Source organism: Lepisosteus platostomus, chromosome 2 (genome assembly GCF_059453375.1).
Source record: "Lepisosteus platostomus isolate fLepPlt1 chromosome 2, fLepPlt1.hap1, whole genome shotgun sequence".
NCBI lineage: Eukaryota > Metazoa > Chordata > Actinopteri > Semionotiformes > Lepisosteidae > Lepisosteus > Lepisosteus platostomus.
The window spans coordinates 17,798,033-17,919,928 of record NC_142612.1 but is presented as its reverse complement, the minus strand read 5'-3'; the positions used below and the strand labels follow the sequence as shown (position 1 = coordinate 17,919,928).

Below are 121,896 nucleotides of genomic sequence, written 5' to 3'. Positions count from 1 at the left end.
TTTCAATGCGTATACGCTATAGAGCGTTTCCTTGCCCGTTATTCTAATCTAGGGAGTATTTAAAATTACAAAAGAGGTTAATAAAACTAAGACTGTGCAAATAGTTACGAACAGCGCACCCGTCTTGACCGTTTACTAAAAAGATACGAATGACTCCCTCTCTCTCCTCCCAGGATCACCCGAGCCTCGCAGCCCAGCTCCCACAATGCACCTCTGTCCCGTGACACAACCACGCCACGCCATTTTCGGAGACTAGTGGGCTGGAAGACGCGCCAGAGATCTAGAGAAATCAGGTTGCAAGATCCGTCTGGAGGCGCCGTAAGCGGGCTTGAAAACTACGAAGATTTCTGGCTTGCCCTCAATCGATTCAGCCCGGATCGACTGAAAGCCTAATGAGCGTTTTCAGCTGCCCTGTTCGGATGCGGTTTTCTAGTGGAGGCCCGGGTTGATGTGACAGCACAGCGATCGCCCTGTTTTTTTTTTGCTGAGACTGGGTGTGTAAACACAACAAACCAGCCAGGTAAGAAACGAGAGGGTGGAGGTCCCCTTAAAAGCAGACTGCTCCTGGTTATACATTAACAATCAAACAGTGTGAAGTTCTTCTGCTGTTGAATATTGACGCTTTATTGTTTTGTGCTGGGTATGTGATAAAGCTGTGATCAGAAGTCATTGCTTTGGTGAATTGCGTGTAAGCCACGACGGCATACTCATTGCTACATCCGAATCATCAGTTGCGTTGACCGTGGAAACGTTCCCTGATGCATTCAAATTAAAGTAAAAATTCCGATTTCAGTATGGACGGGTAGCTAGCTGCCCGCGTGTACAATATTTTAAAATCAGCAGTAGTTATGAAAAACATGCTGGCTTGCAGTAAACTGATGATATGTAAATACAAAAAAACGTAATGGTCCAGTGTCTGAGTGCCTGGGCGTCAGGCTTCGTTGATGAATCACTGACTTAAGTAGGCTGCCCAGCACGGCAGACTAGCGGTGCCGAGAACGTTTTATTTTTCCGAACGACTGAAATGCGATGCGGGGTGTTTCTGTGCTTGAGTAGAGCTGGCTGAGCTGAGCACGGTGTCATTCTCCCGGTGAACGACTTATTTGTCGGAGCCTGAAGCGGTCAGTCAGAAGACTGGAGGACACGTGAGAGAGAGTTGCACAGCTGTCACGTTTGTTTACTTTTTGGCGAAACGCATGTTTTGTTAAGGTAGGTCAGGGGTGTCTGCAGGAGCTCGGTATGGACCGTATATAAGCGATTTAGCATGAGGAATAAAAAGGAGTGGATGCAGCAGGACGCTTCAGTAATGCAGGAGAAACAAGTGACGACACGTATTTGTCTCAGATCAGACTGAAATCTCTTTTCCGTGATATTGCAGCGTTTCTAGCCGTTTAGTCAAAGGGAGGTTACAGCAATTTCTAGTGTTAAATTGCACTGGTCTCCAGCTCTGAAATTCCTACTTGTTTTGTACGGGGCGAAACGATGAAGCGCCCTAAGATCATGCCTGTCTATTGATAAATACAGTACTTTAGTACACTGATACGCCTTGGCCAGTATCTGCGCACAGCCTGTCCTTGCAAGCCAAACGGAACGTCAGCTGATACAGAAGCTAAACCTTTCAAGCTGCTTACAGTCAGCGGTGCCTTAGTCGGTAGACACACTATACAAGGTGTACAAGCCATCTTTGTGTAAAAAGAGAAAAAAGACACTTAATGCTTTAGTCTGTTACCTTTTGTTTTGAGCCCGGGTGGGTTAGTTCAACACAGTTTGACCTTGTTGATATTTGGCCTTAATCGCTAGATACATCTTTTGTATATTTATAAAGTGTCCAAACTTCTTTCATTTGCACAGTACCTTGCAGAAGGTTGGGTTTAATTATAGCTGTATTAAAATAGACCCCACCCTGGTTAATGTGTATGACACACAGCTGTGGTTTGGGTATTTTGAGGGAAAAAAGTAATTGCTTATCGGCTTACGTTTTAATGAAAATTCTCTACAGTCTCTCCATTGTTGTCATTCCATTTTTTGCTACTTTCATTACGCTCTGTTCTCGTATTTTTCGTTCTCTTATAGCTTTTGCTGATTGAAAGTATATGAAACTCAACACAGTGGTTACTGAGAATGATAAATAATTTCTGATCAACCATAATTGCACCTATTGGCAGGATACTTGGATAATTGAATGAAACAACCACTGTTAATCCTGACCTAAAAATATACTGTTGACTCCACATCTAAGTAGCTCAGTCCATTCCCCTTGGTAATTTCCTTTGCCACAGCTAAGACACTCTTGTCATTTCAAAAAGCAAAATATAGAACAGTGCTCACTGAGTTGCGTAAATATTGAATTTGTTGCACATACAAAAAGTTGTAATCTTTCCATGTTGGATCAGGTGTCTTGTTTTGTTTACGCTGGTTATACATAATAGAAACATCTATTAAACAGTGAAGAGTGTGTACTCTAAAGCACAGCAGGTCTCCTCAGTAAAGACAGCCATCTGATATGTGACATTGTATCAATATTGAGAAAACATCCTTTTTGTAAAAAATAAACTTCAGATTGCAATTCAGACTACAGAATGTACCTAATAAGTTAATAATCGAAAGTCATTTTTATCGGATAAACATTTCTAGGTTTTACAGGTCAGAAGAACTAAAGTAAAACACTAAAATGTCTGACACTGAAGCAATTTTCCAGGCCTACTGTTTAATCATGGCAGGTAATAGAACAGAATAAGAAAGGAACATTGTAAGGTAGTCTTTACTTGTGCTTTGCTATATATCTTTCTCGTAGTTATAGAAATGGACAGTGGGTGTGTTTAACTTCTGCACTAGATGCCGTGAAAATATTTCGGCTAACAAGTCCTTACACACATCATGCTTGTTGATCCATCCTTATTCTGACTGCTTCTTCCAGTTCACGGTCACTGGGGAGCCGGCCCTGGCAACAAAGGCAGGATACCAGTCCATTGCAGGGCAAACACGGACACAAACACACACTTTTGCACCAGGCCGATATTTACTCCACTAGAATGTCTTTGGACTGTGGGAGGAAACCAGACCAGCTGGAGGAAACCCATGCAAAAACACAGGGAAAACCTGCAAGCGCTATGCAGGTAGCACCCCAGGAATTGAACCCAGGTGTTCAGCGCGGCTAGGCAGCAGTGCTAACCACTCCACTAGTGTGCTGCCTGCACACAGGTATTGATATTTCTTGACTACATTCATGTTTAGGGTAACTGCCTTCACCGAGCTAGTCTTTTCCTTTAATAATAATAATAATAATAATAATAATAATTGCTTACACTTATATAGCGCTTTTCTGGACACTCCACTCAAAGCGCTTTACAGGTAATGGGGACTCCCCTCCACCACCACCAATGTGCAGCACCCACCTGGATGATGCGACGGCAGCCATAGTGCGCCAGAACGCTCACCACACATCAGCTATCAGTGGGGAGGAGAGCAGAGTAATGAAGCCAATTCACAGAGGGGGATTATTAGGAGGCCATGATTGGTAAGGGCCAATGGGAAATTTGGCCAGGACGCCGGGGTTACACCCCTACTCTTTTCGAGAAACGCCCTGGGATTTTTAATGACCACAGAGAGTCAGGATCTTTTCCTTTGCTGTGGCAGAATGAAACGCGGTCGGAAAGGGGGTGATGAGGACAGCAGCTCGTCCTGCGAAGACGTACTGGAGGGGTTAAAGAAAGTGAGATCCCTGCCCGAGGAATCCCAAGAGGTCGCGGTCAACTGGGGGCGGCTGCCCCAGGAAATCCTCCTGCACATCTTCCAGTACCTGCCCCTCCTGGACCGGGCCCAGGCCTCGCAGGTGTGCCGCAGCTGGAACGAGGCGTTCCACATGCCCGAGCTGTGGAGGTGCTTTGAGTTTGAGCTGAGCCAGCCCGCCACGTCCTACCTGAAGGCCACCCACCCTGACCTCATCAAGCAGATCATCAAGCGGCATTCCAACCACCTGCAGTACGTCAGCTTCAAGGTATGGGACCTGTGCCTTGAGCCCCCTGCATTCAGCAGCTAACTCCCGGCAGCTCATCATGTGGCCATTTCAGCTTCTGTACTGATCCTGCTGGCTGTCAATGAAATACCTGAAGGCCTAGTCGTAGAAAGAAACTGGTATAGATTGGAGTGCTTAAGAGGGTGTGGTCTGAAGGAAAAAAGATTGCACCCTATTTGAATTACATTAATCATAAAACGGGACTTTTTTGCTCTTTAAGACGCTAGTGTGCAGCTTGCGTCATTATTTTCTTTCAGATTACCTACTTGTATATTAACTCTGCTCACAGGCATCCACGGGTTTAGTATGACTAATAAACCAGTATATGTCTAAAGATTATCTCAGGAAACATAATACAGTCTTGCAAACTGTGTAAGAAATACAGAGCAACCCTGGCCTGCATGTCATGGGTAATGGCAAAGACGTGTGCCTCCAGGGCAAGTTGAACTAGTTTTATGAAAACTCAGAGCAGAAGAGTGAAGGGTTCCTAGAAGTTTGTAATTCTCTCAAATTATTGAGTGTTGTGTTTCTAGTAGTAACAAACAAAATGAGCACATGGAATATACCAGGATGTTGTCTTTGTTTTCAGGTGGACAGCAGTACAGAGTCAGCTGAGGCAGCGTGCGATATTCTCTCACAGCTCGTCAACTGCTCTCTTAAAACACTTGGATTGATTTCTACTGCAAGGCCAAGTTTCATGGAATTGCCAAAGGTAGGAGGAACAATGGAGTATCATCCATCTCAAGTATTGTGCTCTAATTAATCACAATTTGTGATGTGAGTACTGTAATTCATAAAAAATACTTTTTACCTAAATCAGACACTCCCATAAGGCCCTTAAATTAGTTGGAGTAGAAATTTGTATAATAATGAAATTGTATTCGTGAATTTTCTCTCTGTAGTGCAACTGGTAAAAGCGATTTCTGTTTCTTTCCATAGTCGCATTTCATTTCTGCCTTGACGGTAGTGTTTGTCAACTCCAAATCCCTTTCATCACTGAAGATTGATGATACACCAGTGGACGATCCTTCACTGAAGGTTCTCGTGGCAAATAACAGTGACACACTCAAACTGTTAAAGATGAGCAGCTGCCCGCACGTTTCTCCGGCAGGTGTGTGATGTATGTGGAAGTGGAATGAGGTGGCGTTGCTTGTAAAGTAAGGAATGAAAATAGATGGATGATGCACTTACATTCTAAAAATGACCTTTGTGATTAAAAATTAAATAAGTAAAGCTCAAATTAAAGGGATGGCCACAAAAACTATAAAAACTACAGGCCCTATAAAAAAGTTGTCCACAGTCAGTGTTCTAAACTGCTGTTGTTCAGAAAAATATTTACAAAACAGAGAAAACATTTAAAAAATGTACATTACAGTTCTTTCAAGGCAGTTTCTACTAGTAGGTTCAGAAGAACCCTACAAAACCAGGCTGTACTAAAATAACACAGACAAGATAAAAACACTCAAGGATACTCTTGGGGTTACCTTCAGATAAAGACTAAAGGTTACACCATGAATGCAAGGTGGAATAGCCTGAGCTCTACCTCCTATTAATGGACAGGAAAGCCTCCTTTTAATCCAGGGGTGAGTCAGGGTCTGTAATCCTGTAATCAATCGGAGCAGGACAAGACATAACAGGTAACAAAGATACGAAACAACTTAGGAAACAAAACAAACGAAACCAAATAGGTTAGCGTCTATACAATCATGTACCTTGTATAAAAGCACAAAGGAAGTGACAAGTGAAAAAGGTTTATCAAGAGAGTTCATGTGACAAGATTAAGCACCTGTCCTTCATCACTAGTGTTGTGCAAAAACGCAATGCAGAAAAAGTCAATGCAGAAAATGAACATTTGCCATTTTGATAGCCTAAGTGCTTCTTGTGGAGGACTGTTTTCTTATACTGTATGGCTTCTTCTTTTTCTCTTCTGTTGTACATTAGTGGGTGATGGACAGATTGTCCAAAGGTCTTTGTAAAAAAACCTTTGACGTACTTAACGCAAACGGGTCTGCTTCTTGAGTACCAGTGAGGAATTCCCAGCACGTGTTTCTGAGAGCAGTGGTGTGTGTCGTTTGCAGGGATCCTGTGCGTGGCGGACCAGTGCCACGGCCTGCGAGAGCTGGCTCTGAACTACTACCTGCTGAGCGACGAGCTGCTGCTGGCCCTGTCCTCGGAGAGGCACGTGCACCTGGAGCACCTGCGCATCGACGTGGTGAGCGAGAACCCGGGGACGACGCACTTCCACGCCATCCAGAAGAGCAGCTGGGACGCCCTGGTGCGCCACTCGCCCAAGTTCAGCCTGGTCATGTACTTCTTCCTGTACGAGGAGGAGTTTGGGCCCTTCTTCCGCTACGAGATCCCCGTCACCCACCTCTACTTCGGCCGCTCGGTGAGCAAGGAGGTCCTGGGGCGCGTGGGCATGACGTGCCCGCGGCTGGTGGAGCTGGTGGTGTGTGCCAACGGCCTGCGGCCCCTGGACGAGGAGCTCATCCGCATCGCCGAGCACTGCAAGCAGCTGTCCGCCATCGGGCTGGGCGAGTGCGAGGTGTCCTGCAGCGCCTTCGTGGAGTTCGTCAAGATGTGCGGCGGGCGGCTCTCCCAGCTCTCCATCATGGAGGAGGTGCTGATCCCTGACCACAAGTACAGCCTGGAGCAGATCCACTGGGAGGTGTCCAAACACCTGGGGCGGGTGTGGTTCCCTGACATGATGCCCACCTGGTAAAGGGGCCCCTCCTGCATGTGGAGAGAACAGTCGCGGCCCTCCCACCCCCACCTAGTAGGGTATTCATAGTGGGGCCAAGAGATGAAGCACTAGTGATGATTTTTAACAATGGCCTTGTAGGTCTTGTAATGCATTTCCAAAATCATGTATATTTTTGGTTGCTTAAATAAAGGAAAATATGTAGGATTTGTACAGTTACCTGCTATCTGTAACGTATTTTCTCCTGTCTATGTTTCTTTGTGAAAGTCAGTGTGAATATGTAATAAGTTATTTTTTGTTTGGAGAATAAATAAATAATAGGAGTGTGCGCTCCAGCAAGTTCTCCTTTTAGCTTGAGGTGATGTGTTTTTTATGTTATATTTTGACACTAGGGCTGGTGGAGCTCAGAAGGTTGGCTGTTGTGAGTTAAACCAGGCAACAGATTGTAAGGAATTCAGCGAGAAGTTAACAGTGTAATTGTCAATATATTTATGTATCCGGGGTTTGCTCTGAATACCGTTGAGAGAGAAAAAGCAGCAAAAAGTAAGAAGGTGATTTTAATGCTAAATGAGAGGACTTGTGTTTTCTGTAGTTTCAATATATAACATTTTGCAAAAATCATGGCATTAATAAAATCTTTAGGTTCAATTCTGAGGTTAGGTTAAAATTATGAGGATAATCATTACCAGTGTTTCTGTTAATTTTAACATTTATTGTCCATCAGGAGATTACATTATTATTTCAGTTAATTCTTGAATTTTTTAACTTGGTTATTCCTTCAAGCTTCACAGAATGGATTTTGGCTTATCCTGGTCTTTGAAAGTGTTACCTGACGCCGATGAACTGAAAGTCAGTCTGCAGTTGTATATCTTAAGTTAAACAAAGCCCATAACAAATTATTAATGTCTGTACATTATTAAGAATGATTTATCTCTGTATAGTTCTATAGTGTCAACAGGGTTTTGGCATTTACTGAAAAATCCATAAGTATAAGATGAAGCTATATGCAGCAAGAGGAAAGATGTACAAGATGTCCTTTAATATGAAGCATGTTCTGACATAACGCCTCATTTATGCAATGAGGTTTGCAATAACAGACCATACCTTCATCTGCCTGAAGGGTTATGCTGTAAGTAGCAGAGATCAAAATAGAAATGGTTTTGTATTCTCTATAATGAAGAAAACTACAGTAAAACAGAACAGAGATAAATGTGTGCCTATATTTTTAGTTCACGTTCTGAACTACTACTCTTAACTATTGCTTTGTCGAGATTTTAACTTTATATCTAGGCTCAGATTTCAACTATAAATCGTACAGTAATTAATAGCAGTAAATACTGATGTTCTGCGCCCTCTTACCACAAAAATATATGTTTTGTAGCTGGGATTAACTTTATTTCGTACGCGTAGCTACTACGATTCGGACACGGACAGTTAAATATGGCGGCAAATCAGACACCCAGAGAGAGGGGGGGGAGGCGTCTTCTCGCCTCCATAACTAAAATGCCAAATAGGAGTGGCTTAAGCGACATACACGGTCGTGTAACTGAGAGTTTGAGGTAGCCTATCATGTAAATTTCGCTTTGTTGCTGATAGGTTAAGCTTTCGAAACTCTGCCCCAAAGTCATGTGACTGATTTTTCACCCTGTTTCGTTGGTTAAACGCAATGATCACAAGCACCACCATGGTAACTGGGATGTGTAGTTTTTAATTCCGTTTGAATTATAACTGTACGTACTGTCTTCATATTTGGCCAGGGCTTTAAAGAGAAGGCGCGCCAAAAAATGTCGGTGCCGTCGTCTCCGCTTTATAGGTACCCCCGTGCTGGAAGAATTTGACCTCGGAACGTTTGCCCAGCGTAACTATATGTGATGCTTATCATATTAGCATGCCCTTTCCTTTCATGTGAATGCTGGTTATAGAAACCAGAACTTGAAGTGCTGAAATTAAATATAGTAAAAAGAAATTCTGTACGATTAGATATTTGCTTTTATTTACATTTTTAATTTCCCCTTTATTCATATTCTCCTTCTTTTGAGCCTGCTACTGTAATAGGTTTTAAAAACATCCTGAATATGCCTTTAATGCTTAAAACCACTTAGCTTACCTGTGAGGACAATATTTAAAAATATTTCAGGTTTAATCAGGGAGAAAAAGAAAGGCTTTTAATTTCTCACTTTTAGGTGTAAAGTTTGATGGGGGGAAGTCAAAGCAGTGTGTTAAAACAGAGGCAACTCTTCACAAAGGGTAGTGGATCACAGAAAGGGATGAGAACACAAAAAGTATGACAGGTTAGTACAGAAGTTTGTATCTTTTCGCTTTTTCTCATGTTAATGGTATGCATAATGGTATCCTGCATTTGTATGTGAATGAGCTTAGCTACACTGCTACACTGAATTGTGCGTATACTCTGAAGAGCAGTAGCCTAATCCTGTGTCTATTTACTTGTGTCTTGCCTTTTTATACTTTTTCTTATTAGAATTATAGTTTAATTATACATACCACCAGAGAAGAGTGTACATTTCCTTGTTAGTATTGATAAGATGCTACTTTATACAGTAGTTCCTTAAATGTGGAAATTGAAGGTTTGTGTCTATTGCAGAAACAGAACTTGATTTTGGGCTCTGAATAAGACATGATTAAAAATTGACTGCTGAAGAACTCCAATATCACTACCAAATAATTTCTAGTGTAGACAGAAGACAAAGGAAGATATTGAAAAATGAATATTATAGAAAGCATGCAGTTTTTGTTCTGTTTTGTTGCATTTCAAGAATACAGATGCCAGCAGTGAATACATTGAGCATTTTTATTTTTTATGCAGTATACCAAAGGTTAATAGTGCAACTAATCATCAATGTGATTTTTGGCAGGGTGTGGGCAGGATTATGTATTTGTCTCAGAGTATTTGGAAAGAAGTTGTTGAGAGGCTTTTATGTTAAAATGGTAGAAATGGTTTCATCATATTCAAATGTTTGAAAGACATAAACTCTGGTGAGATCTGAAAGTACTGTACCTGCACAGCAGTAGGTCAAAGCAATAAAGAAGTCTCCTTAAAAATATTGCAGAAAATCTTATTGATTTTCTTACAGTGAAACATTTCTGTAAAATGAAATTTTCCAAATTACGCTCTCTGACAGTTATGTTAGGTTGGCACAGGATTTTCCAGGATTGATGGTGGATTAAGGATGTTATTTACTTACCCTTTAAATGTAATTATCTAAGTATTCTCCTGTGCCACTGAGATGTGATTGGAGCACCTGTGTTATTCAAAACACCTAAATCTGAATATGTTCAGAATTTAAGAAGATTTAGTAAATCGCATGAAAAATATATCGGTTTTCTTTTAAGAAAGAAGTGCAGTCTTCTGTATATAAAAAGCTGTGTTTGAATATAATACGTTTGTAAATATATACTGTGTTTTAGGGTCTGAAATTTCTCTATTAATGGCTGGAGTCTTTTACATAATGATGGTGAAACCAGTCGTTTATTGGAGTTTTGGGGCTTTTAGCCACATTTGATTATATATGTAATTTATTTACATGATTGAAATTGTGCTATTGTATTAATTGCTGTTTTTTTTGTTCACTTCAGGATTAGTTATGATAAATACGCCTGTTTGGTAAGGGAATAAGATGTGGCTGATTTTGTTGGAAGCATTCAGCTGGAGAGCTCTTTGCACTGTCTTGCTAGAGAGGCCTCTGGGTCATCTTTACTCCATGGCTCTAATACTTGTAAAATCTAGTAAAGGTCTTGTACTGACTTAGCTTTACTGATTTAATATGCCATTTTTAATGCGTGCTTCTGTTCTAATTTAGCATATACGGTAGGTGCAATTTGTAGAGAAGTCATTGTCAGTGAAAAAAAACAAACAAGTTTGTCATTTTTAGTTTCAGCCTTTCTCCAGTAATTCTGTTGAATTGTGATGAATTTTGAGGTTAATGCTTTTAAGGGCACTATAAAGCAATAGAATGTTTTTTTTTTAATTGATGCTAAACTGCATGCCTTTTGTATTCATTTTTGTTATTTTGTGTTTATGGTTTCTTTTTTTTGGACTCTTGGTTAACACATTTTAACATTTGTGTTAAAAAATCACATACTGTTTCTATGATTGCAGTATTGACAAAACTCCCTACAAAAATTGATGTCATGTGGTTTTCATAAAAGAAGACCAGGGATGTTTTTAATGTACGGGATGATGTTGTTTCAGAGGTTTGTTGATTTTCAGTTTGACTAGTTCAGTGCATCTCTCGAAAAATGACAATATAGCGAAATATAGCTAAAATAGTGTCAAATTACCTGCAGGCAATTAGAAAAGTGAAGTAAAGATTAATTGAATGGCTGATACATTTGACTCAAGTGTAATACAGAGTGACATTATTGTGTAGAATATAAGTAGAATATATTTTTTAATTCTGCCCAGCTAAGGGTGTTTTAATGTGGTGTTATAACTGTATGTATAATCTGATTTTGAAAAGGAAAGCACTTTTTAAAGTTAAAAAAACTTTGATTTAGTACGATATCTGTTATGATTTTTGGAACCTTCTTGTCACACACTCAAATATAAAAGATTGCAGTCTTACCTTGATCTTGTAGTACCTTTGTGCTACATTGTTACCTATTCTAAAGATAAGAAGATGAAAGACCCTTCATATCTGCCAGTCATATTTGTTTCAAAGTTTGATGACTGTAAGAAATCAATGCAGAACTGACATTTATATGGAGAACTACTCAGCATGACTAAAACACCATAACAGAAATGTTGGTTTAAGTTTATGAATTTGATTGCTTCATTTTCTCGTTGAAACCACTGTCTCTGTCATGTTACATCATCAGTGGTTTAGAGCGGGGAGCCACTTCAGAGTGTGAACTGCAAAGGAACAGGTAGTGGTTAAATTCACATTCACATAAAATATAAAAACTTAACTTCAGCTTTGGGGCTTTCTTTTTTAGTGTGGAATTCACCTCTATTTGTTCCTTTATCTCTGTAACAGTCCACTCTGATTCTGCAGCTTGGAGAGCTGAAAAGACAATGGAACTATTTTAAAAACTAAAAAAAAACTAGACCTTTTGCAGCTTTATATAGGAAACATCCCAGTTTTAGGGGGCTGTTATTTGGATTTTGTTCCTTTGCACTCAATATTATTGTAAAATAATGGAATGCACCTTATACCTGCAAAGCATATCTTTTTTATTTCATAATTGAAGCTCCAGTTGGTGACATTTTGATTGTGTTTTACTATAGCAGTAGTCTCCTATGAAATCCTAAGTTTGGACATCAGTTATGATAATTCTGTTTCCCTAAACAATTAAGTATTATTTTTTTATAATTTAGAAATTACACAGTGCAAGCATATAAAAATGTTAGTTGGTATAAAGTTGGTCTGTTTTTCAGGCTTAGCTGTTTTACAAGCTAGTTTTATCTGGTGGGCATCAGTATAACAGACTTAATGTATTTTAATAAATAATGTTTTGCCCTGAATTAAAGGGCTATTGTGGAAAGGTTTTTGGAATAAATATTTTGTGAATTTTCAAGCATCTTTTTTTTTTTAGTTCATTAACGTTTTTAGAACATACACCCAGATACAGTACATATTAAAATCTAGGCCATCTACCATGGTCTTTGCTAAAGGTGAATTGGCCTCAGTAATGTTTTCTAAAAATGCAACTGGGCACAAAATGACACATCTGCCAAACCAACAGAATGCAAAGGGCAAGCAGCCACTATATCAAAACATGATTTAGCATAATCTGGTTGGTCATCTGCACTTTCTAAATACAATTACATGGATCTCATGAGATTCAACTGATTTGTCATTGGAAAAAACTATCACTTTATCATCTCTGGAATTCTCCAAATTTAGTCACAGCGGGGGTTTCAAAATGGAAATACTTCTGTGCTTCATCCTTAATGTCATGCACCCTATGTACAGTATAGGTAGTGGAGAAAAACTTGAAAACACCAGTGTAAAATCACGTGAGAGAGCTTTGGACCACCACATGTTGTCAGTTTGGCATATATTGCCAGCAGCCATATCGCTCTGCAACTTACAACTGGCAACCCCACTGAAGCTAGGCAGGTGTGAGCCTGGTCAGTACCTGGATGAGAGACCTCCTGGGAAAAACTAAGGTTGCTGCTGGAAGAGGTGTTAGTGGGGCCAGCAGGGGGGCGCTCACCCTGCGGTCCGCGTGGGTCCTAATGCCCCAGTATAGTGACGGGGACACTATACTGTAAACAGGCGCCGTCCTTTGGATGAGACGTAAAACTGAGGTCCTGACTCTCTGTGGTCATTAAAAATCCCAGGGCGTTTCTCGAAAAGAGTAGAGGTGTATCCCAGTTTCTGTTCCAATATTCTGGAGTGATCCTAACAATCACTTCACATAAATAGAACTATCCTTGGGGACACTGAATAAATAAACTTAAATAATTTGTTGTTTTCATCCTTAATAACAAAACAAGTAAAATGAATAGTGCCAGTACTGAATTTATTAACACATTTCTCTATTCAGCATTATTGCTGTTCTTTGCAAGTGTAATGAAATAATTTGCTCTCACCTGTCCATTTCCCATTTTAACAGAGAAAATAAGAATATAAAAAATACAATAAAACATCACAGTACAAAGGAACTATTACAAAGTATTTCTATAAGAAACTATCCAGCTGTTTTATTAATAATTTCAAAGTCATACTTTGTTATTTTGCTTTTATCAATGTCCCGCTGTTCTCCACAGAGCCTGATTTAGCAAAAGTATCCATGGAAAAAGACATTGGATACTTTTTCTTTCAATGTTGCATTGCTTAGTATTCTATGATATTATCTTAAACTCTGATCTTCCACCCATTCAACATCACTTAATGTTTTAATACTGAAATAGCCTGCATCTGAAATAGTGTCATATTTCAAACAGTGCATTACCAATACAGAAGAAACTGTGAAGGATGTTTACAGCTGTACCTAGTCTGAAGCATATTAAATTTAAATAATCAAATTAGAAGTACCATTTTTGTGAAGTGGCTTGTTTCACATATAGCTTGTGTACGTAATCAAAATCATATGACTGCTGCAATGCTATCAAGACTGATTCTTTTCAGTAGTATTTCAGAACCTTAGCTTAGTAAAAATGGAAGGTAAAGTATAGATCTATGTTGTAAACTAAGACACTGAAAATCATGAATCATCCTTTGTTTTAGCGAAAAGTACAAATCTAGAACTTTGGCTTGCAAAAGTACTGCACTGATTTGAAAATACATTTCTTGGCACAAATATAAAACAATTTAGACTCTGGAAAGCCTGATCTCTATTGTAGCAACTATCATATACTATTGGAATGAAACCAATAGTATATGATAGTTGCTACAGGGTGAAAAATCCTTGCTCCAATGGTAATTGTGGTTACAATAAAAGAAACAGCAGTACATTTTAAGTTACTGGAAGAGTAATGACCATAATACACAAGCATTATTTCAACAAAAATGGCAATATCAAAATACCACCAAAACACTGCAAAAGGTTAAATTCAAAGTCAAAGTTCATCTTCTCATGGCATGACTCTATCTACGGCAAAGGGATTTCTTCATAAGTAACTCTGATGTAGGGAGGCTTCATTGGCAAGTGCCAATACTCAAAATTATAGTACAAGTAGAAGCTCTTTTCCAGCACAACCCTGTCATAAACGTCAAGAAGACTGAGCAGAAAGTCTTTGATGGATTGGTGAGGTCGGAAAGAATGGAAAAAACTCCTAATGTCAGAGGCCAAAGACTTCATTCCACCATCCCCAAAGATGGTTGTGTCATTCCCCAAAAAGCTGGGCTGTCCACTGTACAGGAATATCCTGGTGTAGTTAGTCTGGAGAGTGCTTTTTAAGGTCACACCCATATCTGCAAGTTTCCTGTAGGTCCTGTGCACAAACTTAGAGCAGTCGTAGGATTCAAACCACACAGTTGTATTGGGGCTGGGGTCTGCTTGCACTGTCCATGTCTCATAATAAATACCAGTTTCATTGTCCTGCTTCACCCATTTGGCCATTTTGTTGAACTGAGTGCCTACAATGTAAAACACAAAAGCACAGAAACACGATCTTAATGACAGCCTAAGTTGTTAGGCATGTTCTCCATACACACATTACCAGCTTTGGCAGAAGAAATTCATCTTTGGAGCTTTGACATTGCATTATTTTATTGACTTCTCAGAGACATTTAACAGGTTGAGTATAGTACTGATCGAAATATATCACTTCTACAACCTTAAAACACATTTTTATTTCTATATGCATTCAGATTTGCAAGACAAAACAACCAAAACAGTATTGCTCTAAAATAGTGGTTATATACATCCACAAGTGATAAAATAGCACGTATTTAATACAAAAAAATATCCTAAGTGTTCAACTTCACTCCTCAAGGGCCAGGAACCAGCAGGTGTTCTAGCTCACTTTCAATCTTTAACAGCTGAAAATCTTTTTTAAAAAGTTGTATTTCATCCTGATGAGCTATTAATGAGCTCAATTACAGTAGGTCTTTAACAGGTGAGACACAAACACACAAACAATACAGCCTCCTGGGAATAGAACTGAACAGCACTGGTCTAAATTAAAAAACTGCCTTTGACCATGCAAGAAGACCTAAGTGTGAAATTAGAACTTAAATGAGTGTGTACTACACCTACCTGTGATTTCGGCCACTTTTTCTAAAGTGCCGTACTGTTTCCAGTGCAGGTCATCTATTCCTTCATAAAAGCAGGCAGCCCCATGGTTGCACCAGAAGGGGGCGCTCAGCTCTGGCCTCAGGTGTGGAAAGGTACAGTTTCCAAGCTGGAAAAGCTCATACCACTCCATGGTGTAATTCCGCCCTGTAAGAGTACTCCTGAATCCAATGGCATCGTGCATAATGTCCTAAGACCAGCAAAGCATACCGGCACTGTTACTGGATAGGTATTGTACAGTATGCACTGTCATAAGAACCAACAACTCACTTAATAATTTTCATTAATGAAGTCTACTAAATACTGTTAATCTCATTTTTAGCAGCAACCTCTTCAAATTTCTTCAAAGTTTCCAGTCATTTATCTAAGCAGGCGGGAAGGATTTCTATTTCTGTAAAAATGATCTGTTTGTGTAATGAAATACTGGAATTTCACGGGTAACTGTACATGGTGCTATAACACTAGAGAAAACTAATGTGGGATACATATTGAACTGCGGACATACACAATACAGTCTACTTCAAGATACAGAACAAGGAACACATCAACAACATTTAACTGTTACTTGTGCTATAACTTGAAGAAGACTACATTGCATGTAACAGATTTCTCTATTACACCCTGTACAGTTACCTGTGAAACAGCACAGCAATTCCACATTATGCAAATAAAATATTTATATAAGTCAATTTGCATAAATCCTTGAATAAACAACAAATTAATTACATGCAGTGCTAATGATAATATATCAGTTTTGTAAAAATCCCATTTAGGAGTAACTTGCACACCGTGACACTCTGAAGATGATGCCAATGACTATGATGAGGTTAATGAATTGTTTACATAAGGAACACTTACGAATTTGCCAAGTAGATCTCCGTATTTAAACTCCCATACAGGCGCCTGCAGTCGGAAGACCTGGATGGTATCTGAATCTTTCATTGTGGGAATTGTCCCGTCGGGCAGTCCCGTGGGACAGAAAGTATACAGCGCCCGGCAGTACGGATCCGGTTTAGGACGGTGATCAAAGCGTCTGAAGCAAAAGAAAAGGAACATGTTTAGATATTGTCGCTATCGTGAAAATACAGTACAGCCAACATTTCCTACCATCTCATACTTGAGCGTTGTTTAGTTCTTAAGTATGATTCTGATATGGGTGTTAGTATCGAAATACCGTTATTTACTGATATTGTCAAAGATAAGAGATTTGAAGTCTTAATGTAAGGGATAAAATTATAAAATGAACGATGATGTGTAAATATGTTTGAAAATGGCCTGGTAATTTTAAATTTTAAATTTAAATTTTAAATGCATCCTTTGTGTTTAACGCCTTATTTTAAATAAACCGATTTTAGGTACATCACTAAACCCCCGAATAACCTAAATGATGCCTTACTCGTTTTCATACCCCGTATATATACTGTAAAAAGCTGTTCAAACAGAGCCCCGGTATCTTAGCAGCGAGGGCAGAGAAGCACAAGCTTCAGGTGTCAGGCGTTTACAGTAACTTACTGAGTAAGTGCATGTTAAAATGTTTCTGGATTTCACAGCTGGTGCGCCTCCCAACAACGCCCCTTTCCTTCTCTTCAATCGAATTAAAGGCAAGGTCGATTTTTTTTACCAAAAAAATCATATTTTGTAGCCCAAATAATAAAGATATAATTTCCGCAATTATATTCTTCAATCATCTCCTTAGTCTTACTGATGGTCAGTTCAGAGAGAGGTTGTTCTCCTGGATTTAGGATGTCTGTGATTCTTGTGATTTTTGTGAGTTCGCAGAAAAGACATTTCATTGCCAGCAACTACTGCTGCACGCTGTATTGTTGTGCATTTGATAAATAAACTTTGATTTGATTTGTTGACCGGTATGCTGTACTTCTTGTACTTAAATCTTGTGACTGAAGGGATCCCCGCCCTCTAAATTTAGGAAGTTGGCGTCGCAGCCAGTTCAGCCTACGACTGCAATGGTTTGCTACATTTTCCAAACGATTCTAACAAATGTGTATCATTTCTGGTATTACCCTAAGTGCCGCTTAAACCAGATATTGTTTTTGTCCTGATCATATTTTAGAGAAAAATGTGTCAACGCAGTCAACTTCGCAATAAATCGCTCAGTACAAATTCCTCTCACCTGTAAGGGACGGGCCATTCCTGACGGTTTCGTCCATAATCGGTCCTGGAATCGAACTCCTGCAGACCCAAGACAGTCATAAAAAACGTCCCAAATATTAAAATCCCCACATTTACCATCTCTAACCATCACACAAGACTGGTTAGGAAAGAAAACTCAGTTACTTTGCATCCCCTCAGTTCCTGGTTTTCTGCGTCACATGATTGTTACTGTTCATGTGACCAACGTGACCACAACTGTCTTCCTTGTCTGTAGAATAGGGGCAGAGTTATTGCAACTGACTGCATTTTCTACTCCTGCTAAAAAAGATACACAAGGACAGCAAAATCTGCGTGGCGAGTGCTTATGAAAAGCAGAGTGTTTGATTATGGTCTCCTAATTTTGTTAACTCAAATATCTCCAGAACATAAACACATGGTTACGTATCCATGAGCGTGCTGTTACTAAGGCGCATTCATTCTTTGTCCGAAGTCAGTTTAACATTTATCTTACTATTAAGTCTGTTGTAATGGCAATTATTGGCGGCGTAGCGAAAGAGCGCTGCAAAGGACTGTGTGTCCTGTACACGAGGAGGACAAACCTACTCGTATTGCACAACCACTTGCAAAATGTAATGATAGAGAATGGACGATCAAACCTTTTCGAGACGTTTTTACGTATGTTGAAATATTACCTTAGAATTGTATTTATTGTATGAACTCTGTACCGTACATTGTTGCAATAAAGATGATTTCCTTTTAAAAGATATTTGTTCGCACAGCACTGATTTGAAAAACTCACGAAAGGAGCCACACAAATTGATTACATTTATTTCACGTGCTGAGGACCCTGAGACAACTTTATGATAACTTTGAACTTGTCCTCGTTTCTCTCGTACTACAATTGAAATAAATAAAAAAACAACCTTTAGAAGGAATGAAATAATAAAAAAAACAATCATAAGAGCATCCTACCAATGTGACTGATCGATTTATAAGTTACTTGTTTCAAGGGCGAAGTGATTCAGTTGTGCTAAATAGGGAACTGATGGTGCTAGAGACAGTTCATAAACAATACTTAAAATCCGATTCTGATGTAATGCTTTTAAATTAATTTAATACTAAGCAAACACTCAGTTATCCGGGTCCTTTTCAGCAAGAGCGAGTGCGTTTCTCCTCCAGTATGATAGACGCAAATTTTATCAAACAGAATGATGGTTTACATTGATCAGTCATTGAGCATTTAAAAATTGCCCTGTAGAGCGCAGTTTTCTTATAAACGACCGAATCAACTTAAACTATTTGGAGATCATGACAAGTTAAAGTGTTTAACAGTACGATGATAAGACGTCCTGAACATATGCCAGTATATGTTTATTAAGAAAAATTATACGTCTTCATGTTCTTTTGCAGAAATAAGCGTTAAATTACAGGTCACACGGGTATGAAGAGGCTTCACTTTGAAGGGGGAAAGCCGCCTTTATTCAGAGCTGCTGTGACACATCCAGGGCAGGAGAGGTCGCTGTAGAATAATGGAAGGGTTGAACGAGCGTTCGCTCAGCACCACGCCCCCCATCCTTCTCCCATAAGAGCCACAGTCAAGTTCAAGTGGTCTGGAGTAGTGGAGGATTGTTGAAGTTTTTACAAGATGGGCAAGCGAGTGGCTGTAGTTCTGGCTGGTTGCGGAGTTTTTGATGGAAGTGAAATCCATGAGGCTTCTGCGGTGTTGGTTCACCTGAGTAGAGGCGGTGCAACTGTAAGTGATTTTATTTCTTGAGATATTTTAATTGCAACGACCAGCAATTGTTTTTAAAAAAAATGCTCCGCGGAAGTCTCCACAGCCGTAACGTGTTTTTCTTCTCTTTGCAGCATGGAATAAGCCTTTACTTGCTCCTTTACAGCCTATGCATGCTGACGCAGCTACCTACTTGATCTAGATCAGCAAAAATTGTTAGCTTGTGTGTCTGTGTTTGAAATGGTCGTGCCCGAGTCCGTGTTGTTAATATAAATAATTCCACGAAAACGAAATGCCTTACATCCGGAATATTACTGAGCAGTTGTTCGCTAAATAACTCCGCACATCCCCGCTGAAGTTCCTATTTTAAAAAAGTCAATTAAGAAGCCGTTCTTCTTAAATTGGGGAATGTGAATTTCGTGAGGTTAAGCCTTGATTCTTAGCAGAGAGATTGATTGCGTTAAGAGGTCTAAATCCTTTCAGTTCCCTTTTCGCCTTAAACTATGGAATTGGTCGGGAAGAAGTAACGATGATTTAACAAGTCTTGTTTTGCAGGTGAAAATGTTTGCTCCCAACGTCGACCAGATGCACGTAGTTGACCATCTGAAGGGTGACCCGACGGAGGAGAAGAGGAATGTGCTGGTGGAAAGCGCCCGGCTGGCAAGGGGCGATATTCAGGATTTAGCGCGGCTCAAAGTTGACGAACTCGACGCCGTTATATTTCCAGGTCACATTTTTTTATACTTTACTAAGAGTGATGGAGCTTCGTTGCCACCTATTTTCTATCAATCTAACCTTAATTAGCCAAGTAACTACGTTATTTAATTGCGGAAATCCCCCTATTGTGCGGAATGAAAAGTGTATTTGACTGAATAGCGGTTTTGTTCATCTAAATATTATTGGCTAAGCAAGCAACGTTAAAACGCCCTTTCTTTCTCCCTAATGACTAGAACGCTTTTAATCATTAAATATCTGTTTTTTTTTATTGGGAGACTTGGATATATTGGGCGAGTAAAACTATTTCCTCTTAACCAAGATTTTGCCTTTTTTTTTCCAGTCCTCAGCCAAGACTAGAGCGGACGCGAACATGAGGTGTTTTTTTTGTTTGGCTGTTTCAGGCATGTTAGTCAAGTGAGAGGAGTGCTGTCCTGTAGGTAGTACCCGGTAGTGATTAGTGCTCTGGATTCTGAAGTGCGAATTGTCAATTAAAGTCTCAGGGTATACTGCTTGTATACCTTTGAGCAATGTGCTTTACTCAGTTCTTCAGTAAAATTCCAAGCTACACATGTTGGCCTAATACCTCATGTTTCGTGACTTTGATGTTTATGTTGCATTTTGAAGTGAACTTGTTTTATGTTTTTAGGTGGGTTTGGTGTTGCCAAAAACCTTTGTGACTGGGCAGTGAAAGGAAAGGACTGCAGTGTCCATAGTGAAGTGGAGTCTGCTTTGCAGGCTTTCCACAGTGCCAAGAAACCTATTGGCCTGTGCTGCATTTCCCCTGTATTGGCTGCTAAAGTCATCTCTGGCTGTGAAGTGACTGTGGGATGTGATAACAATGATGATGGCAGGTAACTACTTTGTGACACCAGTTCCTTTCTTAGATTTACTTCCTTTCATTATAGTGCTTTTAGAATGAGTTCTACTCGTAGTGCTTAATATCTCAAAGTATTGTTTACCTCTTTAATTGCTGATTGATTATTTATGGGACAGTTACTCTGTACGTTTACCCTGTTTCTCCTTCCATGTGGATAAAATGGTACTTTGGTAACCTAGATTTAACTAGTGAAGTAAACACTTGCCTTTATTCTTCTACAGAAGTTTACTGATCAGCTGTAATACTCGAATTTTAACATTGAAATGCCTTAAATGAAAATGGTTTGTTCAGTACTGCCATGCTACCACTAGGAGGCATACACAGTCTGTAATGCACTCTCAAATGTAACCCACTGTCAAATTGGCAATTCCTCTATTTACTCCATCTTGATGTTAAAATCTGCCTTTTTTTTTACTTGTGAAGGTTAACAGGTACTGTAGTACTGTTATTGCAAGTGCTTAACTGTGAAAGACTGAATAAAAACTCAAAAGTGAGATTTAAGAAGTAATATTATGCAGAAGATGGTTAAGGCTCAGTCCTTACTGTACTTATGACCATAGTCTACTTGAAAAGGAGAAAGCTTCTCTTGCATTTTCCCAGGGGTATTATTTCTGTAAGATGTTTGCTGCTTTTTTTTGTAAATGCAGATTGTGACAGACATTTAAAACCAACTGCTGCAACTAAGCAATACAGGAAAAGAAATGAGGAAGACTGTATTTAACTTGAGCCTTAAAACCTATTATAAGTCAACTAAACTGCTTCTAAGGATAAGCATTGAGGTTGTTTAACTTTAAGGTGGGTTTAATGCTGTTGGGGTTAGATTTAATGTTAGGATGGGCTTTAGGTTAGAAGTAAATTAACTTCTCATTTCCATGGTTAGATGAATATTATACTTTAAGTGGAGTGAAATAACCTTCCCCCAAAAAATGCTTGTTTCCCGACTTTATTGACCTAATGTGACCCTTTTCCCCAGGGCAGTAGGTTTTGGCTATTTGTCATTGTCCAGTAAGTCTTTAGTTTGACTGCTCTTTAGTTTGTCTACCCTTCCATTGCCTCACTGCTGGTTTTCCTTCTGCTTACAGGTTTCCCGATGCAGAGACAGCTGGCGCGATAGAGAAACTGGGCTGCAAACACATCTGCAAGGAGGTGACGGAAGCTCACGTGGATGAGAAGAATAAGATCGTCACGACCTGCGCGTTCATGTGCAAGGCGCCTCTCCATGAGATCTTTGATGGTGTTGGTGCAATGGTACAGGAAGTGTTGAAACTCGCTTAAAGTTTCCTGGAGCCGTTAGAATGAAGCCTTTGGAAAGTACACAGACATGATCCGTCTTGCCCACTGGAATTGAAAAGCATCTAATAAAACTAAAAGCAACTTCTCGTCTTTATGGTTTTCTCAAGCTTCTCAGAGTGCTTCTCAAGCAGCACTCTGTGCATTGGACACCTCATTGTACACTGAATATATAATTATAACTGCTTACACTTATATAGCACTTTTCTGGACACTCAACTCAAAGCACTTTAGAGATAACGGGGATCCCCTCCACCACCGTCAATGTGCAGCATCCACCTGGATGATGCAACGGCAGGCATAGTGTGCCAGAACACTCACCACGCATCAGCTCTCAGTTGGGAGGAGAGCAGAGTAATGAAGCCAATTCATAGATGGGGATTATTAGGAGGCCATGATTGGTAAGGGCCAGTGGGAAATTTGGCCAGGACGCTGGAGTTACACCCCTACTCTTTTCGAGAAACGCCCTGGGATTAATGACCACAGTCAGGACCTTGTTTTTACGTCTCATCTGAAGGATGGCACCTGTTTACGGTATAGTGTCCCCGTCACTATACTGGGGCGTTAGGACCCACATGGACTGCAGGGTGAGCACCCCCTGCTGGCCACACTAACACCTCTTCCAGCAGCAACCTTAGTTTTTCCCAGGAGGTCTCTCATCCAGGTACTGACCAGGCTCATACCTGCTTAGCTTCAGTGGGTTGCCAGCTGTGAGTTGCAGGGTGATATGGCTGCTGGCGTATCTGATAATCAGCTTGATATCCACTGTCTTCTGTCCCAATACCTACACTACATACTGCATAGTCAAAGTGTAATTTAAAACCAGATGTGGGGCTTGATCATTAATCACTTGTGGTCACTATAGATAATTAGTCTTTTCTTTAAACTGCCCCCACTTACAAATCCAGCTCTATCTGTAGCCCTTTTCCCTTAACAAAAAACTGTGTGCAGTCAGCATTCTATTTTGTACCATAAACTATTTTCCATTTTCTTGCCTCTACGGGACTTGGAGGGGAAGGCTATATCATGATGAAACACATGATCTGTTTCATTTTGCAATACTTGGTATCTGCCCTCACTGTAGGTTTCACTGTATGTCAGCAATTGGCTCACTGAGCACTGCGAGAAGCATAATGGACAGTCGAGGTTGCCTGCTGGCCTAGGATTGATTATTGAAGCAGAGATGCGTGTGCTCTGGTTATTACTCTGTAGAAAATAAGGAACTTCCTGGCCCCCCAGTGCGATGAACCCATGTCCAGGGCAGCATTGATCACCAAACCTGGTTTCCCTGCTGTGCTTCCATAGCCAGAGTATAGGCGAATTGACATTTGGGCCACTCAGGCATGGTTTTCTCTCGGTTGCAGTGCACTGTGCATGGGTAGTACAAATGCCGTTTGCTTCAAATGCATTAAGCACTTGTTTATTCCAGTTAAAGCTATTGATTTCACCCAATGTGAACAATTGATTTTTGCTGCCATTGCGTACAAATGTGAAGAGAGATTTTTTTTGATCATGATGACTGACTCCAGAAACAATTTAAGCGGTACCTGTGATGGTTGTAAGTAGGTGTCAAAGTACTTAAGGAACATTAGATTTATGTAGCATTTAAGCACTTTCGTTACAATGAAATGAACAGTAGGCTTGGGCATATTAGTCTTATTTTAGAGGAAATAGATTATGATCAGCGCAAATTGAACATAAAATGCTCAGTGCTGCATGTTCTTTCTTTAATGTTTTAAAGAAAGCATTTGTGTCAAGCTTATTCTGGATTGTGATTGAGCAGCCAAGGCACGCTGAAGCTGAAACCCAGATTTCCTTAAAGAATAAAATGGATCGTTGGTGTTTGAAGAACTAATCTAAAAAGACTAGGGGGAAGTGAGTGGCCTTTTCTGAGTTGGGACCTTCCTCTTATCACTTACAGTATCACTTGGTAAGTCTATACCTGATTCAAGTTATGCACGTTTCAGACATTGGTTTTATGGAATAGATAATTGATTATCTCCCTGTTTAATAACTAAATTTAACCCAACGTAATTCTGTTTTTTAAATTTGGCAGTTTAAGGGATGTATAAAAGGGAAGATTTGGCAGCAAAAAATTTATTTGTAAAAGTTAATATGTTCTTTACCTTTACAGGCCAAAAGTTAAGTTACTTCCATCAGAGAAGTCCTGGCATTCACATAAAGCTATGCAAAAACTAAAGCATTACAAAAGAAAACCAAATTGCTGAAGACAAAAGTTAAATATACACTTCTTCAGCTATGGATAACTGTGAAATATTTACAATGATTTTGTATTTCAGCTTCCAAAGCTCATTGCCTGGGTGACTAAGAGAAAAGTGTGAGGAATTTAAGGTGCTTAAAAGTAAGGTTGCGAACTCCTACTAGGGTGGAAAGTTTAGCACATGAGCAAGATTGCCACAAATGGAAAATCACTTTTCAATGAAGAATGTCAGAACACGTCATAGGCTGTGGTTTGTAACTTGGGAAATACCAGTAGGTCAGTGGGTGGAGTTTAACATGAGGTTGTGTTATGGAATAATGTTTTCTCATTCACTTGCAGGCATGAGCTGAGCACTGAGCAGTCTCTGATGTTCTCAAGGTTATCTACTGCTTCAATAATACCCTCCACAGATTCCAGTGGCAGCACTGTTGTTGCATTGGCTTTGAACTTTTTAAGGAGGTCTTCTTGGCTTAGAGGCTTCTTCCAGTGACCATAAAATCTGTTGCAGTGCTCGGTGAAAGACTGTCCATTCTGCAACTCCACACTGATGTCGCAGTACATAGTATCAAAGTTGGGCTGGTTGTCTGCTGGGCTTTCCACCTGCACTTTTGTAAGAAGGTCTTTTAGCTCTGCCCTGTCCCTTTCACAGCGGCTGAAGGATTCCACAGAAACCCTTCCGTCCAGCAGGGCTGAGCAGGCGTTGAATTGGAAGGAGTGTCTGGCTTCGTGCTCGGAGGCGGGGAAAGGGCAGTTGATGTATCTGGAATTGGGCACTCTCAGCACTATCTTTTCAATCTGTTGGAAGTCGACGTTGGGGTTTCGCGTCAGCAGCCTGCCCCTCACTGCTGCCGCGGCGTCCGCCATCCAGTGCATTCCCAGGTGAGCTGGGAAACGCTTGAAGGCCACGTCCTGGTCTTCCAGGACCCACCTGTAGGAGCTGGTGGGAGGCAGCGGGTCCGGAGAGTAGTCTGTGTAGAAGGCCCCAAAGCCCGACTCGATGTCCAGAACCTGCTTGTTGCCTTCCAGCCCCAGCAGGGCTAAGTACGACGCTTCCAGACCCCTCCGTGTGGCGTTGCCTATGTGAAGGGGCTTGGTCTGGGTGGCAGCATTCGCCAGGGGGGCTCCCGCGTAGGACGCGGCGATAGCTAGCGCCTCTCGACACTGGGTACGTTCCAGGCCCAGAAGCTTCGCTGTTGCCGCGGCGCTTCCCATAACGCCCACCACTGCAGGAGGGTGAAACCTAAAACAAAACACATTTTACTATGAGCGCCTCATGCAGTTTTTTTGGGTGCATCCTTTAAGTGCATCACATAAGTAATCTAGATTACTTATAAAACAGCGGACTATGGTATTCTCAATCATTCACTTGTGGTCTGTTGTTTTCACTGAACAAATCTTCACCTTGCACCACATGGTACTATCAACTGTTTTTAGCTTCTTTGCTGAACTGCTGAATGTAATTAGCAGTAGAATCTCAAATTACAAATCCTGTCTCAAAAGCCATGATGCTCTCATCAACAGTATCAATAAAAAGAGCCTCTCTATGACATCTCATGGAAATTTTAACATTTAGACTAGGAGATTTACAAATCCGGCCTGGTTTCCCGGTATCCTGGTAGCAATAAGTGAACAAAAGAGCGCACGACAGATCTATTTCATTACACAAAAGCTAGTCCTTTTTTTTAAGCTTTAAAACTATAGGAAAATAGGAATCACTCATTTTCTACATGATAGAGAGCAAACGAAATGTCATATTCTAGAAAACCAGTAGCAATCAGGAGAAAATAACCTTTTGGGGATGTTGTGTGCTTCCTTGGAGAATCTCATTAATCTTCCTTGCACTTCGATGCCCACATTAAAAGCTAAGAGCAGCTCTAGACCAGAGGGCCTTGTGTGCATGGACTCTGCCAAGGCGAGCAGCGCGGGAAGGACAGCGCCCGAAGGGTGTGTGGCTGGATGCCAGGTGTCATCAAAATCCATGGAGTGAACCTAGAAAACAGAGCCCAATCCCAGCTGTGAAGACTCCGATTGAGCAGGGAATATGTGTCTGTGCCTGTTTATTAAAAGTACTGATATTACTAGTATTTTCACGCAAGATGGAGGAGCATAATTTCTCTGATGTGGTGTTTTTTTTCTTATCCTAAGTCCTTAATGGATGGAACGAGTACAGGAGAGAGAAAATGTTTCACACAGTAACAAGTCACAGATCCAGGTAACTGGCCTAATACGTTGCTAACATAATCCTCCGGTATCTTTGCAGAAAATACGAATATACATCATCGGTTTTAAAGTGAAATATTTATACTGTTCATGTATAGTATTTTACATCTATCTGTCTTCTAACTGCTTTATCCAATACAGGATTGCAGAGGAGCTGGAGCCTATCCTGGCAAGCAAGGGACACATGGCAGGGTACACCAGTCCATCACAGGGCACACACAGACACAAATAGACACACACTCAGACCAGGCACAATTTCCCAGAAGCTAATTAACCCACCAGTATGTCTTTGGACTGTGGGAGGAAAAACAAGCACGTGGACGAAAGCCACACATGCCAGGGGAAAACATACAAACTCCACCCAGATAGGACACCAGGAGTCAAACCCAGGGCACCAGTCCTGCGAGGCGGCAGTGCTAATCACTGTGCCACACTATTATTTTACAATAATATAAAATGTTTAATGATGCCGCATATATTGCATTTCTTCAGCTAAACAATGGTGACATCAAATATGAATATTTCTTAGTTAGTCCACTTCATTAGTTGTATTCATTTGCTATATACTGTATTAACGATAGTAACAAACATTAAACATAATTTTTAATGTGGTTTTTCTATACAGATAGTTCTGGCCTCAGGCTGGCCTAGATTAATAAATTAACAGAACACTGATGTTTTTTTAAGTCATTGGCACTTTTGCTTCAGATATGAATATTGAAACATTAATAATGATTTACCGCAACTCCATTGACAAAGGCTGCATATTGAGGTGGGAGAGAGATATCAGGTTTTCCCCAGACCGTACTGGTGTTTGATGCATTATACATCTGTAAACATAAAGAAACACAAAGTAAATTACACAACTGATCTCAAATTCTGACACGTCTTAAATCATCCTTGGAATGCTTTCAAATTAACTTACGATTGATATATCCACATAAATGTCTTCATCACTATTTTTACTGATTGCACAGCAATCTAGGGCAATTCTGCTGAAAGAATACTACAATCTTGAATGTTTTTGTAGGTCTCTTTAAACCACTGACATATTCACATTGTGAAATATTGGTAAATTTCTGGAGTTTGTTAAATAGCATAGTCCGGATCTGTAAAGAAAAGCAGAAATGACTGTTGCACTTGAGGCCTGTGGTTGTTCATCACTGTTTTAGAAGACTGGTGAAAAATACATGTCAGCAAGTCAAAGAAAGAAGTAAAACAGGTTTGTTTGACTTAATAAAAACCCAAAGGATGCCAGGTCCTCCTTCACGAGTATATTAATTGTGGGGTTGAGGGAATCTGGAACATGCTAAGTTGTTAAAGCCTGGCTTACTGGCCTACTTTAATTAGCTATGAACTGTTAAGAGGACTCAATGGGTGGAATGGTCTCCTCTCATTTGTAAATATTCTTACTGTATATGAACAACCAAAGGACAATGCCAACGCTTTGGATAATTTAAGGTGGACAATGGTTCCACCTTAAATGATCACTTTATCACCTCTAGAAAAAGAGTCAATTTCTGCCTGATTTGTAATATCTCTGGATTTTCATACAGTAGAAGCCTGGTTCATGGCTTAATTAAAGCTAACCTTTTGGGCATTAAGCGTCAACAATCAGATTTCTGTGTCCACTCTCCAGACAGAAATGTCCAGGAAACAAACAAATAAAAAAAGAAATGGAATTCTTTGTCCTGTCATCAAAGATTAATTTCTCAAGTTGTGGCCCTGCAAATAGGCTGAAAATGCTTGTAGAATTTGCCCTACAGTATGTGTCTATTAGTTTGAATACACATATGAGACAAATAAAAAAAATAGATCTATGTTTTGTGAAGACAGGACCTGGAATGCTAATGTTTGCATACCCAGAAAATGTATAAAAAAATTATTAAACACATTAAAAGGTATAAAAGCTATTGCAATTACTATGTATACAAAGCGATGTACCTTTCTACCCGTACTAAAGCAGTCTGAGCGAAGTGCTTTCTGAAGGCTACTGTATGCTAATGAATCCAAAACTATGATCACAATTTCTCTACTCCCGGATTAACACAGCAAATCAAGTCTCAAAATTTACAGAGATGCGACAACAACGGCTTTGGGAACAGGGATTCTTACTTTGCTGTACTGTAAGACTTTGCCGAAGACACCAGAGGTGGTGCCCAAGAGACCCACTCCCAGTGTATCCAGAATCATCCTCTTGCTTCTCCGAACTACTGTCTCAGTCAAATGTGCAGCATTGAGGCTGGAGATAGCCGCCCCAAAACTTTCGGTGACGCCCTGGACACAACGTAAAATTTATAAGACATTTTTACATTGCCATATGCTTAACGTTGAAAATCTTCCTTAAAATAGTTTTTAAAATTCTGGAATTTATTTCACTATTACATTTTAACACGTGCATTTTCATCCACTTTTTCTGAGGAGGGTCACAGCTAATACAGGTTCATTGAATTATAATGACGTTTTTATTCGCAAGCGCTCTTCAAGAAACTGGAGCGCATAGTGCACACACAATAAACACCACAGAAGTAAAAAAAGAAAAAGTTACATTAAAAATAATAAGAATCACAAATGAACAGACATGCCTCCTATGAGATTTTAAAATGTCGGTAATAGCGGAATCTAACCGATTTGAAGATGTGGTGCTGAATAGAAGGACCCAATTGTCGCCCTTTGTGTTGACTCTGATCTCTGGATCAGAATCAGAAGATCTCAGATTATATCTGTAATCAAACCAGACTATACTCATTTACTAAGAACTTAATAATTTCAGTGCCTTATTTATGAGGAAGGGAATCTAAAATAAATTACGCAAAAGTTCACGGGGAACCAGTGCAATTTACAAGATATGCTAAGCGCAGTACTTCAAATTAGTACGCAAATTAAAACATTATTATCACTATAATAACACTATATTTAGACAAACAAAAGACTCAAATGTTACCACAATAAAATATTTTCTCTTGGTTTGTGCCACAAATTACAGGAAAACTATAAAATGATAAGTTCAGTATAGCATACTATAGTTCAGACTGAAATAACCTGAAATAAAAAGATTTGTTTTACACTTAGAATGATTTGAGCTAGATGTCATATAACCCTGCTTAGCCAGGTACAATACGAACAATACGTTCAGATTAGTTAACAATGATAAAATAATAAAGCACTTTTATACGCAGTTTTTTTTATATATACTGTATAGATGAACGACAGCATTGACTGACAAAATTTAACTGACAAATTCAAAAGACCTACCTTTCGGAGCATGGTGCTGAGTCTGGCTTCCTCTGTTGTTGGAGATAAGGGACAACGGATTCTCCTTCCTTATTTATGCCTGACAATGCCTGTGATTTCAACATCGTATTTCCCCCCAAAATTGCTATCTTGAGAAAAAAGTTCCCTGAGTAAGAATCAGAAATTTTCTAAGCGGATGATAACCTTACCGGCAATTTAAAAAATCTTCGATCTTCATAATATGCTTGTTATATTTTTCAAGAAGAGCTTTATAATTGTTTACTTTTTAATTGTACAGAATAATTTGGACATTGTCCATCAAATACCAGGCTTCAATGCACTCCAAGCAACTTGAAGTATTAATTTCTAATAAAACTCTAATAAATCTTTCAAGAAGCAAAGAAGAAGTTTACACTTTTTTTTCTTAAAAACGAATCATGCTTTAATAAGGCTTCTCTTTGATATAAGCAAACTGCACATAATCTTATTTTGCAAAAAAATAAATAAAAGAACTGTAAAGAAAGTGATACTAGGAGCAGATTGCTTCACATAATGCTCAGATCAGACACGACCATAGAAATGTAGGTATATGATGTAATTTAGAAATGCAAAATTAACAGTTTTCATGTAATGAAATATTACATAATCCTGTCATATATTAACATACTGCAATGTCATTGGTTATCATGAAATGCATCAGAAAGTGCCACACTGCCTCAAGACTTGAATAAGTAAAGGCTGAGCCTTATTTACTGTTGATGATCAGTATCACTCCTGGGAAGGACATCTCACATGACAAGTGTATATAATTAAAGTGTCAGCTAATCAAGGCTATCCCAATTTATAGATTTCAGCCCAACTTCACGTTTCAGTGCTGTAAAACTGAAACTGATGCTGTTGAAAATTTAAGAGTTCAAGGAAGAAAATCCAGACTCCCCAAAACTATTGCAGTACATGCATTGTCCAAATCTTGATGATCCCTTAGAAATACTCAGAACAGCCTTTCTGCTAGTATAGGAGCTAAAAGGTTTTATCCATATCGGGCAAACATTAGCACAAACCAGGCTCAATGGATGTGTCACTTTGCTAACAGCTTTGCTGAGGAAAGGAAAGAAAACCAAAAATGATGAATCTCCAACCCTGTCATTTCTGGAACAGATCATGCAATGAAGGAACTTTTGCTCTGAGTTATACTCAGAGTCTTGCAAGAATTGGATTTTCAGGGTTTGCTGCAATAACAGGGAAATGAAACAGGGTTGAAAACCAGAATGTCAACATCAGTAAAAAGCTCTTGAAGAATTTCAGAAATTGGGTTTTGCAAAACCCATTCTGTCGGTAAGAAAATAAATCTCATCGATTATAAAGCAAAAAAACCTAAAATTCTTTCAATTTCAATGGACATTCCTGAAATATAGTGCATTTTTCTGTTTTACTTTTACATGTATTTTATCACGTTTATAATGGGTTTGTAATTGTTTCATAATATGCTTAAGCAATAGATTTAACATTACTGTTTAAAAAAATGCCAAGAGTATATTACAGTACATTAGCAGCAAACATTACTGGGATGGATTTCTTTACATTTTAACAACCTGTGTTAATTACGTGCCTAATAGTGCCACCCTTACTGAACCTCCAATTTGAGTTAATGTGAATAAAAGGTGAATACAATTGCTGCTCAAAATATACCACAAATGTTAATGCACTAATAAAGGTCTACTGAGCCACCTTCTATTTATTTTGTGTGTACAGAGTTGAAAAGTTTGAGTTTTTGTAATTAAGTTGGACACAACATTTAGCATGGTGCTTTTTGACAGACAGTTTTTTTAAATCACATATTAGATAGCTAGAGTACAAGTCAATTTATTCCACAGTTTTCACCACAGGCTTACAGGGTGCAATGGATTATATGTGCAGAGAGCACAAATATAGCAGAGGACAAATTCATCTTAAGTAGTTGAGTGCCATTTGTCTTTAGCTAAAGAAGATGGTGTCTCCAAATGTGAAAACAATGGAGAAAGTGCTATAGATCTACTGCCTGCTGCAGGGTTCTTTTCCCATCTATCATCTGAGGCAGACGTGTTTTCTGCTGATTTTAAATTGCAGGAGGAATGGGGAAGTTAAGTGTTGCTTTGACAGTACTAGTTGGCTCAAGCAGCTGACTCAACTTGGTCTGTGCACCAGGCAGATTACTGGTGAAGATGTCATCAAAGGAAGTCACTGGTGCTGTTGTCTCTTCACCTTCTCCCCTGGGACCATATTCATCAACTCTTTTTAAAAAGCAAGGTCACGGAATATGGGCTGGTCCTGTCTGACTCTCCAGCAGAGATTCCAAGAAGTCATCAGCAATACACGGACATGGGCTCAGGCTGCAGGTCACTGTACAGCTTTCCTCATCAGTCTTCTGCTTGAAGGTCCCTGTAACGAACAGTTCTTTCCAGACCCTATGCGGACGACACAATCTGGAATAGTGAGGAAACACTGGGGAAAAAGCCATGCAGGAAACGGGGATCAAAACGGGGGGTCGTGTCCTTGGTGCGCTGGTGTTCCAAAGGGGGAATCCAAACACGAGCAAAGTCCAACGCCGGGGGGTCCATCCAAAAAAAGACAAGATAAAAACTAGAACCGCGTCGGAACCGGCGGAACGGGAACGGGAACGGGAACGGAGAATAAAACCTTAACGGGACTAGGCGCTTCCAGGTCCCGGACTCACACGATCCGGAGATCAGATGCAGAGCCCGGATTAACGTCAGAGCCTGGCTTTTAAGGTGGACTGGAGACAGGGGACAGGTGCGGGGAATGAGGCAAACAAGGAAGAGCCGCAGCGCCCTTAAGGAGGAGGGACTACAATCGTGACAGTCCCTTTATCAGCATCTAGAGACTTTGACTTTAATATAGAGGCTAGCTAGACATTAAAGAGGATGTAGTGAATTTAGCAAAGAGTGTTGCAGGGGCAGAACTTTCACTTATGAAAGCATATATCTTTGCTGCTAAGGATAATTAGAGTATGGTTGTCACAGTCTTGTCCTTCAAAAGTTTAGAGGCGCAGATGGAATGCAGCAATAATGATGGCACAGCCACAATTGCAAAGAAGTGCAGAGGTGTTTATTGTTTCCAAAGTCCACATCCAAAAAACAAAGTGAAAAACATAAACTAACCAAGGGGAAAAAGCACAAAATTATAGTACAAAGATATGTACATTAATTGATTTTTAAAAATGATAGTTGTAGGCAGCTCCTACTATACACTGCTACCAACCTCCTCCTATCTCTCTTCACTTATCATGAGGAGCTCCATTTGTAGGTCAAACTCCTCCCCCTAGAACATTCCACTACAAAGCAAAAAGGAATTCTACAAAATAATAATCAGAATTCTGATATACACCTTTCTCCACTGAGTACACAATTAAACAATTAACATATTATTAACAAAAATAAAATGTCATTAGTCCTGTTATGTAAATAAATATTTTAAAGAAAATACTACCCCCTCTTAATGGTATCTTCTTATAAATCGATCCACGCATGCACAACCCTGGAACAGGCACTACTAAGCTGGTCCCTGTTTTTTTTTTTTTTAAATTTTATTAAATGTATGAAGAATTTACAAATACAAATACAACCAGAGGATCAATATAGGTACATGAAAACAAACAGAATCAGAAAAACAAACAATTAACCGCCAGAGGTATTAAGTAAATTATGTGATTAAATTGTATTTCTTACATATGTCATATGTTTTCCTTGCTTTATTATTTTTCAAATTTTTAATAGAATTTAAATAGTGTTTCAGCTCCACCTCAAAAGAACTAAAAAGGGGAGGATTATTAGGCCATTTAGATTTATGGATGTGAAATTTACCAAGAATGACTAATAAATTGACTATAAATGAATGCTCTTTTTCCAAAATTTCTATTAAACAGTACAATAAAATATCAAAATCCTTCAATTTAAAAAACACCTTTAACTGCCTGCAAACAAAACTCTGTAAATCCATCCAAAACAACTTCACAAACCTACACCTAACAAATAAATGCTCATGCTTAAATTTAAAGAGTACTAATTTCACTGGATAAAACTTATGAATAATTTTAAACGATATCTCTTTAACTTTATTTGTAATACAAAATCTATCAGGAGTTGTCCAAACTAACTTCCAGTTTATATTTTCAAACATTGTATTCCAAAAAGACAAACAAGAAGGGATAAGATGGGGTTTACAAAGATTTCTAATATGAGTATTATTACATTTCTTATCCTTTATTTCCACGCCATCCAAGAATAAATCAGTTGTAGGACCCAAAAGGAGGTCAGTCCTATTAACACTTTGATTTACTTTTAATAAGCCCACTACACCTTCCGGAATGGCATCACAAACTATTGCATATTCCTTAGGAGTAACAGGGAACTGAAATCTCTTCAGGAATTCAGGATAAGTAAGCAATCTACCATCTTCATTCAACAGTTGAGCCACTAAACACATTTTGTTGTTAAACCAACTATGTAAAAATAAACTTTTATTTTTAAACTTAATGTCTTTATTATTCCAAATATAATATGTGTGTGGTGAGAAGTTGTGTTTGTATAATAAAGTCCAGTATAATAGTACTTGCTTATGAAAATTAGATAACTTAACTGGGATTTTCTTTATATCAAAGTTACATTTTAACAAAAAGTCAAGATTCCCAACATTCTGAAAAATTATGTTTGGAATAAAATTCCAAATACTATTTTTATTATTAATAAATTTCCTAATACAATTTATTTTAAAAGTTATATTTGACATATAAAAGTCTATAACATTCAAGCCACCTTGGTTTTTTGGTTTACTCAGAAGGTGTTTCCTAATATAATGAGGTTTATTCTTCCAAATAAAGTTGTATAATAGTTTGTCAAACTCATCAATAAAATGCGAAGGAACATTCAGTGAAAGCGAGGCGTACACAAAGCGAGATATACCCTCTGCTTTCGACAGTAGAACCCCACCTGCCAACGATAGGTCCCTCATTAACCAAGACTGAAATCTTTTTTTAGTTTTATCTAAAATAGGCATAAAATTCAATTTAAATCTTTCATCTTGGTCTTTACAGACTATAAAACCCAAATAACGAACCACTTTCTTCACAGGTATATTCACTATTGCATCTAAATTAGAATCCTTCAGAGAAAACAGTTCACACTTGTCAATATTCAGAGACAATCCTGAGACTGATGAGAACACATTTAAATCCTCAATTGCTTTAGAGACCTCTTTACTATTCTTAAGAAAAATAGTTGTATTGTCTGCTAGTTGACAAATCTTAATTTCCCTTCCCAAGATACTAATGCCTTCCATAATGCTATTATTAATATGAAGAGTCAAAGTCTGAGTTACTAATAAAAAGAGAAAAGGAGATATTGGACAACCCTGCCTAATACCTCTGCCAATTTCAAATCTCGGAGATGTACCATTATGTAATCTGACTGAGCTATTACAGCCATTATAAAGAGTCTTAACAACATTCTGAAAATATTCACCAAAACCAAAAACTTCTAAACACTTAAAAATAAATGTATGCTCTACTGTATCAAAAGCTTTATAAAAGTCCACAAATAAAATATAACTATCATCTTCTATAAGATCACTGTAATCTATCAGATCCAGAATTAAACGGATATTATTGCAAATATGCCTGCCTTTCATAAAACCAGATTGTGTCTCATCAATAATTTGATCCAACCCTTTCTTTAATCTATTCGCAAATATCAAAGCTAATAATTTTGCATCATTATTCAACAAAGTTATAGGTCTCCAATTTTCTAATATTAGCTTATTCTTGTCAGGTTTGGGAATAAGCGAAATCAATCCCTGTTTCAGAGAAAGTGTCATTTCTTTTTTTTGTATAGCTTCTTCAAAAACACCAAATAAAAAATAAATTAACAAATCTTGAAAAATTTTATAAAATTCACTACATAAACCGTCATTCCCAGGGGATTGATTGTCTTTTAACTTATCAATATTTATCTTTATTTCGTTCTTAGTAATTTGTTGATCACATTGTATACAGAATTCCTCATCTATAAATCTAGCGTCTCTCCTTATGGAATGCAAAAATATATCCATATCCAACCTGTTCTGTCTTGCTGAGTATAAAGGTTTGTAAAAATCCGTAACATATAAAGCTATATCTTTGAGATTATCTGTAATACTGACATTAATTTTTAAATTGTCAATCAAATTATATTCTAAACTTCTTTTTTCTGAATTATAAAAATATTTAGTATTTTTTCCCCTTCTTCCATCCACATTCTTCTTGATCGTTTAAATGCACCTTTAGCTTTTTCTTCATAAATCTGATCTAATTGCAATTGCAAAAGATTCAATTTTTCTTTTTCTTCCTGACTGTAATCAGTTATCTGAGTTAATTCGATTATATCTTTAATAAGAGTATCTTCTTTATTTCTTTTTGACAAAACTAGGATTTTGCTCCTTTTAATAGCTAACTCCCTAATTTTATACTTCATAAATTCCCAATAACTGCCGAAAAGCTGGTCCCTGTTGCCATGCCAAGGTTTGGGTCCTACAGGATGCGGGAGAAACCATTTTGCCGGGGAGAAATCAAAACAAGGTATTTATTTGAAACACGTGAGTTTTAAACACCAATTAAGTTCATTTAACTTATTTAAAACAAAGAAAAACGGTTGTTTGGTTTGAGTTAATGTTTAATTTTGACCAGACGTGAACAACCTTACTTTACTGTGTGTGTGCACCCACAGAGCAAGCAAAGCTATCCCCGGAATTTCCAGACTAGATAAAGTTTGTTTACGTTTGAAATCAGATGTATCGTTTTTGTTTGGATAGTGAAATGTTTGCGTATGTGTATGTGTATACTACATGTGGATACCTCACGAGTGCCAGGTGATCTGGAAACGGAGTCTCCAGTCACAATGGTAGTAGGATTCATACTACAGTATCACACAACACAGTACAAATCTTCACATTTATAAGCATAAATTAGTTCTTTACTCCGTGCTAATTTGCTTGCTATGATTTTCTTTAACTGACTGCACTGCTAACTGACTGGGACTGTAATCCTAACATAGACAAATGGAAATATATTTTCATACCTACTGTATAATATTGTTCTTGTATTTATACCAAAGCTGCCATAAAAAAACAATAAAGCAACCCCATGACTTCGTAGTATCAAGAAGGCTGAGGTGAACTCCACAGCCCTTCCTATAAGAACATTTCAGTCCAGAATGTACTTCTTCTTATTTTCCACTTGTGTCCTAGTATCTCTGTTGACCTTTCTGACTTCTGGGTTGCCTCTATCAGCATCTTTCAGGATTCCTACCATAAAATATTGCTTTGGGAACATGGGCTCTGTCATCATGTGGTCCGGATTGTTTACTGACTCCACCTGCGGCGAACGCTAGTGTCTCATGTTGTCTGATTATACAGTGCTGTACACAGCTATTTGGACGCCTTCTATGAAGGTTTTATGAAATCACAAAATGATAAACACACTGAAAAACTGAAAGCACAATCTGACAATTTTTAGACAGGTTCCGGCAAATATCAGAAGAAACTGAAGAGAATTAAATATGCAGATTACATAAGTGTTCAGATCTGTGAACTCAATATTTGGTAGAAGCACCTTTTTTCAGCCAGAAGTGTCACGCCCTCTGCAGCCAGAGGGCGCTCCTTCTCTGTCCTGTCCCTAGTTTCCAGTCTGCTGTCCTTCCGGTCCCTCTCTTTCCCTTGGGCTATATATTTCCGGGTTTTGCACTCTGTCCTGGCTCAGCATTGATGTTCGGATGTCCTGAGACCCGCCTAGCACCAGGGCGCCCCACGTCCGCTCCCTGAGGGCACAGGTTTCTATACGGCATTCCTGAACTCTTTGCACTAATGAGCCCGGGCCTTTTTCCCGTCTCGCCGCTACGCATATGGGTCTTTTTCCGCTCTCCTGCTCCCCACGGCTAGTCCCTTTGGACGTCCGTGACAGAAGTCTTTTTTGGGGAAGCGTCGACTAACTTTGCTCACCGGCTGGGTGCACTTTTTGTCCTTTCTTCTTGGCAGATTAGCTCTAGCTTTCTCAAGATGCTCAGGAATCACTTATGACAGCAGCTTTCAAGTCTTTCCATAGATTCTCAATAGGGTTCAAGTCAGGACTTTGACTGGGAAACTCAAACACATTCACTTTTGTATTTGTAGGCCACCCCAGTGTAGTTTTGTATCACTGCAGTGCTGAAAGGCTATTTTTTTTCTCTACACTTGGCCAGTATATCACTCCAACTGTGCTCCCGTCAGTCTTGACAATCTTCCAGGTCCTTGCTGCAAAGAATTGTAATATGATGCTGTCACTGCCATGCTTGAAGACCGTGATGGTGTTCCAATTGTGTCTTGCAAACTCTATGCGTGATTTGAGATGTTTTTCACAAGCTCCTTTTGTGGAGTGATAGGAATATTGTTGACTCAAGGACATTTTCTCCCATTTCAGCCAATGAGCGCTGGAACTCTTTTAAAGTTGCCCTAGGCTTCACAGTGGCATTTTTAACCAGTTACCTCCTTGCCCAGCTGCTCCGCGTAAAGGAATAACCAGATCTAGGCAGTGTCTGAAAACCTTCTACTTCTTAACTATCAACCTCACCATGCTCAAAGACATATTAAGGATCTTTGAAATGTTTTTATACCCTTTCCCTGATTTGTGCTTTCTTCTGATTTGTTTTGAAAGCTCCTTTGTCTTCATAGTTGAATATTTGCTTGAAATTCACTACTTGTCTGAGGGACTTTACAGAGATACATGTAGGTCTGAGATATGTCTATGTATTTATTCTGAAATCATGTAAACCACTATTATTTCACATATTTAGGTTTGCCATGGAAAAGAGCTTGATTCAATCACAAGTTTCCACTTTGCTTCATATTATGTGTTATACTGTATGTGTTCTACTGTATAGGTGTTAGTGGGGCCAGCAGGGGGCGCTCACCCTGTGATCTGTGTGGGTCCCAATGCCCTGGTATAGTTACAGGGACACTATACTGTAAACAGGTGCCGTCCTTCGGATGAGACGTAAAACCCAGGTCCTGACTCTGTGGTCATTAAGAATCCTAGGGCGTTTCTCGAAAAGAGTAGGAGTATAACCCTGGGGTCCTGGCCAAATTTCCCATTGGCCCTTACCAATCATGGCCTCCTAATAATCCCCCTCTATGAATTGGCTTCATTACTCTGCTCTCCTCCCCACTGATAGCTGATGTGTGGTGAGCATTCTGGTGCACTATGGCTGCCGTCGCATCATCCAGGTGGATGCTGCACATTGGTGGTGGTGGAGGGGAGTCCCCATTACCTGTAAAGCGCTTTGAGTGGAGTGTCCAGAAAAGCGCTATATAAATGTAAGCAATTATTATTATTATTATGATAATAATATTTATTTTTTTTGTATTTTGCTTTTAAAGTCTGGGGTAGGTTTCGTGTATAACAAAGCTTTATTGCTATTTCCAAGATTTATAGCTATTGCTATTTATTTATTGTTTTAAACTGCCAAACTTTAAAGCAAGAAAATGGGAAAACAGTGCAAAGGTCTGAATACTTTAGCAAGTCATAGTATATTCTTCAGTAGAATACACTTATTGCAGTTACATTGTTTTGTTCGTAATGAATGTTGTGACTACAGTTGCACCATTGTGTAGAAACAAAACAGCAGTAGTAGCAATAGCAGTAGTAGCCATTATAGCAACTGTAGCTGAAGTAAGAGTAGTAAAATAATAGCAGAGGTTGCTGGATTCAAATATTCTGAACAAAGGCTTTACAGAGTAACAGCACCTCATGTTCTAAATACAAAACGTCACAGAATAAATTCTGATTATCCATTAACGTCATGTGAAAAAAACATTTTCAGTCTCGAATCTGTTATCGAAAAACGAGATCTACTGTATAATCATTGAGGGAACATTGTCACGTTATGGTTTGAACAAATACTGTATATGTACTTAACGTGAAACCCTGATCAGGGCAAAATAACCAGAATTCATTTAAACAAGAAAATCCGTATTTTTAATGTCGTTCAGTTTTAATATGTCAGATTATTTTTAAATACTGTATACATTTTATTTTGCTTACAGTATATACAGTATCTCCAAAGTGTTTCAAAGACGTAAAAGGCGATTCCACATTACCCCACTAGATGGACTTCTTTGAAAATTAATAGAGTGACATTTCAGGGTACTGTACTTGGTTTTGTCCCTACGTAAAAACAGACAATGCGTGTAGGAGAAGATGGTTCGTTTTGTTTTGATTTAAAGGCAGCCTGGGGTGTTATTTCATTTTCCGAAATGCTTTTTACATAAGAAAAAAACAAGAGGTATACATGTTATCGTGTATGCCCTTTTCGAAGTACCCAATAACACATAAACGAAATCCACTGCATGCACAGATCTACAGTATCTGCCAATGAAACTCTCAGTCCACTATGCTGAAGAAAACAAACAATGTATACATAGATGCTGTGCGAAACCCGAAAAGCCATTGATAATATTAGTGTGGTGTAAGCAAGGAGTTAACTTGTATCAGCCGAATCAGCTGCCTGCTTTCCCCTCCTACGCCTCTCTGTTCAGAGCCTACATAAACAAACCACAAAATCTGCCTACCCCAGTCAAGAGTTTCCTTGCTCGTGTAGTTCGCTGGAATTCAGTCTTTGCAGTATCACAGCAATGGCTTTGGCAGATACCACACGTGGAATATCCAATGGTGGAAACTCAGGCTCTCTTTTTCCTGAAATCATTGAGCTTAATGTTGGGGGGCAGGTATACGTGACCCGACATACAACTTTGATCGCCGTCCCGGACTCTCTTCTCTGGAACATGTTTAGCCAGAGAACCCCCAAGGAGCTGGCTAGAGACAGCAAAGGGCGCTACTTTCTGGACAGAGACGGCTTTCTGTTCCGTTACATTTTGGACTACCTTAGGGATCTGAACCTGGTTCTGCCCGATTACTTTCCGGAGAAATGCCGGCTGCAGAGGGAAGCCGAGTTTTTCCAGCTGCACGACTTGTCCAAGCGCCTGAGCCCCAAAGTGAGCAAAGAGAATTCGATCAGCGAGGAGATCTGCCAGAGCGACATCGAGGAAGCAGCGCTGTTCGCGGGGGTCGGGGGGTCCAGCCTGGAAGCCTCCCGGGCTGTGTCCTCGGTGAGCAGCGTAAACCCTCGCTCCCCATCCCTGGAGTCGAGAAAGTCGGGCTACATTACTGTCGGATACCGGGGCTCCTACACCATTGGCAGAGATACTCAAACCGATGCTAAGTTCAGGAGGGTAGCCAGGATCACAGTGTGTGGCAAGACGTCTCTGGCCAAGGAGGTGTTTGGAGACACCCTGAACGAGAGCAGGGACCCTGACCGACCCCCAGAGAGGTACACCTCCCGATACTACCTGAAATTTAATTTCCTGGAGCAGGCGTTCGATAAGCTGACGGAGTCGGGCTTCCACATGGTGGCTTGCAGCTCCACCGGCACCTGTGCCTACGCAAGTAACGACCCCAACGAGGACAAAATCTGGACGAGCTACACAGAGTACGTTTTCTGCAGAGACTGACTTTGTCCTGCTCAAGATCCTGAAGTAAGACCAACTTCGGACTTTAAATGATACCAAAACATGTCGATAAAGTTTCTTTACTTTTGCGCTCTGTACTATTTTATATTGATATATTTTTTACACTTATAGCCTCCACCCCGCACTTCTTTTTTACTTATAATCATTTAAGGTCTTGCTTCTTAACAGTGAAAATAGCTGTTACAATGTACGAGTGACGGTGAACATTTACTGTTTTGTTTATGTAGTTACTTTGAGTTGCATAACAAGACCTCATTTTATTACGTTATCTCAAATTGTGTTGACATGCAAGAGAGGAAGTATAGTTTTTCCTGTAGTTTTGTACTGTGTTCCCCAATATTGAGGCGTTTTCTGTTGTGTCAAGTAGCTTGAAGTACAGGTACTGTACAGTATATGTTAATTCGGCACCTTACTTCGGATGCGATCAGTTAGTGTGGTTGGTTGCCTTCTGATCTGAATACAATGAAAAAAGTAAAATCAATGGCAACGGTTAAAGGCTGTCTTTAAATGTATATTTTCTAATTATCTGGCGGCGGTTGATTGCCGCGCAGCTGTAATTTGGACAATTACGTGTAAGGTATACATTATTTCAACAGTCGGGGTCTGAGTGTTGGTTTAGAAACACTTTTACTCAAGGTTTTTCCTGTCTAAGTCTACGCTCTCCCATTGATATGTCTCGAAACGTATCACCTAAGAATGTAAAAATAATTGTAAAAGCCAGTAGCTGCCATCAGTTTCGTATTTTCTAAATGTATTTTCAGCCGTAGAATTACGACATTGCTGTGTTGTATCAAGTGATTTGCAAACGAAGAACTAAGGACACTTAACTCTTAGTCCTTGTTCTCTTAATCATACTGAGTAGAAGAACTTTCTCCTCCACAGGAAGTAGTCATTTTGTAATAATTCCTTAGGATTAATGTCAGTTATAACTGATGCACAATATCATTATACAACAATTAATGTTGCTGTACACAGAGAAAAAAGCATTACTGTACGTGACAGCTTGTTGTTTAAATATTACAGGCTTGCATTTGTGATGACTTTTACTGTATTTTGAAAGTTCTATTGCTGACGTGAGAAGTATTTTATGAGAAAATGTTTAAAAAGTTCACTGCCAGCTTATGAAACATCTATATCGTTTTAAGAACGTAACATTTTTAGCTATCGGCCATTTTTTTCCTCCGTAATTTGTAAACTGTTGTAAAATAAACATTTCTGTAGTTTCACTTTACCATTGAATATACCATTTCTTGATATTTGATTTGTCAAGACTTTTATACAGATTAATTTGTTAGTGAAAATCTAATATAGGTTATATTAATAAAGCTATGGCTAAATGTTTGGTATGGTGCAGCATTTTTAAATTTCTTGATTTGTAGATTTTTTTAAATCATGAAGATCCTTAAAAATAGGGTTATCCTATTGTGGTCCTGCAGGGCTGGTGTGTCTTCAGGTTTCCTAGGTCCTTTCAGCTGTTAAATACCTGGGAAAGGTTACTTAATTGGTTCAATTAAGCCATTAACGAGCTGACATAAGTCATTAAGAGCCAAGTTGGAAAGAAAGAACACAGACCTTCCAGGACCAGGATTTGACAGCTCTGCATTAAATGATCTTCACAATGTGACCAAACGTTTTAAATCTTACACAGCTCTGAAGCCTTTTCAACCAAATTAAACATTTATAACATTTATTACATAGGCCTATATGTTTTAAAAGCATCTGGTTCTGCAATAACGTGTATGACTCTGAGCATTGTATTTCTAAAATTGTAAAAGTAGTTCAATAAACTCTTCCATTTCTGTGAAGGATTTCATTTTTTTTTACATGTATTATTACAAAGCAAGGGTGGACCAGAATTAAAGTGGACAGGAGAATGGAAGACCAGCCTGGGCAGGAATTTTTCACAACCTCTCTATGAGTTTATTTGAACACATCTGCTAGCTTCTCTCTTCTGATTCACACATTTTTCTTGTTATCGCTGGAACATTGGTTAGCAAAAATGAAGTGTGATTGGAACAGCCTCAGATACATCTTTTGAGATTTACATTCTGCTAGGAACCTTTTGATTTTCTACCTTGCTCATTAACAGCGCATTCGTGGGTTCTTTTCTCTGAATTTGTAAATGCATTCACGCTGTAAGAGCATTTTATGTTTTATCTGGAAACTCCAAGCATACATTAGTCCAATAATTCAGTCTCGCACAACTACAGTATAATTCCCTGAGCACAATAATGTTAAAAATAAACTAAATACATATAGGTTTTTAAATGCATGGTGTGTATGTCTTACTGAGCAATTAATTACACCAGAGCAATATTTCTGGAGCTGCAATAAGAAAATAACTGATCAGAAGCACATACTAATATGCAAAGAAATATCAGGGGGATTAGTAGATCAGATTATTGTCCATAGATTTGTTTTTATTACCAAAGAATTTAGAGATGAGGAAGATTGTAGTAGTTCACCATTTTAGTATTAAGTGGACCAATTTAGAGGAATTTTAACCCTTTTTCTTAGCCCTTAAGGTTATGAATACTGGAAGAGAACCAGTAAACCTCAAGATAAGTACTGGCATAGGGTCTCTGCCTTTGATATCTATTATAGACATAGAAAGTGATCACTGCATTGGTCTGCTCGCATAGTACAGTATGATACTATTTTTTTTCTCCAGACATTTGAATTTGGAGCTAGTCAGTTTAATTTGATGGCAAAGGGATAAGTAAAGGTTAATTCCCCCATATTTGTTTGTCACTTCATGTTTTAAGAAAAACAAAATGATGCTCCAGATGAATGCAGGAGCCAGAGACCACCAAATTTCCAATCCTATAAATTGTTATATCATCACATCATCACAAATGACGTGGTGATAAAATGATTTACCATTGCACATCACACTGTCTCAGTACTTTGGCATAAACAAAACGAAAATTGTAGTTAAATAATTAAATTGGAATATAAACAATCCAAAGCTTATCTACCCCCTGTTGTGCTGTAATGCCTAATTACTCTTTTTCTGTAAATTGGTAGCAGAGCAGCAGATGTAGTTAAAGTACTGCACTTTGATGCACATTAATGTCGGTTTTATTACTTTTCAGCATTTTTGTTTTGCATTTCCTTGAAATAAACATATTGCAGATAGACTGTATGCTTAACTTCATAATGCATTTCTAGTATCTAAATCTCCCCTGTCTTTACTTATATAAATATTTTTTCTTTTCTTAGCATGCTACCCTGGGATACCCCTGGCTCGTGAGCACAGTGGTTCTAGTTTTCTCTTTATGTAAAATGTTTAGCAGATGTAGACAGTGATGAAAGTTTTAATTTACTGAAATGCAGTCAGGTTGCACCTGGGAGCTTTTTTAATGAAATGCTGACTGGAAAGACAATCAAGTTGACCTGAGAAACTTTATCATACCCTCCCAGTTCTTATACTTATAGCATATAATCATTAATGATATTCAGTGTGGGTGGAAAAGTACATATTATGGATTGCAGTGGAGTTGCTATTTTAAGTAAATTTATTCTGTCTTGTTGTTCTTCTGTTGGAGACAGAATAACGCTGGGATTAAGTGTGTTCTCAGGCAATTTTATTTTAATTACCTTTTGAATTCATTGTATAAATGTAGGACACACATTAGTAGGAAACACCAAAGTGAAAATAAGTTTCAAGTTTTTAATGCATATACTGTATTGTACTTGCTCTGCACTTCTGCAAGTGCCTGTACTGTAATTTTGTACTAATATAACCATGAAAAAATAAATTGACTACATTTCTTGCAACTAATTTTGGTGAATGAATGAACATTGAGCACTGGTACAGGCCTTATCAATTTGTTTCTTTCTATTTTAGTAATGATACTATTTTTTTAATAAGTAAAGTATATTTTACAGTGCAAGTGGAAAAGGTGATTCAAAAGGTTCGCCTAAGAAAGTATTTTATCTTCTTGGCCAAATTTAATATAATGATTTCCTTTATCAACTGATTAACAACTTTGATTGTTTACAGTGCTATCATGAAACGGATTGTGCAGATACTACCACAACGTTGATGTGTTCTTGTAGTTGACTTAACCTTCCACATTATAAATAGTAAGACACAGATTTCAGACTTCAGATCATAATGGAAAAATGTAATAATTGGAGTATGCTTAGGTGAATCTACTTCTGACTAACATGATAATGGTTCAGCAATCCATATGTCATTTGACGGGATGAGTCAGGAGTGTTACCCTATTAAGGCTCTCTACTTTACTTTTTCTTTATTCTTTTTTCCTTTAACAAATACATCCCTTAATTTTCCCTCGATCCCTTGATTTTGAATGAAAGGTTGCCAGTTCATTTTTTCTTGCTGATGAAACACTTTGAGACCTCTGTTCATGGCCAAGGCAAATGAATGCCAGAGTCCTTCACAAATCACTGGGCCCAAACGGAATTGTTCAGACTGGAATTTTATGGGTGTATACTTATAAATGAGGAACACATGCAGCTGTCCGGAAACCAGCCTCTATTAAAGCAGACTGGAGTTTGTATTGGACAGCCCATTTCTGCAGTGAAAGGGGAGTCTGTCGAAATACTTTAGCTGCGATCATACTTTAGCTGTTCTGTTTGTTTTTAGAACAGAGGAGACCCGCATCTTTCCGATTTAAAATATGGGAGTAGGGGTTTTCTACAGTGTTTTCTCACAAACAGTGTATTAGTTTTTAATGGTGTACACTTCCATTGTTTAGGGAAGTAAGCAAGTCTGATTGGTCAAAAAGTGCAGTTTCAAACGAAGGACAATATCTGCAGTACTCCTAGAGTGTAACCTTGGAGTTTCATTCATGCTGCAATGAATGAAAAAAAAATCAAAATTAAAATGCATGTACAGTTTTTAATGTGCATGAGTTGTAATGCTGGTATTTAAAATCAAAATGGAAAACAGCTTACTCAATCCCCTGACACTGCAAGCAGATGTGAGACCAAAGAAGAGGAACAGAATCCTTCTTTTGCTGGAAGCAGCTACCCTGTAAAAAAACAATTAGCGAGAGCACAGCACTGATGTCGTGCTCCGTAGGCTATTTTCATAGCTTTCTGTGTTTCTGTGTTTCTTTACAGGATAGTTCAAATCCAACAGCAATCTATTTCTGACTAACATCACGACAAGGGTTCAGAACTCAAAACTAAATGGTGACCGCAGTTCTGATTTTCAAGTGCAAAGATTCTTTGATCATTTTAAAATGATATCTTCATCAAACTTAAAGCATGTTTTTATTTAAATCACGTAGGTATTTGATATGAAGTAAACATCAACAATGATAACGACGGCAACAGCCACCTGTTTTTTCTCACAGTTCTGTCAGACCTGTATTTTTATCACATACTGTATCTTTCTATAGCATGAGAGCAAATGATAGAAACACATTTTTCGTTTCTGTTTTCTGTAAGTCAGAAGTGACTACTTTTACACTGGACTTTTGTCGTAAGAGTTCACAACTTAATTATCCACCATGGAAGCTTGAATGGGCAGCAGGCTAATTATTTTAATTACTGTAATTCACTAGGTAGAATTCACAGCTTTCCATCTCAGAATGACACCTCTTTCAATTCCTGTCTGTAACTTGCTAAATAGATGTGCACCACAGTCAATAATATAAATTTAAACTACTTAAAATGCACAATTAAGAAATTGTTTTTAAACAGAATTTACTCTTAAAATTAAATCTGAATCATTCCAAACAGAAATGTTTAACATCTTATCTTTTTTTATTTCAGTTATAGTTTTTAATCGAGTTATGTTGAAGGGACGTGGCCTTATTCAGTCAACATTGTACAGCCATTCTAGGTCTAGCTTTGGGAATGTTTTAACATCTGCACATATGAAGAGGAGAAGAGATGAAATCTTTGCTAGTAATGTATAGTTCAGTAATTCAGTTAGATCCTAATGAATGCGAGAGAGGGAGGAATGTATTATAGGTTATTTGGCATAACTCGCCTAGCTGACAGAATGGCAGTCTGACCATAAAGACAAGGCAGACTGAACCCACTCTCTTTCTAGGTGAAAAGCTCCTATGGCGGTGTAAATGGGTGGTTGGGTAAGAAAGAGGTGCACAAAGGGAAGTACACAGGTGCAAGATATATATATATATGTAAGAGAGCAGAAGTGGCACTAGATTAAGATCTAACCTTCCTCCCCAACTTTATTAAGTTCAATATTCATCACATACAGTAAAACAGCCTTTTCACGAAACCCTAAAGGGCATGTTGAAAATATGTTAAGGACTGTAAAATTCTGTGTTAGAGCACTCAATATATAGAAAACCAAGCAGATGATGCCATACCAAACATGGGGTCTGCAGAAAGCAAGAAGTGAGTCACATGCTAATCTCTAGAACCTTCTGATAAAACGTCCTGTGGTTTGCTAACTACTTAAAAACTTTCACCGTTACTCATACAATAAAGCGTTAACTTCATTTGCTGGCTTCTTAACTTGTTTGGTGCAATCTATTTTTCTCTGGTGTATTCAAGAGCAGTCTAAGTGTGCAAGCCATTTTCATATTTGCTTACATGTGTAGCATAGCTACAGCATTTCCCTTTCCTGTCTAACGAGCAAAGTATTCAGATTTCCTTTCTGAGGAGTTTCACAGAAGTACTGATTGTGGTTTTCATTTCAATCATAGTTTGACAAAGTAAAGAGAAGGAAAGGTATGACCAACATGACTGCTTTCAAAGGTCTCAGAGTACAATTTTTGTTGCTTTTCATGATGAGATTTACTGTAGTAACATGGCCTGGAATTCTAATGGAAATTATGCAATGGTGCTTGTGTAAGGTCACTCCAAATCATAACAGTGTAGTCTATTTTATTGTTATTGACATAGCACACTGGTACATTTTAGGTTCATCACCAGTGCCATAAAGACAGATCAGTATGCTACAGTACGGTGCCTGTAGAAAGTCTACTTGCCCTTGAACTGTTTTAACATTGTGTGTGTCAGTGCCTAATAGTGCCTTTACCAGGAGGTATGGGCCAGGCTCACACCTGCTTAGGTTCAGTGGGTTGCCAGTTGTGAGTTGTAGAGCGATATAGCTGCTGGCAACTATATCTAGCTATATGTATCTATATTTATAAGTTCTTGTTGTAATGCTGAAAAGTGAACTTTCATCCTAGTTTCAGATTTCTTGCAGAAATCTACAGGTTTTCCTCAAGGACTTTTCTATTCTTCTCGATACATTTTCCCTTCTATCCTAACTAGGGCCCGTCTTCCTGCTGATGAGAAACATCCAGATTACATGATGATGCTACCACCATGCTTCACAGTAGTGATGGCATTCTTTGGGTAATGTGCTATTTTAGTTATGCGTCAAACTTAATGATTTATATGTCAAAAGGTTCCATTTCAGCTTCATCAGACCGCAAAACTTTTTGCCACATGGCTACAGAATTTCCTGAATGCTTTTTTGCATAATTCAAATGAGTTTCAAGGTTGACTTTCACTAGTAATAGCTTCATTCTTGTGGTGCCATACACCTTCCATTTAGTAATCGTCTGTGCTGTTCAAGGATACTGAAACCCCTGATCTGTTCTTTACCTAACTTTGTCCCAGTGTACTTTTGAAAGCTCCTTGGTGCTCATGGACGAGTCTTTGCTTCCAAATGCACTACCCTGCTAGGGAACCTACTGAACACTGCTGAATGTATCCTGAAATCACTACACTTTAACGTCAATTCACTTGGTGTGAGATTTTGAAAGCAGTTAATTCAAAAGTCTTATTACAAGGGGGATGGACACTTATGTAATAAAACTATTTCTTTGAAAGGGTGTAGACTTTCTATAAGCACTGTATATTGCACAGCATTTTGTTTATAGGTAATACTGGCTTTTACTTGAACATTAAATGAGAATATGAGAAAAGGCTATGATGAGGACAGACATCATTGTTAACTTTCCTATACACTATTTGATTCTATCAGTGACAGCTCTTTTTTTGAAAGATCACAATGTCTGTCTCTTCATTTTGAAGACCTCAAAGAAATCCAACCAATTTCTATAGCTGCTTAGCCCAAGATTAAGTTATTGCATTCTGTCCTCGTAGCTTATCTCTTAAAGCCCTGGAATGAGTCTTAGCTCTTCTAAGGCTCCTATTCTTTTATAATTGAGAGGAACCTTAGCTGTATGTTATATTCCAGACATGGTTCAAAAGATGAAGCTTCACATTAAGCCTTCTGACTTGTATTCAACAATATTTGCTAGCTATCCAGGCTTTCTATATTATTTTTATTGCTTCTCTCTAAAGAGTAGTTCCTGGAAACACTGAATTTCCTACAACTTAATCTTGTTGCTGTTGTAAACTTTCTAATTCTGCACCTCCTATGTTAAAATGTATTTTAAGTTTGCCTTATCTGTATGCACAATTTCACATTTACTCATGCTTTCAGAATAAACTGACAGGAGTTTTGACCTGTTCAGGATAGAGCCAGTGACTTAAGGATTAACAATACACCATTTGCTGTACAGTTGCAAACAATCATGTCTGGGCAGATTAAAAATGAATTGAGGAAAAAAGCGAATCAGATTAAACGATTAAAGTCATATACTATGAAGGATTCCAAAATGTTTTTCTCTCAATGGAATTTAGTGGGAGCCTTAGGTAGGCCAGATTGTGCAAGAACAGAGTGGGATTTTTGCAGGACACTGGGGCTTAAAAGTAGTCAGGACCTCAGTTTAACATCTCAACTGAACAACGGCACTTCCATAGTTTCTCCAGTCAGTGGGGCATTGATTTTGCAGATCGTGCTTCAATATCAACACTTAAAACAACATCAAAAACGTCAAAGACAAAAACCTTGTTTTTTCTTCACAGTTCTCTCAGATGTCTGTCTTCTATAGACCTCAGATCCAAATGATGGAGACAGATAGAGATGTTTTCTTTTCTGTTTTCTGTAATAATCCAAATACCCATATAACTATATTCTATACTATACAAGCTCTGTAAACTGTTTATAGGCTCATAAAAGTCATTCCTAGTCCATGAAAATTGCTTGTTTTTCCTGATTACAGGCCATTCTTATCTTTCAATAGAAGCCCAGAATACTTAGTTACTGTAGGAGTGACAATTTATATAAATTATGTATTTGTGAATAACTATTTTAAGAGATAAAATGTGTCACTTAAATTTAATTTTGCATGAACCACTTTAAAAACTCTTTTGGGCTTATAAGCAAATTGGATCCCATTGTACCATTAAAATTAACCATAAGAGGGGTGAAATTAAAAAGTAAATGTCACTTTTATTTTGGCCTAAGTGCTAGATGGTTCATAATATCTAAATGAATACTGTTCTGTGTGATCTGAACATTTCTCTAGGAAGCTGTTGCATGAACACAAAAAAGCAAATAAGGAAAAAAGAACAAAATAGCATAATGTAAATACACTTTTTGGACTGTTTCTGGAAATAAATGTATTTACAACCAACTCACCAATAATTGCAGCAGTTTAACTGATTTAGATAAAGTGTTGAATTATCTTTCTTAGGCAGAATATATTGTAGATCAGAGATTGAGAGTGGTTAGTTTCACTTTTGTTATTTCCTTTATTCTATCAAATTAAAAAAGATGGCATCAAGTTAACGGCATCAGACCAAGTTAACAGTGTAATTGGAGCAGATTCCAAAAACTACATTGGAAAATGTATATCATTTAAAAAACCTTTTTTACCACACAACTACAAACTCTTTTTTTTCCTGGCACAGATTCAATTAATCATTGAAGTCTAAAAATGCTAATTTTTAGACAATAAAAGACAATAAAATAAAATGGTGTATTCCACTGGTGTTAGAAAGATATAAATGGGTATCCTCATTATAAATAAAGCCTCCTCCAATGTTAATTTCTTTAAAATGTCAGATATATGTGAATATTGTTGCTGTCACAATGAATCACAAAGGGTAAAACTGAAAGGTGTCCAGCACTTCAGCTCAGATCAATACTTGATCTAAAGATGGTTTTCAGATGGTATTTTTTGCCACATGCATACACTGAATTGCACCACAGAAAATGTGTGCCACTGTACTAGCTACCATTTGTGCACGAGTATAAGTGTTGCAAAGGATGCTGGAAGAGAGAAGGATATGTTAACCATGTTTTAATATTATGTCATGTTGGCCTCTAAAATATTTTGCATTTTTGAAGAAAAATAGAAAATGTATTGTTAGGTTTTCTGACTATGTTTTGCCCAAAACTCTGTAACAGGTTAATTGTGAAACTAATCTTGAAATGTGAAAGAAAATGTTCTCCTTGGAAGCTCTTTACAAAAAGCAGCTGTATTTGATCCAGTGTTTTTACTTTGTTGCAAATGAGGACAAATTGATTACCTCAAAAAAACGCTATTGGGGGGTATTTGTTAATTACAGTGATTCATTATTTGTCAAATATAGAGATTCCTTTCATAAATATACTGTGTATGAAATGTTCCAAATACACAATATATTACAATTTGTGCTGCAATGAAGGAAATGCGTGTATGAATTATATTAAAAAGTAGATGTTTTTAATAGTACAAAGTATCACTAATAAACAATTTAAATATGTCAACAGTAAACTGTAAAGAGGAACATGCAGAGGAAACAATGACATTAGTTACCATTTCAGGTATTGAGTTAAATTTTAAAAGCACTGTATTCAGCTTAAAGAGCCATAACAACACCAGAAAACTAATCTTGAGAAGCACAGACCAAAACCTACGAATTAGTCAAATGAGAGTTGCTGTATATTTGCATGTAGAAACACAAATAGGTCACCTGACTAAAGCTGGCGCATTCACAGTGCTGAAAAACAGAAACAACCTTTTAATGCAGACAGAAGTTCAGCATACATATCCATATCAAAAACCTCTGATACATCATCAAAAAAGGAACAGATAAGGGGATGTAAATCTATTGGGGATTTAATGTCTGATGCTGTTGTTGGTTGCAAAAATAGAAAGTACACACACACATAAATATGTATAGGAACAAGTAAAGGATTATTCCATGTTGAAAAGAGAAGAAAATAAACACAACATTTCGACTGTGGAGCCTTCTTCGGGTGTGTGGAGCCTTCTTTGGGTGTCTGGTGACATACCCGAAGAAGGCTCCACAGCTGAAACATTGTGTTTCTTTTCATTTCTTTTCAGCATGGAATAAACCTTTACATATTCCTTTGCCGCCTACGCATGCTGATGCAGCTACCTAGTTGAAATAAATCTGTATATATGTAAGTGGGTATTTTCAAAAATCATTTCCAATTACTTACATCAATACATCAAAATTGTATTGATGTATTTATTCTAAACCTGCCATATAGATACAATCCTAGACTGAATCAGTCTGTCTCTGTGCCAAGACAATAACATTAAATGAATTCTGTGCATGCACATTGTTCATAGAAATTTATCTGAACATACTTCAGACAGAATAATATGTATAAAATATAGTATATATATATAAATAATTATTTAATCAAAAGCATTGATATGTGAATCAATATCCCTTCCTATATAGATTTAAAAATATTTAAAAATGTCAGTGTGAGAAATGTAAAGCCAATATTTAATTGTTTTTTTTTCAATGAAAAAGGTACTGTATTCCATTTTTTCTATTTACCTTTTAGAAATTTCGTATTGGTGAGCAGTTCTTTTTACTTTTTAATATAGTCCCTATGGATGGACATAATAATCCATTTTGACGATTTCACTTTTGACTATACTTGTGATACCATCCTGCTAACTTCAATACCCGGTTGTCAGTAGGCTGTGAAATTATTTTTATTTTAGTACCATATGAACTAAAGGTCTGTTACACTGATATCACTTGTGTTTCCCCCACCCATCAAGACACGGTACCTGCTATCCATTTTCTGAAAAAGCCCTCTTCCTACTTATCAGTATCTGTGTGGGTGTATGTATCTATAAATGCAATGCAAAACTAGTATTATTCATTTCAATTACACCTTTTGTATTGTATTTGAATGTTGCAAAGAAAGGACTGAAAATATAGATACTTGTTAGTGAAAAATATCAGCAAAAAAGCACAGCAGTATGCTCTTTAGTGAATACAATGCGCACATATAGGGCAGTCTGGTAGCATTTGTCACTGATACTGAATGAAATTAGTTTAATTGTACTTGCACAGTTTACAGTAATTTGTACCAGGATCACTGTTCTGACCAAAAAGTACTTTGAGGTAAGATTGGGGGTTACAAACAGGTGATTTCATTTGCCCAAGAAGGAAAACCATGTTGTAAAACAGGGAAATGGAGGAGGCTTCATTGAAAAATATTACTACTTTTTTTGTCAATTGTAAACAGGAGGGTTGTAGTTTTTTTTAAAGTTTGAAATGAAAAGAGGTCTCTAAATAACAGCACAGAGAGCTTTGCTTTTGTTATTAGGTTTGCAAAGGTCCACTTTGCATGTAACCCAATCTAATTTCTCTTTAGCAGTCACTCTTAAAGATTCACAGTTTCGTAGATGGCAGGAAAAAACCTCACTGGGGTATCAATACAAATCACACAGACATAGGTACACTTTATCCACAGCCACATAGCACAATTGCTTTGCCTTGTTGCATCTGCTCAGATTTGATCTTTTTCCGAAGCAGGCAAGATGGGGGATCGATGTTCTACCTCAATAAGTGCACAGCACCATATGTTATCTGGAGAAAAAACTGTATATCACCTACAGGAAATACTTTTTTAAATAAAAGGCAAAGCACATAATGCAATAATCAGACAAATTAGAAAATGTGATTTTAAACAACTTTCTTACTGAAAACATTTTCTGTTTTAATAAATTTTTTTATGGTTTGCACTCTATAAACATTTATATGGAGAAGTTCATCAAATGTATATCATGCGTAACAGAGTAACAACACAAGACAAGTTACAAATGAGACCATTCTGACTGTCTAGCTTGTTGATTTCTAGTGAAAAATTAATTTCTGATTTCATCCAGCTGTTTCATGAAAGAAGCCAGGGTTTCAGGTTTAAGAACATGGCTGGACAGTATTTCACACTTCTGCAACCATTTGTACGAAAATGAAGCCTCCTCGTCTCAATTTTACAGTATGTGTACTTCCCTGTAGGTTTCATGTGTTTTAATGGTTCATTTTCACTGTTGATTTTGAAAAAGTCCATTAGATTAACTTTGTCAATGCCTTTGACCTCAGGTTATCTCATAGTCGTCTCAGTCCTTTAATGCTGGGAATGTAACTGGTTTCCACAACAGCAATATCTTTTTGTAATGTGACGACCACATATGCATACAGTATTGTGAGTAAGGCCTTGTCGAGTACATTGTAGAATTTCAGTTTAACATCTTTTATAGTCCTACAGCTGATGTGAGATATAGTCCATCTTTAAAAATGAAGGCGGGTAACTTCTTTTGAGCCACACAAAATGGCCCATTTCAACTCTGCCCACTCTAGGCATGAAGCAATCACAGAGCACATGACTCCCTTCTAGATGGGACACTAGTGCTGGTTCTCAATTACATATTTGATTGGACTAGAGCAATCAAGGTAAAGTACCAATCTAAAAGGTACTACAGTTGTGTTTGCAAACAGGGACCTAAACCCATAACCCATAAATGATGAATCCAGAGACCTATCCTCAGTACAATGCTGCCTCCTTGAAAATGATTTATTGTCATATAAATGTTGATATCAATACAGCAGCAAGACAAGCATGAGGTGGTGCTGGCAGTTTAGTCTACTTATTTGAATAATAGTTAGAAGTGCTGGATGTCCTTCTGACATTAGTAACATTTTATATAGCACAAGACTGCAATATGTTTTGATGACTGTTGCCTCCATCAACAATAAATACTGCAGAAACCTCCCTGAAAATGTTAATTACAGAATCTTTTCTAGGAAAAGGCCTTCATTAGGACTCTACAGAAAGGCGCAACAACAATCTGCATTCCAGTTAAGCAAAAGCAAGGGTCAAAATGCACATGAAACACTGCACATTGAAATGTATTTAAAAAACACCTACTGTGGTACATTCCAGTTAACCCTGTACAGACTGGGTTTCATCAAGCTAAGAAAATGTTAACAACCAGGATTTACTTTCAAACACTGCATGCTCATACTGATACAGCCCAGACATTAAAGTGTAGTTTGTTCTAAATCTCAATGTAAAAAGTACAGTAAAGATTTTTATTATGCACCCTTAAGATTAAAACTAATTTAATGTGGACCTTTGGCACTAGAGTTAATCTTGCTCTAAAACTGCAAGAGTGATTATGGTCTGTAGACTATGTGCATCTTTGGAGCTGTAACAGATTACATTGACAGTGTTAAGTATGGACTGCACAAGCATACATCCAGACTGAAAATACATCACATGCAGATGGAATGGGTAGGAACAGTGCTGTATCTTTTTCCTTGCTGTATACTCAGCTTTGCTTAGCTAATATCTTGGGAACAATTAAAACATGCCTACAAACGTTACGAAAGTTTCATCTTACAGCTTTTAGGGAGCCTAGGGATGTTCTTGCTTTTCTATGTTCAACTGAGGATTGATGGAATAAAGACTTTTATGTCCTGTAAACGTTCAAATTGAACATTATCCTTAAAAAGCAGGTCAAAACGTTTTAAAGGTCATTGAAGGATTATCAGTGAAAGCTTTTGCTTCTCACAGGAGTCTGCTGGGCGTACCTTAATGAAAACTTATTGAACCAAGCAAATTGTAATTTTGTATAAAGAAAATCCTTATTTAGTTTTTGACTATTATTTGGTTACATTTTCAAACCTGAATATATGCAAAAAAAAATTAAATTTAGAAATGTGGCTGTCACATCTTTCATCAATACATACAATTTTTATTTTTGAAAAGAACAGTAGTGTACAATGTGCATAAAATGTTCAATCATATGAAGGTGGGGGGTATTTAAAGGGGAACTGCAATGCTATTTTTATATTTCAGGGATTAGAATCAGCATTGATGAGTGCATTTCAAAGCCCGATTTATCAGTGGTAATTTATCACATCCAATTTAGTGGCTGTCTTAAGAATGCTACTGTGAAGGAACCCATCTAAGTTGACTGTTTTTCATGAATAAAATAAATGTTGAGTAATGTTGGTATCTTGCCTGTTAATCAAAAGAGGCCCTGCAGAATAAATTAACCGGGTACTGAAATGAAAGGGTACTGTACATAGGATACAGTATATTTGAAACTTTAATAGGTGGTTAAGATATGTTTTTTATTAGCATTCATTATAGTACTTCAGCCTTTCACTATATCTATTATTCTTCCCCCTTACATTTATATAGCATAATAATATAACCTATAAATGTTTAAACTTCCAAACATTATTACTCCTATTGAGTGTAACAGTTTTTATGTTTCCAACCGGTGTGGTTTTGGGGAATTGTTATTATTTCTTCTTAAATTTCCTGGCTGAAGATTGAGGAGATGACCAGGCTTTATACTTGTCAGGTCTCCTGAGACGGGTAAGACATGAAATATAAAATTTTGGTTCTGCATCACCCAAAGTGTTACTCCCACTCACATATTCTAAATCTTCTTCTTTTGGAATAATTGCACCCACTGAGTTGAAAGTTTGCACATTTCATCAATATCCTAACTGCTGAGTTAATAATAGATACCTAGTACTGTACGTATCTTTGTAGTGAAAAAGCAAATTAAATACTTGATCCTGTGTAAACCAAGATAGCTGCCTGGCTACTTTTTTGTCCTGAAAATTCAACAGAATATTTCTTGGCAATCGCTATACAGACTGAAGTGAAACTTAGCAAATTGAACCAACATATATATCTGCATGTAACACTCTGCACCTGTCTACATTAAAACTCCTAGTAAAGGCACTCACCCACATGCAGGTTGAGTTTAATGATCATAGTTTCAGCGGGTTCAGGATTCAGGTTACGTTACCTCTTACCAGGAATGATTGTTTTTTTTATAATGGACGGAAGAAATTGTTTCAATTTTTTTCACTTTACCATATTGCAACACTCGGATAGAACATATAATTTGTGTGATATTGATTACTACAAACAGAATTATGTCCATAAACATTTGCTGCATTCTAGAAGGCAAAAGAAGTTAATTATAGAATTTAAATATGACAAGCTTTTTTAAAAAAAATACATTTTCCAATGATCAACAATTTTGAAACTGGTTTTGATTAGTTTTTGAGGTGTTGATATCAAGCTACAGTATTAGAGAAGTGTGCTACTGTAGTTCGTATTTGCAAAAACCCACCTTGTATTCTTCTAGTCATTAAAGAGGAAATCCAGTGTCAAATAAAATAAAAAAAACTTTACCAGATATTCCAAATGTCTCAATAATGAAACATTGAACATCTTAAAAATCAATCCTTTTCAATGTAGCCTTTTGAGCCACAAAAATGCCTTTATAAATGCTAATACATAAGTATTTAAGTGCTAGTACAGAAGACACTTGACTAACACGTGGGTTACATTCCTCCAAAGTAGCATGTTAGAGAAATATCACACTTTATTTAATAAGTAGTATAAGTGAACATGGCCCTGTAAAGTCATTCATTAATACCTATATACATGAACTGTGTACACAAATAATTTACAATAAAAACATGAGTATGACATTTACAAATGGTAAATATTATTAAATGCTTACACATGAGTGGTGAAAGCTGGGACACTTGTATCCCCACACCATTTATCCACAGTCTTTTCTTTTTTCGCTGATGTCATTATCAACATCAACATTATACATTTTATTTTCCTCACTCTCAGTTTCAGGATGTTGCCATACTGCTTTGTAATTAACAAAAACAAAACTACAAAAACTGTAAAACAAGCCAATCACATCTTCACTGAACCTCTCACAGTAACAGGTATTTGAGACTGGGAGAGGGCAGCATGTATGGTATTGACAGTGCTGCATTAATTACTCCTAGATTTTAGAGTATACATTAATATGGACACTACTTTTGGTGGACTGCGTATGATGGATTTTGTCCATTTTATTTTGTGTTCAAGAGACATTTGTTTCCATTATTTTTTTTTGCATATAATCAAATCTGCATTGGAGAAGCCCACGTTGGAGAAGGGTTTAATGTAACTGTAAAAGAAAATGGAATTCTATTGATGCATCTTGCCTTTTGCAGTGTCTAAGAATGCAATAAAAGGCAATATTCACCACTAATAAATTTAATTTAAAATCTTCCGTCTTTAATTATGAAATATTGAGTAGCTACCTTTATCTAGGTGTGGGTCAGGATTAATATTTCTATTAAAATCTATAAATAAGATAAATTAATAAACAAAATATTATTAGACATTTACTGCATTAGGGCCCTGTATAGTACAGTATATTGATTACTGAGGGCTCAAAGTTACACAAAAATGTGATTGTTGTAGGTCACAAAGCAGACAGAATTAATAGATTTTATTTTATTTTTTTATTATTTCTTAGCACAACACAAAATACTACAGTTTTTCAGATATTAATTTAGTACTATATTAGTATTTATTGAGAGGCAAGAAATCTATATTTGAACCAGCAACATTGGTATATTTAGCTACTGTGTACACACAAGCATTACAATATTTAACTAATAGGTTCAGTTGGTTCTCCGGACATGAATCTGAGTGAAATCGACACACAGTGTGCCACTATTTTTGTATGGTGAGAGACGAGCAAAACAGGATATTACAGATCAGAAAGAAACAGCATCTGCTCTCACTCCATCCTGGCAGCGATTGGATTCCCTGAAGACGGCATTGCCATTTCTGTTTATCTCCCTTAAAGGGGACAGAAGGCTCCCTACGTGCAGGTGAGACCCTCTACTCACCAAGGGGCCACTGGGTACCCTCCACTCACATTGTTGCCATTCTTACTGCTCCAGGGCACTCATGCTGGCAGCTTCTAAGAACAGCTAGGCTTTCCTCCACCCGGGACATCATAGATAATAATAATAATTGCTTACACTTATATAGTGCTTTTCTGGACACAGAAACAGAGAAAACAAGGAACTAAATGTAGCAAACTATAAACAAAATCCTAGTAAATCTTCAAGGGTCTGTGTCCTATACACTATCCCCACCTGACATGCAGTCAGCCTCTCAAACCACCCAACTCCGGGAGTAAATGATGGACATCGAGCTCAAGGTTCTTGTTTCTTTTGCTTCTACATGGCCTCAGACTTGCTGTTTATCTCTAACTCCTCCTCATGGTGGGGAGACTACATTCCTAAATTCTCACTCAGCTTTCCGTTGAAAATCCTGCTTGAATTGAAAACTTCCCTGTATGGCTTGTAAGCAAAGTCCATTTGAAGTCCATAAGGTGAGTACGGGCCCCAATGATCCAGTTAGCCCCAAGGACTGGGCTCCCTCATCCTGTGAGTCCACATGATTCTCTTCTATCCTTCTATGGTATGCACCAGCAGCCTAGAGCCCTGCCATTTTTATCAGCTTTAATTAGAGCGCAAGCTCCAGACCATTGACACTCCCACAGGGAATGCACCCTGAAGATGTTGGGGCCATGTTACAGTACATACTGTGGAGGGCTTGGGCTGGCAACTTAGCGTACGTCTTATGGACAACAGAGATGCCTGCCATCAAAGAATTGTTAGACATAAACACTAAAGACATAAACAATGTCTAAAGTACAAGGACTTAATATTTTCAAGAAACCAAACAGTCATTTTACAAGCAGAGATCTGTAAAACGGTGTTTCCCATGCAGTTTACAAAAACAATCCTTAGATACACACAATGTCACATGACAGGAAGCGGCATGCTTTTCTTCAGATAAATAAGAACTCTTATTAACACTCACCCCAATGCCCCTTTTTGCAATGTTATCTGTTCATTTGATATTATGAAACAATTGTAGTTTCATCAACACAAGGCTGGTGTTCGTTCCCTTCCTTAACAGGAGCTGCCGTGCAATCATTCTTGCTCATCTGAACCCAAATTAGGTTTCGTATAGCTTTCTATACCCCTTATAAGGAACTGACAGAATAGGCTATGAATAGTTCAAGCAGATCTGTATGACATAGAAATATTATCACATTTAAACTGAATGTTATTATTAAGCTGTACTTTCAACTCTGGTGACAACATTATGTTTAAAGATATGGTTTCACTCTCCTCTAAAAAGAGGAAGCTACCTTTGCTCTTGTCATTTATATCCTCTGGTTAAGAACAAGCAGACAGTGGTTCCTCTTTTTATATATTTATGGAAGTAATTCAGAGGACGGTAATTGTGCTAATTGTACTAAACCTTTCATTTTCAGGCTTGCAGTATCTACTACAGTTGTCCACAGTATTTAAAATGTGGGTATGCATTCTTATTTTTTTTCCTCAAAAGAAAAATTGAAATTACTGTACCCAGTATCTTATATCTTATGCGTGCAATGTGTGTCTTGCAGTGTTTGTTAGCAGCAGAAGTAACAGTACTGTGACATTTTCTGTAACAGTTCATCTCAGCTCCTAATAAATATCATAGAAGCTGTTTCTTTACATGAAGCATTTTGTGCAACTCAAAGTAGGAAGATAATGTGCATGCAATGCTTGCTTTATTTGCTTCAAATGACTTACCATTGTAAAAAACATTTCTTCTGCCAAGACAGCTATGTTATGTATTAAAAGCAACTCTGTGTACATATTGAAAGATTATTAAATTGGACTGAATTAGAATACATTTTGAGTGAGCTGTTTACTTTTGTTTTGACATTTATATATAATACTTTATTTTTAGTCTTAATACCATATTGGTATTAGTAATTAACAGATTACCAGCTTAGTTTATTACAAAACAATTAGAAGTATTTAGAAACTGGGGATTTAACAGTAACCTCAATAAAACCTGGTTGATACAGGCTCTACAGGATCAGAGTTGGTGAGTTCTAATACAAAAGAAGAAAAAATATTTGTCTAAATGTTGTTCTTTCTAAATTGAGATTCAGTAGGCCATAACATAGCCAATAATTTTGTAGAAATATTCAGTAATGTTAGGCTGAGTTAAGACTATGAACAAAACATAAAATCCTAGAAAAAGGTTTTATGGTGTGCCTTTTCTTTAAGGTATTGAGATACCTTTTAACCCCATCTCCTTTATTAAGAATGTAATTATAAAAAAATAACACATTTCTTATTTGTAGAATAATGATAGAATTTTGCATCTTAAACACATTTGCTTGGTCACAGATTAGTTTGCTTGAAACAGGAGGTCCATCCCAGGAAAGTCAAGAAAGAAGTTGCCAAATGGTTTAATGAATCAACTAAGAGAAATATAAGGAGGAAGGAATCCATAAAATGAAAAAGAATGGTTAAAGAAATGAAGTAAAATTAAATTACAAGGACAGGTGATAAAGGATGAAGCAATATTTTTTAGTGTTACAAGAGCAAAAGAACAGTGAAAATAAACTAAAATTTCACAAAGAATAATAAGAAGGACTGAGTTGGTGAAAGTGAAATATTTGATGTTTTAAATAAATACTTCTTAGTTGTTTACGCAGAAACTGGCAACATGCCTCAGGCTGAGAAAATACAAAGATCTATACTGTGTTAAAAATATTACACAGAAGAGGCAAAAACATTACGGGTTTAGAAATACTAAAAATAAACAAATCTCCAGGGCCTGCCAATATTCAAACAATTGTACTTACAGAAACAAAAATATTTCAACAGTTCGTAAACAAACACACCCAGAAGCCATTCAGTACTGGTATTCACATTGACTGGAAAGTTCCTAAAATCAGTCCGATCCGTAAATGGTAACAAAAAGGAATTAAGTACATACTTGTACTCAGTTTGATACATATGAAAGGTTATTGAAATTAGAGGATTAGAACTTAACTGAACTAGAGACTCATCTGTATAGCATTCCAGGGGACAGTGACCATGGTTTTAATAATGATGTCCTTTGTTTTATATTAAGCCTTTTATGACACCATTTCGCTTAAAAACATCTTGCATGATTAAACCATTCAGAGTTCTTTGAACAAGTAACAACTGAAATGGATTCAAATACAGCATATGCAATGTTATATTTTCAGATTCCTTTTATTAAAGTTCAATTTAGTTTTCAAACTTTTCTTATTTCATGGTAGGCATAACAGCCTGTACTTGTCTTTAGATTGAGAACTAGTGAATGGATGGACAACAGAGAAGGCATATAAAGGGTGAATACTTAAATTTGGATGATGTGTTTAATGGAGTACCAAAAGGATGATTATCAGCATCACATATGATATGATATAAATTTTGTCATAGTAAATTAGTCAGATTTTCAGATGATACCACACTAGGAAGATTAGCAAACAGTGTAGGAACAGAAACAGAAATTAAAAATAGAAAAAATCAAGGCTTGGTAAATCCTTGGCTAATGACATTTAAGGTAGTCACATGCACAGTGTTAAGTGAAAACAGTAAAAAAGCTCAACTAGATGGGAAATACTTAGCTTAAAAAAGCTACTTTTAATTTCTGATTTGCATTTTCTTAGTCTTTAACACAGAAGACTTCAAGGAGACTTGATTCAAGCATTCAACATCCTTAAAAACATTAATAAAATCAAAATGAACTTCAAGATCAACAGTGAAACACAAAGACTATAGTTGTGATCCTTACGCTTATCTGTGCAACTCTGTCTGCAACTGGCTGCTGGACTTTCTTATCGAGAGACCACAGGTGGTGCGGATAGGCAATAAAACATCAACACCACTCACCCTGAGCACTGGAACCCCACAAGGCTGCTGTCTGAGTCCAAGGTTGTACTCCCTATTTACTCACGACTGCACAGCAAGACACAGCAATAACCGCATCATCAAGTTTGCCGATGACACCACTATAATAGGACTGATCAGTGATGATGACGAGTCCACTTACAGGGATGAAGTTGTACAGCTGCTTAGGTGGTGTCATAGCAATAACCTGGACTTGAACATAAAGAAAACGAAAGAGCTAATAGTGGACTTTCGGAGACACAGGCCACACACTCACAGCCCACTCAGTATTGATGGAACGGAAGTGGAAACAGTCACCAGCTTTAGGTTTTTGGGAATTCACATCTCTAAAGATCTAACCTGGACTGTGAACACTGACTCTATCATGAAGAAGGCTCAGCAGCGCCTTTATTTCTTGAGGTGCCTCAAGCGATGGGGGATGCCAATACATGTGTTGGTGAACTTCTACCGCTGCACTATCGAGAGCGTCCTCACCAACGGGATCACCGTGTGGTATGGCAACACCTCTTTGCGAGAAAGAAAGGCACTGCAGAGAATGGTCAATATGGCCCAGAAGATCATCGGCTGCGGTCTCACCGAGATTAAACAGCTCTATGAGGACCGCTGCCGTCGTAGAATTCTGGACATCACAGAGGACAGTCACCACCCAGGGCATGAGCTATTCACCCCACTGCCCTCAGGCAAGAGATATAAGAGCATACAGACACTTACCACTAGATTCTTCAATAGCTTCTATCCACAAGCAGTGAGACTGGCGAACACATTTAGCCATCCCCCTCGGACCACACCTACACCATCACCATCTACCTCATTGTAATTTATTTATTGTACGTCTCCAGTCATTGTTTACACATCTGTATTGTTTACATTCAAACTGTCTGCATGTTTACTTGCACATTGTCTATTGTTTGTTTGTACATTGTCTTGATGCACTGTTTGCACCTTGTTTTGTTTTTTACACTTGTTTTACAATCGAGAGACTTTCTGTAAGTAAGAATTCCATTGTACCAGTACCGGTTACATATGGCAATAAAGTTCAAGTTCAAGTTCAAGTTATCTAGCGGTCTTCTGGACACTCCACTCTAAACACTTTACAGGTAATGGGGAATCCCCTCCACCAACCAGGATAATGCGATGGCAGCCATAGTGCGCCAGTACATTCACCACACACAAGCTCTCAGTGAGGAGGAGAACAGAGTGATGAAGCTCATTCATAGATGGGGATTATTAGGATGCTATGATTGGTAAAGGCCAGGGGGAAATTTGGCCAGGACACCAGGGTTACACCCCTACTCTTTTCGAGAAATGCCCTGGGAGTTTTAATGACCACAGAGAGTGAGGACCTTGGTTTGACTTCTCATCTGAAAGACAAGTCTTTTTTACAGTATAGTGCTCACATCACTATACCAAGGAATTAGGATCCACCCAGACTGCAGGGTGAGCGCCCCCTACTGGCCCCACTACCACCTTTTCCAGCAGCAACCTTAAACTTTCCCAGGAGGTCTCTCATCCAGGTACTGACCAGGCTCACACCTGCTGAACTTCAGTGGGTTTCCAGTTGTGAGTTGCAGGGTGATATAGCTGCTGGCATATACAGTATGTATAGTATACCTATAACCCCATAGTAATGGTCTGTGCATTAGAACTAAAAAAAGAATGGTCTTTTTTACACAAAAGATTCCTGGAGTCTGTAACGAGTTACCTAGCCATGTTGTTCTAGCTGTTGCCCTGGCTTCTCTCAAGAAGCAGCTAGATGAGATACTGTACATGGATTAATTAGTTACTTCAAAATGAATAAGCAAGATGGACTGAATGGTCTCCTCTTATTTGGAAAATGTCTTCTGTTTTTATTTTCCTTTTTATTTAGTCAAATGAGAGATTTAATTTTTATTCATCTTTCAAACAGATAAGTAGAAAAGTGAAAATGAGATATATTTTTTTGCTAACACATAAACTAGAAGTAAAAAAAAACCTGCTGAATAATTTGATGTGATACATCACCATTGCAGTGTGTATTGCTTTGTTAGTCTCACATGAAAGCACTAACAATCCATCCCTGTCCATTAGAATAGTACATGGGAAAAAAATTGAAATGTGCAAAGCCTTCCTTTCTAATTAAAATTACTCATGCTAGAAAGGTTTGGCTCCTTCATGTAAATTTTAGCTGTTAAACTCTAGATGACTTTCACAACCCATCACCTTTGAAAGAAAATAATATACATGTCTATAAGTCTGTCCTGACTAGAAAGCCATTCATTGTTGATGAAGGTTTACCTAAACACTGTGATGATATCCATTTCAGCTTTGCTTCTACATTCCAAGGGTTTCTGTTAATTTCACATCCTTAAGAACTTTCATCTCGCCTGGGAAAGGTCAGCAAATCTCATTCTCGCTTAGCTGTGTTTCTTTCCATATTTCTTTGACATGCAGTACTTCTATACCTTATTAGAGGGTATCAGTGCCGGATGGGACATTTTTGTGTGGAGCTTGTGCAAAAGTATTTAAAGTGGTCAAACCCCAAAAAACTATGCAACTCATGTGATTGCACATGATATGCTATACGCAACAGCCTGTACTCTGTTTTCAACTCCCAAACTGCACTTACATCAACCAAACACATTTGTTTTCGATTTAAGAAATAACATACAATCAGTGCACACGGTTTGCAATGGCTCTTTGCAAGCAGCTGCGCCTTGCTTTCCTGTTACAAGCATTTCCTGTGGCTGCTTTCTGTTTTATTTGTCTATAAGTGAGTACGTTTATCATTGCAAATATAGCTTGATTCTCTGCAGACTTCATATAAACAATTTTTAGAATGCTTTTTTACTAGCTTCCCTTATTTTTGTGCTGCGAAAATCGTCAGTCCATGGCTGATTGTTTCATACTGAATTTAGTCTCCATGTTTTTGTTTGTACAAAGCTGATGCTGTTAAGGTCATTGTATAAATGGCTAGAGAGTATCTGAAGCTCCGATATTGTCTTTCAGTTTGTTAAAGTGATCCAGATGGTGTCTTTCCTTATAGCTTTTGTGCTCTCTACTTGTGGCTTTTATTTTGATACATGGTTTGCTTATTCAGCATCTCCTACTAAATATGACAGGGTGTGCCCCCATCGTTTTTTGTGGTTAGAACTCTTGCCAAATTTTTCCATAAAAGTTTTGTTTTCTTCTTTTCAACAACAAACAACATTTCCAAATGTGCCCCCAAAACCAATTTTGGCCTCAAAACTTTTTTATGTTTTTCCTCGGGGGTCCATATATTCTGTTTTACATATAATATAGTATTTATGTACAGTAATATAGAATATTTCAAGTACAGCAGTAATGTAGTATCCATGTTAAGGCTTATTTCAATTAAAATCTTTTTATTAAAATTCAGCAAATCCCAATCCGATTCTATTTAAAAAAACAACAATAAATTAATAATCCTAACTAAATTTGACCAGCACAATCCCCTAGCACCATTAGAGATCTTTTATTTTTGTCTTGCATTGCTCTGTTTTATTGTATAAATTTAGAATAATTTATTTCTCCATTTCTATATCCGTATTTGCAATCAGCCATTGTTAAACTTGAGGACAGACTCAGCTATCCAGTTTGTGTTTTGTACATCTGAACCTACCCCACCCTTTCCTAACTCTGTCAGTGGAGACTCTCAGCTACAGTTTGCCAAGGACAAAATTATTTTTAAAACTTTTCAAAACCTAATTGTCATTGTGTGATGACTATCTTCAAACATTCCAAAAAGATGATTGTTTACAATTCTTGAATTTCCTCTGTAAAACTATACCTTCTGTCACCACCAAAATCAAGAAGTTTCCTGTCATAGTGTTGCAGGCATTTGTATGAGTGTTTGGCTCCTCATGTTGTCTTATACATAAATAACCTTGTACACCGAAACCTATGTGCCACAGCCACAAATATTAACATGTACATCAATCCGTAACCTGAAAGCCACTTATTTATGGTATATCCTGGTACTTAAGAGAATGTCCTTTACTGACTGGCTGAATGAACTGAACCTTTTTTTTCTTGAACAGAGAAGACTATAAAAGTTCCTGATATGAATATTAAATATCCTTGAAGGCACCGAAAAGTTAAACTAGTGGATTTCTTCAAAATGAACAGTGAAAGATGCACCAGAAGAAACATGTGGAAACTATATGGAAGTACACTTAAAACCAACTATAAGAGGCAGTTCTTTACCGAAAGGGTTGTGGGATTATGGAACAGGCTACCCAGTCATGTGGTTGAAGCCAGTACCTGGTTTCTTTTAAGGAATGGCTGGATAGGAACCTTAGATCAATTAACCATTAACTCTCAAATGGGCTAGATGTGTTGAATGACTTGCTCTCGTTTGTGACCTTTCTTATGGTATGTTCTTAATCTACAGCCTATCCCACCAGCACAGAGAACAAGATGGCATGACAATCTCAAATTACTGCCACTCTGCTGGGTATGGTATATGCTGGGTATATGAACACATATAATTTAGAGACACCAATCCAATCTACCCACATGTCTTTGGGAACACATCTGAGCATGCAGCAAAAAAACCCACATTAACATGGTCAAACCATGCAAAATCCACACCCCTTTCCAGAATTAACTTAGGAAAGGGGATCTCTGAGGCACCAGCCCTAACCTCCACACCACCACACCTCCGTTGTGAGGTACTTATTAATCTTAGGTCAAAATCAAAGAATATGCCAGCAAAGCTGTGAATTGCTACTTAAAAATACAAGGCCTTCAAAGCCAAATCATATATTAAGATAAAAAAAGAGAAAACAAATCTGAACTCTAGTTTTCTAAGAGACCCATGAAAAACTTAGGAATATTATACAAACTGTGTGTGGTCCGTCTTCTGTATAAAACAATCCTGAGATAAGATGAACATTAATGTTTTGGGAAAATATGAATATTTTTTTAATGCAGCTTTAATGTTCTATTTAAATAAAATAAAGCTTTTTGGGAAATGTTATTTTTTTCTTTAAAGCACGGACTTTCCCTGACCATCTCATCATTGTTTTTACCAAATGAATTAGAGAGTGTTAGTTGATATTTTGGGGCCATCGAAGTTGAGCAATCTCTGACCTAAGGATCTAAGCAAAGTCACAGTCTGAACAAACTAGATGTGAAAGTTTTGAATAAAAAACCTCAAAAAGGAAAAAGTATGAAAAGAAACCGGTCACATATATTTTTAGCTGGAATCTTATATTGAAAATAAAAGCTTTTGGCAAGAAGGACTAAACCCCACGTACAGTACAGTATGAGTGCTCACATCGAAGCTCTGAGAGAACTCTGACTGCTGTACTGGATAAAGGAAAACCTCAGTTTTGAGAATAATGAATTAATAAATTATTAAACTGTTAGAGGTTGAATTCCACAGGAAATGTGCCATTGTGCTTGAAACTGGACTGGTAACTTGACATCTGCTTGGTTTCACTCTTTTAGCAGTGAAGAAACACCTCAACTTGACAGACTCTAACCAGACTGAAGTGTTAAAGCCACCACACCCCCCAGATGAATCCTTCAAATCGGTCCTACAGGGAAATAAATACATCATTTGCCTTTAAATTAAAATTATTTGGCTACATGAAAACAATATAAATGCAAAATGCACTTTATGGCAGTTTTATTAATTGATTGTGACATGGTGGAATTCATATACTCACCTAAAACATCTCCGCTGTCAATTATTAATTCCACCCATGCAATGTGAAATATATTCTGTTTAGGAACAAAGGGTCGGCTATAAATAAATGCATTGCTTTCCATCACAATTTGACAGAAAAGTACTGATACTCCACGCCAGTGCCTAGCTGCAATTTAAAGCAACATCGTCTTCAGCATGCTCAGTTTAGCTTATAGTTTAAATGAAAAAAATGTGCAAGAAACAGGCCATGTGGAAGATAAATGTAACTGTTTCATAGGCGGCTTAATGGCAAGTTTAATATCATATTTCACATAGCATTTTGTTTTTAAATGTGTGGTAAACTTTGGCTGCTTTTATGTACCCCTTACACTTATTTATTCATGCATTCAAAATGTGTTTATTGATACCAGCTGTAAAATTACGTTGTGGATAAGATGCATACTGTATGTAAAATAAAACTTTCCAGAAATTCTAGGAAAACTGAGATCAAGCATACAAATAATTCTGCTCAAATCCAACTTTAAATGTGATGGATAGATGTAAAGGTTGTTTTTCTTTTCTTTGGAATGATTGGCTGGGTTTTGGCAGTGGACTGTCAAAATCCATATAGATAATACTTTGACAAATTAATAAGGAAACAAGCTTGAGAATAACTTTTTATAAAAGCATTGCACAATTTACATTTGATTATGAATGACAGCTTGTAATCGCTGGTTTGCTGTGGATAAAAATACAATAATTAAAGCACAAGTGTGCCAGTACTTTAGCACAAACCCAATTTTGTTTTAATTGAACCATTCAACATCACCTCATTTCAAGTTAATTTCAGCAATTGACTTTCAATTTAAAAGTATTTCATCATTGCAGTATTTCAGTTTATGCATTGTGTCAGAATTCAGGGGTGACCCCCTCTGTTGCTGCACTGGTCTTCAGACACTGCAATCTGGCTTCTCGGCAGCAGAGTCATATCATAAGGATGTTTCTATTTTCCGACTGATGGAAATGGAAAATGTTGGTGCTCAAAGTTCAAAGCCAAGCTGGGCACAATATACAAGACTTTTTGCCCCTGCATCCTGGTGACAGTAGGGCAGAGGATCCAGGAAAATGGGTTTGGTTTGTTTTAAATCAAAGGTCAACAACTGCATCTCACTTCATGCATGTGGCAGTTTCCCATGTGACTGTGATTACTACAGTACATGTCAAGGCCGAGCCAGCACGTACAGTACATTGTTATGCTTCCAGGGGCAACAGCAGCAGCTGCAAGAGCACCTCCTTAAATTTAAACAGAATTCACTTTGGTTTTAAAAAGATTTTACAGATAAAATAGCTTTATTGTACTAATTTAGAGATTATCCTTAAGAAAAAGATGAGAAAGACATAGTTGTATGATAAGGCAGTTTTTCCAGTTATGTGGATCCCTGTTCTAGCATGAAATCTTTGCCTGATAACATTCCCTCAACGCTGTTACTGTAAATGTTGCCAGACAGGAAGGAGACACTCAGAAGAAATTAAAAACACAGATGGACCTTGCATTGATCACAAGATGGGGGTGGGGTGGGGGGGATCTCCTTGCATTTAGATTTCTTTTGGGAAATACTTTATTTTTGTTTATTTGCAGTCTACCATGTAAGAACCATTCGCATGAAACTATTATTTCCCTAGGGAGTTTTTTTCCTCTTTTCATAAGCTGCTCTTTAAGCACAAACTGAAATGGGAAGTTGGTTTCCTGAAAATCTGGCACATTATCTCGTGATGCCTGGTGAATGTGGAATGAAACAACATTATCTCCACAAAATCTTTTAAAAAATGTCTCCACCTTTCTATACTACAGTACTTCAATCACAGAGCCAGAAAATACATCACATGTCAGCTGAGAAAGATTTGTTCCCATCTTTTTGTTTTATGACAGGCGATTTGTCTATAAAACATCCAGAATTACAAAATATTAAAGAAAATATTTCTTTAGCATATCATACTAAAGTTTTAGAGCTACAATAAGGTGTTAGGAAGAAAGTACTTTTTCAGTTTTTAACATTGGTGCTGTCTGGTTTATGCATTCCTGCCAAAACGTTTGGGCCAGATAAAGACTTGCAGGTAGTAACTGGAACAAGTTAAACAGGAAAGGATAAAATGATCTAATTGTACACATATTTAAGGCAGAGAGCAAGACCAGTTTTAACATACGAATTAAAAAAAATGTGGATAGAATCCAGAATTGTAATATAACCACATCATAAACTTGGCAGAATAATTTTAACACACTGAAACTTTCAAACACGGGCCATTGGAGAAAAATTATTTGATCTGATATGAGGGCTTGCCAGACTATAAAAAGGCCTGGATTGGGAAAAAAAATATGTTAAATAAGGCAATTTATGTAACTAATTCTAATATATAACTGTAATATTATTAGGTGTTCAAAAATAGTTCAGTGTGAGAAGGGCATATAGCCTAATACATCACAGCCTTAGAATTCGATATGTGTTGTATAAGGGATTAAACATTCAGTACTTCATTTAGTCAGTAAGGTTCATTAGGATTTGCAAACCACTACTCAAAATTCAACAGCAGACACTGCTGCTGTATCTTGAGTGAGTGAGGTACAGTGTGTCACCCCATTTTTTCCAATCTACCCAGCTAGAACAGCAGTTGCCAGCCAGCATTGCTGTGGGAAAACACCTGTGAAGGACCAGTGTCCTGTCTGAAAGGATGGGGATCCATGGGCTCACTCTATCAAGAAAACCGGGAAAGTTGTGGTCCAATAAACTGAAAAGTGAAGGGCTTTTCTTCATTCTTCTTCACCTTTCTTCTTTCTTTTCTCTTTTCTCTTCTTTTCTTGTCAAACGTTTCCTGATCAAGCAATATTTTTACCTGAATTGACACTTCAAACTTGGGAATTTATATTCAGATGCTAGTACATTGCATGTCCGGCATTATTCTAGAAAACATAGAGAGTAGATAGTATAGATAGGCAGCCTACAACATAAACAGTATAGTATTTTTTTCAAATTCAGAACCAGTCAAGTGAGTGACTTGAAATCTTGGGGAGCATCACTGATGCTACATGTTATGAAGAACAACACAGTTCAGTAGGAATTCATAAAATAAAATAATTAATAAAAACTCTGAAAGACAAAGATGCCACATGGCTGCAGCAAACACTTGGCAAAGGATCTGAACATGATTTCACCAAGAGTTTCATAAGCTCCATTGGTCACAGTGGTTATGCAGTTCTTACCTGAAAGGTATATTCATCCAAATACTAACTTTTACACTGAAATATACTTAGAATGAATGTCCCTATACTTCTGGTCACTAGTATATTTTAATATAATCTACTGTATGCATACAGTTACCAAATAATAAAATAAGATATTACATTGTAATTGTTCTAATAATTTTGACTGACTTTGTTGTCCCAGTACTTTTTGAGAAACTAAGAAAATAGAAGTACAATTCTGGGGGACTGTCAGCATTTATTCAAAAAAGGTGCCTCTTGTTTTAACTTTTTATCTTAACGAGAAACAGCAGTGATAGAAAATAGAAAATAGTGCACAGATAAAGATTGAATGTTATTTGTTCCAAGACAAAGGCCAGACAGATGACATTTAATGTGGAAAAGTGTTACATGCAGATAGAAAAAGAAAATACAAATATAAAATGGGAACACAGAGCTTGAAGAAGCTACGTATAAAACATTTTTTAGGTGATACCTGGAAGTTAAACTTCAACTTCGAGAGAATGTCGGGAATCAACAAAAGTCAAAGTCTAATATATCATAATGTACAAATGAATTTATGGGGTGGCGTGGCGGTTCTATGGTTCAGTTCAAGACCTGGGGTCTATCTGCGAGGAGTTCGTATGCTCTCCACTAGATCGTGAGGGTTTCCTCTGGTTGCTCTGGTTTTCTCCCACACTCTGATGCAAATACTGGTAGGTAAATTGGCTTCTGGGAAAACTGACCCTATTGTGAGGGTGTACTGTACATGTCTGTGTTTGTGTCTGCGTGTGCCCTGGGATGGACTGGTGTGCTGTCCAGGGTGTATCCTGCCCTGGGCACGTTTCTCTCTGGGATAGGCTTAAGCTCACCCGTGACCATGAATTGGATGAAGCGCTTACAAAATGGATGGATGTATTTAGATATATAAATTGTTTAACGTTTATTGGTTCCTCCAATGTGATATATGTACAGTATAACATTGTTTATTTATTGAAGGATGTTGTAAAAATACAAAAATCTTAAAATTTTGAAATGCAGTAATAAGACTTCATGGGTAGACAAAGTTAATGTCTACAATTTTGCTCACTTATATAATTATATGTATTATATGTATTATATATACATATAAATGCTCTAGAATTAGTTCAGAGAAGAGCAAATAGGAGTATTCCCTGTCTCAAAGCAGTGTCCTACACTGACAGGCTAAAAAAAATAAATATTTTTTGTCTTGAACACAGAAGACTACAGGGACCCGATTCAGGTACTCAAAATCCTTAAAGGTGGTGACAAAGTTAATCCAGTGAACTTGTGCAGAATCAATAGTAGACAAAATTCTAAGTGCACTTACAACTAGTCTATTAAAAGTTAAAAGGTTATGTATCTGTTACCTATGAAGAGTTAATAAGGGATTTATAAGAGCTCGATTATTTATCCTTATTATGTAGTGTCACCAAATGTTCAATAAATAAAAGTTATGACTCATTGTAATTGAAATAAAAATAATTTTAATGCACCTTGAAAGAACATTAAAATGGTGAAAATCAAAGCTGCATGTAATTAAAAAAATGCAGTTCCTTTGAAATTAGCACTCCAAAAGATATGCTAATTACGAGCCGAAAAATGGCCACAGAGTTAAAAGTAATTTAGCTGGAAATTTAGCTTTTTTCAACATGTCTCATATGTCTCATAAAAATCCATTTGTAGAATGATTTTAAATTATATATCAAGTTCATATTACAGTTAGGCTAATTAGGAATACTATTATCTCCTTTGTGGTCAGATTAATCAAAATCCACTATAATCCACTTTATCTGGTTTAAATATACTCCGTTTCTTTGGCTAGTCATGTGTTGACAATTGCTATAAATTGTACAGTTTAAATGATCATTTCCATAGAAGACATACAGTAGTTCATGATAACGTAATGTAAATTTATAAATTTGTACTTCTGTAAGACTCTGTACTTAAATAATCTCCAAGCAGTGATAGAGTAGTTGCTGTTAGATGGCTTGGTTTAAAATAACTGTTGGTATCTGATGAATTATTTTTATTTTTTGCTAAAAGTGATACTACCTGTTTACAAGTTGGCCATACTTGACCAGCACTCAGTGTCCTTTGTCAGATTCATGGAACTATTAGAACAAAAGTGACAGTAGCTATGTCACTCTAACATTTCTTCTAGAGGTTTCCCAAAAGAGTCCATACTGTAGCTTTAACCTCAAATACCTACTGTGGCTCAGAGGTCCATTCCAGATACTTACAGGTCTTTGTATAAATAAACATTTCTTACTCTCCATCTTCAATGAACTGTGCCTTTTAGTTTTCAGTTGTGAAAATGTGTTCCTGTTTCACTACTGAGTGTGAAATAGTCCCCTAAGTCCTCCTCTCAATATCCTGTGTTTCAGACAGTAGGTGTAAATCCTTAAACTTCTTTTAACTCTTAACTCTTTTTAAGGCTATAATATCAATTTTAGGTAGTCAAAACTGAATAAGATGTTTTTAATTGATGTCTCACTAGTACATTGTAAAGCTTAAGTCTAACTTCTCTACATTTGAATTTAACTCTTTTTGCTATTGAAATATTCTGCCAGTTTTTTTTACTGTTTCCTTGCATAGTGTTAAATGGGACATAGAACCAGGTTCCTTTCATGTGTAACTCAGATTACTACAGTATAATGTATATTCTTACTTCCTGTGTGGATCGTTTTGCACTTAATGTTAAATTTCATTTGCCAAGTATCTGCCCTTAGAGTAGTCATGTAAAATATTATTAGTTCACTTGTAGGACAGCTTTAAAGAGCCTAGAAGGAATACCGTGCAGCTCTGCTTTAAATTATTGTGCTCTCTAGATCTCCCATTGGAATTGTTTTACATTTTAAATGCAAAATCATGTGAGTAGATCAAAGGCACTTAGCCGGTCTGTATGAAAAAATGTTTACATGAAGTTAAGCGGAAATTTCATTTCATATGCGCAACAACTAGAAATAGACAAAACACTCAATTCATCCATTCTTTTTGTAAACCTAATTGTTTCTAGGCCTGGATCTTGTATTATCTTGCAAAATAGAGATTTCTGGAGAAAAAAAACACTGGACTGGAAGTAAACAGTCCCATTCTAAAAATAAAGTGAGGGACACGGATAACTTCCCCACATTTTCTCAACTCTTTATAGTAAAAAGTATTAACTTTGTCTTGTGATGGGACATACATATATGGAAAACTGTGCACTTTAACTCAAACTGACCCTTTGAAGATATTCTTCATTGGCAAACTAAAGTACATGGCAACATGACCATACTGCATGTGTTGTGTAGTAAAATACGTAGGATGATTAGAGCTTCTCTGCTGCTAATGCATACAGAAACAAAGGGCAGCTTCAAAACACTAATCACAATCGCAAATCACAAGAAAGGAGTTTTCCTATAATGCTTAGATTTATGAGATTGATCTGAATAACCTCCTCTGTTCAAAACATTTCTCGTGTTCCTATTGACATCACTGTATGTCTGGCAATGTAGGTAATAAAAATAAGCTTTATAATGACATGATTAAGGGATTGTGTTTGTTAAACAAATGCATTTTTTTCACCAAAAAGGCAACATTATGGTTGGAGGAAGAGAGGAGAAAAGAAGGAAGAGGAAGAGAAAAATGTTAAAGACAGCTTATGCCCTATGTTAAACTGGTGGATGGTGGGTCTGTTCATTTTCTTTAGGCAATGGCTCTATTCTAAGAGGATTAACAGATGTTGCAAAATATGCAGACACTCTCATATCTTACCCAGTACTAGAACCTTATTGGACAGCGTTATTTTTCCAGCCGAATACAAACAGAAGGAATGTAAACTAAACAGTGAGATCACTGATTGGCCTTCTCAGGCCTTACACTTCAATCTCATCAAGATATGAGGAAGGATTGTCTCACAGGTTGCTGTTGCATGGAGGAAACCAAAGTTAGTTGCCTAATTCAAACTCTATTGCTTGAATAGGATGAAAAAATATTATCTGAAAAGATATCAGGAACTGGTTTTAATTCCAAAACAAACACCACTTTAAAGGAAGCCATGGGTTAGCACATAAAATACTGAAATAAGGATGTCAAAATACCTTTGTATTTTCTATTATATTCTGTTTTGGATTTTATGCAATTTCTGTAATGTGCTACTGATTTATTCTTAATATGATATTTGTATGTACCGTATAAATTTCAATTTGATAAAAATACCTTTCTTTGTGTTTTTTTTTTCCATTTTCTTTAATCTGGCCTAACATCTTGATCGGAAAGGGCTCACAGTTTTGAAAGACTCTTGCATTTAGTTGAGCATGTTACTTGTATTGGTGTCGCTTCCTCTTGCACTTTCTGCTGTGGAGGGCAGGGTATCATCTGTTTTTTTCCCACCCACTCATCATATGTGAGAAACAGAGAACAGTGAGTGGTGAATGCCGCCACCCCCAGTTATCAAAACAACATCATAGACCTGTGAGTAAGAACAGTTTCTTATTGAGTCATCGCAACAAAGAAGCCAATCATAACGATTACAAAAGTTCCTTTACCCCTGCATTCCCAAGGTCTTACAGTGCAGATAATACAAAAGAATAAAATATATTTTTTCAAGAGACTAGCAGAATAAAAAGTCTACAAATTAAATAAAATGAGCAGGAATGGAAACTAAATATATACCGTAAATACTGTTTTTTGTATTGTTCTAAGGTAAGGCAAACATAAACACCTCCACATATCACAAGCTTTTCTCTCATCACTAAACCTGTTTAGCCAAAGGTAATAATATTTATGTCATTAGAGTTTACTTATAATAATCCCATTAACAGGAATAATTTATTTGTTCTTTTCTACATATTTAATACAGAGATTTTCTTTTTAGATTGCCATTGTAATATAATTATGGGGGATATATTGATACTGCTGATATATTTTCCTACATCATCATCTAAATTTCAATAGGAGAAAAAAAAACTTTTGCTCATGAACAAAAAGTCCATTTCAAATGAGAAAAAGCTCCAGTTTATTTGCTAAAACAATGGATGTACAAGTACATCTTTGAAGTCTGGGAAAAAAACGGAGCACTCGGAGAAAGCCCACATAAACACAGGGACAACATACTGTTACAAATAGGGGGTTATGTAAATAGTGAATATCAGAAATTGAGAAGGTTAATCATTACCCTCAAATTATATAGATTTTGCCAATGATATACCAGAGCAGTTGGTATAATAGCAGACTCTTTGTTCTCTGGCATAACTTTGGTGAGAAGAGTAATTAGTTAAGTACACAGGGTTAAACAATAATTTATTAATAAAAACAATAATGATAATATACAAATTAAACAACATCCAACATATGTTACAAACAGCATTTCAAAGGTTTATGTTCTGACCAATTTGAAAACCCCTGACTGCTACTAAGTATTCAAATCCTATATTATGCCTACAAACAGATAAAGCCACCTTCTAAACTAAACAGAATACAACCTATTGTTACATCCCTCTATAAATTGGGATGCTACAAAAAAGTATGAACCTATACTTCATACTTATGCAGTTCTTTCTCCATTCCTCTTCACCCTCTATACTTCGGAGTTTAAGTACAACTCAAAGTCATGCCACCTGCAGAAGTTCTCAGATGACTCTGCAATTGTGGGATGTATCAAGGGTGAGCAGGAGGAGGAGTACAGAGGACTGGTCAGCAGCTTTGTGAAGTGGTGTGGGGTGAACCACTTGGAACTGAATGTAACAAAGACAAAGGAACTGGTGGTAGATTTCAGGAGGAAAAAGGTCAAACCTATTCCTGTCTACATCCATGGGAGTGGCGTGGAGATGGTGGACTCGTCCAAGTACTTGGGAGTGCACATCGACGATAGACTTGAATGGTCTAAGAACATCAAGGCCATCTATAAGAAGGGACAGAGCCGACTTTACTTCTTGAGGAGGCTCAGGTCCTTCAATGTATGTAGTCAGATACTTCATATGTTCTATCAGTCGGTGGTAGCGAGCGCCATTTTTTACGCAGTGGTATGCTGGGGCCCTGGGATTAGAGCAGTGGATTCTAAATGGCTGAACAAGCCCATCAGGAGAGCAAGCTCTGTCATTGGAACTGACCTGGACCCCTTGGAGGTAGTGGCTGAGAGGAGAATGGTGTCCAAACTAGAGGCCATCATGGACAACATCTCCCATCCCCTCTATGACAGGCTTGCAGAAATGAAGAGCACGTTCAGCAATAGACTGATTCATCCACGGTGCGACAGGGAGCGCTACAGGAGGTCATTCTTGCCTTCTGCCATAAGACTGTACAACGCATCCACCTTGCGTCTGGGCAGAGGCAACATTGACAGTGACCTGTTTCTGGACTGAACGCATCTACACATCTACTGCTACATCTGTTCTCTTTCTTTTTCTTTTTTACTGTTTACAACTGTTTTTTGTGCAATATATGCCAGGGACCTGTGCAATACATTTATATCTATATTTATATCTATATCTATATTTACATCTAAATTTATATTCATATGTGTGATACGATTTTTCTGTGTACTGTTCTGTTCTAGTTTGTTCTTTGTGTGTCCGGACTGTGAGTAACTCTTTTAGTGCACCCCTCACTGTACTGATTGTATTGTATGTATTGTACAATTATTATTATTGTATCATTCGTTACACTGTGGCTGTGTTGTCTGTGTTAAGCTGCTGTTGTGCTGCAATTTCCCTCATGGGATCAATAGAGTATCTATCCCCACCAAAAATGCATCCATTAATCAGGAGAGTCTATTTTTAACCGAGGGATTCACTATATGGGAAATTAGAGTTTCCTAAAACTACAGAATGATAAGCTCCCTTAACAAGGCTCATGTAGTCAACTCGAACTTGGTCTGAAAGGTTGATCAGAACAAGGAGTTCTGGACTGTTGATAATGTTTAATCATTCAACCAGTACTTAATTAACCAAGGTAAAACTGACAATTCCTTTCATCAGTGTGTCTCAGGACTACTGTTATACAACTTAGTAAACACCTGAGTATCTTTCTTGCTTTGAAACTCCCCCAAAACTGTAAATGTTGACAATAGCCAGGTGTTAATTACTGTCTCTAGATTCTTAAGGTACCTGTTCCTCAATAATCACTTCTAGTAACCATAACAATACAAATTCCATTTCTGGAATTCAACCCAGGGCCTCATAACTGAGAGGCAGCACTGCTAACCCATGTGCCATTGTGCCACCCTGAAGTAATTCAAATTGTAAAACAATAAGCTGAGTAAGAATGATTATAATATTACATTTGACATTACACTTGACAAGTTAGATTTATCACTAACGTTTGTAGGGATATGAGAAGTCACTTTATAACTCATTAACATAAAGTTTATCTAGCAGGTCATCTGGAGAGCAGAATAAACTCAACATCTGCTTTGCTCTAAAACCAATCGTTTTCAAGGGCTTTTTTATAATCTGAGCACAGCTCCAGCTAAACTTTTGTGTCATTATTAATTACATTATACACACATTGTAAAAGGTTATTGATGATATAGGGATATTTTTATATCAATTACAGAATGCATATTCCAATATCTAGCTGTCCAAGAACACCACAATTCAACTAAACCAGTCAGCCAGTTTAGTTGACAAGTCTTCTTGCCTGCTTTTATCTGCCTAATTTTTTTAATGTTAAGGAATTCAACTCTTTACATGAGATATCGGTTTCCCTTTTAATTTTAATCCATAAAAATAGCAGGATACTTCATATTATAGAAAAATGGTTTGGAAAAGCTCGCATCTCAAATAACAACCTGGACCATATTTAGCCCAATCTTCCAGTGTTGACTGCAAAAATGTTACTTGCTTTATGTAGCATTCATCCCTAGTAATTAACATGACTCCTTTGGCCCTCTTGCATGTTGGGAAAATCATTTTAGCTAGAAATAATAAACTTTCAATATTTACTGTACAGTTTCTCTAATATACTCCCATAACTTCCCTGTAATCCCTACTGGACTATTAGGGAAAATGAACTTATACTACTTATACTAATTAAATAGCAACATATCAAAAGGACAGTATCTCCTGTTAGCAATAGACAAGCAACAAATATTTACTTGGACCATGTAAAAATCTTTGAATGGATGCAGCTTTGTCCAGTTAGGGCAAAGCCTGTGAATTTTGTTATTTAATGCGTTTTACAAAGACAAGGAGACATACTGTACAGTTCTGCTGCTGATTCAGTATCCTAATTAATTGTGAACTCTTCATTAGTTTAGCTAAAGGAATGTATTACATTATTTTTTGCTCTCTACATAAAGTGAAATATGTTACAGCTAATGTGAAATACGATCCAAACATATCAGATCCTTCGCCTAGTTTCAAACAATTCTGAAGTACAATAGGCTGAAATAGGGTCCAATGTGAACAGAACTGGGCTCTAAAACAAATACAATGATAAAACATAACCATTTAAAATCCCCCCTGTAGTTTGACAATACATTGCATTACCAATGTAGGTAATGCAATTTAGGGCGGAGCGGTGGCTCTGTGGCTAAGGATCTGCGCCTGTGACTGGAAGGTTACTGGTTCAAATCCTGCGGCCGGCAGAGGAATCCTACTCCGTTGGGTCCCTGAGCAAGGCCCTTAACCCTAACTGCTCCAGGGGCGCCGTACAATGGCAGACCCTGCGCTCTGACCCCAAGCTTCTCTCCCTTTCTGTGTGTCTGTGTCTCCATGGAGAAAAGCTGGGGTATGTGAAAAGACGAATTCCTAATGCAAGAAATTGTATAGGGCTAATAAAGAAACATTACATTACATTACAATAATTTAGATCCGCAAGCTCTCACTAAGGTTGTTTTTTCATCTGCTCCCTAATGTCTTTTTGTGCATTACTGTCCCTCATTCAAAAAGTTATCAGTCACAACAGTCTGTACAATCATTTACATAGAAATCATCCTGGATATTTCAGATGGGAGCACTGCCGTGCCCATCACTAATCTGAATTCGAATGGAAGCAACAAATAAAGCTATTTTAGCTAGAAGTTAATTTCTTTCATTTCATTTTATTGTCCATGTTATTTCTATTTTGTCTCGACAGAGACAAATGGAGAAGAGCAACCAAAGCAGCTGACCCCAGGACAGTCTGGGACTAAGGCTGTGAAAAAGAAGAAGAAGAAGAAGTTATTTCTATTTTGTTTTTATTTTCAATTGAATTGAATTGAGTTGATTACATCTAACATATACTGGTACATACATTTCAAAACGACATTCTTAAATATAAGAATATAATGGCGAAAAGAAAATATCAATTTCTATGTACAGTATGTTTTATAATAGCACCTGTGTGGGGATGCTTCTGGATTGGTGTTTTGTCTCTTTAGTAAGCAGGGTGAGTTTTACACTTACACTACTTTGTTTTCCCTAACACCCTGTAAACTATTAACCATTTCCCCTTATTAAAGTTTGACACAGGAAATTTATACAGTACTTTGCAAGTAGTTGTAGCACTCTCATAACTTACATTTGTACTGCTTTTTCAAAGGTTTTCTACAGTTTACATCATACATCACATTTACTCTGCACTTTAAAAGTCTTCAACAGGTTTAATCACTTTCTTTACTGTGGTATATTTTCATAAGATCCCTTCCAGTACGAGATTGATGACTAATTAAATGTTGCTGTCATTGCTGGAAGAGTCCTTGAACATACAATTGTTTTGTTTGTTCAACAACTGTTTTTCTGTCTAAGACAGATGTTGATACAGTACCTCGAGTCTTCTATGTTTGTTATTAGACAAAAATACAGTTTTGTCAGAATGTACACTCAGCCATTCAGTCCAGAAAATTAGCTTCTAAATATGACAGGTACTTGAAGCTACAAATATAGGAATCTGAGTGTCTTTTTATGAAATCAGCAAATGAAAAGGGAAACCGATATCTCATGTAAAGAGTTGAATTCCTTAACGAAATTTTCTCAGGCAAATGGCATGGGGTAGGAAAGTTGATCCTTACTTTAACCAAAATGCTGAATTGATTTTCTGAGAGAACTGCTGTTCTGCATTATTTTGTAATATTCTATGTGTTCATACAGTAAAGATCTACATAAAATGAAACATTTATTACACTGATATTTTTATCTCCACATTTGTTGTGCAACTTACTGTATGTCAGATAAGATCAGAATTTTGAAAGTGCGGTTATCTGCCAAGTAATTTAAGAGGTGTTAGTAGACTTAACATGCAAAAGTCTTTTAAGTGTAGTTTTCGTGCTAAAATTAAGTGTCTGCAACTCGAACGTCTTAAAATCACAGGCAAAGAAATATTAAAACTATCTGAATTATTCAGTGAAGGCATTGTATTTTTATTGTTTCAGAGAGGGAAAATCTACAGAGGAATGTCATTTACAGTCCTCACTGCCTCCTGGGTTTTACAGTGGTGCATATGTGGCTATAAAACATAGCTGATGATAGCAGTTTCTCAGTGGTAATGACAGTATTAAGCAGGAGCTGAGCTAATGGTTCCTTTGATACTCTGAGACCCTGCAGCTCAAGAAAATGACCCCAAATATGAGTTTAAAGTTTGACTGGCCTATTTCTAAGAGTACAGAATTAGTTGTGGCAACTGTCAAGAACCCTATTGTTGTGTCTTACGTCTTTAGAAAAAATAAAGAAAAGAATTGCAAATGAAGTAGTTTATATGCAGTGTGTTTTAAAGTATGCAAAGATATGTTGGGTCAAGGCACTTTCTCTCATGTTAAATGTGCTACACATTTTCAATGCATCAATGCAAAAATTGATAGAATTACTCTGAAGTTGAAATCCTAAATGATATGCTTGGACCTTGGAGGAATGAATTGGGAAAGCACTTTTTATTTGTGATCGTGGGTTTAAATTTGGAGACTGACTTGGCCAGTCTATGAATTTCCACTTTTTTCTCCTGATGAAGTCCTCAGTTTCACTGGCTGTTAGTTTGAGATATTGTAATGTGGCTTGGTGAAATGTTGCCCTATGGTAATGGAACTGCTTTCCTCTATATAAACATTTAGAAATTCTGTTAACTCCTTAATTCATTCTGCTGTAATGTCATTAGGTCTGTTGTTCTGTTTATGTACCAATTGAATGTCATTGTCTTCAGTTCCTGTAGGTGAGTGTTGAAATGGTGAAATAGACTGAATAAGAACTCAATGTATTCAGTATGGGCTGGAGAAAATAAACCCAGCAACTAAAAAAGGTATCACTCATAAATACAACAAATTTATAAAGTTATCAGGAACATGTTACATTGTTTTTTGCAAAAGATGAGCTGCCATTTTACTGAATGAGCATTACGCAGGTAAGTATAATGCAAGTATGTTGTTTAAAGGTTGTGGTCAACGGGGTTGATCAGCAGGACCTACCATGAGAGTTACAATTTAGTAGATTGTGTGGTCTCAGTACAACCAGAATATCTATAAAGACTGCTTTGTGCAAGGTCGCAGATGTTGTCTTGTGCAATTCTGTCCTATTCATCTCATATACAGGACAAGCCCATGACAGTCTAATGGTCTCTGAACCTTAAATGACACAAATCATTCCATCTCACCCTGATAGTCTGATAAGTAAAGCACCCATGGCATAGCTATCACATGCTCTTCTTGAAAGAAAGCTGCTGTTACACAAGGAGCATGGGGATATGAGGAAGGGCAGCGAGGAAGGCCCCAGGACTTGATCAACATAGTGCTGTAGAGCCTAAGTAACTGCAAGTGGAGTTCTGTACTGATTAGATACTGTTACGGAGACTTTTAGACCAAGATATTCCCATAGATTAGACTGTTGCACATCAGACCATTATACAGCAAAGATCATTCACACTCGTTTTCATCCATAAATCAGACCTGTACAAAGCCCTGATCCATTACTAAAAAACATCTCCACTACAGAGGAGTCCACTTGAGGTATTGGTTCAATATACTGTACAGTACCAATGCCACACATGCATCATTCTTTTGCTAAATAGGGCATGTTCTTTCCTTTCGGTGTTTTTCTTTCTTGATTTTCATATTCAACAGGTTAGATCACCTGTGATCAACTGTGCCCAATCCACTATTTCAGAAATGGGTTGATTTAATGATTATGTATTAAAGTTTCTTGAGAGTATCACATGATCACTTAATCAAAATGATGCCAGCAACACTAAATCAGTATCAAAGTTATACATTTTTATTTTTTCTAAAATATATATGCATAAATAGAGTGATACGTTGATAAGAGCAGGCAGAGCATATGTATGCTTTATCCTCTTCTCAGCTAGCCTGCTACACAAATATAATAGATTTACACAAGATTAACCTGTGTTACATATATATAACAGATGTACTTCCAAGACAACAAACATAGCCTTCTATGAATAAGCCTTCTAATATTAGCAGTAATGACCTTATAATCTACAAAAAAAAGCTGACTTTAGGAGTAAGACTGAAATTGGAGCATCCATTTCCTCAAACTCCACTGGTTCCCTAAACCTTCTTTAGCCACCACATTTCACTTAGTAAACTCGCATGAAATAAAACTAGTTGCTATACCAAAATCAGTTACGTGCACACTGCCTCCCATTTTAGACAGACTACTGTATGAAAACACAGCACAAATAATTAACTTCATCGTACTAAATGACATCAATACTTCCCCAATCTTCAGACACATCTCTTGACTCTTTAAAGGTTGCCAGAATTTAATCTCTTCTCTATTAAAAGTCAGCCCTTTTAACAGAACCATAATTTCATCACAATTGACAGTAAAACATAAACCAGAGGACACAAATGGAAAATCTGGGGAAGTTCATTTGAAAATGAGAACAGTAGGACACTAAGGATGATGGGTATCTGAAACAAGTTTTCCAGCTATGCTGTTGAAGCCAAATGGCCTCCTTTCCAATGCCTGAAGAGGGTGCAAAGGCTTGGGCCACGGAACCCAGAGATTTGTTTTTCCTTTTGAAGCAAAAATACTTCACCGTGTCTTATGTTTGTTCTGAGTTTTAAAAAAAGTTACCCAAAAGCACTAGTACCATGCGTTCCCTATATATATATCACACATGTGAGAATAGACTCCTGTTAGAATGTGTATTCCTAAATCCTTAAAGGGCAACTGCTTTCCCAATTTCTCAGACCAGTTATAAAATCTCGGTAACATGATAAATGCATTGACGTTATAGAAGAATTTGACAAATTTTGAATTTAGCACAAAATCTTTAACTTTGTTAAAGTCACCATGTTGTTGCAAACTTGCGTTTGAATTTCTATTAACTGAGACATGATGTGGCTCTTCCTGCTTACTAGTCACTGTAATGACTAATGTAATGCAATGTATGAGTGAGTAAGAATAGGTTGTGAGCAGACATTTCACCGCACTATTTGTCGGCAAAACTGTCTCGAAATCGAAAGTAGTATTTCTATAGGATTAAAAGACGTGTATTCACAAGCCTGCTTGTTTACAATGTGACAAGGCCTGCAATGTGTCACCTGAAGTGTGCCTCGTTCTGAATCGCAGAATATGGTGCTGCCCACACATTGGCATTTCGTCTATTTTGTGATGGAAATTGGAGGTTTTACAAGTTACTGTGTACATTCGACTTTTATTGTGGTTTGAAATGCACTCATCAGTGCTGGTTCTTTCTAACCCAGACACATAAAAATAACGTTGCAGCTCCCGTTTAACAACAAATTCCCCTCTTGTGTGGCTATTGACAAGGAAAATAGCAAAATCGAGTAGTGTAGTGGCCTCTAGTGGCAAGTCAGGGGCAATTACAACCCTTTCTGCCACAGAGGCCTGCCACAGGGTATAGTACTAAGAACTGAATCATTTGTGTAAAACTGAGAGATCTTCTAAATGATAACAATACTGATAACAGACTGTACAAACTACAATTGTAATGTCTGTTACAAAAACATTGAAGGCAATGAAGCCATGTGCTTTATATTGAAATACACATCTGTAGCCATCAAATAGTAGGAATATTTATGTATTGCATTTATATTAAAATCAATATGCTTTATTTAGAGTTTTCCACATGATTGAATAGAAGATTACTGTTGGTTTATTTTTATATGAAACATGAAATATATTAATAGGAAATGCTATGGATTTTAATTAATGAGAACTGAATGGACATATTCAGTTAATTAAAATGTCCTGTCTGATGTCATAGAAACACAATACAAAAGTGAACATTATGGATTGCGGATTTGAGAAGTTAAGGGGAAAGGTACATTTTTATTTTTAAAAAATACATACTGTATAATCGACACTTTATATATTGTATACTTTAACTGTCATGGAAATATTTGAACCACGTATATGTATTTACACATAGAAGATTTCTATATTTGTTTTTTAATGTAAGAATCATTAAAGACTGATTATTCCAATATAATAATTGTGCTTTCCACTGCCTTTTGAAGGCAGTTTGTGACACTAATCACAAATTTCTGGAGCTGTGAATTGAAGTGTCAAATTAATCGACACTTGGATCTGGTGGGTTTGCAATTGTCTATCTATACCATGTTAGTTTTGGCTGAATGAAGGACCATACATAAAAAAATATATATATATATATCATATATATATATATCTATCAGTCATAGCAGTTTTTCAAACTTCAGGACCTGAAGAAACCACCATGTTGATCATACTGTATGTCCAGTAGGTTTAATGCATACATGCATTCATTTATATATTGTACTGTACATACTGTACGTCTCAGTGACTGGCATCCCACTCAGGGTGCATCTTGCCTTGCTCCATTTGCTTGCCGACAGGAGCTCCTCCTCCGGGACACTAAAGTGGTTGGAAAAGGGATCAATTGATGAATCAATATATCTCATTTGTAAAATGCTTTTGTTCATGAAATGTACATATGATAAAATACTAATTCCATGATCTAATATGAAATGAGTTAGTGTTCAGATTGATGCCTTTACAGGACTGCTGTGACCATATGAATAAAAAGATGTGACAAGCTTTCTTTGCCAGTTAAACCATGACATAGTACCCACAAATTGTAGATTCATGGCAAAAATGACTATTGTAATACTAACGTTTGCATCATTGGGATTTCATGAAATGTTACAGCCAAATTAGATTAATCTACAGTAAATCATCCTACATGCTGTAGATTTGTACTTTTGATAATAACGACTCTCGGGTAATGAGCTTAAATATTTGCATTTCTCTGATGTTCTAACAACATTAATCAAAGAATGATTTCTCCATAGTGATCCAGAATTTTGTTTCCTGTTCTTTTTTTAACCTTAGAGGACTCGAACATTTTCAATAGTTTCACCGCTGCTGGCATTGTGCATAGATTTCTTTGAAGTGCAGCAAAGGCAACTGATTTTGTTCTAAAAGAGATAACAGGTGCAGATATTTCAGAGCAATAATATGCTGCATAATGAACACATTTACTACCTCTTCTTTCTTGTCATTTATATTCAAATGGAGTCCTGAATCAGTGAAATTCACATTCCACACCAAAGTTAAATGCGCAGCAGATGAAACCTTATGAATATACCTACAGTATACTTCCATATCAGTAAGAAAAGACCTTTGAAAGAGCTAAAGAAACGCAACATGTTTTTATTGCATTTCAGAAGGGTTTATATTTATATTAATGGTTCCATTTACACATTCACATACTGTAGTTAGCCAGTCCGGGCATAATGCATATCACTAATGTCACACTTTATTTGGCAAATGTGCACAATTTTGGAATAGCACAAACTATTGAATATAACTGCTTGTATGAATAAATGATATGACATACTGTAACTGGTCTAATGATTTAATTAACTGCATAACTGTAAGATTTTTTTATATTTTATAGATACGTTTTTTAGGTAACTAGTTCACTATTTTCAACTGTAAAGCTCCTTAAAAACATTCTACATATGTCCAAGTAAGGAAATATTAGGTTAATTGTTTCATTAATAACTTTTAATAACAATTAATAATTGGAAAAAACAACAAAGCACACTTAGGCTATTCAGGAATTGAGCTTCAGCCCCCATTTCAAATAGCAGAATAGCTTGATTTTTCACTTTCTCATTTTGTACATCTGCACAAGTAGCTTACACTTCTGCCTTTTATTTATTACAAATTTTTATGAAGAATCTTTTAGTGCTGGGACAGGAAATCAGGAACAGTGGGCTTTGCTCCATGAAGCACTAAGTGATCGCTGACCTGTACTGCTGAACAGCTATTTCCTATTGTTAGTGAACAATTTCAGCTAAAAATAAAAGATACAATGTGCCACAGCTTTTCTGCTTTTACTCACAGTCACCTCGGCCTTTAAATGCTTTCTGCCACCCAGTGATTGAGAAGGTGTTTCATGGTAGGGACAATATAGCGTCTCAGCGGGTTTCCATCTCAAACCAATACAAAGAACTAGGCAAGTCAAGAGCATAATGAAAAGACTGATAAAGCATGTCTCTGCTCTGACAGTACAGACATAACAAGGAAATACCTAGAATCACAAAGAGGCTCCTTATTTTGAAGCTGGACTATCCATACAACAGGAATCCAAATTGCATTCAGTGTTTTGCAAATGATAGATTTGGTTAGCATCGTGTAACAGGCACGGAGAGTAATCTTTAATGTCCTCAGTTTTTGGGTGACACCATTTTTTAAAACCAGATGGCTATTAATGAAAACTGTATATAATTCATCTATGGTTAAACATGGAACATTTCAAGCACCCCTGCACTTTTTACCTTCCTGTTCATCTGTAACTTAGAATACCTCCTCAAGCATTACGCATGCAATACAAATACTCTCATACATGTTGCTTTTATAATAAATCTAATTAGCTGTCCTTATTCAAGAATTCATTTCAACAGAAGAAATTATTAGGGGACAGTTTACAGTATGTATGGGAGGGACAGTAAAATGCTACTCAGCCTGTGGATGCCAGTCCTCATTAATAAAATAAAGTCATATAGGCCATAAGTCATAAGCCAGTCCCCTAGGATCTTTCAGTAAGTGTCTGGGTGCAATCCTTAGATCAATAAATTGCGAACAATTAAATAATCGATAGCTGACTGGAGAAAGGTCTCCTTTCATTTGTCTTCTTGACAAAAATTCCAAGATTAAAAGAAGATTTGGTCTCAAAGAGGCCAGTTAAGATGGACAGCCTAGAGGGTTTGTTTTCCCTTAAGAAAAGTAACCAGTTTATTGTATTTAAAGTGGTGTGCTCTTTTTTCTGGAAAAAAAAATTAAAATCTGATACACTGTGAATAGACAAACCTGTATAAATTTGGATATTAATATATTAAAACAGAGTGTACACTAAGTGAAAGTAGAGTCCTTAGCAAAATCCATTTAGACTTGAATTGTAGTGTCATGGCAGTCTGTGGATGCCTATAGCAGATACAGTAGCTATGAGGCCCAATAACATTTAAATTGTACCCTGTGCTGAAAATATCATGGCACAAAATTGTACTCCTACTTTTTTTAAAGAGCTCCCTGACAAAGAGGAAATAGATTTCCCAGTGCAGTAGAATTTAAAAAAATATAACAGACTTATTTCAAGCTTCACTGTGGCTCTGAAGAAATATTTCACTTGAACGTGGCATGAAATAACATCTGCCACAAAGAGGATATGAAAGAGGAATGAAAGGAGACTTAATAAGGATTCTCAGTTGTCAGAAAACACATATTATACCTCTATAATTGGTAGCCAGCAGTATTTTTAAAAAGGGTGATGGATCACCCATCACCTAAGCAAAATAACTTCAAAAAGAACCCACAGTATATTTGATCAAACTCTTCTCTTTGGAAATAAAAACATATTTTCTGTATAACAGTAGAAGAGCAGTTCCACAACTTGTCAAAGAGAAAAAAAAGAAAACAGTCTAGTTTAAAACGACGTCTGAGACACTTCAAAGGTACAGTATCATAGAATGAAGGAATAAATACATATGTACTGTATGTACATATCCAATAGGTTAAGAGCAGTTAAAAAATGATATTTTATGTTCAACAAAAATGCAAACATATGTCCACAATGGTTGCTAGTATTAAGAGAAATGACATTCAGATACTTATTTTTTAGAAAAGAAAGGTGTAGTATTTTGAAAAACTACTGAAATAATCAACAAATTATTGCAGTTATTTGTGTTTCATGTATGTCTTTAATGTTTGAATATCTTGTATAGTAAGAGTGTGATTCGATGCAACTACATCTGCAAACAAATTGCACACAATGGTAGAGAATAGAGAAGTTATGTTTAAAAAAAGAGTCTGGTGTACATGCCAGCAATTTAGAGTTCACAGGAGAACTGGTGTCCAGAGTGTGTGCCTGGTGGGAGGCACAGACTGAGCCCCGCTTTTGAAAGCCGTTCATGATTCAGCTTATTCAACAATAAATCAAGGCCTTTAACTTTATACTGACTCACACTCTGCTATATTGTGTTTTACTGCAAAAAGAGAAACTGCTTCATGACACAAAGTCCCAGCTCTTTGTTAAAAACAAAAGGTCTGTTTTTAACAGGAAATGTCTTTTGGGGGAAATATTTCAAAATCTGGCTATTTATCTCGCGAACTAGTGCTTATGAAAACCAACACTCTGTAGAATATTTGCATCAGCAGTTTGATCAGATTTAATCTTCTTGGCCTAGGGTGTAATGGAAACAAAAGCTGCTACAGCTCTCTACTGGGGACAATGAAAAAGACTTATGAATGAATCTGGTTTTAATTTGCTTTCAACTGCTCTGCAGATGTTTAAAACAGCTGAGTAGTCATCTTCTCTCAGTTCTGGTTCCCTTGGTTTTGGTTTTTATCAAGGTTTGCCAGCAACCCAGCTTTGCAGCCTGCGTACAATTAAGAATAGAAATCTGAATAGCCAAAATGTTGCCACTGGTTTATTTATCCTCAATTATGCACAGACGGAGCATTTGCAGACAACAATATGTGTCACAGAAAACTACTGGAAAGAAAGGAACATGAGTTGGTTCAGGGATTTGTTTTCTCCTGGGCAATCAAAGAGGCAACACAAAAACTCTTTCAGTGCCCGGGAGTTCTAGAGCCCGAGACGTGCTTGAGATCTCACAGTGGTGGCATGTACTGCAACAGGCCAATTACTGTGAGTGCCTGTGTGACGGCGCTATCAGTAAGAGTGTGAGCATACTTTGAAATTATTTCTCGCAAGTAACAAGGCAAGTGCTAGTGGAAATAACTGCCAAGTGTTAAACAAAATCTAAAAGCTGTGGATTATCTGTCGTTTGCAAATAACCCCTCTGTGTACTTGAAAGAAAGAGAATTGCTTGGCGATACATGTCTAAAAGGACTCTTATTATTTTTTTTTTAAGGCTGCAGTTGTGAGAGTTGCAGCACTTAATTGAGTTTTAAAAAACATTTGGCTCTCCCAAATTTGGAGGTATAAATACAGGCAAAAATGATCACTAGCTCTAAAAAAAAACAACAACTGAAAAGAGTGCTGTAATGAAAGAGCCTCTTTGAAGGAGAGACAAATACACAACTACAGTAGTACTGGTAATCAAAACATGTCAACATTTTCAATAAGCTATCGGCAAAGATTTACAAATGTCTAATTTCTTTCCTTTCCAAAAAGTGAAAAAAAGAACAGTTATTTTGGAATCTATTGCCAGACCACATGCAATCCTTCTATGTCAATGCAATCTGTTTTTCATTTCTTTCAAGCCTTTTCTTCTGATGATGAAGGAACTGTAGTGATGATGATGGTGCAGAAGCTGTTAATCAATTATTCAATAGCTCCTTTGATATTCATAAGCTTTAGCCCACTTCCAGAACAGCCTGTGACCACTCCTCTTCTTGGTCTTGCCCATATGTCCAGTTATTTGAAGTTTTTTGCTCCTTATCCATTATCCAAGTGACTTTCATAAAGTTATGCTTTTCAATTTACATAACAAATTACATAACATAATAGAAAAAATTGATAATTTTAGAACAGAACCATGTACAACTGCCAACGTTTTGCATAAAATACAAAAAACATCCCCATATTTAAAAATGATATTTTTAATCTAAACAAAAGAGGTTTCTTTTCATACTGTATAGTTTTTTGGACTATCTTATAAATAAGTGGTTCGCGTAGTTAATTTAATCTAATGTGCAGTATGCTGTACATTTATTTATATACTTATGCTATGCAATTTAAAACAGCATCTACAATTTAAACTATACCAATGGACAAGAATCCTTAAAATCTTCATATTAATTGAGTTTAATGTTAAGCAATAAAAGCCACTAATTTTGGGCTTCATAAAAAAAGACAAAATATCTTGAAGCTCACAGCTTTGTGTGTGTTGAAAGAGCTTTTGTGACTTGTTTCTATGGTAGCAGTATCAGCATTGCCTTACATTTTTAATTCCACATGTTGGCTACATTACACAGAGTATCAAATTTCAATTAATTCACGGTCTTCTGAAAGCAATTTTCTGAAAGCTAACTTCATTTGCTACTATTTTTAGATATGGTGAGTTTTCAAAAATGTCTGCAAAAAGCAAGGGTTTTTAGCTAACATTGCAAAACATTGTTATTGAGCACCCTGTAACTCATGATGAGGGGTCGCAAGTCGTTTTACACACCACCAGGGGTGGATTGCAAGTGATCAATTGGCAGTGATCTCATGTGTGTTGGTGAGGGAACATGGTTGTACCTGAACAATGCAATGCCATACCTGATGGAGAGACATGACCATTTCCTGCTGGTTTTGTGGGTGTTTCAGATGCTAAATAACATCTGTCAAAGATGTCCCACATGTGTTCAATAATAAGTCTGTGCATGTTCTTCTCTAATGGCCAGTAACGATGTATTTACTTGTTATGTTTTGGAGGGTTCTTTAGTATTGTAACGCTTACGGCCGACAGGCACTGTGTAAGAGCCGGCGTACCAGAGCAGGTGACGTCACCGCCCTTCCCTGTGATAGCAGGACTACAGCTACTAGGCTGTAGAGAGATCTCTCTTTGGCTCACCGGGCTGGGTCCCTGCAGAGTGATGTGGGAGGCCTGGGTTCGAGCCCCCGATGGTGGGGGGGCTGACCTAATGCGGCAAGGGAGCCTGCCTGATCCTCTGTTGTGTTATAGTATTTACATGTTCCTCTTGGTCAGGCTATTCACCATCATGAGCTTGGGTTTCATAGCTTTGCTCATGCACTAATTTGCAAACCAAATTGGATACTACTATTGTGGTTTTTGCAGTTTTCAGAAGTGGCAACTGAAGTGAGGTTCCTGACACTTTTTTCTGAAGCTGGCTCAAGCTTATAAATAGCAGAGATCAGACTATTGAGACTAGCACAGTGATGAGGGAATACTATACAGTATATGATTGCTCTAGTAAGGGCATAACGTCAATGCCTGAATCCAGCACCCCCTGGTGGCAAAGTGAAGAATCATACACTGTCAGCAGTCCTGGAAAGGTGGTACTGGAGGTTTAATTATTTTAATATTTTTAATCCATTACACCATTTTTTTTTCTTTACAGGGAAACTGCATCAAGACGAAAAATGCTCCTATAACGTATAACAGATATCAGAGAAATCACCACATCTCATGTGTACAGCTATTTATCTACAAAGATTTACAAATGTTCAGTTTTAATTTACTTTCCAAAAAAAGACCCAGTAATCATCTTAGGATCTGATTCCAGACCTCTTGCAATTTTCTAATGATGCAGCCATCAAATATTTCCTTGGTATTGCACCAGGCCAACACTAGCCTCCTGTGCTGCTCACAAGATTTAACCCACTTCCTGAAAATCCTAGGACCAACCTTCTGCTTGGTCCATAAATCTTGCAACAGATTCCACTGGAAAAAAAACATAATTCGTGTTTTGGTCTTCTCGAGGTGGATGTGTTACATAGCTACTGCATATAGCATAACTAATGCATACTGGCATGTGCATCTGCTTTCTTTCAATACCGTGGTTAATTTCTAAGTACTGATTTTATTGCTTTGATTTTACACTTGACTTGAAAAGATGCTGTATTGTTTGAAATGTGAAGAATGGAATGAAAAAAAGAAAGTGAGAGAAATGACTGGAGAGTGTGCACTAGGTTTTTTAATAAAATATAGCAAATTGCACATTATTCTAAAGGCCTAAGTTAATTGGGCACAGGTACAGATGTGAGAGAGTACAATTAGTTTCATGAAAGCTCATCTATTTCTTGTATAATTAAAGCATGCAGGAAAGACTGCACTGTACGGTTGTCTTAGAGTAGAATTAAAAGCTGTTAGGGTTAACAGTTAGCACCGATTTTCCCAGATGTAATAGTTTTCTGGTTGTATTTTAGGGAGGTAAATTACTGCATTACAACTAGCTCAATACCCATTTTCAGGTAATCTTGACAATCTGTAGATATTGATCACATAATTTTCTTTCTTTCATTTTGGTCTGCCTGTACTGCCATGTAAAGAACATTTATTTTGTTTTCAGGGAATGTAAAATACAATGGCAAAAAGCAAATAGACTGTATGATGTACTATTCAGATTTTCATGTAATGACTGGTCTGGGATGTATTTTTTTCACCAAGCTAGCAATGTACTGTTTATCAAAAAGTATTTTCCATTTCTCTATTAAAAGAGAACTAAATGGTATTTTTCTCTTCAACTACAAACTTCTGGATATTACACCACATTTTGCTGATTTACAATGGATCACATATCAGTCTGTACAGTACTTGTCTTATTTTACAGGACAGCCATTCTCACATTTTAGCAAAATCACTCCCAGCTTCATATGCAGCATTAAAGAACAACATTTACGTGACCTAAGGTGTTTCCCACAGCAATTGAAAGTCCAAAACTGAGATGAAGCTTAGTGATTTTCATTCAGAGAGATGTTAGTATTGTAACCCCAATGACAAGAGAGCCCATGATCTACTGTAGAAACAGGGTTATGGTATATCAGCAGCTATATCACCCTGCAACTCACAACCCACTGAAGCTAAGCAGGTGTGAGCCTGGTCAGTACCTGGATGGGAGACCTTCTGGGAAAAACTAAGGTTGCTGCTGGAAGAGGTGTTAGTGGGGCCAGCAGGGGGCGCTCACCCTGGGGTCCATGTGGGTCCTAATGCCCCAGTATAGTGACGGGGACACTTTACTGTAAACAGGCGCCGTCCTTTGGATAGAGGTAAAACCGAGGTCCTGACTCTCTGTGGTCATTAAAAATCCCAGGGTGCTTCTCGAAAAGAGTAGGGGTGTAACCCCGGTGTCCTGGCCAAATTTCCAATTGGCCCTTACCAATCATGGCCTCCTAATAATCCCCCTCTATGAATTGGCTACATTACTCTGCTCTCCTCCCCACTGATAGCTGATGTGTGGTGAGTGTTCTGGCGCACTATGGCTGCCGTCGCATCATCCAGGTGGATGCTGCACATTGGCTGGGAGTCCCCATTACCTGTAAAGTGCTTTGAGTGGAATGTAAGCAATTATTATTATTATATTCAAGTCAGCTGACATATCCACCTGACTTGAACTTGCTTGAATACAGCATAGACAGATTTACTCTTATCACTTTTTAAAAAAACAGCAGCTTTTGAAGTAAAATGTTATTCATTTTGTTTAACATGGACCCCCATCCAACAACCAATTATGTTCTACTGTACATATATTTGTGTGGTGCCATGGGGGCAGTTGACACCACATTGGGTGTGGAAAGGCTCCCATTCTCCCCTGTCACACCCCTTTATAAGCTCTCTTGGTTTCCTTTTCTTTATCTTACACACGCTCTCCTCCAAGAGTGGGGTTCACGCTGACCCCCTCCTCGGGGTAACAGGATACATAACCCCACATTCCATTACTTTTGGGCCCTTTGCCTTCGGAGTCTCAAGTTCACCAAGTTCATCCCGTTGTCCTCACTGCTAGGAACCTCCTGCTCCCTGACCCCAACACAGAGCCTCCTTCTCCTACTCCATTTGACCACTGTTTCACACACAACCAGTGACTCCGACTCCCAGGTCTGCCCTCAGCCTCGACGTCCTTTCCTGACGCCACCAGGTTGGGTTACACAAATACACACTACCTACATCACCGAGTCTCTTCTCTACACACAGTGCCGAGACCCAACACACTGTCCCTCTCTAACACTCACGCACACACACTCACAACCTTTCTGGCATCTCATTCTCACACCCTTAGGTTGTAAACTCACAGCTGCCAGCGCACCTCACTGTGCCCAGCCACCACTGCGTTACACCATGCAGCTGCCAGCACATCTCACTGTGCCCAGCCACCACTGCACTATCTCCCAGAGGGTGCAGCTAGATAGATCCCACTCGCTTCCCCGATACCAATGTATTGCCAGGGGGAAGGTCCCTCTACCACACAACCCACTTTGGTCCACACATACTAACTCACTCATACAGCGGACACAACAGCCCTGCTCTCACACCAGGATGCTAGCAGGATGCTGTCTCTTTAACTCTTTCGATGATCTCATAAAGCTCCGTTTCTTCTGTCAGGCTCCTCGCAGACTGACGTTTTCACTCTTTTCCTCGCAAGCTATTCCTCTCACAGTCCCCTTGGTAATTGTCGTTCTTCTCCACCCCTTCACGGGGTTACTACAGCGGCTAATCAAGACTTTGCTCATTCATACTGTACATGGCGGCACACCCTTATAACATTGCCCCGCCTAGTAGTGTCTCACACCTGCTACTGTCATGCTTTAGCCCGGCTCTCTCACAGCAGAGCCTCCGCATTTGTTTTCTCACAACTGCAGCAACAGCAAGACTGAGGTCCTGCTGGCTCTTTCCCTGTCTCCCCACCCCATCTTTTAAATCACTTCTATACCTGCAGTTCATTCACTTATTCACGTCAGGTGTGGTTTCCACGGCAACGCGTCTTCCTTAATCCAGGGCTCTGCCCCCACACCAGACACTCCCTGCATTGTATCACATACTGTACATCTGTTCATATTTGGGTTAACTCAGGACCCAGATACGCATAATCAGTATCTTTATTGTCAGTGGCAAGAGTTGACTATGAATTAGGGTGTCTCAAATCTAGCACACAAGTCTAGAAAGTCTTATCATTGTTAATTTAGTTACAAGAAGCACTGGACACTACAGCCCTGGAAAACATTCAGATAAGAACAACCAGATAAGTTCCTGGTAAGGCTGCAAGAATGTGCTTGTCCTTGAACAGATGAGATTACAAGAGGTCATGACAGACACCCATTTCAACAGCTTTTATATAGACCACAGACAGTGTAAATAGATGTTTTTAATGAGTTTCATGGACCATAATTCCACCCTAATTGATACTATACATTTAACTTCCAACATATTTAGTTTTTTTGATTGTTCATAGGAGAAAACCTTCAGTAAAACCAGAACAAATTTGCCTAAAATGCCTGATCAAACAGTGTTTTTATTAGGCCAATATTTTGCTCCTTTCACTTGTCCAAATACAACTAAGCCACACTGATGAGCTCTAATGAAGGCAGCTGTCTGTGCTCACGTACTTTGACTTAATCTGCTCAAAGAGGAATTATAAGTGACTTTACTTGGTGTACTGCCTTCTAGTAGTGTGAAACTGTCTCGATTCATTAATATTACAAATCTGTCCTATTCAATATGAAGAATCGCATCCTACAGTTCATTTGAACTGATTATCTGCAAAGGAAAATATGCTATCATTTTCATTATAATGAAATAAATATGACAGATACTATCACTCCTGAGGCATCTTTTTCCTGTATTTTGTGCCAATTTCCCAATGCCATGGAGGCCAGCTCTATTCACATTCGTCTAGCTGTGCCTTTCAGGAACTGATTGTACCCTTGAAGATCACAGGCATTAATCAGCCTGCGGAACAAAGGACAGCTTCTTGACAGGGAAACTGCATCCTGACAACCAACTGGGATAAACACCCGTTTTTTTCAAGAAAATCCTTTAAATTTAAAGGACAAAAAACAGCAGGGTCTACCTGAACACTAACAATCAAGTCAAATATGTTTTTTTCTTCAATAAATATTGCAAAAGCACAGGAGTGATCAATTGTGGCCCCAGGAGCCACAGGCAGCTCTATAGCCTTTCTCAATGGACCCTGAGGCCCTGAGAGACAGGTAGGTTACATAACTCACTTTTATTTATCACTGAATAGTTTTGGCAATTTAGTATTACCATCATTCCTTCTGAATGCTATAAATGTCCGTAAATTACATACCTGTAAACTTAATAAAAACATATCAACTCATGGCATACATAAATTAAACAATATATATGTTGTGATTTAATCGATTTTTACTTGAATTTTTTCACGAATACTTTAAATATGTTTATATCAAACGTGCATAACCGTGAAACCTTTTATAATAATAATCCTTATACAGCATTTTTTCTGGAAACTCCACTCAAAGAGCTTTACAGATAATGGGGACTCTCCTCCACCACCGCTGCCAATGTGTAGCCTCACCTGGACGATGCAATGGCAGCCAAAGTGCTCAAGTACTCTCACCACACTTTAGCTTTCAGTGTGGAGGAGAACAGAGTGATGAAGCCATTCAATTCATGAGGACTATTAGGAGGCCATGATTGGTAAAGGCCTAGAGGAAAGATGGCAAGGAACGGGGTAACAACCCTACACTTTTTGAAAAACACCCTGAGATTTCTAATGACCACAGACAGTCAGACCTCGGTTTTACGTCTCATCTGAAGGAAGGTGCCTTTTTTACAGTATAGTGTCAAAATGAGTGCTCCCTACCAGTCCCACTAATACCTCTTCCAGCAGCAAACCAGCTTTTCTAGGAGGTCTCCCATCCAGGTACTGGCCAGGCTCACACCTGCTGAGCTTCCGTGGGATGCCAGTTGTGAGTTGCAGAGTCATTGAATTGAGTGTTTGTATTTGAAGTTGCTTCACACAAAATAACTAATCAGGTTTAAAGAAAATCACAATTTCAACCTGAAACCTTAACCTTGATCTTGAACAGTTCAAATACAAATGTCTACAGTATATACAATCAAAATACAGTAAATACATGAAAGAAAGAAGGCAGCAGTGATATCCTGGCAGAGGATCTGCTTAGTAAACAACATTCCCAAAATACAAGCACATGTAGAGCACTCAGTCTGCATCTCTTAACATTTTTAACTAATCAAGCTAAGGGAAGGTATGGTGATGCACTGCTTAGCGTAGCTGTCTTCCAACCCTGGGGCCCTGGGTTGAATTCTGGACCTGCGGTGCCATCTGCATGGAGTTTGTACAGTATGTTCTCCCCATATTCGTGTGGGTTTCCTCCGGTTTCTTCCCACAGTCCAAAATTAATTGGCTTCTGGGAAAATTGGATGTGTACTGTAAGGTGTATAGGTGTTTCTGTCTGCGTGTGCCCTATGATGGACTGGAATCCCATCCAGCGAGTACCCTGCCTTGTGCCTATTCTTTCCGGAAAAGGAACCGGCTCCCTGCGACCCTGTATTCGATAATGTTGTTAGAAAACGGGTGGTTGGATAACAAGGCTGGTTGCATCATACCTCACATGTGACTATAGAGTTCCATCAACAAAGTTAGTTCCTTAAATATTTTTTTGCTTGAACATAATTGCGCTTAACTTACTTTTTTCAGGCTCACGAAAGACGTGCTACGCCTTCATGTCAATTGCTGTCCATTATTGATTCACAACTGACAGGCACAACCTAATGACTCAAAACCCGACATGATAGTGGATATTGTATTAACATTCCTTACTTGCTCATGGGATTCAGACTTAGCTGCTTTTTTATACCAGTTCCAGTTACAGCTTTATGGCGTTTATTCATTTGCACACACAGGAACACAAAAGTAGTAATGCTAGAAAAAGTAAAGGACATGCAAATATTAATATAAACGAGACAGAGAAAATACTTTCATATTTTAGGTTACTTGCTGCAACACATATCTATCTCATTATTTGGCAAACAATATAAGCGCTTTGAGAAGCCACCTTTAAAGGCGCTATATAAAATAAAGTTTATTATTATTATTATTATTATTATTATTATTATTATTAGTATTATTATATGATCTACTGTGAAACTACTTCTAAAACATATACAGTATCAGTCTGTATGATAGCCAGGTCCTTTGGCCAGGAGGGTGGCCATTAACAAGGAGAGTTTGGTGAAAAGTTACTCTACTTAAAACATGCAATAAATAGTATCTAATTCTCAGGGGCATTTTTTTCTCATGGAATATATTTTGAGGAATCCATCTGTCACTTTTGAGCTGATACCTGAAACACACTTGTTCCTAATTTTTAAAATATTATTGTAAACGTTTTGTTTTTATCCTGTGGCAATAGGTTGTCATTTCTTCATTTCTTTTGTCTTAAAAAAACACAATTTTGCTTGTCTTGGTCTAACTTGTCGGGATCCCTTACATACAGTACTTTCTGAAAGTCTACTCTGTTCATCTGAGAAGGAGCCTCTGGGTGTCACGATCGCAAACCCCTCCTCTTAAGGGCGCTCCAGCCCTTCCTTGTTTGCCTCATTCCCCGGACCTGTTCCTTGTTCCAGGCCCTTTTCAGTTCCCCCTTAAAAGCCAGACGCTGACACTGACGCTAATCCGGACTCTGCATTGGTTCCCTCATCATGCGAGCCCGGGACCTGGATGTGCCTGGCTCAGTTATGGTTTTAAGTTTCTGTTCCTGTTCCCGTTCCCCCTGCCGGTCCCAACCCGGCTCTGGTTTTTAATCTTCAGTCTCGGATGGATCGCCTGGCCTTGGACTTTTGCCCTGTTTTTGGATTTCTCTCTGGACTCATCCCTGGATTGTTTGCATCAGTCACACCTCCCCCGACCACCAGCACTCCATGGACACGCCCCCCCTGTTTAATCTCCGTATCCTGCATGCCTTTTTTCCTTGTGTTTTCTCAGTCAGCTCAGTCAGTTTTCTCAGGATTGTGTCGTCTGCATAGGGTCCAGAAAGAACGTTTCCTGACACTGGGACCTTTTTCAAAATGTAGACTGTGCTCTGGTTTGGAAAGGAAAGCTTCAAGAAAAGTTTTACAAACCCTCAAAAACACTTAAATATTAATTTCTATATAAGTCATCTAGTTTAGTTTGTAAACTGTAACAGTTGGATTTGGACTGAAAAAAACATCAGTGGATCATAATGGATCGGTAGTGGATTTGTTTTTAAAATTAGGTACAGTAGTTCATGCCTGCTGGCATTATTGTGAAGTGATGGATGTTAAAGGGTACTATTTTAAATACAGGACTTTGATTACCAGGAGGGATGTTCCCTTTATGAAGGCTTAGATGATTTTTAGTGGAAGTCTTTGAGCTTTTTTAAGGGTTCCAGGTACAGTACTTATAAACACACCCAAGAAACTTGCTATTTATTCCAAGCTTTTCCAAAATGTTGTGGTTTACCTCAAAATATCTCTGCTTGATAAATAAAGCAAACCAGACCTGGGTCATAAATGTCAGAGTAAACAAAAATTTACAGAGAATTTAGTTTGATTCCCCATTTATTCCAAGATCACATGTTCCTGATATAAACATACATACATACATCCTGTTACGATATTCAAATGAGAAGAGACCCATGTTAAGTGAATTACATGTTTTGTCTAGTCAGTTCTGGAAAAGTTGATACCTAGAGATTTTTGTGTAAATAAGTGTTTCTTGCTTTTGGTTTGAAAATATTACAGTATCAAAATCATTTGGAATATTGGTTTCAAAATTGTGTCTCTACAGTATGTCCTTGTTTCACTACTGAGCATGAAATAGGCCCTTTGATTGACCACATCTACACCCTTTGCAGAATTTCTCAAGGTGGAAATTTTCTTGATTGCATTGCTGTGTGATATGAACACGGAAAATGAATGAAAAGCTGCTAGTATACTATACTCAGGAAACTAAAAGTAGATGATTAAACAAGTAATATGATTAAATGTATACAGTATATTATTTAATGAATAAATATGAAGGGGCCTGCTTGTTTATATATATATTGATTTACAGATGTTCAGTGTAAATTACGATACAGCAATGGATGACAGCTGTTCTGGTATTTAATTGAATTTGGTGGACTATTACCGGTTTCTGTTTCCTACTTCCCTGAGGTCTTCAGTCATTGTGCCAGTACAGAGAAAATCAGCCTCTGTTGAGTGTGAGTTTACTATTTGTTTGCCACTCTATTGCCTTTTTCACTTGTTTAGGATTAATATGGCCCTTTTTTTACCTGACAGAACCATTAATATATAACATTCATCTTCCTCTTTGCTAGTGGTTTAATCCCTATTACTCCTGGTCACAGGATTTCCTTCAGCTGATAACTGTTATACTGTATATGTTGATCTCTTGTCACAATTTTTGAAAAATAATTCAATTGGTGAACACAGAGGTCTTTGTTTACCTTCATCCTTCAACCTTCATACACGGCTTGAATTAAAATTGAATTGAATATGAATTAGAAATTATGTAAAAATTAAAAATTTAAATCTGAGAACAGGAGGCACTTCTTTACATAACGGGCTGAGCAACAAGCTATCCACCCATGTTGTTGAAGCTGATACTCTGGCACCCTTCAAGAAACAGCTGGATTAAATCCTTAAATCCAATAAGCTACTAAATGGGCTACATCAGCCAAATTGCTTGCTTTTGTTTGTAACTGTTATTATGTTTCTCAAATACTTTTGGTGACTTTATTCTTGGCTGACTGCTAAGAGAGGCAACAGCTCTGAGACTCGTTACTCTTGGAAACAATCTTAGTTCTTTGTAGGAGAATTTTGTTTTAATGCATTGATGCCTCAATTCAGGGGCTCAAATAAAAGTGATCAAAGAAGGCTATATCATATTGACGTGAAACAAATGATGACAAAATGACACCTTTTTCCACTTATATAGACTAAAGTTGCATAATATCAATCTAAAGAAGAGAGTGGAGAGGCAAAATCAATTTACTTTGAAACGGTTCACATTAAATGTGCATATTATAAAATTACAGTGGTGTCATTAAGCATTGTGCTATTGGTTCCTGAGCTGCCCAACAACGATGTTTAATGGAATGAAACTGTCTTAAATGATTCACAGACCAACAGTCTGCAGGGAACAAAGGGCTTGTTTATTGACTTTTACTTTTCACAGAGGGGCTGGGGTCAATAAACCTGAGACTTCGAACTGTAGGTCAACCCTGAGCTGTGTCCTCCAAGGCTCCTCCGCGGTGCTAGTTAAATCTCCTGGCAGTAGGCGGAGTCTCTGGGGCTGCAGGGGAAACATCTGGTTCCGCTGCCAGGTTCCTTCCCTTCTGTCTGCCCAACCGCCATTCCCCCCACCCAGAGCAAGGACAGCAACATTCAGTTCCGGGGGGATTCAGTTCAGGGATTCTAGCCTCAGGGTCATGCAGGGGAGAGGCGACCGCTGCAGTTTCTTGGGGTCTAACTTAACCGATGTCTACAGCACATACTGTAAAAACAGTAAACATCTCCTCCTGAGTTAAAAGCTTGAGTTGCAGGACAATTTCATTTTCTTTCACTGCCACAGTTATAGATCCCTTTATTTTTCCTGATTGGTGAGGGACTGTCCATTTGTGCAGATTGCTGGGTGTAGCGTACTGAGGGGATAATTTTGCTCGTTGATGCAGCAATGTTTTCTGTCTGAGGGCTATCCCAGGTCACCATCTTAGCATCTCTTGTTCAGCCCTACTTTGTATTTCACTTAAAATATAGAATTTTATTATCTTTCAGGAAGGGAAAAGCATATTTGACATACCTTTCATTTTTTCACTGGGGCAAAAATATGTTAGATTGCTTTAGTCATTGTACCAACATAAATCTTTGCTTTTGAAAAGACAAACTCATTTCATTTAACATTTAACAAACTCACCAAACATTTAAAAAAATAAAATACTGCTAAGAGACATTAAAGTGTGACAATATTAAAACCAATATTATGTATTTGTTTTAATGCCACTTAGTACTGCTCACAGAGTAGTTTATGAGAATTTGTCTGTCCATTTATCCTAGAATGCAGACCTAATAATAATTTTCTTTTTTGGGGTGGTAGATGATTTTTAGTTTGGGGTGATCTTTGAGATATTTAAAACTAACAAATGACAAAACATACACAAATGTAAGTCTTGTCTGGATTTTTTATATTTGTGTTAAGCATATCATTCAAATATAGCATTCACCTTTCCTTATTTGGATCCTTACTATGTTTATAACTGAAATTAATTTTGTTCTTTTTAATTTGATCAATAATTTGTGCAGCTGGCATGGAATCAAAATTCAGATAAAAAAGAATTGTCTCTAGCACAGGGCTGTTTTCACAGGACTTTGATTAGTGAGAGAATGGCAGTGGACCACATCTGTTTCTTACCAGCAGCAAAATATGATGACTTGTTTCTGCTGGCCTTTGAAGAATCTTTACTTTAATTATTACTTGTTTCTACTGGACTATGAAGAATACTTTTTAATAGTTATTTGAATATATAATGGCATAATTATGGGAAATGTAATAGTTGAACTAAATTGTAAAGTGGAGAAAAAAAGGAATGTGTACTAATGATGATCATGTATTGCCGTGGTTAACTATGGAAGACCTTACCCTTGTATAACTCCAATATTGTTTTGGAAATATTCCCAAAGTCTATCATTTTTTCCCTCACACCAAGTTCATATTTTGGAAAATGCTTCAGGCTATTCCCTTCAACAAAGGGAAAATCTAACAGACAGACATTACTTCTCTGACATGACAAATGCGGATACTGCATGGTTATCTTGATATTAAATTGAGGTTATCTTAATGAGGTTACCTTAATATTAAATTTTAAAAAATCCTCATCAGAGACTTATATTCAGTGATACAAACACTGATTAGTAAAAGACAAATACAAAAAATAAAGTTTATGCTCTGGTTTTTGCTGTCTCATTCTTTAGTATCTGTTGATTTTCTCTCTGGACAATAAATACTTGAAAGCATAGTGAAACTCCTCAATGCTTTCTGAAGGAATAATTTAAACTCTCTAGACTTTAGAAACAGGTTCAGATGTTGGTGCTGCTATAAATAAGCACATATAATTTAAACATGCATTCCCAGGCATATTACTGCATTAAATATTTAGTATATTGTCAAAAATATAAATACAATTGGCTTTCAAATGCAAAAGACTCAATTTATATTCTCCTCTGTGATAAATAATAAGCTGAAATAAATAATTCACTTTTAATTAAGGGTCTGGTCCTTCATTTCCCAGGTAGGTTATTGAAAAAGATGTCTTTGACAGGAACACAGATGTCATTTTACAGCAAATCTTAAATGTATAATTTACCAGCATTATGTTGTTTTGATTTTTACTGAGAACCATGACCTTTGTGTAATGTGGAAGCTTATGTAACAGGACCAGTATAAACATAATAGCTTATGGGACAATTATCCTATTTAGGTACATAACTGTATTGCCATACCAATAGATATTTCCTGATTAAAATGCACTAGGGATTCTTAAATGAATGTGTATTCCAATCTGATTTAAATATAAATCTATTTTACTGTGAGGCCCATCCATTGTGTAAGATTTCTTATTGTGTAAATTGTGAGGATTGTGTAAATAATGAAATTTCATCCCACAACAATTGCCGTTTGTAATATACAGTTGATCTAAAGCTAAATAATGTCAGAACAATGAGGAAAAAGGAAATTGTATTTACCATATTAAAAAAATGAAACATATTATTTCCATTAGCTCGATTACCATTACAGCCTTTGTTGTGATGCGTTTACTGCCACTGCTGTTTAGATTTTTCAGCATGTAGCCCTGGTATTGATGTCAGGACTTAAGGTGGTATTACTTGGTGGTATCACTTAAGGTGGCTAACCATGTAACTCCAGCAACTGCCACAGTCTAATAATAATAATAATAATAATAATAATAATAATAATAATAATAATAATAATAATTACATATAAATAGCACTTTTCTGTATACTCCACTCCACAACCACCAATTTGCAGCACCCACCTGGATGATGCAATTGGCAGCCATAGTGCGCCAGTATGCTCATCACATATCAGCTATCAGTGTGAAGGAGAACAGAGTGACGAATCCAATTCATAGTTGGGGATTATTAGGAGGCCATGATTGGTAAAGGTCAGATTTGGCCAGGACACCAGAGTAACACTTCTGCTCGTTTGAGAAACACCTTGGGATTTTTAATAACCACAGAGCGTTAGGTGTCCAGTTTTATCTCATCTGAAGACGACGCCTTTTTAGAGTATAGTGTCCCTGTGACTATACTGGGGCTACTGTCTCCTGTAATACCTCTTCCAGCAGCAACCGTGGTTTTTCACAGGAGGTCTCTCATCCAGGTACTGACCAGGCTCACACCTGCTGAGCTTCAGTGGGTTGCCAGTTGTGAGTTGCAGAGTGATATAGCTGCAGGTCTATCCGGTCTAATGCAGTCTTGGCATCACTCCCCGTTGAGGTCAGGACCGACTCCTGGCATAGGCGAATTAGGCAACAGTTGTTGTGTTTGTGTTTACAACGCTGTTGAGCTTATGTCTTGGGGTTGCTGCGTTACGGCACATAGGTGCTTTGGCGGGTTTTTGCCATTCTCTGTCACTTCTAAGACATGCACAATAAAGAGAAGTCACCTGCGAAATCTGTCCATCTCAGTCCCTTGTTTTCCGCTGCCTAACCGATAGCGGCTCTTTTTGTTGCTGCCATGGATTATCTTCATGGAAGCCCAGTCAAAAAAATTAGCAGTCATAATTGAGAACTTAATGTCTCTGAAGTGCAGAAAAGAAGAGCGTGATAAGCGATCTCAAAATGGAGGTACAAAATCAAGTCATTGAAATAATGAATAGTCGGAAGACTCTCGAATTGCACAATAAATGATCATTGACCTCCACAGGTTGCAGAATGGCTATAAAAGAATCAACAAAAGGCTGAATCTTTGTATTTCCTCTGTACTATACATTATCAACAATGTAATAATATAGTATTTCATTTGGTTTTGAGCCCATCAGATCCATGTCTGTCATATAACTAGCAAATGATAGATAATGAATATTCAAGATAGACTATAGCCTAATTGAGGTTTTTTACTATAAGTAAACAGATTCACATTTCCCGCAATTGTACACATGGCATGTGAATAGAAATCTAGAAATCGACGCTGCCCAGCAAATGTGCAAAAGTCTGTTCAGAGATTCTACATAATTGGGATTATAAAGCAGATTCTCCTGTATTCCACTAAATTGTATCATGAACCCAATCTGTAGCTGTAACTGGAGCTCCCATGAAGCGTAGTTCAGGACCCTATGCAGACAGTATAATCCGGAAGTAAGTGGAGAAGGACATCAGGGGAAGGTACAGCAGGATAGGATGGGTTGACAGACAGGGGGCAGTGACAGCGGTGATCCGATACTCGGGGGTTGTGGCGAAGCCAAATAATCCAGTCAGTCCAAAGGGGGAAACCGGAGTCCAGGAACCTGGGGATCCATCCGAGACAGACAAAGTTAAAATCTGGAACGGGATCCGAAACAGGAACAAGGAGTTAAAACAGAGTAACGAGGCCAGGCGCTCAAGCCCCGGACTCAGACGGTCAGGATTCCGGGGAATAAGGCCTGCCCTCGGGCTACCCGCGAGGATAGGCAAACCTTGTGGCATCCATCTTCCAATACTGAGCCAGAAATAGCAAGAGCGCCAGGCTTTAATAATGAGAGACAAAACAGGGGGCAGGTGCACATAATCAACTAAAATACGATAGGGTTGGAGCGCCACTAAGAGGAGGGATGACAATCCTGCCAGTAACTTTTTGGATTACAATCTCTCTCCTAAATGACATACATGGGGTTGAAAAAACACAGGCAGATTGACTGATAGAATGTTTTTTTACTCAGCCTTACTGATCTTATCTTCCTTGTTATTGAGCGCACTAGTTTTTTATTGCTTACTTAATTTCATAGTTATTTCTGCAATTCCTTTCCACAAACGTTTCAGTCTAGTACATTTTTAAGTTATTTTGAAGTAACAGAGATCCCGTTTATCATTATTTATTGTTATGAATGCTCCTTTTTATTACTTTCAATGTAAACATACTTGATCTTTCTAAAATGTGTGCCTCGTGTTCTTGTTTGACCTTGTCAGGGCAGCCCTGGCTGAGGTGAATAATCTTACATATTGTTCTGGAGAAGACTAATAAGGCCAATCGAAGACAGCAGTTTGGGCATGTATTTCAGAGTTGAATGGATGGTCATGGGTTGACTTCTTTCAGGATTTTGCTGTTCCAGTTTTTCCACATGTTGTCAATGATGATGCTATCCAATGGTTTCGAAGCGCTGGGATCCAAAGCAGCTTCGCTCTATTCATACTGTTGGGCACTGCCCTGAACCAGCTTGATTCAAAATGCTTTGCTCAGTGGTAAAACTGCAGTGCCCCACCGGAGAATTGAGTCCCATAACCTTGTCTTTATACAGTATGTCACAAAACCAGATATCTACTGTACAGTATGTCACATTGCTATTATTCTTTCTCCATCTGAGGTGGTTTTGGATAACAGTTTCTCAAGAACCACGGCCACCCAAACCACCTACAGTCCAGGAGATTATTGGATCATTTGAGACCAGAAGTCACAATATTCTTTGCTCCATGAGTAGAGATGGTAAAGTAATACATCCCTGGAGAAATACTGACTCATTTTCCTATGGATCATTTATTTTATAAGTAGATGCCTTTTTATTTCTAAAGATTCATTTAATTCTACTTCATTTTACTGTATGCTTGGTACAATAGAAATGAATATCGAATTCTGCAAAAAATGTTTGTATGAATAAATAATACATGACAAATTGCAGGATATAGTATTATTATTAATACTGGATACTGCAAAAATAAACCTTTCCGAAATAATTGTATATTTTATATATATACAGTTTTGTTGACAGTCTGTAAATTTTATCGAAAATAAATGCTGTTTATATAAGACTGGTCATCTGGAAGTCACCTTGATGGCCATTAAGTAGAAAAAGAAGTATTTCAGTCAGTATCATTAATCATCATGGAAAGCATCAGAGAACTGTCAAAAGTCTTATGTAAAAGCATCCACATACTCCAAAATACAGTTCTCCTATGGTTTGGGTGATAGCTATTAAATCTTCATCAGAACATGAACATTTTGGTTTTGACCATACTGTCTGTCATCAAGTGATTCAAAGCCTGTGGGACCATTGTTACAACATAAATGCAAAACTAGGTATCAGCAGATTCTTAGCCTAACATTTTTCATGACTTCATTTATTTTAACAAATCCTAAATTATCAATGTACATTTTCATATCTCGTCTCAAAACAATGTGTCAGCAATATGAAAAAAAGTACTTTCTGTATCTATACATTTATAGGATCTGTTGCATTTGATTTTTGAAGCTTTAAAATCTAAAAAAACTGAGTAATGTCTAAAAAGCAATGAACAAATCAGGCAATAACCAGGTAATAATGTAAGCTTTGTCTCTCATCTTGAATAAAAGCATCAGCCAAATAAATTGATAATAATATTTACCTTGAATAGAACAGACACCACAAAAAGCAATGACTATCTACCTTCTGTTTTATAAAAAGGCAATAGGAAAACCCTTCTCCTCATTCAGAGCTTCAGATATACAGCAGGTATGAAAGGTTTTGAAGTGCACTCCCTATTGTCTAGTTTATTTACAAACACAGTAGCTCTATGCATGTCTTTTTGGTCCATACACCATTTTTTCGGCTGATTAAATAAAGTTTGCTTGAACAGAATGGATGAAAACCTGATTGTTAAGGGTATCATTCCTTCTATTTTAGAATTGAGGTGAAATGTTGAGAGCATGTGATCAGTAGTCATACTGTAAAAAGGTGTTATGCATAAACAAGGAATATCTGCCGCCAAAAAAGAAGAGTAGAAAACATAATTGTTATTATTCATTGAAAAAGCAACAGAGCTAATTTCCTTTAGTTTCCCAGATTCCTTTTTGAGCAGTTTCATGTTGTGAATGATAGATATTCAATTTTGAAAGTCAGTTTTGAAAGTACTTCTATAAAGATTTCCTGAATTTTGAGCCTGAAGTATATTTCTCATTCGTAGGTTTCAAATTTGAAATGTTCTTGTTTTCTAGTCTTGCAAATGTCTGTGAGAGGGTATCTAACTCAAGTTCTAGTTACCTCTTGCTGCATGTATGATTTAAACGTGCTCTAAGCCACATGAACATAACTGGAAAATGTTGCTAAGATACCAAGGCCAGAGGGCTATAGCTCAGCGTGGCTAGCTTCTGGCAGGCCACAGAAAGAGGAAGGGGCTACTCATCAGAGGAAATCGTAGAAGAGTCAGGCAGAAGAATCAGAGCAGAACATGTCTTCCTGTCCAATGTTATTGTAAAGGACTCTGCAGCTACACATGTGATTCACTAGCCATTGTGGAGTACTGTACCTTACAAGGGAGTAGGTAAACCCTGAGCAGAAGATGTGTAATTTCACAGATCCATGCCTCTGAAAGGAGCCCGTGAAAGAAAGATAATGGTGATGGAAAGCCGCTTAAATGTCATTATGACCACTATGTTTGAATAAGGGGCAGGCGGGTGGCAGCAGGAAACTAAATTTATCCGTTTTTCCTGTAAAACAAAACAGCTGTCGAATCAGCTGGCAGCACCTTAATTGAGGATTAGCGGTGTGTGACCTATCTCTCACCCAAAAGCCTGCCAGGACCCAGAGGTATAGCAGGTAGGGTGGCAGATGTGCTGTGGATTATGGGGGTAAAGGTGCCCTGTAGGCCTTTAGAGATCTGTCAATGTAGTTCTTATCAAGAGGAATATATTAATTCAGGTTCAGTCTTACAGAAAATGTCTTGCTTGCTTATCTTGCTAAGCATGTGACTTCATCTTAGCTAATTAAGAATGCAACAATGAGAGATGAGAACTTTATCCAGGCATTACATCTTTGTTTTTGACCAGAGCAAGGATTATCTTCAATTATATTTTTGCTGGCAACTGTTTTGTTTAAACCACAAATTACTTTGCAAACAGAGTTCTCTGGCAGTCTTTGTATTTTATCTGGTAAATTAAATAATTGTAATGATCATTAAATCATTAGAAAGTGTATTGTTTTTCATTCCTAGTTTGCTAACAATACATGTTAGTAATATAAGTAATATTTTTTTTAATGGTGAAGATGTCATCAGATGTCTGTTGATGAGTTTCGCTGTATCAATGGCACCCTGCTAATGTGTAATGTCTCGTTTTAAGTAACAGTAGATTGTTATCTATGTAAATACAGCATTTTTGGCTTTTTCATGTACTACAAAAGAGACTTAATATTTTGGTGCAAATAAATAAATTAATAAATAGTATGATAAATCCAATAAAGCTTGAATGTGTTTTTTTCAGAGTAAGCACATCACTACTCTTGTAATTGTAATCTGTGCACTGGGGATTTTTTCAAATAGTGACACTACTGTAAATAAATATAGCACCAATCAAGTTTATCTCCAATCACGTTTTTTTGGATGATCTCGAATAAGGACCTCTTGTCTGGCACATGTTTCAACTTCTGTCTTCTTGTCCCCCACTTCTTGTTGTCTGTCCTATTTTATCTTCTCTTTCTTTCTTTCTCTGTCTCAATCTGATCTCATTTGGTTTCTTTCTGTACTGTTGATTGATACAGTACTTAAAGAGGAAATGCAACTCTAGTTTATATTTTGGAGTTAGAAAGAATCAGCACTGATGAATGCATTTCAAACTACAATAAAAGTACAATAAACAGTAACTTGTAAAACCTCCAATGTACACAAAAAGTAGACACAAATTTCAGTGTATGCTCAGGGCCATATTCTGCAATTCACTATGAACAGAACACCTGGTGATGTGTAACGGCATTATTACATTGGAAACAAGCAGGTTTGTGAATATTTCTCTTTTAACCAAATATAAAAATTGCTCTTGATTTTGAGATGGTTTTGCCAACAAATACTACTTATTAGTTAACTCTGCATGCAGATCATGTTGGAACATTTCTGTTCTGGTGAAATGTCTACTTCACAACCTGTTCTTAATTCGCTTTTACACCGCATTACATTAGACATTACTGTGACTAGCGAGCAGGAAGGTCTCATGGCAAGACCAGAGGTTTGCAACACCATAGTGACTTACAGGTACAATACTTTCACAAAGTTCATGATTTTGTGCCTAATCTGAATTGTTTTTAATACTTCAATGAATCTATTTTGTTTCATAGATTTACTAACCTGTCTGGGAAATTGAGTTCCCCTTTAATCGTTTACCCAGAATTTAATTAATGTAAACAAGGTAGACTTTATGATTGTTTTGATCACAGAATCCGTAACCCTTACATCTCAGCAAACATCCCCTTTGCTTTGAATCTGGAAATGTTTACAGTGCCAGATGTTACATGCTTTATCTTAACTTTTAGAGACACTTCCTAGACACCTATAACTGTAACAGCATTCAAGGAAAGGTTTTTGTTAGGTAGAAATGCAGCTGGATGGAGACTCAAGAGAGTAGTAAGGGGGAGAAACCAAGTAGGAGAGTAAGATCACATAGGTAGAGTTTTTTTTCTTTTTGATTTAATGCAGTGGATTGAATTTTCCACCACATTAAGTTGTATGTGGAAATTGGTCATTAAAAGGGAAACACTACTTAGCCTACAGCTACTGTATACAGGGGTTAAATGGTATTGAATAGTGCCACAGTTCATGTCAATCCTGGACATTTAGTAATTGTGGCCAGTGTGTTTCAGGATTCAGTTCCCCATGGAGATCTGTTTGCCTGACATTTTCTGCACATTTGCAAGGTGATCTGTCCAAACACGCTCCCCCATGCAAGCGTATTTGCAGGACCTCAGCAGCCCAAGGCTTTAACACACAGCTTCTGTCAGTGCCTCTAGGCTCCTTTTCATTAACTTTTAATTAAAATAAAATAATTTTCAGTGATGTGCCATTGATTCATTTCAGCTCCATGTTAGGTAACAGTTAGAAGAATGTGTTTTCTAAAGATTATGTGCACATTATTTTATTCTCTTATACCCAAACTGATTTTAAAAAGCATGGCAGAATCTGATAAACTGAACACCAAAAAACATAAGAACAAAAGCTACAAATATGAGGAGATTTTTAGTTTCATCTCGCTTGCTTGATGGTGTTTTGTAGCTTACGTGCAGTACCTTGGAAAAGTATTCAGACCCTTGCACAGTTTTCACATTTTGTTAATTTAAAGCTTGCAGTCATAACATTTGAAAGTAGAAATTAATAGTATATACACAACCTACTCTACTCATTCAAAGCAAAAAATGAAAAGAAACAGGTATAGTACATATATAATAAATGTGAAAGAAAAATGGAAAAGTTATGATTGCAAAAGCATTCAAACATCTAAGTTTAGGCGCAAAGCACTCTTCAGGAGTCAAACAGTTGAGTGGCCTCTTTCTGTACGTGATAAGAGTTCACATGATTTCACATAAATATTTCTGTAAGATCAGTTAGGTAGTGCATTCCAAGCAAGGATTTAGTCGTAAATACGACAGAGCTTTCAGAACAGCTCAAGGATAAAGCACCTGTTGCAGACTAAATGTCACGATTGTAGTCCCTCCTCCTTAAGGGTGCTCCGGCTCTTTCACTTTGGACCTAATTTTGTGCACCTGCCCCTTGTTCCAGCCTCCTTCCCGTCCCCCTTAAAAGCCAGACTGATTCCCATATCGTGCGAGCCCGGGACCTGTAATCGCCTGGCTCCGTTATGTTTTTAACTTTCCGTTCCTGTTCCCCTTGCCGGTTCCGACCCGGTTCCTGTTTTTAACCTGTCTGTTCTCGGATGGACCGCCCGGCTTTGGACTTTGCCTGTTCTTTGGATTCCCCGTCTGGATTACTACTGGATTGTTTGCCTTGGCCACACCTCCCCTGAACACCAGCGCACTTTGGACATGCCCCCCCGTATTCACTCCCAATTCCTGCATGACTTTTTCCTATTGTTTCCTCACTCCACTCCAGATTGCGTCGTCCGCATAGGTTCTGGAAAGAACTGTTCCGTTACACTCTTACATCTTAATTTGTTATTATCAGTTTGATATTTTATTTAGGGGAGTCAAGGAGAAGTGAGAAAAGAGCGATATATGTAGTGATATAAGGTGTAAGAGATTCCTCTTTTTATTCTTTGGTAGTATTTGTTACAATGATTGTGTTTCATACAACTTTCTAAGTGTCATTAGTATATAAAACATTTTGAGCACTTTTACTATTTTGTTGCTGACCAAATCCAGTTTTTCCAATTACCTTTACTATATATATATAAGTGTTATCTACTCATACCAGAATTTGTGTAAAAAAAGACATCATACATTAAAAATGTGACAATTTCCTTAAAAGGCCGGGAACGCATGTCGGCAAGATAAATATGTCCCTTAGATGGCTCGCTTAAGATTTTGGTTTCAGTTCTTTCTCCTAGTATCCAAATGACAGGGTTAGCCTGCTGTCCACCACTTTGGCAGTTTTTTACAAATTAGTTACAAAAAAGGTTTCAAACGAAAGCATAAATATCAATGTTTCTAACAGTTACCTTACAACCCTTCACCATCTGTGGAGCAGAAAACAAAACTTATTAACTTTTATTAACTTGAAATAATTGGCACATATATTTGTTGACAACATTTTGATTAACCCTGTACTTTAAAAATCACTGAATAGTTAATACAGTACATGATAAAAACCTCATGAACAAATTAGGGAAAACCAGTTCACTCTGGTGGAAAACACTTTCCCCAACAATCTGAATTTAATTTTAAGGTTTAAAAGTAGTCTAACTTTCACACTGTTCTTTGCACTTTCCCCAGATAGTGTGACACATTGCGAAGCTTATAAAATGTGACACCTTGATTCCAAAGTTAGAAGATAGCAGTTTATATATATATATGTATGGGTAACTTTATTTTCCCTAATTCAAACATCATTGTAGACATATTTGTAACCACTGTCAAAATAATTGTGTCTGGTCAGTGTCTGGAAATGGTAGCTTTGGCAAAGAGAAAGTGTCTGGTCAACTGTCTGGAATTGCACACGTAAAAGCTATACAAAAACATTCAGCCCATTTACCGAGTTTCTAACATCTAATTGATCCCAGGATCTGATCTGGCTGCATCTGGAAAGAAGCCAGGGTATCATTCTCAACCACATGACTGGGAAGCTTGTTCCAGAGTCTCATAAACATTTTAAACGCAATATAGAGTATCTTAGTTTCCATTTGTGTCCTCTGCACTCTGTTTCCTTTTTAATTTTGAAGAAGTAAATTGATTTGCTTTGTCAGGGCCTTTGAGGATTTTAAATACCTGAATCAGGTCTCCTTGTCCTTGTAGTCTTCTCACATTAAGTACCCATCCCATGTCATTATCCCTATATCACTTAGGGGACCAGGGAACTAATAACCAAGTATACTTAAAGCATTTATATATTGATGAGACTCTGATTTGCATCATTAAGATGATACATTAATTCATTGAACAAGGTCTGAAAATTAAATTTCCCAAACAGAAATTGTACAGGACAACAATAAAACAACAGAGACATTAAAATCTTTCAAACTGATCTAGTATTTTCTGTTGAAAAACTGAAAATTACAAGGCAGAAAACAGGTACCACAATATTGAAAATTTTTAATACTCAAATAAAGACAAGAAAACATGAACGGAAAGGACTGGATTCTTCCTTTATAATTTAGTCCTCAGTCATTTCTTTATACAGAATGTCTGCATGACAGAATCTCATTTACTATATATACAGTATCTAGATAAACTTATTTTTAAATTGGAGTATTTGGAATATCGCTTATTTTTATGCTGCAGTACACAGTACTGTATATGCTAAGGATTTTAGGAAATGTACGTATACAGTATATAGTTTTTTTCCAATATGAAAGTTACATCAATGTGTCTTTTCTAAGTACCATCAACAACTAATGTATATACATTTTTAAATGCAGTCCCCTACTTATTAAAATATTCATAAATTCCTCAGAAGATGACCTGTATTAACTAAGACATGAGAACAATAGAATGAAAACATTTGCTAAACTAAAGTTTCATAAAAGGCCTGACATTGAAAAAATACTCAGTTGTTTCTAATGGTTTTGTTTTACCTTTGACAACATTAAACATATCTATGTATATGCTTGGAATAAATGTTATTATCAATCCCTCCAGGAATAAAGATTAGAAAAAGCCAAGAGGGATATTCCTTCTTTCCCATTACTTTGTGCTTAATTCTTACTCCCTTCAGATGTGTCACAATGAAATCAATGTTTCTGTGGCAACTACCATTATACTATTATTATTCTATTATTGCTGTTTGCTTTGTTTTATTCTACCATTAATAATGCAAAGCAAAAGGGTAGTGAAAGGGAAGATTAATTGATGTTTTTTTTAATAATAACAGCTTTTTAATGCAACAGTGCCCTTGATCAATTGCTTATCTTTTCTCAGAAAACGTCAGAAAAACAAAACTAATGGAAATATACAAACTCAAAGAAAAGTAAGGATTTCACAATAATTCCTGTAAACACTACCAGTACATACTGTATGTAAATACTGTGAAAAGTAAATTACATGTTATACAAGGTTTAATATCAGGTTTTCAGAGCTTGTTAAAAGCTTGGTCTATGGAAGACCCTAAAAATCAGATAACAATAGTTAACTTTTGTTGAATTTAGCTTGGTTAATTATGCATTGCTATGGCAGCAAAAGGGGTTTGATCACATGAAATTGATATTCAAATCTAATTAGCTCTTGGCCATCATTACATCAACGAATACCAACTTGTTGCTTAGCTGTAATAATAATCAGAACAATTCTGTCTTGGTGTGTTTGGATACTGTTACACATACAGTACTGTATGTCACAAATGCACCTTTGAAAAAAAAATGCTTCTTCTATTTTACATTACATCTCTGATAGTTATTTATATTTTTCTTCAAGAAACAAATGGTCTACTACTCTAAAGCAGATGTGCATGTCATATGGAGACAAAGCCTAGAGGCTACTGTATGTCTATTTTCTATGCCAGTGGTTTCTGTATTTCAAGTCATAGATTTCCACTTCTTCACACCTGAAGAAGGCCCCACGGCCGAAACGTTGTGTTTTCTTTCTTCTCTTTTCAGCATGGAATAAACCTATTACTTGTTCCTTTGCCTCCTACGCATGCTGAAGCAGCTACCCATCTGAGTTCCACTTAGTCAACCATGCTGGCCAGTTCTCAAAACTTGGTGTAATTTCGTTACAAGTATCTGCTACAAAAAGGTACTAAAATTCTCTAATGATGATATATAATTTACTATAACTGTATAATGATAATTATGCCTGTGCAGTGGTGCTGCTGTGCATGACATTATCTGTTAAGTCCACTGCCAGGCATAAAGTGGAAAGGTGTGATAAGCAAATTTAGGAAGTTGTTGCAGGTGCCCTTGCCTGACAATAATAAAAAAATAATAAGAGAAAATCCTACCATTCTATTACTAAGCAGACATGCAAGAGAAGGTTTTGCAGAGATACTAAAAGCATCTGAAGAAGTGGCAATTTGCAGCATCGGCTTAGGAAGCACAAACAAATAAACAAACAGGAACTGTGATAAGAAGTCATGGTGAAGAGGCACAGCAGGACAGGATAGACTCGCACAGATTCAAGAGGAAAGACATGATTAGTTCTTGATGTACTGTAACTATGACTATTTAACTACTACGTATTTAAAGCCCTCTTGTCGGGACATAGATAATACTAATATGTTACATTAGAAAGTACTATGGGAATCAGAAGACTAAAGGTGATTTCTCTCCATAAAAAATGCGGATTATATGATTAGAACATGAAGAAAATCAAAATGTTGGTGATAGACATTTTAATGGCTAGCTACACACAACTGAAATGGGACATATCTGCCCACTAGAAACAATGTCTTGAATGGCTATAACTGTTCTACAGTATATACTATACCAGGCATGTGTGGACCTCACTGGATAGCCACACACTCTGAAAGCCAAAGTTGTGAGTAGAGGCAGGCATGCAACAACAATAAACAGGAAAACAGGCCTTTTAAATTATTTGGTTGGGAATGCCTTTAACAGGGAATCATTTTTTTCAGTATCTGACAAGCAGATGTTTCATTGAAATATTGCAGTCAGCTGTGTAAGTAGCAGCTGGCATTATCATTGAGCAATCCACTGGGGATTTCATTGCTAAACCTGTTCTAATATCATCTTGCCTTTCTGTGATGGTTTTAATTTATTTTTTCTATTTATGTATTCTCATAAAATCACTGAATTTAAAAACAGATTTGAGCTGCGATTGTTTTTATCAGTCATCACCAAGAGCAGGTATGTTCCAATTGTTGTGGTTTGTGCTTCTTACTAATGCCAGAAATTAAAATGTTAGTGTTAATTTGTTAATGTTGAGGTTATGTTACTTCAGATTCTTCTTCTAAAATTTTGTTTTTTCTTTCTTTTACGTTTCTGAGGTCCATTTCTTTCTTGGACAAACTTCAACTGATTTTTCAAATGAGAAATTATTGCAAAATGTACAAAAATGATCTTGCTACCATAAGGCTTACAAGACAGATATCTGGAGTTGGACTGCCATATTGGTATTAAAAGAAAAATAATGCACTTTATAGTTGTTGAATAACCCTTATTATACCCCAAGATTATTCCCCCAAGATGTGATAATAGGCATGCTGAATATTGATGCAATGGAAAAACCAGGTCAGATTCCTAAAGTGAAGCCTGACTGTGAAAACAGATGAGGCAGCAGTGAAGCGTGATTAAGCAGTGTTTGGTCTATAAGAAATAATTAAAACAGGGTTCACAAGATTTTTTTAATTCTCAGTAGGCAAGAAAAACATGGTAGAAAATCAGACTAATATTTCAGGGTTGTAACTCTTTGCTTTCTCTTCCAAGACTAAAACAGGAAATGCTTCTTAGAAGCTTAGACAGCCATTTGTGTAACAGACAATGAGATATGAGAGATTGCATTTTTTTCACAGCCATTGTAATTGCAAGATTTTGTTATTATTAGAATGGAGTATCTACAGTTAAATTTCTGACTGTGCTATTTTCTGTTTTAAAAATCCTTCTATTTACAGTTTGTTTTGAATTGGCTTGTTAAAATGAATACATTTACTCAGGATAGTGCTATCTGTATCTTTTCTGTATTCTATAGAGATTAAATGGTCACAACTGGAAATGGTCATCTCTCTTTTAGGAGAAACTTGCACTGCTGTTAGAGGTAAAATAATCTCTCACTTTTCTTTAACCAGTCTGTGTTCAGCACTGTGTCCCCATGTTCTGTCAAGAGAATATATTTAAAAATCTGACACTATTCAGTACAGGGGTCTGAAGGCCTACAACCACTTAGGGACTTATAGTCTGTGAGACAGGATAACCTGGAAACCGTATAGTTTATCTACTGTAGTGCATTTCAGCAGTGTTGACGACTGAAAAAAAATGCCATTCTGTTAGATTACTCTAGCGCTATCGATAAAAAGTAAAATAGGGTACTTTCTTTAAGTAAATCCCATTTACAGTACAACTCATTTGGCTTTAGGCAACTTTTAAATTTTCAGTTGTTTTTAATTGTCTTTTTAATTGTAAGTAAATTAATATTACCCCAACCTGCTGTTTGATTTATTCATTTTAAAAACAGTAAATAGTTCTGAAATTGGTAGTGTTAAACTAGGTATTTTCTTCTGTCCCAACAACCTTCGCTGGCTCAACTCCTGAATCTGCTGTGTGGAGCCATCAGTTTCTATGACAACTGCATAGAGGCTACTCTGTCTGATGACACCATAATGATGGCCCCATTCCATTAAATCTCCATCTTAGCAGTAAAATGAGCCTGTCAGAGGAAGTATAGAACAATTACTAAAATGTTAAACGTGGTTTATATAGACCATATACTGTTAAAAGATTGCATTATCAACATTGCTCCTCTCTTAAAGAAGCTTAGTTATTTTTCATAATAATAACAATAATAAAGTAACCTTCAGCAATAGAAAAATGAACAAATGAAATCATGACAAAACAAAAATAGCCCTTAGTGTTTTAATAAATCCATGGGTTTGAGCAAGTAGTTGTGAAAGTGTAAGCTACAGAAGAACAAAATAATCCTATGTGAAAAGTGTACTTTCCACCTTGTAATTAAGTTGGGTTGTAGACCACTGTTTTATAAACAGATTTTTGTGGCAACATGGTTTAGTTTTGAATTGCATCATTGTCACCATCCGTCACTGGGTTTGGCTTCATTAACTAACACTCCAAAACACCAATCTTCAAATGCAAACAAAACTGGATGTATTTCCTTCAAACCACAACTCACAGAAACTCTTCTCAGACCTCTTCCTCTCCCAGCTCTCCCAGTCCCTCTTATAGCCCTTCCTTTCCCAGGCCCATCCTCCCTTAAAGGGACTAACTCATATTTCTTATAGTGGTGGTCCATTTTTAAACAAATAAAATAACAAAATAAATACTAAACTAAATAATTGAATACAAATTCAAATATACAGTAACTTACAATACAACTGTTACAATCTTATACATTTTAACAAAGTCATGTGAGGCTTTTTGTACATTTAAGCAAGGAAAATAGACATGCATCAGTTATTTATGGATGACTTACCAGTAACCTTTCCCTGTAAGATCAGCAGTCTTTTTTTAGCAATACTGATGAGGCAGTGGGGGGAACTACAAACAAAGGTGGCTGGTGGCCATCTTTTCCAACACAATACCATACTCTAAAATGGAGAACACTACAGCGATTTGGGAGAAAAAAGGGGGATAAGTATCATTCACACTTCATGTGTATCACAATACACTCTTACAAACATACAGGAAGGGTACAGGAGAGGTCTTGAGGTATATAACATTCATTTTTTAAATGAAAAGCAGACGCCCTGTCCAACCCGTGGCAATATTTATTTGTATTTTGCAGGCTTCTTTTTCCAGTTATTTAAAAGTGTGATGGCAAAATAAATCACCTTTTGAAGTTGTATCCCTTTATGCAAAAAACTGCAGTAAGACAGTCTGTGCAAAAAACAATATAATTGCAGGTTGCTTAGGTCAGTGAGGATTGTTGAAGGTTAACGCTGTTAATATCATAAAGAACATTGATTTTGTTGCTTAGAGTAGGAAAAAAACAATTCTACATGATCATCACACAACTTTGATTAATTTTTGTGAAGCCAACGCTTATGTGCTTTTGCTTCTAGGTTACTGTTGGTATTTCATGAAACCTCCTACAGAGAGGAGGCTGACTGTGAGACCATGGCTATTAATGAATGTTTAATTTTAGACTGATGTAAAAAACTTGTAAAAGCATGATAATTCTGAGTCTCTATAGACTGCTAATGTCCAAAACTATTTTCATGTTTTAATGTGAAGTTCTTATGAAGGAACTTTCTACTAATAATTATCTTAAGACATAACAGAAGTTAATCAATAAAACAAACGATAAAGAGACCTTTTCTTTTAGTCTGATTTATTGATCAGCTATAAGAACACACCTTGAAGCTTTACTTGGTTTTATATATATGATTCGATCTGCTTAATAATTTAAAAAACGGAATTAATATAATGTTGAGGTCCATTGACAATCAGAAGTGATGCAACAGCTGGGATCACTCTCAAAATGATAGCAGGCAAACTAAAAAAAAAATTATCACCAGTTGTGGCTCCCATTGGTGGGATAATATTTGCATCATATTGCCTAATTGACTGGACAAGAATTATAATAAATGCCTTGGATATACTGTACTGCTAGTATTAAAGGAACCTACAGATGGAGGTGAGTGGGTGACTATATTTGATATTTAAATTCAAATGATCAAGAAAACACCAGGCACAGGCACAGTGCTCCCACTTCAGTCTTACAGGTTCATGTCTTGTCATGTCAGAAGGTATTTGAACTTGATTATGCCTGAACATTGAGTCTACA

General features: G+C 37.4%; 5 protein-coding genes across 6 annotated transcripts; 3 read left to right on the top strand and 2 right to left on the bottom strand.

The window, feature by feature from the left end:
* Window positions 1-212: 212 nt before the first annotated feature.
* Window positions 213-12,251, top strand: fbxl3a (F-box and leucine-rich repeat protein 3a). The gene is made up of 5 exons (XM_088601847.1): window positions 213-520; window positions 3,637-3,997; window positions 4,605-4,727; window positions 4,955-5,126; window positions 6,094-12,251. The coding sequence occupies exons 2-5, from the start codon at window positions 3,638-3,640 to the stop codon at window positions 6,735-6,737; spliced, it is 1,299 nt and encodes a 432-aa protein (XP_088457973.1). The 5' UTR covers window positions 213-520; window position 3,637; the 3' UTR covers window positions 6,738-12,251.
* A 1,788-nt stretch (window positions 12,252-14,039) lies between these two features.
* cln5 (CLN5 lysosomal BMP synthase) lies at window positions 14,040-17,764 on the bottom strand. The gene is made up of 4 exons (XM_088601810.1): window positions 17,551-17,764; window positions 16,278-16,452; window positions 15,384-15,609; window positions 14,040-14,761 (listed from the first exon to the last, which is right to left on the bottom strand). The coding sequence occupies exons 1-4, from the start codon at window positions 17,667-17,669 to the stop codon at window positions 14,274-14,276; spliced, it is 1,008 nt and encodes a 335-aa protein (XP_088457936.1). The 5' UTR covers window positions 17,670-17,764; the 3' UTR covers window positions 14,040-14,273.
* A 1,342-nt stretch (window positions 17,765-19,106) lies between these two features.
* On the top strand, window positions 19,107-22,231 carry LOC148676078 (glutamine amidotransferase-like class 1 domain-containing protein 3, mitochondrial). Its single transcript, XM_088601836.1, has 4 exons — window positions 19,107-19,284; window positions 19,819-19,990; window positions 20,627-20,831; window positions 21,940-22,231. The coding sequence occupies exons 1-4, from the start codon at window positions 19,177-19,179 to the stop codon at window positions 22,130-22,132; spliced, it is 678 nt and encodes a 225-aa protein (XP_088457962.1). The 5' UTR covers window positions 19,107-19,176; the 3' UTR covers window positions 22,133-22,231.
* A 1,752-nt stretch (window positions 22,232-23,983) lies between these two features.
* acod1 (aconitate decarboxylase 1) lies at window positions 23,984-60,219 on the bottom strand. Of its 2 annotated transcripts, XM_088601785.1 has the most exons (6): window positions 60,205-60,219; window positions 29,844-29,971; window positions 28,704-28,865; window positions 27,329-27,418; window positions 26,158-26,357; window positions 23,984-25,608 (listed from the first exon to the last, which is right to left on the bottom strand). In XM_088601785.1, exons 2-6 carry the CDS (start codon window positions 29,853-29,855, stop codon window positions 24,660-24,662), a joined length of 1,413 nt encoding a protein of 470 aa, XP_088457911.1. In that variant the 5' UTR covers window positions 29,856-29,971; window positions 60,205-60,219; the 3' UTR covers window positions 23,984-24,659. The 2 variants fall into 2 exon arrangements, with proteins under 2 accessions (XP_088457911.1, XP_088457921.1); XM_088601795.1 differs by lacking the exons at window positions 29,844-29,971; window positions 60,205-60,219 and adding an exon at window positions 29,216-29,329.
* Window positions 40,437-43,213, top strand: kctd12.1 (potassium channel tetramerisation domain containing 12.1). The gene has a single exon (XM_088601823.1). The coding sequence runs from the start codon at window positions 40,515-40,517 to the stop codon at window positions 41,388-41,390; it is 876 nt and encodes a 291-aa protein (XP_088457949.1). The 5' UTR covers window positions 40,437-40,514; the 3' UTR covers window positions 41,391-43,213.
* Window positions 60,220-121,896: the final 61,677 nt, after the last annotated feature.

Bases quoted from the DNA above. Each gene is read 5' to 3' on its own strand.
- fbxl3a (XM_088601847.1), top strand. From the start codon at position 3,638: ATGAAACGCGGTCGGAAAGGGGGTGATGAGGACAGCAGCTCGTCCTGC. The intron at 3,998-4,604 runs GTATGGGACCTG...CTTTGTTTTCAG, and splicing joins TGCAGTACGTCAGCTTCAAG to GTGGACAGCAGTACAGAGTC. The intron at 4,728-4,954 runs GTAGGAGGAACA...TTCTTTCCATAG, and splicing joins GTTTCATGGAATTGCCAAAG to TCGCATTTCATTTCTGCCTT.
- cln5 (XM_088601810.1), bottom strand. From the start codon at position 17,669: ATGGTAAATGTGGGGATTTTAATATTTGGGACGTTTTTTATGACTGTC. The intron at 16,453-17,550 runs GTGAGAGGAATT...CTTTTGCTTCAG, and splicing joins GAATGGCCCGTCCCTTACAG to ACGCTTTGATCACCGTCCTA. The intron at 14,762-15,383 runs GTAGGTGTAGTA...TTTACATTGTAG, and splicing joins AAAAGTGGCCGAAATCACAG to GCACTCAGTTCAACAAAATG.
- LOC148676078 (XM_088601836.1), top strand. From the start codon at position 19,177: ATGGGCAAGCGAGTGGCTGTAGTTCTGGCTGGTTGCGGAGTTTTTGAT. The intron at 19,991-20,626 runs GTCACATTTTTT...TTATGTTTTTAG, and splicing joins CGACGCCGTTATATTTCCAG to GTGGGTTTGGTGTTGCCAAA. The intron at 20,832-21,939 runs GTAACTACTTTG...TTCTGCTTACAG, and splicing joins GATAACAATGATGATGGCAG to GTTTCCCGATGCAGAGACAG.
- acod1 (XM_088601785.1), bottom strand. The intron at 26,358-27,328 runs GTAAATCATTAT...TCTGTTTTCTAG, and splicing joins CCTTTGTCAATGGAGTTGCG to GTTCACTCCATGGATTTTGA. The intron at 25,609-26,157 runs GTTATTTTCTCC...GTTTTGTTTTAG, and splicing joins GCACACAACATCCCCAAAAG to GTTTCACCCTCCTGCAGTGG.
- kctd12.1 (XM_088601823.1), top strand. From the start codon at position 40,515: ATGGCTTTGGCAGATACCACACGTGGAATATCCAATGGTGGAAACTCA.